This window comes from Mauremys reevesii, linkage group 22, assembly GCF_016161935.1.
Source record: "Mauremys reevesii isolate NIE-2019 linkage group 22, ASM1616193v1, whole genome shotgun sequence".
Classification (NCBI taxonomy): domain Eukaryota; kingdom Metazoa; phylum Chordata; order Testudines; family Geoemydidae; genus Mauremys; species Mauremys reevesii.
This window is the reverse complement of record NC_052644.1, coordinates 8,077,698-8,210,993: the sequence shown is the minus strand read 5'-3', so window position 1 is coordinate 8,210,993 and position 133,296 is coordinate 8,077,698. Positions and strand designations below refer to the sequence as shown.

Here is a 133,296-nt window from a genome sequence, read left to right as displayed (position 1 = left end):
TGGTTAGAGCTGGGAGTGGGGGGAGGAGTCAGGATTCCTGGGTTCTATTCCAGACTCTGCTGTTGGCTCCATATTCGATCCCTGCTGGACACCTCAATTTCCCCCTGTGACAAAGTGGGAATTTTCATGAAGCCTAGGTGTGCCTCAGTTTCCCTCTGTACATTGCACTACTACCCTGTGGGTGCAAAGGGTTAACACCGCTCCAGGAACAGCACAGGAGGGGTGGTGGGAGAATGGACAGAGTCATTAAAGAGCTGACTGAACCTGACCCAGATCCACAGTGAGTCCAGCAGGACAAAGAGATGCCCCAAGGACTCAACACCTAACAGCAGGACACCCTGCAGGCAGATGTAGGAAAGCAGGTAGAGAACAAAGGGGAAAAGGTGTCGGGGACCAGGAGCTGGGTGGCCATGGGGAGGGACTGAGCCGCTCTCACCGGGCAGGACAAAGCAGAGTGAGGGAGAGCCAGGGATGGAGGCTGTCCCAGCTTGGCTGGCTCATCATGGCACTGGCTTGGCCAGGGTGATCTACAGCTGAACGTCTGCCTCTCTGTGCTGACCTACGGCTCTGCAGATCCTGTTGGCTCCCCTGTTTCGCAAAGGCTGTCAGTGCCCTTGGGACGGTTCCCTGGGCATCGCGCCCTGGAGGGCTCAGCGCAAGCCTCCCGCAGCTGCCTGGCTGGTCTGGACCCACTGCAGGAAGCCACAGAGACAGGAGTTGCTGGTGCCGAAGGCCCAGGCTGGGAGTTGTGGAGGGCACTGGCCTGCCCCTGTGGGTCCTTGGGGCCCAGCCGACTAAAAAGGTCAGTCCCAGGAGACTGGTGACAGGATGGGGCACGACCAGACCCCCTGTGATGGGTTGAACTCCCGTCCGGGGTCCCACCTGATGTGCTGGGGTCCCACCCGTTCCAGCAGCCTGGGTTTCCTCACCCTGTCCTAGCTATGCCAGGCCCTCAAGCTTTCTCCAGCACACACACAGGTGGGGACACCCCAGCGGCAAACGGACACAGAGACACTGAGACCAGCTCTGTGTGGGAGGAATCAGCTCAGGGATTGCCCAGCACTCACGCGCACACGTCCTTCGGGGTACAAACCGAAAATAATATTGTCTGGCGCTGTATAGAAAGATCTGCACAGCACACGCTCATAAAAATTCACCCTCGCCCTCAGTGTGCAGAGAGAGATGCACAGGGTTTGTCCTTCAGGAGTGTCTGAGCCTTTCTCCCTGCCCCCTTCATGGCAGCTGGAATGGGGAGGGGGGCATGTCCCTTTATGGTGGGGGGGCCTCTCCCTGCCCCCTCGTGAGCCAGCATCTGGGGAAGCTCTGGGTGGGGAGCTGAGAACAGGAATGCTGGGGGGACACACCCCCAGAACGCACATGCCTCAGGGGAGGGGGCATAGAGGAGCAAGTGGCAGACGGGGTGGTCTTGGGCTGGAGTGGAGTGGGCAGGGGGGCCCTCAGGGGAAGAGGCGGAGCAGGGGCGGGAAGAGGCAGAGTGGGGGCAGGCCCTGGGGGCAGAGTGGGTGGAGCATGGGCAGGAGCTCCGGGAGAAGTCCAAGTGGGGGCAGAGCCACAGTCCAGACACCGGTTGGCCCCTCATTTCTAGGGAGCTTCCGACACTCACGCCCAGCCTCCCGAAACGCGAGTCATGCGCTGTCTACCCTGAGCAGGGGGCTGGACTAGAACCTCCTGAGGTCCCTTCCAACCCGGATATTCTATGAGTTATGCGCTAATGCTCCAGAGCTTGACCAAGTTCTAGTGTATGGGTAAGTTTTACTGCAGAGAAATTGCTGTCACCCCTATACCAGTTCTGCATGAACCTCTATTGTACGAACGAAGAGCTCCAGCGGGCCCAGGTTCGATCCCGCCCCACCCGCCGTGTTACAAGTGGGGGCTCATCCGGGATGTCAGCTGGGAAGTGTCTGAAGTTTGGGACATGCCTCCTCAGCCGGGGGGGGTATGTAAGCCAGGCCTGCTTGGTGTGGTGCTCTGTCCCCCTCTAGTGGCACCTAGACCATCAAGATCAGAGGTCCTCAAAGTCTGGGGCACACCCGCCTAGGGGGCATGGAGGACCATCTGGGGGGGGGTGGCGGGGCCCAGGCCAGCCCCCATGGGGGAGGGAGTGCCAGACAGCCCCTCCCCGCCTCCAGCTCTGGTCCGGTCCCATCCACAGTTTTGGTGCAGCTCCGCTCCCGGCCCTGGACCAGTCCCCAGCCTCGGCCACTGGCCGCTGCTCCATTCCCGTCTTGGGGGTGACACTGGGGGCAAGGCCAGGAGCGAAGCCTCACCTGGCCACAGCCCGGCTTCCAGCCCCCACCGCAGACCAGCTACAGCTCCACTCCCACCCCCAACCCCGGCCTGACCTCACATCCACCCTCAGCTGCGGTCCCAGCCTCAGCCCCCTTACCCTGTCCACGCCCCCTGTGATAAATGAAGGGGGGGGGGGTTAGCTCCCTTTCTAATTCTGGCCTTTTGTTTAAAAAGTTTGTACTCGTTCATGTTTTCTTTAAGCATTTCAGCAGCCACCTCTGCTAAGGGTCCACTGAGTTGCGGTCTCAGCTCCATCATATACTGGCCTATAGTGGTGTTGTACCGAAGGCAGGCCCTTTCAAAATTTTCTAAGAAGGCCTTTGTATCATCGCCCAGTGGTGAGCTGCAGCCGGTTCCTGCCCCAGCCCCCGGGGTCCAGCCGGGCGGCGTGGTTCCTGCCCCGGCCCCCGGGGTCCGGCCGGGCGGCGCGGTTCCTGCCCCGGGCTCCGGCCGGGCGGCGCGGTTCCTACCCCGGCCCCCAGGGTCCGGCCGGGCGGCGCGGTTCCTGCCCCGGAGTCCAGCCCCCGGGCTCCGGCCGGGCGGCTCAGTTCCTGCCCTGGGGTCCAGCCCCTGGGGTCCGGCCGGGTGGCTCCGTTCCCAGCCCCAGCCCAGCCCGGCCCGCACCTCCAGGCAGCACGGTAAGGGAGCTGGGATAGGGAGCAGGGAGGGCGTGTTGGATAGAGGGCAGGGGAGTTGGGGGGGTGGATTAGTGTCCGAGCGATCAGAGGGCAGGGAACAGGGGGATTGAATGGGGGCAAGGGTCTGGGGGGGCAGTCAGGAAGGAGCAGGGGTTGGATGGGGCGGTGGGGTAGGAATTCCAGGGACAGTCAGGGGACAGGGAAGGGGTGGATAGGGCACGGGTCCCGGGGGGGGGCTGTCAAGGAACATGGGGGGGGGTTGGATGGGGCAGGAGTCCTCCGGGGGGGGGCATGATCCCCTCCTGGGGTGAGGAGGAGGGAACCGGTTGTTAGTACTAACTTTCCACAGCGAGTCTGCCCAGGCGGGTCCTGGGGCAACCAGAGGTCCCTGCACCCCAACTCCGCAGTCAGATGTGACTCTCAGCCAGACAGTAAAACAGAAGGTTTGTTAGATGACAGGAACACAGTTTAAACTGAGCTTGTTGGTACAGAAAACAGAACCCCTCTGTCAGGTCCATCTTGCGGGGTGGGGAGCCCAGAACCAAGTTCTGAGTCTCTCCCCATTTCCCCAGCCAGCTCCAAACTGACACTCCCTCCTCTAGCCTCTGTGTCTCTTCCGGACAAGGAGGCCACCTGATCTCTTTGTCCCCAACACCTTCAGCTGGCATCTTGCAGGGGAAACTGAGGCACCCACACAGTAGTCAGAGAAAATATTAAGAACATTCCCACTTCATCACAACAGGTGCAACAAAATATAATACTGTATATTGAAGTAGGCAAGAGCTGCTTCTGACTTTCCACTTTTAATTGACCCTTGTAATCTTGTGGCACTGATGCGTTGTAGCTTCATTTTATATCGGCTTACAGGGCGGGAGCGGGGGGGCACCACCATTTTGGGCCCCACCAAAAATTATACGAACCTGCCGTCTATGACAAGGAGGGCTGTAGGCGCCGCACATCCCCGGCCCAGCCACGACCCCAACCCCTACTTCGGCTGGGCGGCGCGGCTCCAGGCCGGCCCCGGCCCGGCCCCGACCCGGCTGGATGGCGCCCCAACTCTGGCCAGGTGGCGCGGCCCCGACTCTGGCCGGGCGGCGCAGCTCCGGGCCGGCCCCAGCCCCGACCCCAGGCGGGCCAGCGACTTCGGCTCCCAGCTCTGGGCTGGGCCCCAGCCCCTGGCCAGCCCCCAGTCCCCGACTCTGGCCCGACCCTCAACTCTGGCCTGGCCAGTGGCTCTGGGCCGGCCCCCAGCTCTGGGCTGGCCCCCAGTCCCGACTGCGGGCCGGCCCCCGATTTTGGGCTGGCCAGCGGCTCTGGCCTGGCCCCCAACTCCAGCCCAGTGCCCGCGGCTCCCAGCCCCGACTCTGGGTGGTGCAGCCCCCATCTCCAGGCAGTGCGATAAGGGGGGCAGGGGGCAGGGAGAGGGTGTTGGATAGAGGGCGGGGGATGGATTAGGGTCGGGACTGGGGGCGGTCAGAGGGCAGGGAACAGGGGAATTGAATGGGGGCAAGGGTCGTGGGGGGCCTGTCAGAAAGGACCAGGGGTTGGATGGGGCGGTGGGAGGCAGTCAGGGGCAGGGGTTCCAGGGGCAGTCGGGACAGAGAGAAGGGGTGGTAGGATGGGGTAGGGGGCCATCAGGAATAAGAGGGGGGGTTTGATGGGGCGGCAGGGGGCAGTTAGGTGACAGGAAAGGGGGGTGGATGGGGCAGGGGTCCTGGGGGCGGGGCAGGAGTCCCGGAGGGCGGGGGGGGCACAACCCCCTCGTGGGGTGAGGAGGAGGGAACTGGTTGTTAATACGGTATTTTGGCAGCTCATCACTGTCATCGCCTCCCTTGTATGTGGGGAATCTCTTGGAATGGGGAGCGGTACCTGGAGAAGGACTGTTAGGGTTGCCTGGTTGATCCAGCTTAGCCTTTTCCAGCTCTAAGCGCTTCAGCTCCATTTCAAAGCACTTCGTCTCTCTCCTCTCCTCCGTTCCCGCCTCCAAGCAGCGCTTCTCCTCTCTCCTCTCCTCCAAGCATGTTGCCTCTAGGAAGAAATTCCTTTCTGCCTCGGTTAGAACTGGGCCTGGGTTAATGGCATCCCTGCATCCTGGCACTGGGATCTCGGTTTGGGGAGGGCTGACCCTTCCCTCCTGGGAAGTTCTTGGTCCCTCATCCCCTCTCTGCATTTCTGTCATGGAGCTGAATGTCTGGGCTTGATCTGGGTCTGTCTTCTCCCTGGCGTGCTGCTTTGGGAAGGCTGGTTTCTCTAAGGTTTCTGTGCCTGACCTCACCCTCATGCACAGGCTGCCCTACTCTAGCCTAGCTATTTCATTGCCATGAAGCTAGAAAAGAAAAATAACTGCTTGTTGGACTCCCTGGCTTTGCAGGCTAATCCTTTGCCATGCCTGGTCCCCCTCAGGCAGCAAAGAAAAGAAAGAGAACAAAACCTCCCTGGCTTTCAAGCAGCCAAAAGGAAAAATCCTGAGGTCTGTGCTTCTGGTTCAAAATGATCCCACCGCTCTACCACCATGTCAAGGCTGATTCCCCACTCAAGCATTTCAAGTGCAGAAGGTGGGGCCCGCAAGGATTCTAGAAATTAATACTGGCCACTCCAGGCTTGTATTACACTCCCAGTTTACAGCTTCTCTCTGACCTTAGCTTGGTAAATGCTGTCACCACCCAAATGCAAAAAACCCCTTGGAACCCAGGAAGGTGCACTTGGGAATTCCTCCCTGTGGGGGACCCTCAAGCCCTTTGACCCCCTCTCCAGGGAAGAGCCAAGAAAGAAAACAAAGGAAATTAGCTATTTCCACCAGCTAATTAAACAACATGCACAAACCTCTTAGGACACCAAAAATCCAATCCTGTTCTTAAAAAAGGTAAAATTTATTTAAACAAAAAGGAAGGAAATACATTTGGAACTTAGGCTTTTTGCTAGATCTTAAAAGAAACAATTAAAAAAATTAAGCACTAAGATAGTTCTCTTGAGGTTCAGCTTAAAGGTTACAAGCAAAACAAAAGCATCTGGGGTTAGCAAAGAGAAGATCCACAAGCCAAACTAAAGAAATAAACCTGATCGTGTCTATTTAAACATTTCCAGTCCAATAATTTCTTCTAGGTATGGAAGATGAATTGTCATACCTGGTTCGAGCCTTACACAGCATTCCTGTTGATAGCAATGGTGCTCCCCTGTGTCTCCTTCTCCAGAGAACAGACAAAGGGGAAGGTTTTTTCCCATTTTAAAAAGTTGTAGCCTCCCATTGGCTCTTTTGGTGAGGTGCCCACTCCTTTTCCTTTACCTGGGAACTTTGTTAACCCTTTACAGGTAAAGCAAGCAGAGAACAGCGACCAAGAGGGATTTTACAGCTAACTAGTTGGATGGAGCTAACTAACATTCATTTATCTCACACACCCACACCAACCCACACACACACAGCGGCCCTGCTCTGTGGGGGTGCAGACACGGGTAAGCAGGAACACAACTCTCAAAATTTTGGGGTCTGATGATCTAGAGATTGATGAGTTTGCTACAGCCTCAGCTAATAGGCCGGGCTCTGTTGGTGTTACGTATAACATCACCTCTGTTTTGCAGTAACCGTGACGTGTATCTGTGTTAAGCTTTCCCCAGCATGCTTGTCGTTTCAGCTAAGTTGGTTAACTGAGGGAAATGTGAAGTGTTGTCATTTTGGTGCTAGGTGCAGAAACATGCCAGACAGACCAGCCAAGATAAATTATTGTGTTGTTGCTTCACTGACACACGCTGTGTACCACAGTGCGGCTACAGCAGATGTCTCTAAGCTTTGCTGACGTCTGGAACAAAACAAAGTAAGAAACTTGGAAAAAACTGGTGTGTAAAGGTCCATCAGCTGTAAACAACTCATATGACTTGCATCTGAAGAAGTGGGTATTCACCCCTCTGATACTTGAACTCATATGTAGCTACAGTTAGGCTTGAACGCACACTTCAGGAGCAGCTGTGCAATGTAACGCTGCAAAACTGCTTCCCAAAAGAGTAACCTCTAGCTCCTTTTTGTGTTATGCTCTCTTGTCTTTAACCAATAAAATGGACTGAGCCTGGGCGCTCGGCTGCCTTTCTTTGAAAAACAAACTGGAAATAGCAAGTTCCGGTGCTTGCAGCCACAAAGACTCCCTTGTGGAGAATGTGAGGAATTTCTGTAATGTTTCTATGAAAAAAATATGCCTGACTCAGTTTCCCCCACTCAATACATATTGAAATGTATGGGGCGTGAAGGGCTGAAATTCTTTCCTGGGGCAGAGGAGGCAGACGGGCAGGATGCAGGCCTGGGTTGGTGTGAATGACGTGTCCCCAGAGGAATGGTGATAGGTGGGACATACAGTGAAGGGCGCAGGCATTAACACCCAGGGTGTGAGCACATGAGGATAAGATCTGTGCAGGGTGAGAGCTGGACTCGTCAAGGTTTGGTGCAGAGGAGCAGGTGATGCCCCAGCACAGACAGATGCACAAGCTTTGCTTCCAGTCCTAACCTGAGGGTCCTGAAAACCCAGATTGCCGGCTTGTGGAAAGGCCGCCCTGCGTCACTGCGAACACCTGCTGGCTGGCTGATCCCAAAGCAGGAACGTTTCCAGCAGGAGTTCTAGTTCTCTGGGACTCAATGGAGGAGCCAGGGGGAGAAGCAGGGGGGCCAAGCCTGTGACCCCATCTCAGGAGCAGGACTATGGGGCTCCTCTTGGAAAAGGTGGAGGCCCAATAGCATTACAAGGGGGCCCTGCCAGGGAGCGCCCTGCAGACCTGGGGGTGACGAGTCCCCTTTGGCACCTCTTCTCTTCCACTGACACCAGCCCTGGCCTCGGCTTTGCTTGGTGCAATAACCCCACGGTGCAGAGATCTGAGGGAAGAGGGAGCTGGCGGGGAGGGGCAGGGAGTCAGAACTGGCCACGCTAGTGGGCTCCTGTCACGGACTCACAGGACTCGTGCTCTCTCTTGGCTCCGTACGGTCCCTGGGAGGAACCCCCTTCAGTGCGACAGCCCTTCTTGGGGGTCCACTCTCCCTCGGGGGTTCAGCCGTAGGCCCCTCTGCCTCCTGGATCCGCACCTCTCTGAGCCCTAAGCACCGCATGCCTGTCTCTCGCCATGGGCCCCTTCCAGGAGTCCACTTGCTCTGAACCCCCAGGGCCTCCACACCCACAGGGAATAATGCAACCCTGTTCTCTAGACCGGAGTGACTCTCAGCCAGTGTAAACCAGGAGGGGTTATTGAGCGTTGAACACAGCACAGGAAACTCTCAGGGCCTCAGGCCTGGCCTCCCTCAGCCCAGCACATCTAAGTCTCCCTGCACCCAGGTGGGCTCTGGCTGCTCCCTCTCTCCAGTCCAGAAGCCCCTTCCTTCCAGCTGGGCATCTGATATCACCTCCCCCAAGCCCCACCTCTGTCCTTTGTCTTCTCTCCCAGGTAAACAGGTTGCCTGGGCCTCCTCTCCTCTCAGCCTCTCTTCTCATCCATCCTTTGTTTCCCCTCTGGCTGGAACCAGCAGCTGGTCAGGTCACCAGGGTCCTCTCTCCGCAGCCCATTGTCTTCCCACTGGCCAGAACCGGCTGTGACTCCCAAGCTGGGCCTCCAGGTCACCAGTCACTGGGGTATCCATTCTCCAGGCCATTCGCTGGCTCTCGGTAACAAGAAGCTTCCTCTCCCACCTCGTTAAACCAGTAACACACAGGGAAACTGAGTCTCACACCCCCTGCATGCAAACCATTGAAAAAAACAAGAAAACCCCCTGCTTCGTCACAGCTCCTTCAGTGGTGGTGTGATCGGACCCCGGCTGGGCTTCTCTATGCTGTCCCACGCTGTCCAGCCCTCTGGAAGGTCTTCCTGACCTCACTCGCCTGCATCCCAAACCAAAGCCTCCTGGCCATCAGCCTCCTCTGGTCTAGCCCCCCACCCACGCACACCCATTGGCTTGGCCCCTTGGGGCTCTGCCCCAGGTTCGTGGGGCGCTCTGGGGTGACCAGGCCACACTGCACCTGCACCGAGTGGGCAGGAGTTTGGGAATCACCATGCAGCCAAAGCTGGGGCTTAGGGAGAGCTGGGCTTGGGAACCCCCCAGCGATCCCTGCACCCAGCCCAGAGCTCCTGCGGCTCTTTCAGGTGGACGTCCCGTCCTGAGTTACAGACTCCCAGGCTGGGGAATCTCCCCCAGCCACACACCCCGGCACCAGCCCCACTCTGGGGCCAGCCTAGGGACCCCCCAAGGGGCAGCCCCAGCCACCCCCAGGACCAGCCCCAACCACCCCATGGGGGAAACCACAGACCCTGCACAGGGGCCAGCCCCAAGGCACTCCCCGCTGTGGGGCCAGCCCCAGAACAAGGCACTCCATGGTGCCAGCACCCGTCATCACTTGAGTCACTCATAGAGACAGAGTTGGGTTCATTCATTTTTAAAAGTTGGTCTCATTTTCCTGAAAATGGAGGATAAAACAAAAAGACGCAGGAATCCTGAGCCAGCTCAACAGCGGGTGGGTGACACTAGGGGGCGCTGTGCTGCAGGGAGCGGGGAGGCTCAGTAGGGGGCATTGTGCTGCAGGGAGTGGGGGGGATCAGTAGGGAGCGCTGGGCTGCAGGGAGCGGGGTGGAGTCTCTGCAGGAGGTGCTGTGCTGCAAGGAGTGGGATAACTCAGCAGGGGGCGCTGGGCTGCAGGGAGCGGGGTGGGGTCTCTGCAGGGGGCACAGTGCTGCAGGGAGCGGGGGCTCAGTAGGGGTGCTGTGCTGCAGGGAGTGGGGGGGCTCAGTAGGGGGCGCTGGGCTGCAGGAAGCGTGGGGGCTCAGTAGGGGGCGCTGGGCTGCAGGGAGTGGGGGGGCTCAGTAGGGGGCGCTGTGCTGCAGGGAGCGGGACGGGGATCAGTAGGGGGCGCTGGGCTGCAGGGAGTGGGGATCAGTAGGGCGCTGTGCTGCAGGGACGGGGCTCAGCGGGGGGCGCTGGGCTGCAGGGAGTAGGGGGGATCAGTACAGGGCGCTGGGCTGCAGGGAGTGGGGGGCTCAGTAGGGAGCACAGTACTGCAGGGAGTAGGACGGGGCTCAGTAGGGGGCGCTGTGCTGCAGGGAGTGGGGATCAGTAGGGGCATTGGGCTGCAGGGAGTGGAGGGCTCAGTAGGGGCAGTACTGCCGGGAGCGGCACGGGGCTCAGTAGGGGGCGCTGTGCTGCAGGGAGCGGGATGGGGCTCAGTAGGGGGCGCTGTGCTGCAGGGAGTGGGAGGGATCAGTAGGGGGCGCTGGGCTGCAGGGAGTGGGGGGCTCAGTAGGGGGCGCAGTACTGCGGGGAGCGGGATGGGGCTCAGTAGGGGGCGCTGTGCTGCAGGGAGTGAGCTAAGCCCCCAGACACAGACAGATGGATGCAGGGAGGTGGCACCCTGAGCCTGGCTGGTTTGGTCACTGCAGCAGGAAGCGGCTTGTTTTATTAACCCAGCGACCCCGGCTGTTGCTACCCGGCTGGATCCGAAGTGCCTGGCTCTCAGGCTGCTGGGGCCATGAGAGGGCACTGATGGGGGAGAGGCTGTGGGGTGAACCTGGGAGTGGGTCACACCCAGCCAGCTGCCCCCAGCTCCAAGGGGCAGCAGGGCAGGTGCCTGGTCCGCTCCTGGGGTGGCTGAGCAGTGTTCAGAGCCCAGCCCTGGGGCTGGGGGTCGTGCTAGGAACATGCCTTGCTTGAGAGGTGAACAAGGGCTCAGACTGGCTTTCCTGGGGATGCCAGCAGCACCAGATGCCTCCAGCCAACTCCCAGGCTCCAGCGTGGTCCCCGTACCCAGCCAGCGCCCTCTCTGCCCCCCAGCATCAGTCATTGCACCCATGAGTCCTGGTGCCCCTCGGGCGTGAGACGTCCCCTCTACGTCCTGGGGAGAGAAAATGGGAACGAGCTCAGCCACACACACCGCAGCCCCCACCCTTACCACCCCCGATCTGGGGCACTCAACCCCTAGCTCTACCGCCCCCAATCCAAGGCCCCCAGCATCCAGCCTTGCTGCCCCCGATCCGGGGCACACAGCACACACTCTTGCCACTGCTGATCCGGAACACCCAGCCCCCAGCCCTGCCACCGCCGATCCAGGGCACCCAGCACCCAGCCAGATGCCCCTGCTCCGGAGCACCCAGCCCTGCCACCCTCGATCTCACTGCCCCAGTTTAGGTCCACATCACCTCCCACAGATCACAGCAAGGTTCTGTCTCGTTGGTCTTGGGCCTTGGCCAGCGTCTCATGCTGGAGGCTGGAACACACCCAGCAATACAGGGACATCTCCCTGAAACCCCCCCAGCAGATGCTGAGCTGAGGCAGAAGGCCACGTTCCCTGGTCAGGCTGGAGGTGCCAGTAAGATCGACCTGCTCCTGTAACCTCATCCAACAGCAGGGAGTTCCACAGGGCCCAGCTCCCCAGCACACCCAATATGCTCCAGTGTCCCCTGCTGGCCCCTGTGCCCCAATGCCATGCTGGGTGTGTGTCAGCTGTGCATGCCCCCATTAGCCCCTAGCGCCCCCTGCTGGCCCCTGTGCCCCACAAACATGCGGGGGGGAGTGCCGGTTGTGCAGACACACACCCCACACTCCCTTCACCCCCAGCGCTGGGCCCCACTCACTGGGCTCCTCGTATGGGCAGGGCAGCAGCGCAGGCTCACCTCAGCGCCGCGTATGTCACTGCGTCCTCGTTCTTGGGGGGCAGCATCTGAAAAAGAGGCCGACGGCGTCAATTCAGGCTGCTCTGCCCATGGGGCCCGTGGCTTGGGCAGGCCCCTCTGCCCAGGAGGTGCCAGGCCTCACCCAGCCTAGGAGCGGAGGGGTTAGCAAATGCCATTGCTGAGTCCCTGCCCAGGTGGGCAGCCCCCCCCACTCAGCCCCATAGCAGCAGGGTTCCCCCAGGCCAGGTGATCAGCCACACAGCAGTGGGGTCACACACACCCAGGATCGCTGGGACAGGATCAGCTCCTGCTGCAGTGCGGCAAGCCCATGGCCCTAAGCCTCACTCCACACCTGCCCCATGCAGTCACCCAGCCCAGAGTCCCCCAACTGGAGCCGGGGGGGGGGGGCAGAATTTACCCTGGGGCTGCAGAACTGGCCAATGGCAGCATCTGAGAGAGAGAGATGGGGGTGGAGTGAGATTGCAGCACATGACTGGGTAGGTCCCACAGCTCCTGCCCCAGACACCCGCCACCCTTGAGTACAGGGAGCCCTGAGACTCCCCCCACTCCTCCATCCCCAGTGTGGGGAGCCCCCAGACCCCCCCATCTCCTCCATCCCCAGTTGGGGATCCCTGAGACACCCCCCACTCCTCCATCCCCAGTGAGGGGAGCTCCCAGACCCCCCCACTCCTCCATCTCCAGTGTGAGGAACCCCGAGACACCCCCCACTCTTCCATCCCCAGTGCGGGGAACTCCCAGCCCCCCCCAATCTCCTCCATCCCCAGTGTGGGGAGCCCCCAGACCTCCCACTCCTCCATCCCTAGTGTGGGGAGCCTGCAGACACCCCCCCACACTCTTCCATCCCCAGTGCGGGGAGCTCCCAGACCCCTCCTCTCCTACATCCCCAGTGTGGGGAGCTCCCAGACACCCCCCACCCAAAGCTTCCACTGGGGTCCTTCCCCCACCCGCTCCCCCCGACCCCTTCCTGTGTCAGGCCCAGCTCTGCACATGGACACGGTGCCACCCCACCCCCTTCAGCCTATGGACGCACACGGCGGGGACCCCCACACAGGGCGTGGGGTGGACGGTCACTGTGGGGGAAGGGGGCCCGTCTCCATCAGGCAAGGACTGCGAGATCTGCAAATGGGAAGGCCCCGGCTCTAGGTGCCCGGCCTCCCCACACCAGGCTGGGGGAGCCTGGCGGGTCCTCACAGTGCAGCTGCTCCTCAGTGTGTCCACCACCACCATAGCCACCGTAAGGATCACTGACGCCAGCCTCACCGCCACTGGGGCCTGGCTCCCTGCAGAGGATGAGCACAGCTGGCTCAGCAAGCCCCTCCCAATGCCCTCTGCAGACCCGCTCCCCGCGGGGTGTGGCCAGTGCACCCCAAACCCCACCCCAGGAGCCACACAGCAGCTCGGATGGCTGCAGCCGGGGAGGGCAGAGGGCCAAACGCAGCCATGGGACTGGGGAGCTGAGCGCACTGCGGGCTGGCTACAGACAGGACCCCGTGCCCGCACGGGGCCGTCCCTTCTCGTCTGTTGGGGGGATCACGGGCAGTTTGGACATGTCACCGAAATCCCCCCGCTCAATTCCTGCTGCAAGGGACGCCCTGGGGCACAGTACTATGGCAATGCCCTACAATCACCCACCTACCTGGGTCTTCGCCTGGACGATGCCACTGGAAAGGAGAAGGAGAACGTCACTATGAACCGCACACAGCCACATCCCTTCCCCCACCCAGCTGTGGCTGTGTTCGAACCCGCTGCCAGCCCCTCCTGCTCCCTCCCCTGCTAGGGGACGGCTGGCACCCCGAGCCAGAAGGCTCCACTGCCCATATGTGGGCACACGGTTTTCATCCCTGAGCCCCCCTTCACCAGTCTGTCTGTCCCCATTGTCCCTGGGCACCAGGACTCAGCCGTGGCTCCAGGGGGAGGGCTCAGCATGCCACCCAGAGCTAGCCACGCGCAGGCACCGGGAGCCCATCTCTGCCCCTCTCTCCTCCGAGCCCCGTCCCCACCCCCCGCCCTGTCACTTACCCCCGAGCAGCCCCAGCAGCCCCAGCAGCAGGGCGCAGGGCACCAAGATGCCCAGGATCAGGTACAGGTCCCAGGCTGGAAGAGAGCACCCAGGAGACAGGCAGTGAGATCCTTGCCCAGGAATGGCCTGGGGCCAGGACCACGCACAGACCCTGATATACAGGCCAGCTTGGGTGGTCCTGCGCGGACTCTCAGCCCTGAGAGGGTTGGCCAGAGCTGGCCCCAGGCCGCTAGCCTGCCCCAGCTGGGCTCACCACTAGAGGGCAATATCAGCCCACACAATGGGCTGAGGGGTCAGCCTCCCACTTGTGGAGAGGGGAATGGGACCTAGCAGTGAGCACAGGAGGGCTGGGAGCCAGGACTCCGGGGTTCAATTACTGGCTCCAACAGGGCAGTGCGGGGGCCGGGAGCCAGGACTCCTGGGTTCTCGCCCCAGCTCTGACAATGGCTGTGTTGCTCAATGCCTTTGCCCCTCAGTTTCCTCACTAAACATGGGTCATCGGCTGGGAATTAAGTTGCCCTCCCCCCCAGGGCCGGGGCAGACCCTCAGTGAGCATGAGGGGCTTTGGGGGCTGAGAGCATCCCTAGTGCTCAGGCGTGGGTACCTGGGATGGCAGGGTCGCCTCCGTCCTGGACAGGTTCAGAATCTAGGAACATTTGCAGTAAGGTTAGGAGGGACCCAGAAGGGCCAGGGCTGCGACACCTAGGAATAAATTGCCTAGGGAGGTTGTGGAATCTCCATCTCTGGAGATATTTAAGAGCAGGTTAGATAAATGTCTATCAGGGATGGTCTAGACAGTATTTGGTCCTGCCATGAGGGCAGGGGACTGGACTCGATGACCTCTCGAGGCCCCTTCCAGTCCTACAATCTATGAATCTATGTGGCCCCGGGTCCCACCTCTGGGGATGGAGCCAGACACCACCAGAGGGAGTGAAGGGAATCCCCAAACTGTGGGCCCCCAACCCTCCCCTGCCCCCTTACAGCCAGGCAGGGACCTTGGCAATAACAAGAGCCAGCAATGAACCTTGTCACTGGCTAGCAGGGCTGCCCCTTATCCCAGCCAGGCCCCACCCCTAATACCAGCCCTCTCTCCCCCCCCCAGCCCAGCCCCCAGGCCCCTCCCCTAATCCCAGCCCCTCAGCCCAGCGCCCAGGCCCCTCCCCTAATACCAGCCCTCTCTCCCCCAGCCCAGCCCCAGGCCCTCCCCTAATCCCAGCCCCTCAGCCCAGTGCCCAGGCCCCTCCCCTAATACCAGCCCCTCAGCCCAGCCCCAGACCCATCCCCTAATCCCAGCCCCTCAGCCCAGCGCCCAGGCCCGTCCCCTAATCCCAGCCCCTCAGCCCAGCCCCCAGGCCCAGCCCCTAATCCCAGCCCCTCAGCCCAGCGCCCAGGCCCGTCCCCTAATACCAGCCCCTCAGCCCAGCCCCCAGGCCCGTCCCCTAATCCCAGCCCCTCAGCCCAGCCCCCAGGCCCGTCCCCTAATCCCAGCCCCTCAGCCCAGCCCCCAGGTCGTTGGCAGCACCAGCCCTGGGCAGAATTTGGGAAGGGGCCAGCAGAGGCGACCAGTGGCTCCCACGGCTCTGTGTTGCTGAGCGCTGTAGGGCGTGGGGAGCAGGGACAGGGGCTCCTGGCTCTCCCTGGGTCCCCCAGGTTCACCAAACCCCTGTGTCCCAATATCTGGGTCCTGCGGTTCCCACCCTCTGCCTGCCCACAGCCCTCCCTGCCCCTCAGCCCCCTCCCTGCCTGGCAGTGCCCACTGGCCGGGGAGCTGACACTGACCCCCAGTGAGAGAGCCAGGGAGGGCCCAGGCTGCCCCCGGAGAAGCCGGCTCTGCCCCCAACCTGCACAGAATGAGCCAATTGCCTCCAGGGGAAGAGGCAGCAGCCGCCCGCCCTCCAGGTCTCTGGCACAGCAGCATCCCTCTGCCACCCCCAGCCTCGCCCAGCCACCCCTGAGAGCTGGCAGGGGGAGGGCCCTGTGCCACCCTAGGCTGACGGCAGGGACAATGCACCAAGCCTGAGTCGTGCCCGAGCCGGCACAGGGACTGCAGGGAAAGGGGCTGCCCCTCTGCCAGTTGGGGCTCCTGGCCCTGGAGCCTGCTAGAGCCGCCTCTCCAGGGCCACCCAGCCAGAGACGAGCTCCTGGGGGCGCTGCCCGGCCTGGGGGAGACTCCCGCTGGGACTAGTGGGTTTGCTCCCGTACCCCAGTGAGGAGAGAGCGTCCAGGTCCCCTCTGTGCCGAGCCGCAGGGCACAGGAGCCGTTACAGCCCCACATGCAGAGCGCGGGCTCAGCTCACACGGGCGCACCGGTCAGGCCTGGGGGCAGGGTCCATGGGGCTCAGCAGCAGCTGGCACAGAGCCGCGGGCCCTGCTAGTGAAAGGGCCCAGCCAGTCCAGGCAGCCACTGCTCAGCCAGGCGTTCAGGCACCACGGGATGCTCTGGGGAACCCTGGGCTGTTCTGGACTGTATCGGCCCAGCCAGCTCCCCTAGACACAGCAATGGGGGGTGGCAGAGAGTCCCTGCCCCACAGGAGGGGTGTGATGGGGCCTCCTGCCCAGACACCCCAGCTGCCCTCTGAGCTTGGCACAGCGACTGGTTCTTGTCCCAGCCGCGGGGTCAGGGTTGTCTCTGCCCAGCTGCTCTGGGTGGGGCAGGCCAGGGGCTCAGGGCCTCACCTGTCACACTCAGGGTCTTGGGGGTGCTCAGGTTGGAATTAACCAGCTCGTTATTGTCACCCCTGTGCTGGTACCAGCAGGAGAAATCCCCGGCGTCCCCCGGGCCGGAGACACGATGTGTGAAGTCGTACGAGAATCGCCCGGGGGTGATCGGTTGACTTGCAGCTTCCTGCCCGTCCTCGCAGAAGATAACGCGGGTCATGGGGGACTCTCCTGGGACCAGACACCGAAAAGTAACCGTGTCCCCAACATGGGCCAGGGACACGTTCAGAGAGAGCTGGGGAGCTGGCAGGGAGCCTGGGGGGAGAAACAGGGGTGAGAGCCTGGCCAGCGAGCTACAGAGAAACCAGAGTCAGACTAGTATCTCGGGTGCAGCTGGTGTAGACGCACCCGGCCTAGCTAGCTCCCATAGCACAGAGTGCGCGTCCAGACAGGCGAGCCTGGGGCGCACTTACCAGGGACCGGGGACCCGAGCTAGCTGGCTCAGGTACGTTTACATGAGCTGCAATCACTGCACACAACTGCAGAATAGACAGACCCAAAGCAGCTGTCGGGAAGGGGGGCAGATCCTCGGGTGGAGGGGCATAAACCACATCGGGGGGCAGATGGGGAGACCTTGAACAGGGGGAGGGGAAGAGACCACATGGCGGGATGATGGGGAGACCCCAAATGTGGGGGAGGGGCAGAGACCACATGCGGGGCGATGGGGAGACCTCGAAAGTGGGGAGGGGAGAATCTCAGCCTCCCCATGACAACATCAATGAGTGTCTGGCTAGTTTTGAAGCCAATCGCAGGATTTCAGGGCCTCTCTCCTGCCCTGTGAGTGCCCTGGGGCTGATGACAAGACGTATGCTGATAGGGGGCTGCCCTGGTGGGGACCAGCAGGTAGATCCCCTGGTTGGGGAGGGGGACCCCCACACACAGCATGGGGCCCAGGGGATTTCCCAGCAGGGCAGAGCATCTGAGCCAGACACCGATTCCCAAATCGGGGGGCGGGGGAGGTTTCCCCTCTGGAGTGGGGTGCAGGGTCACTGCGGGGCGGGGGGGGGGGTATCGGGTTCCCTTTCCCTGGTCTGGCAGGGTCACCAAAGTTCATGAACCCACCTAAGTCTAGCAGTGTTTGGGGTTCCCTTGCAGCTCCAGCTCCCGGAGCCCTGGGATCTGGGCTGTCCCTGCTTTTGGTTAAACAAAGTCAGGTCCCAGCCCTGGGGTTTGGGAAGAGAAGCTGGAAGCAGGGGCCCCAGGAGGCTCTGGTTCCGGGAGAGCGGAAGGATCCCATCCTGCTTCTCATTGGCCACGGACCCTGGGGCCCCCGCGCTCGACATCCTGCCGAGATGGGTTGGCCTTTCTATGGCCTGCTGGGGAACTCACCCTCCGGGCGGCAGGACTCCTGGCTGGTGACCTGCAGAGCCGGGGCTGGAAGAGAGAGCAGACAGCAGTGACGGGGATAGGGCACAGTGAGAGCTACCATGCAGCCAACTTGCTGCATCTGAGCACCAAGCAAGGGGTCCCTGTGTAAACAGCCCCTGTGCCCCACCCCAGAGGTGGCTGCATCTTAGACCCGGGTGAGGGTTCCCTGTATAAACTGCCTCTGTGCCCCATCCCAGAGGCAGGTGCATCTCAGCACTAGTCAAGAAGTCCCTGTATAACCAACACCCATGCCCTGTCTCAGACGTGGCCACATCTCAGTGCTGGAGGAAGAGTCCCTGTATAAATACTGCCTGTGCCCCACCCCAGAGGCAGTTGCTTCTTGGTGCTCGTTGAGGGGGTCCCTGTATAACCATCCCCCACGCCCCACCCCAGAAGCAGCCGCATCTCAGCACCAGACAAGGGGCCCCTGGATAAACAGACTCCATCACAGAGGGTTGCTGGAGCAGGCCCAGAGTCCCAGCAGTTAATTGGAGCTGCTTGTCAAGTGGGGATTTTTGCCGAGTCCCACAGGCGACGGAACGATTCCCCCAGACTAGAGCCAGGCGTGTGCGCCGCGCAGCTCCGCTGGGCCTGGCTACCACTGGTCATAGACACGCCCCATCCCCCCAGCAGCCCTGAGCTCCCAGCCAGACTCAGGGTGCTCAGCCCAGCTCCGTCTGGTTTCTCACTGCACAGCAGCTGGTTTCAGCCTCTTGCGTTTTTAGCACGGTTCTGGGGACGGTAACCCTGGCTCTGTAGCTGCTTCCTCGTTCCCTGGTGCTTGGTGTCCCCACAGCACTGCTAGGTATTAATACAAGATGCATGGCCACCACGGGCGTCTACACCGCGAGGGAGCCGCTCTCAGTTCCTGCACACGTTGCCTTGTGTAGCAGCACCACACACTGTGTCATAGCCAGGGAGGGGAGAACGGCGCGGCCAGAGGCTGCACACTTCTCCAACCCGCCCCCCCCCCGGCTCCAGCACACAGTCATTGCATTACTCTAGCTATCCAAGAGACAAGGTGGGGGAGGTCGTATCTTGTAGTGGACCAACTTCTGCTGGGGAGAGAGACAAGCTTTCGGGCCCCACAGAGCTCTTCTGCAGGGCTGGGACAGGAACTGAGTGTCGCAGCTAAACGCAAGGTGCAGCAGATTGTGTCGCAGAAGGAGACACACCAATTGTAAGGGACCATGCGGGGTGAAGTGCCCCGTTAACACCCTGCAGTCATTGGACAAAAAGTGGGTTATGGAATAAGATTGTTGGAATAAGCCATAAATCCAGTGTCTTTATGAAGACCATGATTTCTGGAGCCTAGCAAAGTCGGCTTCATAACTTTTGGTCCCATGACTGGAGGGGTGTTAATGGGCCAAGTAACCTCAAATGGTCCCTGGCAACCTGGGTTAACTCTTTATGGTAAACAATCTGCTCCACCTTGTATTTAGCTGTGACGCTGGGAGTACATTTCCCAGCCCTGAAGGAGAGCTCTGTAAGCGCGAATCCTGGTCTCTCTCACCAATAGACACTGGTCCAGTCAAAGACATTACCTCACCCACCTCATCTCGCTAATATCCTGGGATCCACATGGCTACAACTACACTGCAAACATCTATCTATCTATCCCCATACACCCCCTCTACCTAATCTATCTATCTCCCCAGTCACCTCCTCTATTTATCTCACCCCACACACTCCCCCCTTTGCTCTCTCTCCCCAGGCAGAGTAGGGTACATGGATGTTTCCCATCACTCCAACTCCCCCAGGTTCTCCCACACATACATGGAGAACTCACACACACAGACATGCAGGGACACGCAGGGATTCACAGGCACTCACTCTCACACACACACACAGGGACATGCACACACATGCAGGGACACACAAACGTGCACACACGGGCGTGCACACACACAGTGTACACACACAGGGACACACACACACACACACACGGAGACACAAAGATGCACACAGACACAGGGACACACACACAGGGACATGCATACACAGAGTGTACACACAAATACAGGGACACAAACACACACAGGGACACACGGACACACACAGGGACATGCGCACACACACACATATGCAGGGATGCAAACATACACACACACGGACATGCACGCACAGACAGTGTACACACAGACACACATACACAAACACGCAGGGACACTCACACGGGGACACGCACACACAGTGTACACACAACACACATACACAAACACACACGGACACGCACAGCTCCCCCGATCCCTGTGAAGGTGCGCGTTGGCTGCACACTCACCGAGCAGACACAGCCAGAGACTGAGCGCCATCGGGGGATCCTGTGAGGTGTCTGTGCCGGGGGGCTGAGGCAGAAGTGAAGCTCCCGTGTCTGTGCGTGACTGGGACTTCTTCTCCTTTCCGCACCAGGGGTGGGAGCATCTTGTCCTGTCCTCCCCCCGTCCCCCGCTCTCTGCCATGAGGCCCCGGCCAGCAGAGGAGAGTGTGAAACCCCCAGTCCCTTCCGTGCTGCCCTCCTGCCCCCACCTGCATTGCTGCTCCCCGGACAGGCCAGGCTGTGTGCCAGAGAGCAGGGGGCAGCCTGGGGCCAAGGGACGTCTCTGACAGCTCCGCTCTAGCTGGGCCGCGAGAGACGGGCCGGGGGCAGGGAGCACTGGGGGGGTTCTCAGGCCTGGGTGCTGTAGGGGGATGGCCTGGACGGACCCAACGATCCCTGCTGGCCTTGGGATCTACGACACTGAGCTCCTCAGGGACGCAGTGCAGTCAAAGCCCCCTGCGAAAGCAGATTGAAGGCCACTGAAAACTGGGGGGCAAACAACCCCTGTGCCCCACCCCAGCGGCAGCTGCATCCCAGCAATCCCACAGGTTTCCTACAGGGTGCAATGCCTGTAGAAGCAGCTGAGTATGGAGAGTCCCCTCTGGCCTGGGGCGCCTTTGTGTGACCCTTGTAAGGCCACCTACACCTGTGACCCGTCCCGTTGCTGTGAGGCGGCTGCCCCCCCCCCAAATCTGGCAGCTTCTTTCTCCATGGCAACCTGAGCACCCAATGTCCCCAATTGCTCCACTCCCTGCAGAGCCCCCCATAGACTAAGCCAGTGACCCTAGAGCCCCCATACCCCAGCCAGAGTTTCCCTCTCGCCCCCCCCCTCCCCCGGCCCCAGAACATGAGCCAGTGAATCTCAGGGAACCAACCCAGAGCTCCTGGGCCATTGACCCCAGAGCATCCAGCCCCTCCCGGAATGTAGCAGCCCATTGCATTGAGCCCCCCAGCCTGCGTCAACAGACTCGGGCTCAGTGGGGCTCATCCTGTGGCATTCGAATAGCTGTGGAGCCAGAGCTTTGACACTGTGGGTCGGACTGGAGCTGGTGCTCTGAATCCCCCGACTCCCCCTCTTCCTGGGCTCCAGAGTCTGAGCTCCAGCCCAAGCTCCAATGTCTACAGTTATTTCTTGTGCCGAGAGTGAGTCCTACATGCTGGTAGGCCTGAACTGACCTGAGTGTTTAAACACATGTGGGGAGGCTCATTCCTTGGAAGACAGGATTAGGGAGGTAAACAAGTCATCGGGCTGAAGACAGGACATTTGTGCGACATAAAGGTAAGTCACTAGGTCAGCAGGCTAAAAGACAGGATGTGTGAGCCAGCTAAGATAAGAGGGAGAACACCCCGGGAACCATTTACTACAAACAAGATTACAATGGACAAGCTGAGTTAGGGGTGTAGAGATGAGGTGAAGACAAGCGTGGACAATGCGTGGACAGGTCATGCAGCACAGGGATGTCCCTGCAAAGTAACCAAGCCAATACCAAATTGGGGATCCCAAGCCAATCCCAAAATGTGCGATGTGGTGTACAATAAATGCGATGAGATGTGCCGTGTATATGAAGGGAGAGGGTTTCTGCGTCACCTTGGAGCCGTGAAGTGCCCTGCATATACCCACCTGCATTTGACTCTGATCAACCAAGTGGCACTGCCACATGCCAAACAAAGATCCCCGAGGGACGAAGGCTGGAGTCGAACTGAGGTCTCAGGACACTGAGTAGAAAGAGGTCTTGGAGGGAATCCCAATGCCAAGAGCCCGAGGCTGTGGGTCCAGCCTGGGAAGCTCACTGCTGCGGGCTGCGTAGACATATCCGGAGCACACCTGGCCCAGCTAGTGTCAGACAGGGAAGCAGGACTCAAGCCCGTGATCTGGTTCAGGGCGGAGATGGGAGGGGTCATTCCTGCAGCTCCCATTTGGGCGCTGAATAACGATGGGGTGTGGTGACCTTGGCATGATCCGTAACTCAGAACACAAGAGAGAAATTGACCCACAGCAAGAATGGGACCCACAGACCCTGCACAGAGTCCACAGGGACAGGTCTGGAACTCCCCTCTCCCAGAGACACTCCTGCCCCCCCCACATCACCCCCACACAGTGACACACACACACGTGCCCAGTGACCTGCACACAGTAACACCACATAGCTACACTCAGGTGCATGTGATGTAGTGAAAACTGCATTCAAATTGTGGCTGTCGCTGTATATTTGAGAGTTTTTTTCCTGGTCCTGCTGGAAGAGTGGATCTGGCTCTGCAGAGAGCAGCCTAGACAAGGTGGGGTGAGTTGGGTCTCTCTGCCACAGGGAGCAGCCTGCTTTGTCTCATTCTGTTCCACTGTTCTGGATACTAAGACAGAAAGCCATGTTATGCTGCCACCTTCCAGCCAGAGTTGTTCTGTTTGCTCTAATGCCTCTGTGTGTGCCGTGACCATAACAGTACCCTTGGCTCACACACTCCGAGTTACCCACACAAAACCAGAGCGGAACTGCTGGGGGCAGGGAGACTGATGCAATTAAGCACTTCAGAGCTACTGCCCGGATCTGAAAACTTAGCTTGAGCCTGAGACATAGACGTGTGATCAAGTTGGGGATTTGTATAGTGTTTTATGTGAAGAGCATGTGCGCGCCTCAGTTTCCCTGTGTGCTGCATGTGTAACGAGGTGGTGGGGGAGAGTTTGTTGTTGCAGAGGACCAGAAGTGACCTCACTTAGCAGCTGGGACTCCCGGACAACGGCCTGAAGATGGGGAACCCTAACAACTGGTGACCTGGAGACTAAGAGAGACAAAGAGGCCCACCCCAGCTTGGCAGTCAGCCGGTTCTGGCCAGTGAGAGGACAATGGGCTGAGGAGAGAGGACCCTGGTGACCTGACCAACCAGTTCTAGCCAGAGGGGAACAAAGGACTGAAGAGAGAGCGGGCCCCAGCGACCTGTTTACCTGGGATGGAAGACAAAGGACAGGGGAGGAGCTGTTGGGGCCTCCTGACATCCAATGCCCAGCTGGAAAGTGCAGGGTCTCTGGCCTTGAGAGAGCGAGAGCAGGCAGAGCTTACCTGGATGGCAGATGACAGAACAAGAAGCAACGGTCTCAAGTTGCAGTAGGGGAGGTCTAGGTTGGATATTAGGAAACACTATTTCACTCGGAGGATGGTGAAGCACTGGAATGGGTTACCTAGGGAGGTGGTGGAATCTCCATCCTTAGAGGTTTTTAAGGCCCAGCTTGGCAAAGCCCTGGCTGGGATGATTTAGTTGGTGTTGGTCCTGCTTTGAGCAGGGGGTTGGACTAGATACCTCCTGAGGTCTCTTCCAACCCTAATCTTCTATCATTCTATGATGCAGGGGAAACGATTCCAGGGTGTATGCAAAACCTCAGGCCTCACCTACAAGGAGGTCGCCAACCTGCTGGGGGAATATCGCTGCAAGTGGGGAAAGGGCACAGGGGCCACTACTGTCGAGGATGTGTATAACCTGGTGGGGTTGAGGCAGCTGTATGACATCTGCCCTCCAGACCTCCTGGCCAATCCCCCTCATGGGACTTGAGGGACCTGAAATGTAATTACTGTGGCTAGAAAGGACCGAAGGTGGTGTCATGCCCAAAGACACAGGAAATGTTCACCCAAAAGAACCCTCGAAGGGTTAACAGGCAAAGGGGAGACAGCCTGTGACACAAGCTGACAGAGTGAGCTGGGAACCCGTCACCCAGCCAGTGCCTGGGGCAGAACTGGACAGAGGAAGGCAAACGGGCTTCCCCTCCAAGCCCTGCAGATATGTCTGCTTGTGACTCCTGGCCTCAGGCCCCTCTGATCCCAAGTGGGAGCGGCAGGTCGGGAGCAGTGGGGAGACATTCATGGAGTGAAGCGATTCTGGGACCCAGACTCTTGTGGGTGTGATGGAACCTCACCAGCTGCTGAGGGGCCGTGTAACTTGGGGGAAGGCTCCCAGATGGCAGACATTCACCTGGGGTTCCTGTACAGACAGGAAGAATCGGGGTGCAGGGCTGTTAGCTGGGGTCCTTCAGCACATGAGCTTTGATGTACACTTGGGAAGTGACTGTGTCTCTTTAAGACAGGATCCAGACCCCCTGCCAAAATGTCCAAAGAGCTGAACCCAGAGATCAGAAGGCGGAGAGGGCAGGAGCCAGTGAGCATGTGAATGGCCCATAAATGTCCCGGCCGGCCGTAGGGAGGGGGGTTTTCCCCCCGCCCCATCCCCCAGCGAGTAGCACAAGGGAAGAACTGCGAAGCTCCGGTTACCTGCCTGTCTGTAGCCAGCCCCTGGAGCCGAGTGGGACAACAGCCCTGCACAGGGGAGAGGTGACTCACACTGGCTCTGATGCCGCAACCAAAGCAGTGGGCTCGCTCCCTACCCTCACTGGGACATGGGTGCTGGGGGTGCTCAGACCCCCAATCAAGCTCCTGTAGCGAGAACATGTCTGAATGGGGCCCCCAAAGAGTTTGGGGTGCCTGATAAGCTACCTGCAGAGGTGCTGATGGGAGATGGACTGAAGAGCTGGCCAGACGGTGCCCTGGTCCTTGCCTGTGGCTGAGATCAGGGAGGGCCACTTGGCCTGGCACCGGCAATCCACACATCAGGGGGGTGTGGAGCCTCTAATGGGGGCAAGTGAGTTGCCAGGGTGTAACGATGCAGCTTCTGGTGGGACACAACTGAGAGCATCAATTCAGGACAAATTGCTTAGAGCAGGGCAGTCACAGCCCAAGGCTGGGGGTCCTTCACTACTAAGGCAAACCAAACCAGACAGACAGAGAGGACTTCGGTTTTACCCCACTGGCTAACCAGAAGTCATATCAACAATTTCCTCAGATACTCCAGTTCCCTTGTATCACCGCCAGCACCATTTATGGGGATTAGTTGTGGGGATTGGTTATGAAAAACAATACCCCAGCAAAAGAAAAAAGGTTCTCCTGATCTCCAGCCCCGGGTCATTATACAAGTCATTATACAAGTCAGATCGTACCCACAAATCACACTATTGCCAATCCTTTAGAATCTAAAATGTAAAAGTTTATTTTTAAAAAGAAAGAAATATAGATGAGAGTTAAAATTGGTTAAATGGAATCAATTACATACAGTAATGGCAAAGTTCTTGGTTCAGGCTTGTAGCAGTGATGGAATAAACTGCAGGCTCAAATCAAGTCTCTGGAGTACATCCACAGCTGGGATGGGTCATTCAGTCCTTTGTTTAGAGCTTCAGTTTGTAGCAAAGTTCCTCCAGAGGTAAGAAGCAGGACTGAAGACAAAATGGAGATGATGCAGCTGCCTTTTTATAGTTCTTTTGCCATGTGGCTTGTGCTTCCTTTGTTCCAAACACAAGCTGCCCAGAACATGGCATGGAAAAACCTCAGCGTTCTGTCCATAGGCATGTCCCCTCCTGCCTTGCTGAGTCACAAGGTGTATCAGCCTTCTCTCAATGGGTCAGTTGTGTAGCTGATGGTCCTTAATGGGCCATCAAGAAGGCTAGGCAGTGCTGATGCCAAATTGTCTGGGGTGTCACCCAGAAGCACAGCACAAGTTTGAAATACAGACAGTACAGAGCCAATATTTATAACTTCAAATACAAAAATGATACATGCATACAGACAGCATAATCATCACCAGCAAATCACAACCTCTTCATAGACCCCTTTGTACCAGATTTGGTGCCACTATAGGACCTTGGTTACAACAATGGTCTATATGGTCACAGTTTGTGTCAATAGCGTCACACAGGGACAGGGCTTAACAGGCTGGGACCAAGGCCTTGTCCCGAGGTTGGAAAACTAATGCACAGCAATGAGGACTGGGCCCTGAACCCAGCAGCTGAATTCTAGACCGAGCCGCAGAAGGATCCCTCCTGGAAGAAGTGCTGTTGCAAGATCCTGGGAAACGATCCAGGTGACAGAAGGGACCAGGTACCAGGAAAGGGCTCCCTGAGGGAAAACTGAACTTGGGGGCTCAGAGGGTGTCTGGTGGTCCCCTAGAAGTACCACTGGGGGGATGTCCCTTCTTCTAAACATCAGAGGGTTCAGCGCACCCGGCGAGAGCTGATGCAGAATGTTTACTGCCCTGGAAATTCACAGGGGTCCACCCTTTTGAGTTGGTGTATGTATACAGGGACTGCTGTCCCCTTATAACAACTCAGTGGGGGTGTTTTGGTTGGCCAGAGGGGTCCCGTCCTCCGTGTGGGCTGGAATTGCTTGGGTCAGACAGAGTGAGGCTGAGCTAAGGAGCCCAAGCTGAGCTGGGGATCAGAGCCGTGTCAGATCCAGAGGGGCCAGAGAAGCAGCCCAGGAAGCAGGTCAGTGCTGGGAGCAGAGTCACCGAAGCGGCCCATAAAGGCCAGAAAGGGTAAAATGAGGATGGCAGAGGTGTCGTACCTGGGCCACAAGGTGGGAAGCAGCTGTCTAAAGCCAGAGCCTGCCGAGGTGAAGGTAACCAGAGATTGGCCCATTCCTCAATCCAAGACACAGGCCCAAGCCTCTAATGGGATGGCAGGGCACCACGGAAGGTTTGTACCCCACTTTAGCTCCCATTACGAAGATTGATAAATTGGACAAGCCAGACAAGGTGGTCTGGACCGAGCAGTGCCGGGGGGGGTGCTCTGTGCACTGAAGGAGGCGCTAACCCAGGGGCTGGGGCTGGTAAACCCAGACTTTGACAAACCCTTTATGGTGTTCAGCGACACACCCTCAGACGCAGGGCTGGGCGCAGTGCTGATGCAGGCCAATCCGGAGGCCAATCCATTGCGTACCTGAGCAAGAAGCTGCTCCTCCGGGAGCAGAACTACGCGGCCATAGAGCAGGAATGCCTGGCCCTGGGATGTCGCATCTATTTGGGCGACGCTTTATGGTGTACACTGACCACTCGCCCCTGACATGGCTGCACCGGATGAAAGGGGCTAATGCCAAACTCCAAGGGTGGAGTCTGATCTGCCAGGATGATCAGACCGGGGTGTCCATGTTAAGAGGAGCGCGACTGTTATAGCCGATGCTGTGTCCCGGAGAAGGGGGCCTGAACTTCCCCAGGTCACCGGCTGGAGTGACCCCGCTCAGTTCAGACTTGAACTGGGGAGAGAGGTGACGAAGTTGGGGATTTTTGTAGTGTTTTACATGAATAGTGTGTGCGTGCCTCAGTTTCCCTGTGAGCTGCATATTTAACAAGGGGGTGGGAGAGAGTTTGTTCTTGCAGAGGACCAGGTGTGATCTCGCTTAGCAGCCAAGTCCAGGACCATCCTTAGGCATATGCAGCATACGCAGCTGCGTAAGGCACCATGAAATTTGGGGCACCAAATTGCCCCAAATTTCATAGTGCCCTAGGCAGCTGCATGCTGCATATGCGGTGGCACCAGCCCCAGTGACCAGCCCTATCCCTCGGCTGGCTTCCCCTGCAAGAGGCAGGACCGTCCCTGGGGGTGGGTGGGGCCCCAGAAAACTCCCTCCGCCCTGCCTCTTACCCTTCCCCCCTGCTCCGCCCCCAGCCTGCCCCCATTCCACCTCTTCCCCCAGCAACCCCACATGCACCGGCAGCGGCGGGAAGCAGAGCAACCCAGCCCCAGCCCGCGCTACTCAGGGCCGCCCGGGGAGGCAAGTGGGGTAATTTGCCCCAGGCCCCGGGCTCTGCAGGGGCCCCCACGAGAATATAGTATTCTATAGTATTGCAACTTTTTTTTTATGGAAGGGGCCCCCGAAATTGCTTTTCCCCAGGCCCCCTGAATCTTCTGGGTGGCCCTGGCTCTGCTCCACCATCTCCCAGCCACAGCGCTCTGCTTCCCACCGCCGGTGAGTGTGGGGAAAGGATCGCTCCCCCCACGCTCACTGGCAGCAGGAAGTAGAGCACTGCAGCTGGGAGCTGAGGAGTAGAGCAAGCTGGGCTGCTCCGCTTCCCACCGGTGAGTGAGTGAGTGAGTGAGTGAGTGTGTGTGTGTGTGTGTGTGTGTGTGTGTGTGTGTGTGTGTGTGTGGGCGGGGGGGATCCCTTCCCTTCCCTTCCCTTCCCTTCCCCCAAGCCCCTTCCCCCAAGCGACATGGCTGGGGACAGGGCGAGGGAAGTGGAGCAGGCTGCTCCCGGCCCCCTGCTAATCTCCCGGGCCACTCTGGGCCTGTGGGGCCCCCAAAAGTGGCCCCCACAGTCCTGCCTCCCAGACCTGGTGGGGGGGAAGCCTGGGGCCCCACACAGCACCCCCATGGGGAGGGGGCTGTGTAGGGCACCCAAATGGCTAGGGATGGCCCTGGCCGGGACCCCCAGACAACGGCCTGGGATGCAGAACCCAAACAACTGGTGACCTGGAGACTAAGAGGCCCACCCCAGCTTGGCAGTCAGCCGGCTCTGGACAGTGGGAAGACAATGGGCTGAGGAGGGAGGATCCCAGTGATCCAGTCAACCATTATCTTCCCTCCTCTCCTCCTTACGAGGACATAGAGCATCTCCATTAATAGATATTCCCCTAAGGGATGTCTCTGTCTGAACCATGTGCTCCTCCGCACCTGTTAGCTTTCCCCCAGCCCCTAGTTTAAAAACTGCTCTACGACCTTTTTAATGTTACGTGCCAGCAATCTGGTTCCATTTTGGTTTAGGTGGAGCCCATCCTTCCTGTAGACATTCCCAAAAGTTTCCCCAGTTCCTAATAAATCTAAACCCCTCCTCCCTACACCATCGTCTCATCCATGCATTGAGACCCTGCAGTTCTACCTGTCTAACTGGCCCCGCATGTGGAACTGGGAGCATTTCAGAGAATGCTACCATGGGGGTCCTGGACTTAAATCTCTTACCTAGCAGCCTAAATGTGGCCTCCAGGATCTCTCTCCTATCCTTCCCTAGCTCATTGGTACCTACATGTACCATGACCACCAGCTCCTTCCCAGCACTACACATAAGTCTATCTAGGTGTCTCGAGAGATCCGCAACCTTCGCAGCAGGCAGGCAAGTCACCATACGGTTCTCCTGGTCATCACAAACCCAGCTATCTATGTTTCTAATGATTGAATCGCCCATTACTAATACCTGTCTTTTCCTAATAACTGGAGTTCTCTCCCCCGGAGAGGTAACCTCAGTGCGAGAGGATACCACATCATCATCTGGAAGGAGGGTCTCAACTATGGGATTGTTTCCCTCTGCTCCAGTTGGATGTACTTCTTCCCTGAGACTTTCATCCTCCTCAACAGCAGAGAGGCTGTCAGACCAGGGGTGGGACCGTTCTACTGTGTCCCAGAAAGTCTCCACTATGTGCCTCTCTGTCTCCCTTAGCTCCGCCAGTTCGGTCACTCTGGTCTCCAAAGCCCATACGTGGTCTCTGAGGGCCAGGAGCTCCTTGCACCGAATGCAAACATACGCCACCCGCCCATAGGGCAGGTAATCATACATTCTGCTGCACTGGGTGCAATAAACTGGGTAGCCCCCACTCTGTTGCTGGACTTCTGCCTGCTTTATCTTTATACTCCTGAAGCTCGTTCCTGTGTTATTGTTTTGTTTTTATCAAGGGTGTTTTTGGCTTTAAATTTACAGAATATTACGTGTATCTAGCCCTCCCCCCCACACACACACACACACACTCTGAACTCTAAACTCCCTTGCAAAACTTCACACTCCCCCTCTAAACTCCCTCGCAAATGTCACAGGGACATCAGATGCTTATAATGGCAAGTGGGGAAACTGAGGCAAAGGACACTACCCAAGACACTATGGGGTGGGTACTTTACTCGTGGTTTCTATGACAATGTTGTTGATTTATTGTTGCTTTCCCAGGTTAATGTTGCCTTCCCTTCCCCCTCCATGAGTGCTCCTTGTCTCGGCGCTGGAGAGAGGGGAATTTTGCCTGTTAAGGGCACCCAGGGAGGATTTATTTTCCCCCAGGTGTCTAGAGTAGACAGAGCTGGCCTGAGACCAAATGATGCCCCAGGCAAGCAGCATCTTCTCCTCTGCCCCCTCCATTTCTTAAATTTTGTAATATCTTATTTTTATGGCATTGGTAGCCTGTTTCACAACTTCGATGCACAATTTCCATGCATGATTTATCCCTGTGATATAAGATGATAAATTTCCATGCTAGGATCTTTAAATCTGTATTGATTCATGCCATGTATAAGCAAATAAAAATAAATTGTTTCCTCTAAGCTTATAGAAACTTCTTAATTTTAAGAATAACTGAAGTGTACTAACATTATGAATTGAACTGTGCACCAACACTGGCTGGATCCGTATTACACAGGGTTACAGTCGGTGACAATGTTAACCCTAATCCTTCAGTTCACAAGGTCTCTTCTCGCCTTTGCCCTTGTGAACTGAATCACAGCATCAGAGAGAGCCAAAGACTGGCACGTTCAAGCAATAAATTAGCAAGCAATGTCAGTCTCTCATTGGCCATCGTCGATCAAATATCTGTTTTAATGAGCCTGAGCTTTGAACAGCCACCTGCGTTGGTTTGCGCGTGACCCCTGTAAGATGGGTCTGACCCACGGAAGTGCTCTGAGCTGTATGTACAGGTGCCTTCCCCATGACAGGGGCTGGCGTCTAGGAACGGACCGGTACGGCCCACAGACTCATTCCTTCGTTATCCACAATGGAGCCGCTTCAACGGGCAGAAGTGAAGGAGGCCCCCGAATATGCCCTCGCCCAGCAGGCAGGGCTGTGTCTGGAGGCGTGGGAGACCTCTGCTCGGATACGGGCTGCCCTGCAGGCGGGGAGTGGGGGGAGTTGAACTGGAGCTCCCACTGCCCAGCTGAGTGCTCTGGGGTAAAGGGGAGCCTCCGTCTCAGCCCCTTTTGTGTGGAACGAGACAGGTGCCCTGCTCATTCACACAAGACACCCTCATCTCAGCTGCCTGGCTCCAGAGAGGTGTTCCCGCTCGTGGGCCACAAGCAGAGCTGGGTGCCTTCTTAGGTGTCTAACTCCGTGCGCGGGGCAGGGCTTCACACATATCCCCTTGGCTCAGCATTGTCCATGGGCTGGTGTAGGTGGCTCCCTGCCTGGCGTGCTGGCTTTTGGGGTCCCATCCGCAAGTGTCTGTCTCACCCCATCCGTTGTGCCGGGAGCTGGGCCCCCAGCGCAGGCTGCCTGGATCCCATCGTTGGTCTGCTGACGTTCTCAGTACTCAAAAGTTGAGGGGATACAGAGCATCACGGCCCCTAAGTCCCTTTGTGGATCCATAGAAACAAACCAACCCGCTCCCCGGAGAAGCAGGTGTAGGCAGGGGGCTGCCTGGCAGGCGAGAACTGGCGCCGGTGCTAATTAACCCACTAATTGTCGAGTTATAGCCGAGGATGACAGCAGGTGAGGGCAGCGGCTTCAGCAGACGTTCCTGAGCCCCTCAGCCTGCGCTGGTTGGGTGCGTGAATAACGAAGGGTTAAATCTGGTTTCAGGATGAGAACTGGATGCTGGTTTTTGAAATGTGCCCAGAATGTTGCTCTCGTTACCCAGTGAGGGAAGCGGGAATCCGCTGTGATATTGGTGACCAACAGGCCAGGTTGGGGAGTGTGCCGAAGGATTCCAGGGCTTCTCCTGGGGCAGGGGGCTGGTGTGACGGGGCGGGGGCACGACTGGCCGTGGCAGCAGCAATGAGCCAGCAACAGCTGGCTGGGCTCAGCATGTACCAAGGGAGGATCCAGAAAGGCAGCGGAAGCCCCGCTGAGCCAAGGACTGGCTCTGACCATGTGAACACTGCATGGCTGGCAGCAGAGGCCATGGCCTGGAGGGGACAGGAGCCCGTGATAAAAGCAGGAGTCACAGAGGCACATGCAGCGGTCTGTTGGGACGGAGGGGATGGGGGGTAGAGCTCAGGGAGCAGGCCATGGCAATGCCCTGGCTTCCATCACCAGGAGCCCTCACCTCAGCTAACCCGAGGACGGTCAGATTCCATGCTGCGGGCACTGATCAGTGGTTACGCCACGGAGGGGCTCAGGATCAGCCTCCTGCCGATATCTGGCTGGGCTGCGCACAGCGGGAGAACACCCGAAGGCCCAGTCTGGGAGTCCTGGAGGCCACAGGCCTGCCCCATGGCGTGGTCCGGCTCACTCCAGGGGTCATCCCCAAGGGGCTGGTTGGTTACAGGCCATCCCCGATGGATCCCGGACAGCAGCACCTTGTTACAGTAATAAATGTTCTAAGTGGGAGAAATCTGCTTGTATTTGTGCCCAGAATTAAAAGAGATTTCACAGGGGTAGCAGATGGTGACAGCAGGGCCGGCTCCAGACCCCAGCGCGCCAAGCAGGCGCGTGGGGCGGCCCTTTCCCGGGGGGGGGGGGCGGCATTTGGCTCCGGTGGACCTTCCGCAGTCATGCCTGCGGGAGGTCCACCGGAGCCCGGGACAAGCGGACCTGACGCAGGCATGACTGCGGCGGGTCCCCTCTTCCCGGGGCTCCGGTGGAGCTCCCGCAGGCATGCCTGCGGCGGGTGCGCTGGTCCCGTGGCTCGGACGGAGCTCCCGCAGGCATGCCTGCGGAAGCTCCACCGGAGCCGCGGGACCACCACACTCGCCGCAGACACTTCTGCCCCGGCCGTGGGACCAGGGAAGGGCGGCGCAGTGCGGCGTCCTGCTTGGGGCGCCCTAATTTATAGAGCCGCCCTTGGGTGACAGGGCCCCTAACCATCACAAATGGCTACCCCGGCCCAGACCGTGACACTGCAGAGGTAGTATGCGTCACCCAGCCCCACTCTTGCCCAGCAGATGAGGGGACGATCGCTGTGGAGCCGGGCGGTGGTCTGATGTCTCTGCAGGGGCGATCTCATTTGGCGGGCTGGGCTGTTGGGGGTGCAGAGCTGAGCTCTGCCGCTCGCTCCCCAGGCTCAGCTGCCAACTCCTCTTTTGTCCCTAAACCCTCCCAGGCGATGCTGCCTCCATGGAAACCAGGTGGGGACTGCTGTGGAGATTGTGGCAGTTGCTATGGCTACAGTACCAATGGGACATGGCACAGCTAAGCAGAGGAGTGGGCATCGGTGGGGGCAGGGCAGCTCCATTGCTGCTGGCCCTAGTTCAACCCAGGGGGACTGTGATGCAGCGTGGCTGGAGTCCCAGGAGCGATGGGAATGACTGGCCAGCACATAACCCCCCGCCTCACGGACAGGGCCTGCAGTGAGCCCCACCTGATTTAACGAGTAAGATGGGCCTCTGGAGGAGGGGCCATAAATACCCCCCACATCCATCACCTGTGCTTGCATGTGACCAAGTACCCTTCACCCACCTGGTGCCTGGCAGGAGGGAGGGAAGGGGGATGGGGAATGTGCATCTGCCCCCCAGCACCAGCACCCACCCCGAATGTTCAGCCAGCAGGAGGCTGTGGGTCTGGCTCGGCGCCATGGGGCCGCAGTACCCAGCTCCATCCTGAGCCAGCGTGATGCCAGCCGGCATCGTCAGGCCATTGCAGGGCTCCAGGAGCGGGTGCTTTGAGCCACTCCCAGATACCGCCCTGCAGCAGGCCAGGCGGGGGGCGGGGGGCGGGCCGTTACTGCCAGCTGGGATTGAACCATCACTTGATTTACCCCTCCACGGGGCCCATGCTGAGGGTGTGGGGATCAGGGCCAGCTCCAGGCACCAGTACAGGAAGCAGGTGCTTGGGGCGGCCAACAGAAAGGGGCTGCATGTCCAGGTCTTTGAAGGTAATTCGACGGCGGGTCCCTCAGTCCCTCTCGTAGGGATGGACCGGCCGCTGAATTGCCGCCGAAGAATGAAGCAGCGCGGTAGAGCTGCTGCTGATCATGGCTTTTTTTTTTTTTTTTTTTTTTGGCTGCTTGGGGCGGCAAAAAAGCTGGAGCCGGCCCTGGTGGGGATGGCCCATCATTGAAGGAGGTGGGGGGCAGGTGTCCCCCTAGATCTGAGGAGGGAGGGGGCAAGAAGGTCTCCTCTGTGCTGCTGTTGAGACAGGCAGAATGGATACACAAGAGACGGCCCCTGCCCTCCAGACCTCACAGTCTAACTGGACAGCAGCTCCACTAGAGTGCCCCAGAGAGGGAGAGAACCCAGGTGTCCGGGCTCTCCACCCCTCCTGGCTCTATTAGACCCCACTCCATCCCAGGGCTGGGAATAGACCCCAGGCATCCTGGCTCCCAGGCCCCCTGCTCTAACCCACTAACCCCCCCACCCATGGCGGTGGGGTGGGGAGATGCCGTGAACCAGGTGCATGCTGGGGCAGTCACTGGGGCCCTCTGTGATGTTTCCAGGCCCTGATGTGCTGGCCCTATGGCACCTGAGAAGGAAGGGTGAGGAGCAGGCTCCTGTTAGCTCCCGAACCCCCTAGGGAGGTCTCCATGGCAACCTGCCCCACCCAGAGCTCACACTTGGATACCAGCAGGTTGCTGTGGATACGGTGCTGTTATTTGGCAACACCATACACCCTAGGGACAGGTGTCCTGCTCAACAGGGACCAGAGTGTGTATGTGTGTGGGGGGAGGGGGCTAGAGCCAGGGCCACATCCTCCCCTGGGGCCTGGTTGAACCATTAGTCCCTACTGCCAGCCAGGCCGGCGCTGCCTTGCGGGTGGGTTTACCCCGGCTCGGCTGGGCTCGGGGCTGACCAGAATGGGCTCTGCTTGAGCCTTCCTCTCCCTGCGCTGCCCCAAGGACTCCCTGTGCTGCGTGCCATGGGCTAACAGACCCGACTGCTCTGAAAACGCCGCCGGGAGTCACTGTCAACCCCGGCTGAGGTGCAGGAATCCCTGCAGGGCGGTGAAGGCTCTCGCCGTGGGACGCGCCGGGCAGAGCTTGCAGGGTAGGGCAGGAGGCTGGAACCCAGAGGTTCAGTCTAGGAGATGGTGAGGACCCGTGGCCTGCCCGGGAGAAGAGCGAGACCCCTCGGGGGTCTGGCACAGTGAAGGGTTCCTCCGAGAGACGGTTCCAAAGTTGGGGGCGTAGCACCGATCCTGCGGATCTGTGACCCCAGCCCTGCCCTGGCCCCCAGCAGTGACCTGTCCCTGTCCCGGCTCCACCCTGGTTCTGCCCCAGCCCTAAGCAGGCCTTAGCCACGCAGGGGCATCTCTCCTGGTGCCCAGACCCCAGCATCCCCAGCATCTGTCAGCAGATGCTCCCCCATCCTGGATGTTCCCTAGGACAGTGGTGTGGGGTTGGCAGGGCTCCCCAAGCTCCATGCCCCACCCCCACCCCAGGGGACACATCACTGGCTCCTCCTGCCATGGCTGCAGTGTGGTGCCGGGCGGCTCCAGGGCAGGGGCCGTGTCCAGTCTGGCTGGGCTCCACGCCAGGGCCAATGAGCATCCACCTGTTTCCCGTGTCCTGGTGTGAGGGGAGCAGGGCCGGCTGCGGGGTGCGGCTGGCCCTGAAGGTCCAGTTCAGCCCCACACCCCATCCCTAAGGGATACCAGCCTGTCTCCTCCCACAGGGTCCAGGCTAGGCCCGGCAAGGGAAGAGGGAGGCACCAAACCAAGAGGTGGCCCTGGACACAGAGCCAGAGAGACCTTCCCATACCTGCTCCACTGCTTAGGAGGCACATCCTGACCTGCTGCTTATGGGGGCGAGGGGGGGCAGTGTCAACCCCCCACTGCCTAACTTCCCCAACACCTGCAGAACTTCCCCAACACCTGCAGTAACAGCTGCCCCCCACTCCAGCGGGCACCACACTCTGGGCTGGGCACCACCGGGCTTAGTCAGGCGGGGGCAGGAGGCAGGGCAGGAGCCAGGGGGGAGAGTCGGGGGAGGGAGGGATGTCCCTGCTCCCTCCTGTGCTGGCGCCACGCAGCGACCTCTGGGCTATTGATCCATGGTAGAAAGAGCCAGGGGACAAGGGCCGCGGCGCCAGCTTGGGGCCAGGGAAGCCGGTCTGAGCCAGACTGGGCAGGTGGCAGCAGGGCCAGGGCTGCTCTGCTCCCCCCGATTCTCCCCCCTGCATGGGTGGAGGGGGCATGAGGTGGAGGTGGGTTAGTTTCATTGGAATAAATGGGGTGAGTGCAGAGAGACCTTGGCCTGCCTGGTCCTCAGGATACAGCGCAGAAGGGAAGGGAAGCACAGCACCAGTCGGGCTGTCAGGGTCCCCCCGGGCCCTGTTCTCCTTCCTGTTAGCAGGAGAGAGTTTTCATAGGGACCCCCTCCCCCAAGGGTTACACCAAAGATGGCACTAACGGCCCTTTTGGGGAGAAGAGGAGTGAGGAGAAAAGCCGGAAGGGAACGGGGAAGCAAAGTGACACCGGATGGGGGGAGGGGGTCCGCAGGTACCCAACTCTCAGATCCCGAGTGAGGGATCAGGATTTTGCCGGCGGCACGCCAGTGGTGATGATAGTGGGGAAACAGTCAGGACGTGTCTCTTGGGATCAGGATAATGAAGATGCAATGGTGCCATGGTAGATCCTGGGGTCCCAGGAGATGGGGGGGCAGCTAGGATAGGGAAACTACCTCCTTGCAGACCACATTTCACCATTTTGATCCCCCCAAAGTCTTTTCCTGCAGACCCCCAAGGCGGGGCAGGTGAAACTTGGTATTTTGCCCACCAATTAGGTCTAGTTTCTGACACACCATGATGGAGTAGGGACTGTCTGTGTGGGGGATGGAAGAACCCGTGATGACTTTAGGTGAAGGACAGGTGCTCAGCCTGTAACCTGAGCAAGGCAGGGGGGAGGGGTGTCAGCACCTTTGCCCCAGAAGCTGGACAAAGGAAGGGGCCGGCTGGAGGGAGTTAGGTTGGTTCAGTTTCAGTTTTTGGGCTGGATGGTTGGAATTCAGGGAATCCCAAACTGGGAACTACGCTTCCTGAACCCCCAAAGGACTTGATTGAGGGGTCCTGGTTGTGCCTCCAAGCTCTGCTGTAACCTGCATTCCTGTTGTCCAATAAACCTTCTGTTTTACTGGCTGGCTGAGAGTCACTGTGAATCCCAGGAAGAGGGGTGCAGGGACGGACTCCCCCATACTCCATGACACACACCCATTGATGCCCTGATCCCATGTCTCATTGCTTACCCATTGCGCTTTCCCCATGCTGCTGGGGTGTGCTGAGGAGAATGGTTTGCACTAATCCATGCCCCCGTCTCCTGGCACTAATCAGTGTTATCACACAGCAGGCTCAGCTGGACTTTTGTTCCCCTGGACACGAGAGTCCACAGACCAGAATCAGCCCAGGGTGGGGTGAGGTGGGACATGCAGGCAAGCCCCAGCTCTATCCTTGGTGGGGGCCTGAGCCTGGTACTTGCCTGGAGACATGATGCCCTGGTTCAGGTCACAGGCTGCTCAGTGCTGTGTGCCCAGGACCTGAGGGAGGCCCCCAGCCACTCACCCAGCCTATGCCCCGTATGGGGGCTCCAGTGCCGGATGCTCCTCGTGTCCCTCCCCAGCCCTGCACCTGGCTGGCCAGGAGCACAGAGCAGGGTAGCTCCTGGCAGTGCTGCAGGGCAGGGTTGCCCAAGGCTGGCGGCAGGCCCTGCTCCCCACTGGGATAGGGGCAAGGGCAGCACAGAGCTGATGCTGGCCTCGGCTCAGAACCCTCCTGAGCCCGAGAGGGCAGGCCGTGGGTGCTGGAGTTTGGGGGGTACAGCGTGCTCCTCATGGGGGTTGGGGGATGCTGGCTGCCTGGGGAGCGGGGCTGGGGGAGCACAGGGTGCCCCAGAGAGGCACTGAGGGGAACTGGGTGCTCAGGGAGATGAGGTTTGGCGGGCTGCTGGGGGGAGCTGGGGATAGTGAGAGCTACTCACTGGTGGAAGGGCGGGGGTTGGGGACCAGACAGACACGTTGTCTCAGGTGACGTCTGACAACACCTCGCAGTTGGGGGGGGGGGAGGTCCGCCCAGCTTTCCCTGCAGCCAATCGCGACCTCGCTCCCGGCGCACTGCGGCCAATCAGCGGCGAGCGCTGCCCCCCCCCCCCTCCAGCTGATGCAACCCTGCTGCAATCGGGCCGGTCACCGCCCGCTGGGTCCTGCCCCCCTCCCGCAAAATAGGCCCCTCGCTCCCGCCCCGGGGACGCTGCAGGGGTTGCCGGGGAGCCGCAGCCGCGCAGCCCTGAGGCGCAGCGCGGGGGGCGGGCCGGGTTGGGGGGAGGGGGCTGGGGGATGCGCGGCGCCGCTGGCGGGGCGGAGGGACACGGGCTGTAATGCGGCAGGCGGGCGGGGGGAGGCGGTATAGATAGCGGCCCCTCCTCGCCGCCCCCTCACTCCGTCTCTCTCCGCACACACAGACACAGCACCCAGCGCCGCGCGCCATGGCTCTCTAGCCCTGCCCGACCCCGGACCAGCGTGCGCAGCGCCGCGCCGCCGCCCCCCGCCGCCGCCACCATGGAGTGAGTGCTGCCCCCGGCGCCGAGACAGCAGGGCCGGGGACCCCGGGGCGCGTGCCCGCGTACAGCCCCGCGCTGGGCCCGGGGACCCCGGGGACCCGGGGGCGTGCCCGCGTACAGTCCAGCGCTTGGCACGTGGACCCCCGTGGGGGGGGCGCGTGCCCGCGTACAGCCCCGTGGTGGGCACACGGGCGCGTGCCCGCGGTGGACACGACACGGGGGGGGGCGGGGTCGCATGACCCTGGCGCTGGGCACGGGGACCCCGGGGCGGGGCGCGTGCCCGCGGTGGACACGGGGACCCTGGGGGGGGCGTCCCCGCATACAGCCCCGCGCTGGGCCCGGGGACCCGGGGGGCCGGGGCGCGTGCCCGCGGTGGACACGGGGACTCGGGGGGGGGTCCCCGCATACGGCCCCGCGCTGGGCACGGGGACCCTGGGGGCAGGGGCGCGTGCCCGCGTACAGCGCCGTGGTGGGCACGGGGACCCTGGGGGCGGAGGCGGTGGGCACGGGGACCCTGGGGGCAGGGGCGCGTGCCCGCGTACAGCGCCGTGGTGGGCACGGGGACCCTGGTGGGGAGGGGCGTGGCGTGCCCGCGTACAGTCCTACGGTGGACACGGGGGCGCTGGTGGGGCCAGGGCTCTCCGGGGGCGCGCGCACTGTTGCATATTCAGTGCACGCAGGGTGTCTCCGGGGGTCGGCTCCCATGGGGGGCGCTGCTGGGATCACGCTGCAACCTGGAGGTGTCTCCCCATGAACTCGCTCCTCCCATCCCACGGGTAGAGCGGACGGGGCGGTATCCTAGCCCTGCCGGTGGCTTGAGCCTGTGCGAAGGGGCGGGAGCTGAGCCCCCAGGCCGGGCAGGGCAATGTGGTTTGATGAGTGGAGGGAAGTGGGGCAGGGTTGTCCCTTCGCTGTTATGGGGTGCTGCTGTACAGAAGATGGGGGGGGAAAGAGATTAAGCCCTGCCATGGGTGTAGGGGTGCCCTCCCCCATGCCAGGGGCCCTGCTCACCCTCTCTTCTCTCCCCCACAGGTCTTCCTGCTCAGCCCCCATTTCCTTACCGGCCACCATTCTTGCCAGCAGGAATCGCGGCCCCCGTCCGTCACGCTCTGGCCCCTTGCCCTATTGCGCTGTGGCCTGTGTGAACCCACACCTGCCCCACCATGTCAATGCTGGCAGCACTGACCCTGGACCTGGAGAAGACTCCGCTCCCAGCTAGTGCCCTCTCCTGGAGGGCCGAGTTCCTCAAGATCCCTGGCCACTATGAGCCTATGCCAGGGGCCACGGATGGGCGCTATGCCCATGGCACAGAGGCAATGATGCTGGCAGGTATAGTACTGGCAGGAGTGGGAAGTACTGGGGGTGGGAGGAGAAGATGAGGGATACTGAGTGTGCTGCCTCAGTGAGTTTGTCTCATGGATACCTCATTAGGACATTAGAACCCTCTCATATGCCAGGCTGGGAGATCCCAGCCCTTCCCCATTGATGGAGATGGGGTTGCTGAGGGGTTAGGATGTTTGCTAAGGTGTCTCAATGCCCATGGGGCACCTGGCTCCTAGGAGAGGCTGAGGCCAGGTCAGCAGAAGGCAAGCTGTAAAGCCTAAGGGGGCTTGGCTAGGCCCAGTACCTGCCTACCTAGCCTTCTCTTCAGTCCAAGTTGAGGGCAGCATGCTTGGTGCTGCTCTGTTCCTGACAGGGCTCCCCCCTGCAGCCTCTAAGCCTGCTCTCTCCACACAGGCGATGGCTTCTCAGACTGGATGACGGAGAGGGTGGACTTCTCCTCTCTCCTGATGGAGTCGGGGGACCCATCGCTGCCCTCACCCCCACTGCCCGACCTGGAGGCCATGGCCTCCCTCCTGAAGAAAGAGCTGGAGCAGATGGAGGACTACTTCCTGGAGGAGTCACTGTCCCCTGGGCTGGGTCTGGACCAGGTAGCTCCCAGCACACCACCTTCACACCAGCCTGCCTTCCACTTCCCCTTCGGGGATGGGAGTGGGCCAGCAGGATCCTACCCACCTTTCAGCTCTGACAACCCCACACCACTGCAGACCCTTGACTCGGGCTGCCTGGAGCTCCTCAGCCTGTATGGGGCAGGGGTGCCTGGGGAGTGCCCTGGCCAGGGCCTGCTGGAGGAGTGTGCCAGTAGCCCAGCAGCCAAGCGCAGCAGGACAAGCCCCTTGGAGGAGCCAGCATCCCCCTGTGGGCCAGCCCTGCCCCAGCAAAAGGGGGATCGTAAGCAAAAGAAGCGGGACCAGAACAAGACAGCAGCACTGCGGTACCGACAGCGGAAGCGGGCTGAGTACGAGGCACTGGATGATGAGTGCCAGGGCCTGGAGGCCAGGAACCGTGAGCTCAAGGAGAAGGCAGACTCCATTGAGCGAGAGATCCAGTATGTCAAGGACCTGCTCATTGAGGTCTACAAGGCCCGGAGCCAGAGGCTCCGAGCCAGTTGGGACAAGGGCCACCTAGCCCAAACTCCACCCCAGGCCTACAGCATGACCTGTAAGTCAGAGGGAGAGGGGCTCTGAAAGATACAGAGCTTCAGGCCTGGCCTCCAGGCATGGAGCACAACACACCCTAATGCAGTAGAGGGGGGTACAGGGGATAGTGAACTAGACAATGCTCTGTCTGGGTTAGAGAAGCAGTGTCTAGATAGGTGGGGAATACTGGGTGACATGGACTTGTGAGGGGGACCAGGCATGTCAGCTCTCCAAGCATCAGCATTGCCTGTGCCAGCCTGCCCTGCCTCCAGGGAGGGATGTTGGGGGAGGGGGGCTGGAGTGGAACAATGGCAGGAGAGGGGTGCTGCTGTGGCAGAGAAGGGATGTGTAAGAAGGGTGTGGGGGGTGCTGGAGAGGTACAGTGAGGGTGCATCTGAGACAGGTAGAGTTATGTACAAAACCACTTGTATAGACCTTTTTTGTAGCTTACTTTAGAGAGCATAAAAGCCAATAAAGCCTGAATGCAGGAAAAGCCTGCACACTATGTGTGAGAGCACCCCCTCTTCCCTGGGGGTTGGGGCTCCCACTGCACTCAGTCTTAAGGGAGCAGACTTCACCACCCCACTTCTGCCATCACTGCTAGAAGCAGAGCTCCCCATTGCATCACAGGACTGACAGTGTCCACACCTGGCTTTCCCACACAAAGGCTGGGTGGCTAAGGAGATGGTTTATTGTATACAACAATGCTCATTACAACTGAACAGATACCACTGCCTTAGGCCAGCATTTCCCTTCCCTCCAGGGACTCTGCACCTAGAGAAGGGTGCCAGAGGCAGGGAGCCTATGGCACTCCTCATCCATGCCCTGGCAGCCACAGGGGTTCTCCTACCCCCTCCTGGGCTCCCCACACCAGCACTAGTAGAAGTCCTCCTCCTCAGCCTTCTCCGCAGGCTGCTGGTTCTGAATCTGCTGCTGCTGCCTGTAGAGCTCAGCCACCTGCAGCCAAGAGAGAGGGATGGAAGCTGCCAACCCTGCCCCATCCAGTGCCAGCTACATGGCTTGGAGAAGGAGGCAGGCCTAACTCAGACATTTCATCCATTGCTACCTTCACATATGGGAAGATGTTCATCTGGAACCGTGCCCATCGACTCACCAGAGAAGCTCAGCCAGCTCCTGCTGCCCCCAGAGACAAGGCCAGTAACAACCTATAGGCCCATGCCAAGCTGAGCGATGTGTCCTGCTGGTGGGAGGAACAGCCCCATGCCTGCAGTGAGGAGAGCTCAGCACTGGCATAGCAGCCTGGCCATAGGAGGGATTTAGCCAGGATGCTGGGATCAGCACACTGACTGGGCTAAAGTGCTGTAAGGGCATCAGCTTAGCATCTTGGAAAGAGCCCCTTAGTGCCATGCTGGAGCAGTATAGCCAACACTGAGGGGCTCATGCCCCTTACTGTACACCTGCGCTCCCTGTAGCGAAGCACCCCTAGCACAGTGTCAGTCAACACTGCATAGTGAGCAATTGCTGTTGTGCCCAGCCTTTGTCCCGGAGGTCACCCCCTGGCACTGCTTGTGAAGGAAAGGGTGATGGGCATCCTCCTTGTGTGTGCCATCTGCATACCAGGCTAGAGCTTCCCTGGGCACAGGCCTCTGGCACTAGTTCCCCGCAAAGCAGCAGCCTCACATCCAGCTGAGGAGACAGGAAGGTGCTCTGCAGACTTAAGCCGTTTGTCCCACCCCTGCCCCATGTGCTACCTGGGAACTGGTGGTGGCTTCCTCAGGCTTCTTGTCATCACGCACACGCAGGAACCGGGGAAAGCGCAGGGAGATGCCTTTCTCCTCATCCACCTGAGGGCCAGAAAGGGTCTGAGAGACATGAATGGGGCCAACTGGGCACCTGGGGGAAGGTTGGGAGGGTGTGCCCAAGCTGTGAGGGAAAAGGTAGAGCCCAGGGTCACAGGGGTGCTGTGAACTGACTGGGCCAGCAGCCCCGGATTAATGATGAGGGGTTCCACTCCTCCCAGTGCAGGGACAGCAGCCCCAGATGGTCCCATACTGCAGGCTGATGGCAGGTTCTGCCCCAGACTCACCAGGCCTATAGCTGCCTTGTGCACAGGCGAGATGGACAGGTCAGCACACTTCACTTCCCACACCTGCACAGCTGCCAGCCAGTGGTTCGGCTCAGTGCTGCTGTCCCAGCGGTAATAGGGCCGTGGCTTCTCTAGCACATGGTCCTGCCACAGTAAAAAGGGAAGGGTTACAGGCCCAGCTGTTTGTCAGAGGTGCACATCTAACTCCAGGCACACTCCAAAACAGCTGCTTCACAACTGCAAGAGAGCTTGTGCCCTGGGAGCCAGGAGTCTTGGGTTTTAGCCCCAGCTCTGGGAGGGGAGTGGGGTCTGATGGTTAGAGCAGGGGGCTGGGAACCAGAAGTGGGTTCCACCCAGGGCTCTGCCACTGATTGGTTAAGTGCCTCTGGACAAGTCACTGCATGCAGAGAGGTTAAAGAGCTTCCCAGAGCCTGGGGGTTACCTCTAGCAACCAGCAGGGGGTTCTGAGAAGCAGGCTCAGGGCAGGGAGCCAGGGCTCAAGAGAGCAATGTTCATGCCCCTCAAGAGCACCCAGCAGCTGGGCTGAGCTAGCAATGGGGCAGCTCCCTGTGAACAGCCCTGCAAGCTAGCTCTGGGCAAAGCCTCCTACCTTCAGGAAGCTGTAATGCTTTTCCAGGCTCTCCTCTGTGAAGCCAGTCCCAATCTGGTGGAGAGAGCAGGGGGTCACTGTTATAACAGCCCTCCCCAACAACCTGGCCTGCTCACTCCCACCACTGCCCCATCTCACTTCACCCCGCCCGCCCCCAAGCCTGCTCACCCCACCACACATGACCCCCCTGTGCCAAGGCTGCTCCACCCCTGCGCATGACCCTCCTCCCCCGAGCCTGCTCACCCCTGCAACCCCACTGCACACAACCCCTCTCCGCCAAAGCTGCTCACCACTGCCCCCTGCACGACCCCACACTCATTCCCCCTCAGCATGCTCACTTGCACCTCCTGCACAACCCCCCGCTCCAAGCCCACTCACCCCCGGCCTGCTCACCTCCACTCCCACCTCCCAGCCCCAGCATGCTCCTGCTCACCCTTACTCTCCCTGGCATACCCACCTCTCCCACTCTTGGTCCACTGAGGTTTCCCCCCCGCCATGAGAGCCATTCTCTTCCCTCTAGCCTGTTCCACTGCCCTCAGATGGGCCTGACACACTGCACCCAACAGCCATCCCCTTAACCCAGGGAGGGAGCTGCTTTCCTTCCCCTGCTCCAGCCCACAGGCAACAGCTCAGAAGGGGGACACTAGAGAGGGCAGGGCTGCTCTCCATTCTCACAAAGAGTGCATAGTGTAATCCCAAATCACAGCCCCATCCATGGGGCACAGAACAGCATGGGAGCCCAACTCCCAGGGGCCCCTGTGGCAATCCCAGCCTGAAGTCTCCCAGCCCTGTGCGAAGAGCCCACGCTCCCTACCTTGCAGATGCTCTGGTATTCCTCACTCTCCTCATCATAGCAGGCCAGCAGGAAGCCACCATACATGCCTACTCGCTTGCCCTTGCCCAGATAGGCACCAATCACCACCAAGTCCAGAGTGTCACCAACACCTTCCAGGTAATCCTTCTTCAGCTGCAACAGGAGAGCCAGCCTCAGCAACAGCATATGTGGGACACAGGGCCTTTCTCCTCTAAGGGCTGCCTGCTCCAATCCAGCCACAGGTGGGGGGGACTGGCTGGTTCAAAAGGGTGGAGAACGGAATTCTCCTCCAGGGGTCAACAGCTCCCACGCAGCCCCAGGGCAGCAGCATAATGCAAAGCCACTTCCATGCAATGATAGTTTGCTGTCCCCGTGTCATGGGAGAGGGAGCTCTGGCTGGAGCAAGTGCAACTGAAGGAGGCAGGATGTGGATCTCTCAGTTGATGCCAACCTGTGTCCCCAGAGCTGGGGCTCCTTGCCCTGCCGCCATTGTCCTAGATGGATGTGCCTTGGCACCAGGCAGCATCCAGGGGCCCAGAATATGGTTAGCTGCCTCCAACCCACTCCGACGCCTCTCCCCACTGCCAAGTCAGAGCAACAGCCCCCCCCACCCCACCTCCACATCGTGGGATAGCCTGTCCCCTTCCCACTGCCAGAGCTTCTTGGTGTCCCCCTCCCCATCTGGAACAGCATGTCGCCTCCCCAGTGCCAGAAACCCCAGTGGAGTAGCAATAGAGGGGTGGTGGCTGAGTGGTTAAGGTGCTGAGTTGCACTCAATCTCACTCTGAAAGGCCACCTCCAGTTCACCCAGCTGCAAAATGGGTGCCTGATCCATTGGGCTAGGGTTGCCTATGGTGGTCAGATATGATGTTGGCCACATCACTCACTTGTGTGCCACTGGCTGAGAAACTGACCTGCCTTAATAGCATCAGCCTAATGAGCCCTTCTTCAGCTGGACGGGGTGGGGGAGGTGTGTCAATGAGTGGAAGGACCAGAGGCTCAGCTCTAATTACTCCTAGATTGACAAGCTCAGCAAGAGACTAGGAGGTGACCAGCAGGGATAAGTGTGGGTTCTGGAAGAAGCTTCTCTTGCTCTCTTCCGGGAACTTACTATGGAAAAGACAGAGCCTGAAAAGGTCGTTCACCACAGGTTGGCTGGGCTCAGGGCTGACCAAAATGGGCTCCACTTGAGCCTTCCTCTCTCTGTGTTACACTAACAGCTTCCTGTGCTGTGTGCCACTGACTTGACCACCAGCGAAGTGGGACATGTGGTCCCCACTCCACCAGCAAGGCTCTCACCTTCAGCCACTTGTGGGATCTCTTGGCGATCTCGTACGTGGCATCCACCTCCAGGGTCTTGACCATGAGGCCCTCGCAGGAGTCTGCGAGAGAGGCTGGTTACCAAGGCCTGGCAGGCAGAGTGGCATGCCCCATCTCCCCTCACCCATTGCCAGTGCTTAATCCATTCTCCCTAACAGGCGGGGCAGTGCATCCCCACCCCCTACAGCTCACCTTTGATGGACTGGTCAAGAAATTCAGAGATCTCATCCAGGCTGCAGGTATCCATGGAGGTGGCAAACAGGAACTCCCCCTCCGTCTCCACAAAAGACTCGTGCAGCAGCTGACGGCGCCTGGAGAATGGCTCCTTCACTAGGGACTGCAGGGACAGAGGGGCACCGTACTCGGTCACAGGCAAGTGAGGGGACATAAGGGATGGAGCAGATAGCATGTGGGGGGTTGCAGTGAGGTGCAGACAGTAGGGGTGAGGCCAAGGGGTTAGGGAGCAGAGGCAGGACACTCACCTCCCCATTGAGGTACAGAATGTCGAAGGCATACAGACACACCTGCACTTTGATCTCAGCAGCTTCCACGTCCTGAGGAAACAGCCAGCAGCAGGGGTTACTGCCCTGCTTTGTCCTCCCCATGAGCCCTGCTCTCTTCCCCGCCCACTCTGTGCCACCAGCCCCACTCTCCTCCCCGCTTCACCTGCCCACCCAGGGACCAGCCCCACACCCCTCTCCGCAGGAACTGCCCCATACCTTGCGCTTCCGCGTGGTCAGGACCTGGAAGGGTTGAATCTGCCTCTTCTCAGGGTCCCAGGCCACGGCCTCAGCATCCAGGATACACGACCGCACACTGCTCTTCTTCACCTGCACAGGGAGGTGTCAATGCGTGGAAGGACAGAGGCTGGCTCACGGTGCCAACAGCACGACAGCCCCCAGCCTGTATCCCTGCCCCACCTCCTTCCGTTTCCTGCTGCTGGGGGGGGATGGGGGGAGGAACACAACACCTACCCCTTAAGTGTTCCTGCCTGTTGGCACCCCCCAGCACTGTATGTCTCCACTCCCTTACCTTGGGGATGCGGCTGATGATGTCAGGGTATTTGGAAGTGTTGTCCTCCTGGTTGCGACTGTAGATGTGCACATCCCCATTCTCCAGAATGTGGATCTGGGCAGGGGAGGGGGCACAATGAGACATAGTGGAGGCTGTGGAGGGAGGGGGGGGGTCCCCCCATGGTTTCTGGGTATGGCATGGTTACCTGGGCTCGCTCTCCGTCATACTTGTACTCGCAGGTGAAGGCAGCCTCCTCAAAGCGCTTCAGCACCTCCCCAATGCCCTTGGTGGGCTGGGCCAGCATAGGCTTCAGCGGGATCCCTAGGGAGGCCATGCACTGGGGCATCAGGATCAGCAGCACGTGGATGGCAGCAGCATCCAGGGGCCGTGGCCAAGAGCTGGACCCCCTGCACCAGGCACTGCACACACATCACAGGATGGGCACTGCCCCACAGCACAGTGTCTGACCCCGCCCCCTCTCTCCCCATTCCAGGTGGGCCCTGCAGACAAACATCACAGCACTGGGCACTGCCCCACAGCAGTCTGTGCACATCCCCCCATGCCAGGTGGGCCCTGCACATACACATCACGCCAGGCCCTGCCCCACAGCACAGTAGGTCTGTCCTGCTCCCCCACAGCACAACACTGGGCACTTCCCCACATCAGTCTGTCTGACTCACCCCCCACATGCCAACTGCGTGCTGCCCCAGAGTACACACTGACTCTGACCCAGCCCCTCCCCATCATAGCGTCTGGCCTTGCCCCACAGTACAATTGAAACAGGCCCATTACACAGAAGGAGGGGTGCAGATGGGAAGGGGGGGGCTATGCCATGGTGCAGGAGGCCATGCAGGTGCAGGAGGTGCTAGGTGGGGGCCTCTGGTGCCAGGGAGCTGACGGTACCTGGGGTGATCTTGCAGTGCTGCGGCAGGCTCTCCACTCCATGCTCCAGCAGGATGGGAACTATGATGTCATAGCTAGGCAACTCACTGAAACACAAACACAGATGAGGCCTCCTGCCAGTCTCCAATGCGCTCACTCCCCGCACTCTGTCCCATGGGGAAGCACCAGGACCTCACACAGCTCCAGCCCCCCGGAGCTGGGGTCAACAGAGCTCTCTGGATGGCTGGGTGATGGTGCTTCTGAGACAACTTCCCGTATCTCACCCACTGCCCTTGGACACCACTGAGAGACAGCCCTGAATTGTGACAGCCCGGGGCAGCCCTTCTGGGGTAGGCCACCAGGCTCATGCATCTCTGAAGACTCCCTGCTTTGTCGTTCTCTCTCCTGGAGCATCACAGAGAATGCACCCTAGAGCAGTGGTTCTCAAACATTTGTACTGGTGACCCCTTCCACATAGCAAGCCTCTGAGTGCGACCCCCCTTACAAATTAAAAACATTTTCATATATTTAACACCATTATAAATGCTGGAGGGCAAGTGGGGTTTGGGGTGGAGGCTGACCGCTCACGACCCCGCATATAATAACCTCACAATCCCCTGAGGGGTCCCAACCCCCAGTTTGAGAACCCCTGTCCTAGAGCCAGCATCAGTTGGAGCTGTTCAGTTATTTCCCTTGGGGTTACAGACGCTGTGCACTCCCCTCCCTAGGGCAAGGAGCATTCTTCCCAATCAGCAGGGCATTGACACTGCCTTCCAGAAGGAGGATGGAAACCACCACACAGCCATTCAAACATGTCACATCACACTGGGAGCCAGGCTCTGTGCTGCAGAGCAAGGTGAGAATGCTAACTCCTGGTAATCAGGCTAGCTGGGGACCAATTTATCTGTGCTCCCCTGACAGCCAGGAAGCAAGCTCGAGTGCAAGTCATTCTGCATGGAGAAAGAGAAAACAAGAGAAAGTGAACAGCAGAGCCCAGGTTTGTTTGTGGAAGCAACTACCCGCAATGCAAAGGCATCCAGAGCGGTCAGTCAGCACACCAAGGAACCACTTTGCAGAAGTACTGCATGCCACTCAAAGCAGCCAGGTAACAAACACAAACTACACTGCAAGACAGGTGCAAGGGAGAAGGCTATGGAGCAGGGCTCACCATGGGGTTCCTCTGAATGGATAAAATGAGGTTCCAGTTGGTACCACAGGAGAATGAACACACAGCAGCACTGGAGTAGAGCGTAACCTCTCAACAGTGAGTGGATTCAAGTCCACAACAGGGTGCGTTTCATATATCAAGCTCACAATGAGCCCCTTTGACAAAGCAGCACTGGTCTCCCCTCACAAGGACAGACGCACTGGGAGATGGTGAAAGAGCCACAGGAGAGAGCAGTTTGCACATACAGATGATCAAAGTGGTGCCTGAGCTGCCAATTACACAGGAGCTAAAGGTATTCTAAAAGGAGCTGGGAGCACGATGCAGAAGGATACAATCCCTCCCCAGAGAGAGCCCCATGTGCAGCCACGCACCCCTCAGCACTGAAAGCCAGAGGAGATGGTGCACTTAGCGCTTCTGGAGGAATTCGGACACCAGTTGGCACTCCCTGGAACAGACCCTACCAGCCAAGGATGTGTGTGGATCCCATGCCCATCACCCGCCAGCTAGCACTACCCCAGGAAGAGCCCAGCTTCCAGGAGGGATTCAAAGGAATTTGTCAGCCCAAGGCAATACAGAGATGGAAGAATGCTGCTCTTTGGGCACTGCCTCTGCCCTGGGGAACCAGCCGGCAGGGATCAGGGCAGGGTGGCAGCATGTGGTGATCTTGGGAAGAAGGGGGGACTGATCCTTAGCATGAGCCCTGAGACGACAGACCTTACACAGCACTGCAAGGGCAGGAGGACATTGCCCTGCTACAGCCCCCACACCAACAATGCTGGAGATACAGACTAGCTCTCCAGGCAAGGCCATGCTGACTACTCAATGCCTCAAGAGCAGCAGAACCCCCAGACAGCCAGACTCCCAGCCCACCCTGCATCCCATCCCCAGGGCATGATGCCCAGCCCCTATCCCCACCTCTGGGAGGTCCTGAAGCCGGAGATGGAAGGCTGGGAGTCTTGCTGGTCATGCTCTGGCAGCTGCCCTAGCATAAAGGACTCTGCGTGGCTGTGGCTCTGCCCCCACCCTGGTATGGGCAAAGGCAGCACTCACCAGAAGGTCTGCTTGAGGATCTGGGTCTGCTCCTCCAGCCAGGCTTTGCGTGCCTCTGCAGATTTGCCCTGGCCAGCATCCAGCACCTCTGGAGGAAACCCTGCAAGAGAAATACACATCACTTCCCATTCACATACAACTCCCACCAGGGCACCCAGCCCCACAGCACCCTACCCCATGGACTCACCTTGTCCCGGGGGAGTAAGAGACACGGCATGGGCAATGGCTGACAGCACTGACTGCTCTGCCAGCCCAATCCGAAGCTTCCCGCCCAGGGACCTGGAATACACAAGGGAAGACAGAGAGCTATCATAAGGCTATGGGTCAGGATTGAGGAGCACTGGCTGAACTGGCAGGGGGGTGGAGGGGAGCTGAGAGCTGGGATAGCAGTGGGCTATGGATGGGGATTGAGGACCCCAGCAGAGCTGGGCTCGGAGTGCGACGCCCAGGGCTGGGTCAGCAGGGGGCTGCAGGTGGGGATTGAGGGGCACCAGCAGAGCTGCAGGTGGGCAGAGCCCCGGGCTGGGATAGCAGCATGCTGCAAGTCAGGATTGAGAGGCAGCAGCAGAGCTGTGGGGAACTCAGGGCTGGACTGGAAGGTTCTGGCAGAGCCATGGCAGAGCAGGAGAGCAGCTCTGGCTGGAGGAGTAGCATGGTGATACTGACACAGGCCTTGCCAGGCCCTGGGATGCAGGAGGGATAGCATGACTCACCGAGTGATGTAGCGAGCTTCCGACTGCCGGCAGGCCACAAACAGCCCTTTGATGATGTCGATCTTCTTGTTCATGGACTGTGGAGGGGGGGGCGGCGGGGGAGAAGGACAGACAGCCCAGCTGAGCCAAGCCCAGGCCAAACACACACTGGGCCAGGAGGGGGCTGCAGCATCCACCAGCCTGGCTGACTGCTGCATCCCCTGCCTTGTCTTCTGCTCCCATATGGTCTCCACTCCCATTGCCTGTGCCCCCAGGCCCTCCTCCCCAGGCCAACCTGGCTCCAGGCAGCAGCTTAGGCCCTTGGGGAAGGGCTGCATCACAAATGTAAACCCCCGCTCCCCGCACCACCCCTTCCATGGTTATTACAGGGGGCTGCAGGCCAACACTCTAGCATGGGAGTAATGGCGCAGAAAGCCCTGTCATCCTGAGGAGCCAGCCAAGAGGTGGCCATGCCAGCCCTAGAGCCAGAGGCCTTGACAGGGCCAGGAACACCTGGGGCACTTCTCCACCCCTCTTGGGGGCCAGCCTCTCTAGGCAGCCAGTAGCTGTGAAAAGCTTGAGCACTCTGCATGCCCAGGGCTGAACTGGCTACAGCCCTGCCAGAGGGACGCGGAGCCAGGTCAGACAGGGCCAAGCCCACCAGCTCCACCTATGCGAGCAGCCCCATCCCACTCACAGCACTGCCTGTCATCCTGGCAATCTCTTGTAGCTTGCTGAAGACCCCGGCAGCACTCAGCTTGGGTGGCGTGAACATGGTGCGCTGGTTGCTGCGGCTGCTCTCAGCTACTAAGCCCAGATCCCCCTTCTCCTGGGCCTCGGCTTTGATCTGATCCAGCTGGCGGCCTGCAGGCAACAGGGAAGGAGGGAGGTTCCCAAGCTGGCAGCTTACCCAGCATACCAGTGCCCCCAGGACATGGCTGGCCTGACCAGCTTCCCCCACCCCTTTGCCATTTCCCAAACAAGAGGGCCTGCTGCTCAGTGCAAGTCAGGGTGCCTAGGCACCAGGGAGGGGCACATCAGCTATTGCACTGTGAGCCTTAGGGCCCAGATCCCCCCACTGCTGGGGGCTGAAGGCTATTCCCTTCTGGGTGGGCCCGAAGGGGGCAATGGCCAGACCCTGGCTAGGCAGGCAGTGCTAGGAGATGGGGGCAGTCTCTTGGGGCCAGCCCCCACATTTGAGGTGGCAGCTTGGCCTGTCCAGATTGCAAATACAGCAGGGATTTCTCACCCAGGCTGTGACACCCCAAACCTGTTACACACTCCAGTGTCTCTCCCAACACTCAAGTCAGTGCACCTGCAACCACAGTGCTGCCTGTGCATGTACCAGTGCATGCTGGGAAAATCTGGGCAGCTCAGCCCTAGTACCCCAAGGGGAGACTGAGCCTGAAGACACACAGAGACCAGCACCTGGAGTCATGCACTCTGGGAGGGGGAATGCTCACTAGCACAGGGAGACAACCTTGGCCCTCGGACGCTATCGGCTACTGTGGTAGCTCAAAGTGGGCACACCCTATGCCAGCACCACCATGCCTATAAGTGGGTAGAAAGCCAAGGTCCCACTGCCCGGGAGCCACACACCCGACACCCAGAGTCAGCAGGGATGAAGGCCATAGCATAGCCAGGAGCCTCCTGCCTGGTCCCTACCCGTTGCCTGTGCAACAGCCTTCATGAGGATGGTCTCGCCGATGCCCAGCTCCAGCCCCTTGTAGGCAGGGCCCAGGCGGTTCAGACAGAGGTAGATGCAGGGCAGAATGTCAGATGGTGACAGGGCGATCACTGAGCGGAAGAGGTTGCTCAGGGTCTCAATGTTCTTCAGCCTGGAACACACACACAGAATGAGGAAAGGGCATCACCCACCGCTAACGCAACCTAGCAGTCCAGGCGCAAGCAGCACACAGGGCCTTACCGGGCAGACACCTCCTCGATCCGCTCAAAGGACCGAGCCACAGCCAGGTAGGGGACCCTGCAGAGACAGACACAGGTCTGTCAGAAACACCACCCCAGCACATTTCCTCTCCCTGTGACCACGGGCTAGTGGGGAGAGCAGAGTGGCAGGAGCCACGACTCCTGGGTTCTATTCCTGACCCTGGCAGGGGAATGGGTTCTAGTGGTTGGAGCAGGGGCAGCTGGGAGCCAGGACTCCTGGGTTCTATTGCCTGCTCTCCTGCCAGCTCACTGCATGTTCCTAGGCCCATCACCTAGTCCTGCAGCCCCCAAGGAACTTGCTGTATCTTCTACTGCAAGTATAGCACTGAAACTCAGAGCCTTGGGCCAGGCCAACAGACTTGAGGCTCCACACCCAAGACTCACACTGCAGCTCTGTCTGCCCTAGGGAATCTCACATATGAATCCCCAGGGCAGCCCAACCCCCCCTGCCCCATCACTCCTCAATGAAGCTTTTTAGGCCAGGTGCTTTCCCCCACTGCCAGTGCAGAACAACCTGCTGCTCTTCTGGGACCAGATGTGGCACAAAGGAGAATAGTGACAGCACTGTGATATGAAGAGAGCCCTGATAGCAGGGGAAGCACCCTGGTATGTACCTCCCATTACATCCTTCCTTTCCCCACCCCTGCCCCCACATGGAGTAGGGCTTGCAGGCTCCATAAGGGAGCACTGCCCTCTTCATGGCCCCCTCACCTCTGACCATGCCCCCAGCAGGCGTCCTGGACAGGGTGGTAGCTGCTCTTCGAAGGATTGTACTCCACGGGGTCCAGTGGCACAACTGGCTTGGAGAAACTGGAGGGATCACAAAGCCAAAGAGAGATAGGAAGCCACCAAGTCCAGTACACAGGCCCCACTGCACTAGTGTTTCTGGGAGTCTCCCAACAATTTGCTTGCACTAGCACCCCCAGCGAGGGGAGCCCAGCACAGGTAGCAACAGGCACCATTATCGCATGGATGAGACAGGCACCCAGGTGCACCAATGCACCCATGGGAGAAGCTGCAGCGTCACAGGACGCTCTGTGTGCGCATAGGCCTGGGTGCAGCCCAGGGCGTATGTTGGCTGGGATGCGCTGCCCTTGCAGGAACTGTACCTCACAGGGGGGAGGACGTAAACTGATGCTGCCTCCTGCCACCCCCAAAAAGGGCCATGCTTGCCTGGGAGTGGCTGCCGCCCTCGCTAGGAGTGCAGTCCCACATAGGTACTGGCCAACAGCGTGTTTGTTCCCCCACTGCGTGGGTGGGGTGTAGCGCCAGGCACAGGAGATGCTCCATGTCCACAGCTCCCTACCTGCCAGCTGTGCCATCACTCCCATTGCTGCTCACTGTGGCTGAGCCAGTTGGGGGAGGTGGTATCTCCACTGCTGCACGTTCATCTGCCTTCCCTGCCTTTGCCTCTGGCACCTTCTTGGGGGCTATGTGGGATGTAAAGGGCCACACAGCACTTTATTCATTGGGGAAGAGCAGGCCCACCTGCCTGCAAGATACCCACAGGGGAGCCCCACTGCCTTTAAAGCTAGGCCCCCCTCCCCAGGATCAGCACACATCAGCTCTCCACACCCATCTCCAGATCCACCCAGCTCCCATGCCCTTCCCCCAGATCCACCCATTCTGGGGGCCAGGATGGCTTTCTGTCCCCTCCCTGGGTCTGTCCGTCCTGGGCCAGGACTGTTCTCCCACCTATTGGGAGGTGACCCTCCACCTGAGCGCAGCTCTGCTCTGGAGAGTGCCAAGAACAGTGGCGCTGAGCCTTGCTGGCCACATTTACGAGGTGGTTTCCTACATGGCAGCTCCAGATCGGAGAGTTCAGTTGGGGACAGTCTGACCCCACACACAAGCGATGGATTATGCCTCATGCTAGAAAGCGGCTCCCCACGCCCAGCCCCCACCCCAGCCCAGAGGTCCCTGAACCAGCGGGGCTACACTGCCCCACACTCACCAAAGAAGCTGGAGATGGCTCTGCTGGGCTTGGGTGGCTCAGGCTTCTCCTGGGCTCCCCCTCCAGCGCAGTCCTCTACTCCCTTGTTCACAGCCCCCTCCTCCAAAGTGCCATTAACTTCAGCCAGTTCTATCTCCGAATGCTGACCTTTCACCTCTTGCATTTCCATGGCTGCTTCTTCCTTTACTTCCCTGCCTGCCTCATCTCCTGAGCCTGCAGCAGAACAGAAGCCCACAGCCGATCAGGCACACAGGGTGCAGGGAGGGACCCCATACTTAGGCACCTGACTGATCCATGCAGTTGGGGATGAGGGGTGAGAGCCAGTCCCAGAGGATGGGTTCTACAACAGTGGTTCTCAACCAGGGATACACATACCCCTGGGAGTATGCAGAGGTCTTCCAGGGAATACATCAACTCATCTGGATATTTGCCTAGTTTCACAACAGGCTACATAGAAAGCACAAGCAAAGTTGGTACTAAAATTTCATACAATGATTTGTTTATACTTCTCTATATACTATACATTGAAATGTAAGTACAATGTTTGTATTCCAATTGATTTATTTTATAATTATATGGTAAAACTGAGAAAGTAAGCCATTTTCCAGTAATAGTGCGCTGGGACACTTTTGTATTTCTATGTCTGATTTTGTAAGTAAATAGTTTTTAAGTGAGGTGAAACTTGGGGGTACACAAGACAAATCAGACTCCTGAGAGGGGTATAGTAGTCTGGAAAAGTTGGGAGTCACTGCTCTACACAGGATGCCTACAGCAAGCTCACTGCTGCCACCTCCTGGTTGCAGGTATGGTAGTGCAATACAGGCCCCTGCGTCGGGGGAGTACTCAGGTCTTGAGCAGCCCCGGGAAAAGGCCACGCAAATGAGCCCCCAGCCAGGACACACAGATCCCCTTGAGGATGTCACTCGGGAAGCAGCAGGAGATATCCAGAGAAGGGAAGCCCAAGATGCTGCATTCCCAGAGCAACTGCTGGCACACTCTTACCTTGCTCTTCCCGGCATCTCTTGGCACTCGGCTCCTCATGCCTGTTGTTTTCCCTGCTAGTTGGCAGCTCTATTTTGCGTTTGGGGATCTGCTTGCGAGCTGAGGAGCAGAGATTAGAGTCAGCCTCCTGCAAACTACTGGGAGGGGTCTCTGGAGCCAGCCCCGAGTCTTTGGATCGGGACAAGTTGTGGGAAAAGGAGGGGTGCGGAGTCCAGAGGTGCACATGTGCCAGGGTGCAGAAGCAGGAGCAGCACTGGGTTACAGAGAGCATGCCAGGCCAGCACAGTCACCTACAGCGCCCAATGAGGCCAAACTCATCCAGAGGCCCCTCTAGCTTTAGGTGCCCTGCCTGACCCTCAACTCTCCAGCTGACTTCAGTGGAGCTTGGGTGCTTAGCCCCTCTATGAGAATGAGGCATAGCTAGGTACCCAAGATCAGGCCCCTTCTGAACGCTGAGGCCTGAGTGACTTGGTGGGCAGAGGGAATGTGGCAGCCATAAACACAACTGTGCTGCAGAGAGGCACCGACACTGTTTCACTCTACATTGTTCTACCAGCTCCAACCTTCCCCAAGACTTAGAGTTCAGAAAGTCAGAAGCCCAAGCCAGCAGAAAGCCAAAAGGAAGGGAGAGCAGCAACCAGAAAAACATCTTCTGTAGCCCAGGACCCCAACACATGGGCAGGTCTCTGTCAGGGCCCAAGGGAGAAAAGGCAAACGAACAGCGTGGATGGGATTTAACGAGGAGAGATCAACAAAGCATGGCCCAAGGAGAGCACAACATATTAACTGCTGGCAATTACATTGTTCATAGCCTTTGAAGAGCAAGCAAAACACAGATATTGGTTAGACTGATTTGCTGGGAACAACACAGGGCAGGCAGGGATCACGTGCAGCCTGGAAAAACACTGGTCAGATGGGCGAGAGATGCACGTCTCTGTGCAAGAAAAGCAATGGCTGGAGAGCTGGGAGCCTGATTGCATGGGGCCTGAGACACCAGCTCAGGAACCCTGACAATGGAAAAAAGGGCCTGGTAGCCGGGTGATCCATCCTAAAATGGGCTGAACTATGGAGGCCCACTCTGGGAGAGTGCAGGTAGAGGCCTGCCACTCGGAAAGGGTGCCCAAGGAGAGAGTGAGGGCATGATCACATCCGGGCAGGGTCCTTACCGGTCCTGCGTCTGGGGATGCCAGCATGGCCGATGGCAGGGGAGTCAGAAAGGGCCGGGCTGTCTCCAGCGGAGTGGCTACTGCTTGGTGAGGGGCTATCCGCAGAGATATCAGACTGAGGAGTTTGCATAGGCTCCTGAAAGACAATCCCCCAAGAGTGCTACAGGCAGGAAAGAGACATGGAGCACAAACCACAGCCCACCTGGCTGTATCACTAGCACTGGGCAAGGTGGGGTGGGAGCAGCACTCAGCCCCAAGAGAGGGGCCAGCATGGGCCCTTTCAGCAGGTTCCTGGAAGAAAGTCGGGCAGGGGTTCCAAGGAGGCTTGTGAGGGATACAGGGGGCAAAACAGCCATCTTCAGGAGAGCTCCAAGTGGAAGGAGGGTGCGCACACAGGCAGGTCTCTGTAGCAGCACACAGGACACTGTACTATATACACCTCTCCAACCAGCAGAAGGCACTCTGCCCAGGACTCACTACAGGACTAGCATTGGGGGCACATACAAGGGGGAGCCCAAGGCCTCACTGGAGTGAAGGGCACCAAGGCGAGGCATGGAGGAGGCACTGGGCTGGTGCAGGCCGAGCGAAGGGCAACATGGGGCAGTCTACACTCCAGTTGGTGCTGGGGGGATGCAGGATCCCAGGCTGGCAACATGGGGGTTCCGGGGGAGAGATAGGGGGTGCGCAGAGGATACCTGCTTGCTGCTGGCTCTCTCTAAGCTTCTGTCCTGTATGGGATCCATCTCTGCTCGGGCTGTCAGCACAGCCTCCTCCTCGTCACTGTCGCTCTCCAAGACCCGGCGTAGGGGCCTCTTGGCAGCGGATTTCACTGGGGAGTCCACGCAGAGGCTCAGGCCATTTCTCTGCATCACAGCTGCCTCTGACAGCCTGTAACGAAGCTGTGGGTCAGAGAGGATGGCCCTGGGACCAACGCCAGTGAGACCTTGCCCCAACTGTCCCCCATGGTGCGTAATGGAGCCCGGCAGTAACTCACTGGCTGGTTGAGTCCTCCTCTGCTGGCAGTCCAATCTTCTCCTCCTCTTTCACAGCCTTCATGGGCTGGAAAAATGACCTGACCAAAGCAACGACAGAAATGCCTGACTAACACCCCGCATGGGTAGACTAGACAGACTCTTGAGGAAAGGAAATCCCTTTAGCCCAGCACAGGGGTCCATCAAGGCTCCCACTGGTCACCTGATATATTTAGTCATCCAGGCAACAAGCTGCAGTACAATGAGAAAGCCCTGCATTGGCAGCCCCAGGCTCTCTAACTGCATGGAGGTCCAACAGAAGGGCCTGGAGTGCTCCAGCAATACCCAGAACAACTGCTGCATTGCCCCATCCGTGGGCTCACTGCATCATCCCACACATGCAGAGAGGCAGCTCTAGTCTATGCTTCACTTAGCTGCAAGCCGTGTTATAACCTTGCAGGGGGCACATGTGGCCAGAGCTCCATGGAGCAGGAAGTCTCTGCAGGGCCATCCTGCAGGGCAGGCGCTCTGAGACACTCAGGTACTTGTGCTCACAGCGCTGAGCACAGGCTAACGGCAAGAGAGATAGGCCAGGAGACCCAGGGACCAGCCTCAGCTCTGAAAGGCAACGCACCAAACAGTGCGGGCAGGGCCTGTGCCTTCCACAGTGGGCTGAGACACGCCACTGGGGGCAGGGAAGCTCAGGCGGGCTCTGCTGCCACAGAGATGGAGGCACAAGGGCAGGGGGCTGGCAAGGAACAACCAGCCTCTCCCATCCCCTGCTCCCTCACCACTCCCCTGTGGGGCAGCAAGGGGGTGCCGAGGCTCCAGCCCCCTGGGGGCATTACTTACGTGATGGGGCGCTGCATTGTGGGGGGTGGGGGGGAGCTGTCGCTGCAGGCCAGGCAAATGCAAAGCCCTTCTGGCACGTCAGCTGCTCTGGGACCTGTGAGCCAAACACCAGCGATCGCTCAGTGCCCCTCCACCATGGCGGCTCCAGCTGCAGGCAGAAAAGGGGACAGAGGTGAGAGGCCCCCGAGCTGGCCCAAGAACTGAACCTGGAGCAGAGCAGGGCAAGCATTAGTCTGCAGCACAGACAGGAAGGTGAAACCACCTGCCTAGGCACTGAGCCGAGTTCCCACTGCTCAGCCCAAGCCAGGGGCCAGGCCATGGAGCAGAGGGGGCAGCTGCCCCCTGGGAAGCACCAGGGTCATTGCTAGAGGCTGGATTCACTGGACCAGACTGGGAGTCGGCCTCGCAGGGGGGGGGGGCGTTTGGGGAGCAGGTGGCTGGACTGAGGGCCAGGTGTGGGCGCATGGCTGGAGGAGCAGGTGGCTGGAGGGGCGATGAGAGGGGAGGGGCAGCTGGCAGAGAGAAACGCAGGGGGCGTTGGAAGAGGGGAAGGGGCAGGTGAGCAGCAGCAGCCCCTTTTCCCGCCATTTCCGCCACACAGGGGCTGCGCGCGGTCGTTGGCCCCCAACGGTCTATCCCCAACAGTCCCCACTCCAGTGGCCGCGAGAAGGGGCGCGCGCGCGCGCGCGGCTACCTGCGGGTCTCGCGCCCAATTCCAACCCGGGGCTCGCGCCTCCCACCGCCCTTTCGCGGGGAAAATCCAACCCGTCGCGTTCCGACAGGCACCGAGCTCCTGACGTCACAACAGCCGACATGCGCTGCGCGCGCAATGCAAAAAACGAGCACGCTACGCCCGCTGGGAAATGTAGTCTTGGTAGCAGCAGACTCTCCGGGCTCGACGGGAAACATACCCAGGGGCATGCTAGGAAATTCAGACTCACTCCTGCTAATGTCTCACCTACCTCGGGGCATGCTGGGAAATGTAGCCTCACTCCTGCCATTGTCCAACCCCCACCCGGCCAATCCACAGCCTGCCCCCGCCCTGTTACCCCTGCCCCCACGCCCGGGGCACCCCCCCCATGGTGCCCTATGGCATCCCTGCCCCACCCTGCACGGCCCATTTACCCAGCTCCTGGAATCCCCGTGTTTTTGCCTGGGAACCCCTGAGCCACAGGGCTGCTCCCCTCCCGCTCTGCCCAGGGCTAGCGCCAGGCCAAGCCGCCTGCGCATGCTGCCCAGGGCAAAGGTCCAGTCCATTACTGTGTGGCTCTCCAGGCTCAGGCCCTCAGCGGGCACTGAAGGTGCCAGGGACTCTGCTGGCTCCTTCTTCCTGGGGGTGACAGAGCAGTGGCCTGTGTCACTGCCAGGACATGACCCTGCCACTGCCCCATGGCATGAATCAGTTGGCAGAGCTGACATCGAAATCAGCATCAGCACTGAGCAGTAGAGTTAGCACATCCTGGAGTGGAGCTGAGCGGGGCAGGTCACACCTCCCCTAGCTGAGTCGAGCCAGACTCTCCAGCTGCCCAGGCAGATGTCCCTACACTGGTTACATTATGGGCACTCTGAGATCTTTTCCACACACCTAGGCCGCTAGAGACAGACTTTTTCAAGCAATGAATACTGAGACTATGAGAAGAGCCAGCAGCTGGAGAGGGGTGGGGGCCTGGCACCAGTTGACTCAAGAGCCCTGGCACCACAGCAATGGGCACTAGGCTCGGCAGCCCCAGATTTGGCCCTGAAGGAAACTACAGAGCCATCAGAGCATGAGGGAATTGAGGGAGGAGCTGTAAGCCAGGAAGGGTCAAAAAGGAAAATATACGTTTATTGAATAAAGTATATTCTCTGTACAAAGACAGCGTCACATCGCATCATCCACAGACTCATCTCTGACAGCACAGATATCCCTAGAGCATCACACCTTGCATGGCACCACCCACCCACCTGCCTCTGCCAGCACAGACACCCCAGAGTGTCACACATGCCTCAAATATCGGGACTGTCCCTATAAAATCGGGACATCTACTGTCAGCACAGACAGTCCAGAGAGTCACAGCCCACATGGCACCATCTGCCCGCCTGCCTCTGCCAGCGCAGACACTCCAGAGCATCACACCCCACATGTCATCATCCGCTCACCCACCTCTACCAGCGCAGACACCCCAGAGTGTCACACCCCGCATGGTATCATCCGTTCACCCACCTCTACCAGCACAGACACTCCAGAGCGTCAGACCCCGCATGCTATCATCCACCCACCTGCCTCTGCCAGCACAGACACCCCAGAGCATCACACCCCATACGGCAGCATCCATCCACCCACCCACTTGTGCCAGTGGGCTCTGGGTGCTCTCAGCTATAGGCCAGCACTACCCATCCCACCATGGGTACACAGACACCTTGGGATCTCTACCCAGCCTGGGCTGCAGGTGCTCTGAGCTATGGGACAGCAGCACCCGCCACTTTCTCTTCTTTGTGAAAACAAGTCAAACAGGACCAACACCCAGGTATCCCGTCCATCCTGACGTCATCACGGGGCACCCCCATTGTGGCAATGGGTTGGCTTTTCCCCTGCTGTGTGAGCTGCAGATGTGCATCCGGCCCCGCACCAGTGCCTGGCCCCCTGACTTACACAGTAAGCACCCAGAGCAGCTGGGGTCCCTGCCCCCCGGCCCTAGCATGCGCCCAGCAGTGCTGCTTGGTTCCTGTGCAGCAGGCCAGGGTCGAAGAGCGCCAGCCCAGTGCGCAGTCGCGTGGCAAAGAGGTGGCGGCAGGGCAGCAGGCTGGAGGTGTAGATGGAGCAGGAGCAGCGCGTCAAGGCCTGATCCATGGCGAACTCGGACAGGCCATCGTGGAGCAGGTAGCCCTCGGCCGTCTCTTGGAAGCGGTAGCGGCCGTGCCGTGCAAAGCCCAGCTCCTCCTCGATCAGGCCAGCCGGCTCCGGTTTGCAGATGGCACGGTAGTGCGTGGCCAGCTCTCCCTCGTCCAGCTCATGGGCCTCGCTGCCCACCTCCATGGCCAGCAGGTCCAGCATGCACTGGGCCACAGTGGGCGAGGGGCTGAGGGCTGCCAGCAGCCGGCGCTGGTGCTGCTTGAGCAGCTCGCAGGCGTTGACGTTGCGGGCCGTCTCAAAGGCCCAGAACTGCACCCACATCTCACTGCGCGGCTGCCAATGGCGCTGGAAGTAGCGCACGAAGCGCTGGGGGAGAATGGCCTTCATCTCCTGCACCGCCTGCTGGTAGGCGGCCGGTGACTTGGCTGCAGCCAGCCGGCAGAGCAGGGGCCAGATGCGCTCGTCTTCGGCGGCACCCAGCTCCTGCGCCTTGCTGAAGAGCGTCTCAAGCACCTGGGAGCGGCAGATCTGCACGCGGGCATTGGGCAGCAGTTCCTTCACCGCCTCCAGGTGGGCGATCTCCACGCCCAGCGTGATGCACCGCACCTGCAGCTTGACCTCAGGCACGCTCTGCACCAGCGAGGCCAGCGTGAAGCGCAGCAGGTCGGGCGTCTCCCGCTGCGTGAGGCAGTAGGCCACCTCACGGCCGCGCCCCGCCCCGTCCACGCACAGCACCGAATACAGGTCAAACTCCTCGTTCAGCCCCACCATGCGGTCAAAGAACAACATGAGCGGGAAGCGCCGGCTCAGCGCCATCATGCGCGAGCTCAGGAAGAAGATGGTCTGGACGATGACCTTGTCCTCCATGAAGACCAGCTTGACCTTGGCGTTGGGGTCGCTGGCGAAGAGCCCGTCCAGCACGGTCAGCACGTCCAGCACCCCGTGGTCACGGCTCTTGCAGTAGGAGAGCAGGCGCCGCACGTCTGGCCCTCCCACAAACTGCTTGGAGATCTTGTTGGTGGTGCGCACCGGCAAGCACGAGTTGGCCATCAGGTAGCCCTTCTTGAAGTAGTAGGCAAACTCGATGGGGCACAGGGCGTGGTTGTGGGCCAGCTGGCACTCGGTGACGATGAGCCGGTCCTTCTTGGGGCTCATCTTCAGCACGATGCTGGCGCAGCAGCCCTTGTGCTGCCCCCTGTGGGCAGAGAGAGAGGCTGAGCAGGCTGAGACCCCACCACACGCCCCACCCATGGGCCAGGAGGCAGCTGTGGGAGCTGGCAGAGCAGGGCCTATGCCTGGCGGGGCCCAGTGCGGGGCTGCAGAGGGGCCTGGCCGGCATACACCTGTGTGCATGGAGCCTCCGCTAGCTTTAATAGGGGCCTGGCTCACCCGCTCGCTGCCCTGGGGTGAGGGCACCCCACTGCAGGTCTCCTGGAGAGACCCCAGAGCCACGCCAGCTGGAACTCAGCTATTGTGCTGGGAGGGGGGCTCCCAATTGGGGGGCTGAAGAGCCCAAGCAGGTTACCGCATGGAGAGGATGGGACAGAGGGACCCACAGCATCGATTGGGACAGAGACAGGTACCTCTGCTCCCCTCGCTCACGAGGCAGGAACCAGGACATGGGCAATGAGAGAGGCAGAAATCCCTCCCCCACAGTGCTATAGGCCTGGGGAACTCACTGCCACAAGGAAGCGCTGGGCCAGGGCTGAGCAGGGCTCAGAGACAGGCTGGGCCTTTGTCTGGATAACAAGAACATCCAGCATTACTAAGGCAGTGTGGCCTAATGGATAGAGCCCTGCACTGGGACACAGAAAAGCTGGGCTCCATTCCCAGCTCTGCCCGGTGTGTGCCCTTGGGCAAGTCCTGTCCTGTCTCTGTGCCTCAGTTTCCCCTCTGTACAGGGCTGTGAGCTCTGCGAGGGAAAGGACTAGATAAGAGCTGGGGACTGTTATTAATTATTAGATTCAGGATTAAAGCCCCCTGCAACGGGGCAGGGAGATAACCTACCTCCCAGCCAACCACAGATTGACAGGAGCCGGGGGGAGTTCCCTGGGGCAGGCTATGCCAGCACTCCCCTCTGCAGGGATTTGGGCAGCTCCCTTGGCAGCAGCGGGTGCTGCCACCCTCAGATATGGAACTAGGCAGCCTGGGGCTGAGCCAGTCTGGCAGTGCCAAGGGACGTAAGCTTTGCCCCATTGCAGCTTCACCCACATCAGACCGCGCTCCTGCCTAGGGTAACATGCACTGACAACAGCCACTCATCTGCCCCTTCAGCCACACACCTCTCAGCCCCAATGGGACATAGGAAAAGGCTAGAGAGGGATCCCGTGCCTGGAGTGCGGAGGCAGGGCCGCCCGGGGTGGGGGGGCAAGTGGGGCAATTTGCCCCAGGCCCCGGACCCCGCGGGGCCCCCACGAGAGTTTTTTGGGGCCCCTGGAGCGGGGTCCTTCACTCACTCCAGGGGCCCCAGAAAACTCTCGCGGGGCCCGGGCCCTCGGAGCTTCTTCCGCTCCCGGTCTTCGCCGGCGGGGGGGTCCTTACCGCCGAAGCGGGACCCGCCTCCGAAGTGCAGCCGGGTCTTTGGCGGTAATTCGGTGTCGGGGGCTCTTCCGTTCTGGGACCCGCGGCCAAATTACCGCCAAAGACCCAGCTGCACTTCGGCGGCGGGTCCCGCTTCGGCGGTAATTCGGCAGCGGGAGGCCCCTGCCACGGGTCTTCAGGGCACTTCGGCGGCGGGTCCCGGAGAGGAAGCACCCCCCGCCGCTGAATTGCCACCAAAATTGGGGCCCCCCGCCGCCGAAGACCCCCAGGTCCCCGGAATCCTCTGGGCGGCCCTATGTGGAGGCGCTTTATACAGGATTCCTTGCCTGGTATTGTGATGCAGCTGCCTCTGGGATGGGACATGAGTCACACTGAATCAACGCCCAACAGCTGAGATCAAGAAGAGGAGTCATACAGAGAACAGAAATGGGGGTTGTAGGGAGACAGACTAGCCATCTTAGAATTTCAACAGGTTCTCACCCCAGCTCTTAAGGGAACTCTCCATGCAATCGTTTGAACTACGAGCGAGGAAGACTCCAATTTTACATCTGGTCAGCCACTCAGCTCCCTTCAGCACAGGCCCCCTAGTGCTGCCCTGGGCATTGGGGCCAGCACTTACTGCCAGGGGACAGTGCCCTCATCTGAGTCCCACACCTCTCCTCACCCAACCCCCACTTCTTGCTCTCCACAGCACAGGCCCCCTAGCACCACTTGGGCATTGGGACCAGCACTAACTGCTGGGGAGAGCGCCCCGTCCTGAGACCCACACAGCAAGGGTATGGGCTCCAAGCCCTGGCCCAGTTAGACCCTGCTTTGCAGGTGGGCTCTGGTGGACACCACGATGCACAGGAGTCCCACGGGGGACATGGTACATGCCCAGTTTGGCACTGAACCATCCTGCATAGCTGTGTCCCTGTGCCTCCCCCAGCCCTTCTGCGTGTTCTGCCCCTCCACCGAACTGCCCACCCCCCATGCTCCGCCCACAGTGGGTCCTCACCCCTGGTCGGGCTTGCTGGAGCCCCGGAAGTCCTTGCAGACCAGGCGCACAGAGCTGTACTTGAGGGCCTCCACCACGTCAGGCCGTGGGGGCGCCGTTGCCCACTTGCACTTGCTGAGCGGCACCGAATTCTTGACGAAGAACAGGACCTTCCTGCGCTCGCACCAGGCGTCGAAGAAGGCGCTGAACTCCTCCCACGAGAAGAACTCCTTCTCCTGCAGCTCGTCCTCCTCCATCCCGCGGGGAGCCTGGGCCTGCTGGGGACAGCTGGGGTCAGCACCAGGACGGGCAGGGGACAGAGCTCAGTGCTGGAGACCCACAGCACAACAGGCACCCCTCAGACAGCCTCCTGACCAGGGACGGAGCAGAGGGGCACCCAGGAAAGGGCTCACAGCTGCACAGACTCAGCCCCCAAGCCCGCGTCCTCTGGGCTTGTGCCCCTGCTGTTCAGCCCAACCAGCGCTGCCCCCAAGTAACTGCTGTGACTCCCCAGCATCCACATCCCTCAGCCTCAGGGCAGCTCTGGTGTGACACTGAGGAAGAAAGGGGCAGGAGGGAGCTGGGGTATGTATCGAACCCCCACTGTGTATGGGTCACGTTCCCACGCAGCTTCACAAACCCCTCAGCCCGTGGGGCACCCCACACCAGCAGCCTGTTCTCACACATGCCTATTGTCTGTGTCTCACACACACACACACATTCAGCAGATTGACAGCTGGCTACGTGACAGCTCTCCGAGCGCAGCCATCCGTGGGCCCCCCGTCGAGTGGGCTCTGCAGGGACCAGCTCTCAGCCTGACACTAGTCTTCATTTTCATCAGCGATCAGGCAAGAAATACAAACTCCCAGCTGAGAAGAGCATTCATGGCTGGCCCACAGACCAGCCGAGCGGTAATTAGCGACGAGGCCAGGGCAGCCAGACTGGGCGAGCTGCACAGCTTGGTCAGCTGGGCCCATTCAAACAGAGTGTGTTCAATGCAGCCTGATGCAAGGTCACACCTCTAGGAACAAGGGATGCAGGTCACACTGACCATACAGGGTTTGGACCCTAGAAAGCAGGGATTTAGGGCATAGGGGACAAACACCTCAACAGGAACTCCTAAGGCAATGCTGTGGCAAGAAGGGCTAAAGTGACCTTTGGCTGGATAGGGAGGTAGGAGGCAGTTTTCCCTCTGGGTACGGCATTGGTGGGGCAGGTCCTGGACTCCTGCATGCTGTTCTGGTGTCCACGTTTATAAAGGATGTTGAATAATTGTTGAGGGTGCAGAGAAAAGCCGAAAAAACCCACCCCAAAAATGATTCGTGGGCTGGAGAAAATGCCTGCCAGGGAGATACAGAAAGAGCCCAGGCTGTTTAGCTGCTCAAGAAGAAGGTTGAAAGACGACTTGGTTACACGTCCCAGAGAGACAATCCCAGGTGCTGAAGGGCCCTTTACTGTAGCAGAGAAAAGACAGAACAAGAGTGACTGGTGGGAAGCTAAAGCCAGACCAATTCCCCCACACTACAAGAAGGATGTGGATAAATTGGAGAGAGTCCAGCGGAGGGCAACAAAAATGATTAGGGGGCTGGAGCACATGACTTATGAGGAGAGGCTGAGGGAACTGGGATTGTTTAGTCTGCAGAAGAGAAGAATGAGGGGGGATTTGATAGCTGCTTTCAACTACCTGAAAGGGGGTTCCAAAGAGGATGGATCTAGACTGTTCTCAGTGGTAGAAGATGACAGAACAAGGAGTAATGGTCTCAAGTTGCAGAGGGGGAGGTTTAGGTTGGAAATTAGGAAAAACTTTTTCACTAGTAGGGGGTGAAGAACTGGAATGGGTTACCTAGGGAGGTAGTGGAATCTCCTTCCTTAGAGGTTTTTAAGGTCAGGCTTGACAAAGCCCTGGCTGGGATGATTTAGTTGGGTTTGGTCCTGCTTTGAGCAGGGGGTTGGACTAGATGACCTCCTGAGGTCCCTTCCAACCCTGAGATTCTATGATTCTATGAATTCCAACCAGAAATAAGGCAGATGAGGGTGGCTTCCCCATCGCTCGCTGGATTTAGGTCCAGGCTGAACGCTCTTCTGGAAGCTGCGTTAGTCAGATACAAGTTATTGGGCCCAGCAGAGGAGGGTGACTGGCTGAACTCTCGGGCTGTGTTATACAGGAGGGCAGGTGACACTTGTCATTGTTTCCATAGGCTGAGCTCTGCGCTGATGGCGTCTCAGATTTTCTGAAACTAATCCCACCCCATGAGATTCCACAGAGAGACTAGCAGCTCTGGCAGTTTCACAGGCTGTACCAGCCAGGGCCGCCATTTCGCCGCTTGTGTGAAGTTTCTACGGTGCAGTGCTCTCAGGTACCCTACAGCCACTGCACGTCGTGGTGAACTTCCCATCCCCCCATGTCACAATCACACTGCCCCATTGTGTGTCACACTCCCATGTCATACACCCCCCATGTTTCACAGCCACAGCCTCCACTGTGTCATACACCTTGTCAGACACCCTGAGTCATACATGGGGTCCCAATTGTAAACTCCTGTCACACAAATTCAGCCCCCTTTTAGTCACACCCCCATGTCACACACACCCTGTATCACACACAGCCCTATTTGTGTGTCACAACCTCCCATATCATACCCCTCTGCGTCACACACACGGTCCCTCCCCCACACCATAGATTCCAAATCCAGAAGAGACCACTGTGTTCATCTAATCTGACCTCCTCTATAACGCAGGCCAAAGACCTGCCCCAAAATAATTCCTAGGGCAGATCTTTTCCAAAAACATCCACTCGAGTAAAAAATGGCCAGTGATGGAGAATCCACCAGGACCCTTGGTAAATTCTTCCAATGGTTCATTAACCTCAGTTAAAATTTACACCTTATTTCCAGTCTGAATTTGTCTAGCTTCAATTTCCACCCATTGGATCGTGTTAGACCTTCCTCTGCTAGACTGAAGAGCCCATTATTAGCTATTTGTTCCCCATCTAGATACTTTAGTCTGTGATCATCCCCCCTTAACCTTCTCTTTGTTAAACTAAATAGTTTGCGCTCCCTGAGTCTCTCATTATAAGGCAGGTTTTCCAATCTTTTAATCATCCGTGTGGCTTTTCTCTGAACCCTCCACAACTGATCAATATCCTTCTTGAATGGTGGACACCAGAGCCAAATATAGACGTAAAATACTCTCTACTCTGACTCAAGACTCCCATTTATGCATCCCAGGACTGCACTAGCTCTTTCAGCCACAGTGTCACACTGGGAGCTCATATTCACCTGACTATCCACCATGATCCCTAAATCTTTTTCAGAGTCACTGCTTCCCAGGAGAGAGTTCACCATGTAAATATGAGCTGCATTCTTTGTCCCCAGCTGTATACATTTACGTTTAGCTGTATTAAAACGCACATCGTTTGCTTGTGCCCAGTTTACCAAGCGAACCAGATCATTCTGTATCAGTGACCTGTCCTCTTCATTATTTGCCACTCCCCCAATTTTTGTATCATCTGCAAACTTTATGAGTGATATTTTATGTTTTCTTCTAGGTCAGTGGCTCTCAAACTTTTTTACTGGTGACCCCTTTCACACAGCAAGTCTCTGAGTGCAACTCCCTTATAAATTGAATTTTTTTATATATATTTAACACCATTATAAATGCTGGAGGCAAAGCAGGATTTGAGGTGGAGGTTGACAGCTCGCAACCCCCCCCCCATGTAATAACTTCGTGACCCCCTGTTCTAGGTCATTGATAAAAATGTTAAACAGCATAGGGCCAAGAAGTGGTCATGCAGCACCCACTGGAATCACATCCAACACATGACCATTCCCCGTTTACAATTACACTTTGAGACCTATCAACCAGTTTTTAATCCATTCAACGTGGACTATGTTAATTTGATATTGTTCTAGTTTTTTAATCAAAATGTCATGTGGTACCAAGTCAAACCCTCTACAGAAATCTAAGTCTATTACATCAACTTTATTACCTATATCAACCAAACTTGTAATCTCATCCAAAAAAATCAAGTTAATGTTTCATGTTGATTGTCATTAATTATAGTACCCTTCTTTATTAATCGAGTCCTGTATCAGCCGCTCCATTATCTTGCCTGGAATTGATGTCAGGCTGACAGCCTATAACTACCCAGGTTAAATACTGGCACAATGTTAGCTTTCTTCCAGCCTTCTGAACTTGCCCAGTGCTCCAGGACGTATTAAAAACCAACCTGAAGGGTCCAGCGAGCGCCTCAGCCAGCTCTCGCACACACCCTGTCACACACACATCCCAGCTGCCACCCCTTGTGCTGCACTACCCCAGCGGCTCGCCCAGCCCCAGTGCCTCTGCCCAGCCCTGCAACCCCGAGCCCTGCACGGAGCCGGGACCGGACCAGGAGGGACCCACCGACCGCCCCGAGCATCAGCGTCTGTCCTGAGCACCAGCCCCGCGCGCAGGTCAACCCCCGCCCCGGCCAGCCCCGAGCTGCAGCCCGCGGCGGGTCCCGCCCAGCTCACCAGCCCGGCAGCACCAGGATGCTCCACAAGCAGCAATAGCAGGGACCAAAGCACCCAGCCCCCGCTTCCCACAATGCACCGCAGCTCTCACCTCCCCCCCGCCCCGACGGTCCCCCCACTGCACTACCGACCCAGCCCCCTAAGCCTCCCCACAATGCACTGCAGCCCTCACCCTGCCTCGGTTCCCAGAATGCACTGCAGCCTCAACCCTCCCCACAATGCACTGCAGCCCTCACCCAGCCCCCGTTCCCACAATGCACTGCAGCCTCAACACTCCCCACAATGCACTGCAGCCCTCACCCAGCCCCCGCTTCCCACAATGCACTGAAGCCTCAACTCTCCCCACAATGCACTACAGCCCTCACTCAGCCACCAGTTCCCACAATGCACTGCAGCCGCCCCCCTCACCCTGCTAGTCTCCAGGATACACTGCAAGCTGTCATCCAGCCCGTTCCCACAATACAGCCCTCACCCCCCCGCAAGTCCCTAAAATGTATTGCAGCTGTCATCCAGTTTACCCCGGCTCCCCCAATGCACTGCAGCCCTCACACCCTAGGGAGCAGTGACAGGGTGAGGAAGGCTGCAGAAGGGTCTCTAGGGAGTTGGAAGCCTCTGCCCACAGACCGGAGCTTTTACCTAGTGTGGATGCAGCACCACACAGGGGTAATGGCATGTGTCCTGGCTGGCACTGCCATCTCTGCACAGAGCAGACATAGCATCTATGGCTGATAAATGGTGACCCTGGCCCAGTGCTGTGGGGAGAGCAGGGCTAGTGGGTAGAAAGCTAGTTCCCCCAGTCCAGCTGCAGGGCTCACACCAGGAGCTCTCTATAGTCCCCATCTGGGCACTGCTGTAAGGTGTGATAACACAGCAAGTGTATAGCCATGCTGGGAATGCAGCGCACAGTGCCAGGGACCCATGGGAAAGGCCCAAAGACAGTTGGGATTTAGAGACTAGCATAAAACCTGTGGGTGGAGATCAGCTGGCTTGTAACCTCTCATCTGGGGAATACGGGCACTGAGGCTGGACAGACGGCATCCCATAGCTATGCAATACTGGGTGGAGTGAGGAAGTGCATGTGCCCTCTGAGGCATGGTCTACACTACAAAGTTAGGTTGATAGAAGATGCCTTACGTCAACCCATTTGTGCATGTGTCTACAGACCAATGTGTCCCCCGCCAACCTGTGTGCCCCAATACAGTGAGCAGCCAACCCACGTCCCCGAACAGCGTGGAGCAGACCTGCTGAGGCTGATGCAGTGCGAACATACACACTACATGACACATGTTGAACCCAACAGTCCTCCAGCAGCTGTCCCACCATGTCCAATTCCCTGTGACAGTGACTGCTCTGCTCACAACTGTGAACTCCACTGCCCAGGACATGGGCTCACAGAGACCGGAAGCCATCCCCCTATCCCTACCCCCACCTCAGGTTTTGAAATGCCTTTTCCTGATAGTCCAGCTTGGCAAGCACACTCCTCAGCTCATCATTGTTACATGCAGCTGCACAATGAGCCATGCCAGAGGTGAATTACACCAGCTCCACACTCCTGCCTGGAGCAGACAGGAGATAGTGGATCTCTTGGGCCTGCGGGAAGAAGAGACTGTGCATACACAGCTATGGACCAGCTGTAGAAACGTGGACATCTACACACAGATTGCACAGGGGTATGACAGGGGTCAGCAGCAGTGCAACATGAAAGCAAGGGAATTTCACCAGGGATACTACAAGACCAGGGAGGCCAACAGTCGATCTGGTGCTGCCACGTGCCACTTCTGTAGGGAACCATGGTGGAGACCCCACCAGCATGCTGGGGTTACTTTGGAGGAGCCCGAGACAGAGACCTCTACAGTGAAGAGTGAGGAGGAGGGGGAGACACAGTGGAGGACTCCAGCCAAGCTGCAAGCCAGGACCACAGTCTAGCCAGTCAAGCACGGATGAGGGGAGGGGAGGGGAACGCAGGGAAGCATGTGCATGCATTTTCCCTTACAGTGTTTAAATTTAAAGATGGTGGCTGGCCCTTCTCCAGGTTAACCAGATACATGTATTGATGTTTCCTTGTTTGACTCTTACAAGAAGAGGTAGTGGTGCAACAAACAGAGGTAGGGCTGGCATCTGCTTTTCATTCTCCTGTCGGGTTGGAGGCGGGGGCATGAGGAACACTTTATGTCCCTTGGATCCTCCTGAGAGATCTCCAAGAAAGGTTCATGCAGATTCTCTGCAATCCTCTCCCAAAGGTTTCTAGAGAGGGTGCCTTATTTCTTCCCCCACGGTAGGACACTATCCCATGCCACTCTGCAATACGTTCGACTGGCACCATCGCAGTACACAGGCTATTGGTATATGGGCCTGGGCGGCTTCAGGACACCAGTAGCAGCTGAGATCTCTGTGCTTTGTGACCCTCAGGAGTGAGAGATCAGCTAAACTCACCACCGCCTGTGGAAAACAGTGCCAATATTCAGTGCCATTGCCCTGTACTCATACCTGTGGAATAGGGACCAAAAATTTACATCATCTGCCAGAGAAAATCCTCCCCTCTCCCCTCATACTCACCAGGCTGGGGCTGGAGAGTGGTCCTGTGCCAAGGCACTCGAAAGTTGAAGTGTCAATAGGCATGTCTTGTTAAAAGGGTTTATGGGAGTAAGAGAAGGGAGGTTGGAAATGTATAGTTTCCTTGTGACTGTAAATCCAGGGGTACAGTGAGTGTTTTCATCACAGCTGCTGCCATTGCATCCTTGAGGCAAAGGAAGAAGAGGACTAGCAAGGACACATTCACTGAGACCCTGCAGCCACTGCTGTCTTGGACTGTGAACAAAGGCCCTGGATGGCCCACTTGGCAGACAGCCCGGAGAAGGAAAGAGCAGACAGAAAAAGGGCCCAGGAGTGCCAGCAAAACAAGGTAGGTAGCAAACCAAACACTGCAGATCCTGGCGGACCTACAGGTCCAACAATCACAGACTCTCCACCCTTTGCAGTCCTTGGAAAGAGACCTCCATAGTCACTGCTCCCTACACCCCTCACCATACCATGGGGCACCACAGGCCACATCCTTACCCCTACTACTCCATGCCGGGGGACAGGGAGGAAAACCACAGCTTCACAGCTGCTAACCTGTGAGAGCCCCAGCTGCTGTATATGGACCCACAACAGGCAGCACACAAATGGACAGCGATGTTTACTTCCTTTATAATTTTACATTTTCACCCCATTAAATTATGTTAAAAATGGGTATAACATGGCCTGCGGGTTTCTTTGCCCATTGATTTTCTGCACTGCTTTTTACCCACCCGATAAAGTTCTAATTTTGGAGAATCAAGTTATCTTTATTAGTTCATGACACGTATTGCAGAATGCAGAGCGGCCCTCAAAGCAAGCAGGACTTGGGCACATGCAGCAAGCACTGGCGAGGTGGGGAGGGATAGCTCAGTGGTTTGAGCATTGGCCTGCTAAACCCAGGGTTGTGAGTTCAATCCTTGAGGGGGCCATTTAGAGAACTGGGGTAAAAAAAAATTGTCTGGGGATTGGTCCTGCTTTGAGCAGGGGGTTGGACTAGATGACCTCCTGAGGTCCCTTCCAACCCTGATATTCTATGAGTTCACAGCTCCAGGAAGGCACCTAGCTATATATCCAGCAAGCATGACGCAGGTCCTAGCAAAACTCAAAGCGCCCGGCCTGAGAACACTCCACACAGAACATTGCTGTGACCGACCGTTACAGTGCTATTTCAAAGCCTCCTCCAACAGCACAGCTCCACGCTGGGCTCTTGTACTGGCCCTTGCATCTGGCTGTTCAAGCTACCTCACAGGACACAGCAGGCAGCTGTAACCCATGGGGATATTTTTTGTACAGAGATCCAACCTTCCGAGTAAGCAATGCCAGTGCCCTGTCTGCATACCAAAAGCACATTCAGCTGTCATTCTGCAACTGCTGAGCCGGAAGAAGTTGAACCCTTCCTTGGTGCTGTCGATGTGGCCGTTGTACAGCTTCATGAGCCAGGGCTAGTCTGTGTTGTCAAATGCAGAAGGCTGAAGTGTTGCTGTGGTGACACAGTCCAGGGCTGCTTTGAGTTGTTACAGCTGTTCCATATCTTTGCCTTAAAAAAAGCCAGTGTTCTCAATGCAAGCATAAACTGCCCCTTGCTAATTCCACAGACCTCAGTGTTATTCAAGAATGATTACCGGCACTGCTCTATGACAAAGGCACTCGGCTGGGTTTAGTGTCCTCAAGACACAATCCTAGTGCCCCACAGGAGCTACAGGTGTGCTAACACGAGTTCCCTGTGGCAAGGAGCAAGTCAGTCAGTCGCAGGAATTTCTGCTGTCCCCTAGGCCGCACAAAGAGATAAAGTGAGCAGGGCCAGCTTTAGGCACTGTGGGGCCTGATTCGAAAGCGCTGCCACCGAAGACAGCAGCAGGACTTCGGCGGCAGCTCAACTGGCTGCTGGTGCCTTCGGCGGCATGTCGGTGGAGGGTCCTTAGGGACGTTGCGGGGCCCTCTTAGGGGCACGGGGCCCAATTCAGGAGAATCAGGTAAATCGTCCTAAAGCCGGCCCTGAAAGCGAGGCACCCCAACATTTATAGACTGAGACAAACAACTCTCCCTGGTTCATGACATCTGCTTGCTACCTCCCCTTGTATCATGCTCCAGATGCCTGGGGCAAAACATCTTGTCTGGTGTTAGCTCAGGATGGCCCTGGACTAATCGTCTGGAGTGTGTTTTCACACATACCCCGTATCTGTCACTTCTCCGGGGGGCCTGTATTTTAGCAACGCCAGCAATATTTTTGCAAAGGTCATACAGTAAACTTGTAAACAGCTACTTTAACACAGGGCCTAACTTTGACTATCAGCCTCTGCCTCAGGCCTCAAATCTTATACCAGGCCCAGGACTTCAGGCTCTCTCTCCCCTACAGGCTGGTCCCCCAGGATCACTACTGGCATTTCAAGATCGCCAACGGTAATCTGCCAGCCAGGAAAGAAAGTCCCTGCTCGCAGCTTTCTGCACAGTCCTGTGTTCTTAAAGACATACGTGTCATGCAGCATCCCTGACCAGCCTACACTGATGTCAGTGGAGCATCCCTGGTGATCCACCCAACACTTGCACGATCCTGAAAAAGCCCTTTCAGTTGATGTCCGCCGTGACGAAGCAGGCTGGTGCCAAAACAGGGATGTGCATGTTGTTTATCGCCCCACCGCAGTTTGGGAACCCCATTGCTATAAATCCATCCGGTGTGTCCTGCACAGTGCTGACAGCCACAGTCTTACACAGGAGACAAGTAACAGCCCTACACACTGCATGACAATGGCCCATGTAATGGCGTGGCACCCACCTCCTTTCCTGGATGGATGCGTCTGCAGTCTTTAAACCGGTACCTTGCTTGGAGGACTCCTCTACAGGGTGTGGCAGTACCCTGAGGCCCATCACATTCCCACGGTGGATTTTCCAACTCCAGAATGTTTCCTACTGACTGGCAGCAATCCTGCACTGCAAGCGTCCAGAGTGTGATCTCCATACACTTCTCCATTGTCAGTCCAGCCCTCATTCTGGTGTCCCTGCACTGGAGGGCTGGGGCAAGCTCAGCACATAGACCCAGGACCGTGGCCTTTCACTTCTGAAAGTTCTGCAGCATCTGCTCATCGTCCCAACCTGCATTACGATGCAATGCCACCAGTCAGTGCTCATTTCTTGGGCCTGGAAGCAGTGCTCCGGTGTGAATGCCACAATCCTGAACTGTTTATCGCGGTCCCTCAGCAGTGTCCTCGAAGAAATCTCATGTCCCCCATTGTTGCGGTTCTTCCTGCAGGTCTGCACATACAGAACTGCACCTCCTGGGTTTGCAGTGTTCATGAGAACAGTGCAGAGTGCTGCAGGCTCTGTGCTTCTCTCATGGACGGCAGAGACAGAAGAGTGACAAAAGGGTTTGGGGATTTAAAAAAAAAAGACAAAAAAATGATGGGATATGGATGGCATTATGGGATGGAGAAAGTTGCAAGCTGAGAGCTTGACCACCTAGTTCCCAGATCCCTGGGCAAGTTGCACCAGTCCCACAATACATTGTGAAAAATTCCCAATAGGCATCGTGCTGGACAATGATATACCTGCCCGTGGTGCACCACACTGTGCAGTGACACAAGCACTCCTGTGGGGTATACAGCACCAACACAAGCAGCCGAGTACGCATACGCCCGAGCAATACACAAACTTTAGCAGTTGTACGCCTTGTGTAACATGCATGGACCAAAGTCTGCGGTGTTAGACACGGCCTGTGAGTGTCTTTAGTTAATAGGCCCGAAGGGGCCCAGTCTGGTTTCTGCATCACCCAGGTTGGGCAAACCCAACCAGTGAGTTCTGCCTAGACCTCTGACCGGGCTACAGCAAATACATGTGGTCCTGATGTACTGACTGCCAGGGATGCAGAATCCCACATTCCAGGCCAGTTGTTCTTTCAGTTCCCCTCCCTGGTAAACAATGACCTCCTATTTCTAGTCCAGGGATTATCCAGCGTCAGCTCCAGCCAGGCTCTGCCTTTGCTGGGGGAGCACAGAGACCCCTGCTGTCTGAAATCTCCTCCCTGGGCAGGTACCCAGAGACGCGGAGACACTTGAGTCCACTGAGATCCTTCAGCCTCTACCTGCTCGGCAGGTTCCCAGAACCCCTTCTTGTAGCTCGTCTCCAACCCTGTCCCACTTGTCCCTGTCCTGTTTGCAGTGAGGACATCCTGTCTAGCTGCCTGGCTGCTATCTCACTCTCATATGTGGGTCACCTGGTTTGGGATCCACTGGGAATTTCCTGCCAGATCAGACTGGCAGGGACTTTGGGGGGTTTCACCCTCCTCTACAGCCTGAGGCAGAGGTTACCTGCTGGGATAGAGTTGGGCAGATCTCACCTGATCAATTCCCTGCCATCGGCCTCGGCCTCGCCTCTCTGCCTGACACAGAAATCAGTGCCTTGAGGACTGAAATGCTTTCATCTGACTGAAGTCCCTGGGCTCAGGGGTGTATGCGTGCAGTGTAACACCTGGGCCATGCAGATCAGTGCAGATGAGCCCATCTGGCCTTAAACTGCATGAAACTATGAATATACACCGTACCCAGTATCAGTCTCACTAACATGATCCCCTCTCCCCGCTGATCCAGCCCAGCCACGCACTCACCCTCTTAGCCACAGCCCCAGGCTGGGAGCCTTGGGCAGTTCAATTCCAATGGGACCCTGCCGTCCGGTGTCCCTGCTCTCCAGGACACAGGCCCCACATCTGGCACACGACCCCTCCTCTTGGTTCCTAGAGATGTGTCCTTGCCCCAGCCATGTTGAGGTGCATGCTGTTTGGATGTACGCACTGTACCAACGATGCAGCTCGCCCTGCAGTGCTGTGTCCCCCCGGCATTACTCACCACTTCCGCACTGTCTCACCTGTATGCTTCACCAGCAGTGGGCCTATGTTTCCTTCCAGCTCATCAATACAGCCACTGCCCAGCCACGCGCCGAGAACAGAGCCCAGCAGGACACCCCCCAGGGGTGACTAGTCCCCCTTTATTAATTGTCCCTACAGCACAATCACTTTGCGCTCATTGCTGTCAGTTATAGCGGGGTGGTGGTGGTGGTGTCAGGACTCCTGGGTTCTGTTCCTGGCTGTGGAATGGGAGTGGTTATCTAGTGGGATAGGGGGCACTGGGACAGTTGGGCTTGGGTCACAATTGAGTGGTACTTGCAGATCGTGGGCGTGAGAGGGGTGCAAGTTCACTGTGATAGTGACCGTGTGACCAGCTCCCATCCCACTCCCCCTCTGGCAAATGGGGCTCCTCTCGTTCCCCTCCCTGGCCACACACAGAGCAGGCCCCGTGGGCAGGGGCTCTCCCCTTGGGTACCACCACCCTCAAGGGCTGTACTCGAGGGAAGTGGGCCAATATTGTGACCAGAACCCACCTGCCCTTGCCTGGGTGCAGGTGGGGCTGGCATCCAGGATGGGGGTGGAAGGTCGCCCCTGCTGCCCTCCCTGCTTGACTGGGGCCCAGCTCCTCCCTCAGGCAGAGGAACTGATATTCTCAGGGTCCCCCGCAAGGCCAGTGCAGCACTTGGCTGAGGGCTCCCACTCCTTGCTTCTGCTCCCTCTGCAGGCCCCAGGGCATTCTGGGACCACAGCAAAGCCTGGGTCTGTGCTGCGATGACGAGAGTTCAGAGCTCATCCATGGGGTACGCTGAGGGGCTACCAGGCTGTCCCCGCTGGCATCACTGGCTGAATGAGGGGCTGGCCTCTCGCTGGACAGGGGGCCATGGTGAGGTCCCTGGGACGAAGTGGGAATGTCCTGTAATATTTGACCCCAATGTGGGCCTCAGTTTCCCCTCTCTGTCACATTATTATGGTGGGGATTGTTTGCTCTCAGGGCCTGCTAAGGGTATGTCCACACTAGACACCCACGGCTGGCCCCTGCCAGCTGACTCAGCTGTTGAACTGCAGCGCAGGCTTCCGGGCTCAGGCTGGCAAACAGGCTCTGTGACCCTGCAGGGTGGGAGGGGCTCAGAGCTCACCCGAGCCCAGAAGCCTACACTGCAATTGAACAGGCAGGTAGCCGGAGTCAGCTGGCACAGGCCAGCCGTGGGTGTCCAACTGCAGTGCAGACATGCCCTAAGAGACATAGGTAGGATGGCACCCAGCTCTCTGAGCCGGGATGGGTCACTGAAAGGCCAATCGCCCGTGCAGACAGTGGCAAACCCAGTGCCCAGGACATGGACACCTAGCACCCAACACCCCAGAGGGGGACGGATTCCCCTGCTCTCTGCAGGGAAGCTGGGCACAGACTGGGGAGGTGGGGGATAAGGGCTGGCTGCTGGAAGAAATCGGGACTCTCCCCTGGGAATGGACCAAGGCGGTCAGACGGGGAGAGACAGAGCTGGAACAATGGGGTTCCCTATAGCTTGGCTGAGCTCTGGGCTGACCCGAATGGGCTCTGCTTGAACCTCCAGCTCTCTGTTCTGAGCTAAGGACACCCTGTGCTGTGTGCGGCCGAGTAACAAACCCGACAGCTTTCACAACGCTGGCCAGCGTCACTGTCGATCAAGGATGAGGTGCACTGCCCCTGCAGAGGGAACCCCTCCCTCCCAGAAGTCTGTCTCCCTGGGACTCGCTGGGCAGGGACGGGGCTCTGAGGGCAGGGCAGGGCACATCCACCCCACCCCTGGCTGGGCCGTGTCACAGACAGCGCTTTCCCAAAGGCATTTTATTCACGGGAAGTTTATAAAGAGTCACCTGCACAACCAGACCCACCCCCCCTTCCCTGACCCTCTCAGGCACCCCCATGTCCCTTCTCACTGTCCTGAGGCCATGCACCCCCAGCCTTGTGCCGTGGGGACTTGCCCATCCCACACGTCCCCCACAGTCCCGTACCCTGGACCTGTTGGCAGGCAGTTCTCTCCTCTGCCCCCAGGCACCTCCTCCTCTCCACCCCCAGAGCGGCGCTGTGGGAGCAGCTCTGAGGCTGTGTCGGTCCACGTGACATCCAGGGGCTAGGAAGTGGCTGGCCCCTCTAGTGCCTGGCAGGGGGTACAGCACCCCTGTGCTAGAAGGTGCCAGTCTGTGCAGCACCCCCAGCACTAGGAGGCAGCCGAGTGGGGCCATGCCATGCCCCAGCACTAGGAGATGCCAGTCTGGGCAGCGCCCCTGGCGCTAGGTGTCCTGCCCCTCACCGCCCGATGCAGCATGCAGCAAGCTGGGGTCGTAGAGGGGCTGCCCAGTCCAGAGGCGGGTGGCGAAGAGGTGGCGGCAGGGCCGGCGGCTTGAGACATATATGGAACAGGAGCAGGCGGCCAGGTCGCGGCTCACCAGGAAGGAGCAGATGCCGCCATCCAGCAGGAAGCCCTCGGGCACCTCCTTGACGTGGTAGTTGGCGTGCTTGGCCAGGCCGAGTTCCTCGGCGATGAGCGCAGCGCTGTCAGGCGGGCACACGGCGCGGTACAGCTCCGACACCCGCTCTTCATTGAGCGCTGCCATCTCCACCCGCAGCACCTGAAGCTCCAGCAGCCCCCGCACGCAGGCCGCCAGCCCCAGAGGCGGGCTCAGTGCCGAGCGCAGCTTCTGCTGGTGGAAGCTCATGTGCTCCAGGAAGGGGCAGTCGCAGTTGCGCTCGAAGGCCCAGCACTCTGCCCACATGCCCTTGTTGTGGTGCCAGTGCTCCAGGTAGTACTGCAGGAAGGGCAGCGGTGCCACGTCCTCCAGGTCACTCAGGTACTGGCTGTAGACGCGGGGCGAGCTGGCGTTGGCCATGTTGTGCAGCAGGTTGCGCACCTTGTCCTCCTTGGGCACGGCCAGCTCGCGCGCCTTGCGGTACAGCGCCTCCAGCACCTGCAGCCGGCAGATCTGCACACGGGTGCAGGGCAGCACCTCCTCCACCGCGTCCACGTCCGTAATGCCCACCCCCACGGTCAGGCACTTCACCTTCAGCTTGATGTCAGGCGCGCTCTGCACCAGGGAGGCCACAATGAAGATGACCAGATCGGGCACGCCCCGGCGGGCCACGCAGTAGGCGCACTCGCGGCCCCGCCCGTTACCGTCCTGGCAGAGCACCGAGTAGAGCTCAAACTCGCTGTTGACGCAGGCCGCCTTGTCCATGTAGAGGCAGCGGGGGAAGCGCTGCACCAGGCCCCGCATGTGCGACGTGGCCAAGAAGATGCTGTTGAGCACAGCCACGTCCTCTTGGAAAACCAGCTTGACCTTGGCGCCTGGGTCACTCTTGAAGAGGCCGTCCAGCTGGCTCAGCAGCTCACACATGCCCTTGTCCTTGGCCTTGCTGTAGTCCTCCAGGTTCCAGATCAGGTCGGGCGCCAGGAACCGCTTGGACACGCTGTTGGTGATGCGGATGGGCAGCCCCATGCTGGCCTCCAGCTGGTGACGCTTGAAGTAGTGAGCAAACTCCACCTCTGACAACTTGTGGTTGTGCTCCAGGCTGGCCTCAATCACCACCAGACGGTCCTTCTTGGGGCCCAGTCGCAGCGTGATGGAGGCCGGGCAGTCGATCTTCTCGCTGCTGGGGAGGGGAAATGGAGCAGTCAGCATGGGGCAGCCATGTGGGAGGGGATGGGGACAGCCTCTAGGGTCTGGCAGAAAGGGTGAGCCTGAAGCAGATAAAGACATCACCCGCCGCTACCAGTGATATGGGCAAGTCACTCCGGCAAGCCCCCCACTTTGGCACCTTGTGCCCAACCCATCCCTTGACCTGGTGGGACTAAATGGAGAGGGGCCGTGGCCCCATAGGGCGGTGTTGCCGGGTTCCACAGAGCACAGAACCAGGGAGAGGTGCTCAGGCAGCAAACTACTACCTCCAGGGCATGCGGGGGAGCCCCATCACTGGCACATTTAACACTGGGCATGGCCCAGCCTGGAAAGCCTCCTGGCCAGGCCAAATGCAACCCAGTAATGCCCAGCAATCCCCTGGCAAGGCTAATGGCAGCTCCCCCAGGCAGGGCCCCTCCACCACCACAGCCGGGGGAACACAACAGACCCCCAGCTGCACCCGGGGGAGAGCAGAGCACCATGTAACAGCAGAGTCAGGATAGCAGGGGAAAGATCTGCCAGCAGAACTTAAATGCTGCAGACTTATTGGGGGGTGGGGGGGCACTGCCCCGCAGCGAGCCCCAGGACGTCCCACTCACAGCCGGTTGCGTTGCACGGTGCTCTGGCCCACGTAGGTGCCGCTGTGCTTGCAGATGAGGCGGACGAAGCGGAAGCGCAGGGTGGCGGCCAGGCTGGGCTGGTAGTGCAGCGGGTTCTGGCGCAGCGAGATCAGCGGCTTGAGGCTGGCGATGATGAACAGCACCTTGTGCTTCTCGCACCAGTCATCGAAGAAGCTGCTGAACTGATGCCATGTGTGGAACTCCTGGCCCAAGCCCAGGTCCCCCATGGCCCTGCGGGCGGAGGGTGGGCGTGGGGAGCCACTGCCACTGCTACAGGGGACACAAGCCAGCGTCAGCTGGGCAGTGGGGAAAAGCAGCCTCCCATCCACCCAGAACCAGCCTGCCCTGCCCGGCCCCCTCCTGCTGCCGGGTCCCAGCCTCCCAATGCTCCCCATGCCCCCCTCCGGGCAACGGGCCCGGCCTCCCGATGCCCCCCTCTGGGCAGTGGGCCCGGCCCCCCTCCGGGCAATGGGACCAGCCCCCCCCCATGCTCCCCTCCGGGCAACGGGCCTGGCCTCCCGATGCCCCCCTCTGGGCAATGGGCCCAGCCTCCCGATGCCCCCCTCTGGGCAATGGGCCCGGCCCCGCTCCGGGCAATGGGCCTGGCCTCCCGATGGCCCCCTCTGGGCAATGGGCCCGGCCCCCCTCCGGGCAATGGGCCAAGCCCCCCCTCATGCTCCCCTCCAGGCAACGGGCCCGGCCCCCGTGCCCCTCTGGGCAATGGGCCAAGCCCCCTCATGCCCCTCCAGGCAATGGGCCCGGCCCCCGTGCCCCTCTCCAGGTAATGAGCCTGGCCCCTGCCCCTCTCTGGGCAACGGGCCCGGCCCCCCGTGCCCCTCTCCGGGCAATGAGCCTGGCCCCTGTGCCCCTCTCCGGGCAATGGTCCCAGCCCCTCTCCGGGCAATGGGCCCGCCCCCTCCGGGCAATGAGCCCGGCCCCCGTGCCCCTCTCCAGGCAATGGGCCCGGCCCCCGTGCCCCTCTCTGGGCAGTGACCCCGCCCCGTGCCCCCTCCAGGCAATGGTCCCAGCCCCCTCTGGGCAGTGGCCCCGCCCCCATGCCCCTCTCCGGGCAATGAGCCCGGCCCCCTGTGCCCCCTCCGGGCAATGGGCCCCGCCCCCCTCCGGGCAATGCGCCCGGCCCCCCCGTGCCCCTCTCCCGGCAAGGGGCCCGGACCCCCTCCGGGCAATGAGCCCGGCCCCCCCGTGCCCCTCTCCGGGCAATGGGCCCAGACCCCCTCCGGGCAACGGGTCCGGCCCCCCCGACGCCCCCCGTGCCCCTCTCCGGGCAATGAGCCCGGCCCCCCCCGAGCCCCCTCCGGTACCTGCCGAGCTCCCTCCCGAGCCCGGGGGCCCGGGCACCGAGGCTCCTCCCCCACAATGCACCGCGCGCGCCGCGGCCGGGAGCCGGGGCAGGACAATGCCTCGGTGTCCCAGCGTGCACCGCGCGTGGGGGGCGGTCTCTCGGGGGAGGGGGCCCGTGACCGCCCCGGGCCGGGGGGACGCTCCGGGGTCTGAGCTGGAGGGTCGGGGACCGGGTGCAGCAGGACTCGGTGGGCGGAGGCCAGAGCGGGCGGGAGGCAGGACTGGGGGGGGGTGTTTGTGGGAGTGTGCACGCGTGTGCCCGGGGTTGTGCATTGTGCACGCGCGTGTGTTAGTGGGTGTGTCGGGGGGCGTTAGCGTGTGCGCGGCGGGTGGGGGTGAGGGTGCTGTCTCCGGTGCTGTCACCCAGTGTTGGCCGAATCTGGCCCTTTCAACCAAAATCTGTTCAATAAACTAGAAGGTTTGGGACGTTTTCTGTTGGCAACCCATTCGTTTATCCAGCTAACCCAGCTAACTCTAGCCTTAACCCTGCCCCTCGCCCTGACCCTCACACTAACCCCAACCCCATTTGAACGCTCAGCCGAGACTAGGGTGACCAGACAGCAAGTGTGAAAAATGGGGATGGGGGCCAATAGGAGCCTATATAAGAAAAAGACCCAAAAGTCAAGACTGTCCCTATCAAATTGGGACATCTGGTCACCATAGCTGAGACCTAACCACCACTAAGGATCTGTTTTGGTCACAGATCTCTGTGACTTCTTCAGTCAGCTTCAACCCCGCTTGGGCTCGGGGCAGCAGGGCTCTGGTTTCGGCTTCAGCCCTGCCATCACCAGACCCTCATTTTGTAGTTTCCCCATGACTGTACCATGACTTTTGTTTAATTTTACTGTGACAAAATCATATCCATAACTATAACCCAGCTCCAGCTCTAGCCCCTCAGGGTATGGACACGAGGATGTAGGTTAAGTTTGGCACTGTGGGCCCTGACCCATTCCACACCCTAATATAGACAAGGGGGTTGGATGTGAAGCCTTGTTCATTGCTTAGTGTTAGCTCCGGGGGGATCTGGTTGCTCCCACTCCGCCACACCCTGTACAAGCCCTGAGCAGCAGCAGATCCTGTGAAGAGATGGGAGTTGCATGACAGCATCAGAACTGGCTCATGTAAAGGGCAGGGAGCCAGGACTGGTCAAATGGGAGTAAGAGAGTTAATGGGACTGTGTACACGTTAGTAGATGTACTAGGTGTGTGTTAGAGAGTATGGTTGGGTGTGTGTGTGTGTGCTATCTGCAAATGGTGGCTAAATCTCACCATTTAAGGCAAATCTATTTAAAATAATAAACTAAACAATTTTGTGAACTTTATATTGGAAATACATTCCGTTTAGACAACTAACCTTAAATCTAGTGTGAAAACTTCCCTTCACCCTAATTCTAGCCTTTCTCTAAGCCTAGCTATAAAAACAGATAATGAAGTCATATCATATGACAACACTCTTTCCATTCCACTAGTATCTCAGGTGGATGTTAAACAGCAACTATTAAAATTATACATTTAAAATCAGCAGGTCCAGGTAACTGGCATCCAAGAGTTTTAAAAGAGCTGGCTGAGGAGCTTCCTGGACCATTAATGTTGGTTTTCAGTAAGTCCTGGAGCAGTGTGGAAGTGCCAGAAGACTGGAAGAAAGCTAATGTTGTGACAATATTTAAAAAGGGTTAAAGAGATGACTTGGGTAATTATAGGCCTGTCATTCTGACAGATCCCCGGATAGATAAGGGAGAGGTTGATACAGGATTTGATTAATGAAGAATTAAACAAGGGTAATGTAATTGATGCCAGTCAATATGAGTTGATGGAAAATAGATCCTGTCAAACTAACTTGGTATCATTTTTGTTGCAATTACAAGTTTGATTGATAAAGGTAATAGTAATAGACATCTCTAAGGCCTTTGACTTGGTACAGCCCATTTTAATTTAAATCTAGAATGATATAAAATTAACATGGCACACATTAAGTGGATTAAAAGGCAGCTAATTGATAGGTCTCAAAATAGAATTGTAAATGAGGAATCATTGAGCGAGTGTGTTTCTAGTGAGGGTCTCACAGGTTTCTGGCTCTTCGTTTTTTAGCATTTTTATCAGTGACCTGGAAGAAAACGAAGTCGTCATTGATGAAGTTTGCAGATGACACACAAATTGGGGGAGTCGTAAATAATGAAGAGGACAAGTCACTAGTTCAGAGCAATCTGGAACACTTTGTAACCTAGGCGCAAGCAAACAATCTGCATTTTCATATGGCTAAGTGTAAAGGTCTAGTAACAAAGAACGCAGGCCATACTTACAGGAGGGAGGACTCTGTGCTGGAAAGCAGTGACTGACAAAGATGTGAGAGTGGTGGTGAACATGAGCTCTCAGTGCGACGCTGTGGTCAAGAAGGCTAATGTGATCTTGGGATGCATGAACGGGAATCTTGAGTAGGCGTAGAGCAGTTATTTTACCTCTTTATTTGGCACTTTTATACTGTCCGACATGCCCATTGTAAACCCCTGGCAGGAGTCTATTTGTCCTCCTCGTCCCCCCGGGTATTTTTAGTAAAAGTCAGGGACAGGTCACAGGCTTCTGTGATTTTTTTGTTTATTGCCCATGATCTGTCCCTGACTTTTACTAAAACTACCCTGGACAGAATCTTAAACTTAATCCTAACCCAGCCCTAGCGGTATCCCTAAATCTTAACCTAACCCCAACCCTAGCCCAGATCCACGCCCCACCCTCTGCCCCAGGGCATAGGCATGTAGGTTAGGTCTGGCACTGTAGGTTCTGAGCCATTTTACACCCTAATGTAGAGAAGCTAGATGGTCACAAGGGTCCTTCTGGCCCTGGGATCTATGAATCTCTGCCCTGGAGCCTCTCCAGGCCGGGAGGGAGGCCTGGGGAAGAAGCTAGTCAGCTGTCTCTTTGGGTCAGAAGGTAGTTCGATCACCCTCCTAGCTAATATTAGCAGCCCTTCCTGGGCCAGACAACGGTGGTATTCAGGAAGCTCCCTGCCTCCAGGCCGTCTCACTCCAAGGAGAGGTTGCATCCAGCACCCAGATTCGGTCCAGCTCCATCTCGCAGCCTGGACTGTGGGAATCTACCTGCATCAGAGCTGGACTTGTGCAGCAGGGTGCGAGAAGCAGCACTGAACTCCAGGACGCTACCAGGAGGCTGTGACTCTCCCCATGAATGCAGATGAAACGCAGCTCCAGGGCAGCCCATACTGGAGTCTCTCTTACGTCTCAAACCCCAAGAGCTCTCCTCTTCCTCAGCCACGGAGCTTCTGGCAGCAATTCCTGCCCCATGGTCCAGAACCCCTGTGTCTGGCCACGCTGTGGCTAAAGGCTCTTGAAGGGTTTGTCAATACCCACCTTCCCAGCAGGGATCTGCCTCCTGCTTGGGACCTTCGTGTGGTTCTAACCCAGTTAATGGCTTTAGCCCTTGGAAGAAAGTTCCTGACATTGTCTCTCCATGGGAACCGTTTGTATCATAGCCATGTCAGCTAGGAGGGTGATCGAGCTGCCTCCTGATCCAAAGAGACAGCTGGTGAGCTTCTCCCCCAGCGCCCCCGGTCAGCGATTCATTTATTCCCAGGCCAGAAGGATCCCTGTGGTCCCCTAGTGTGAGCCCCAAACAGCTGCATGCACAAGCGCTAGCCCTCTATCTGAATGCATGAAAGGTTCCAGGCCAGCTCCTCGTCTAGATGCAGTGTGTGGGGGAAGCACAGAGGCTGTCACTGCGCTGCATGTCCCAATGGATCTCTGCAGTGAGGAGTAATATTAGGAAAGCCAAAAGGCCTCAGGGAGTTGGGGGACATTCAGCTTGGGCCAAGGCAACACCTGTAGCTTGGCTTTGACACGCTCCCATTGCAGATAGCTGGCAGCTCTGGTCACAAAACGCTGTTCCCTTATCTGGGCTCCTGGGCTGATGTGCAGTGTGTCAGTCACTGCCTAGGAACACAGGCCTGGACGAGACCTCATGGGTCATGGAGTTCGGTCCCAGTGCCGGATTAAGATATAAGCTAACTCAGCTACAGCTTAGGACCTCGCGTTTTAAGGGCCTCTAAAAAATAAAAAACGGACTACGCCATTTCACATTTTATCAAAATCGATTGATAAATAAAGGAGATACGGGAAGAAGATTCTCTCTAAATATATCAAAGGGGTAGCCGTGTTAGTCTGCATCTGTAAAAGCAGCAAAGAGTCCTGTGGTACCTTATAGACTAACAGACGTATTGGAGCATGAGCTTTCGTGGGTGAATACCCACTTCGTCGGATGCATCCGACCAAGTGGGTATTCACCCACGAAAGCTCATTCTCCAATACGTCTCTAAATATAGACATTTTAGTTCAAATATGACAAATATACACATCTGGCTACACATACCCTATCCATACCCTTACCCTTCATCAATTGTTCATGGTAAATAAATAATCGCACTGCCAATAAAATCGGGAAAAATGTGAGGTCGGAGACGGCAGTGTCATGAAGCAATCCTGCCAAGTTCATACTTGTGTGTTAGTGGGTTCTTTCTTCTTTTGATCTGTACATACGTACCTTTGTGTATTTTAGTGTGCATGCCACTTTCTGCTTCATGCGCTATCCATGCTTCACATGACTGAGTTTGCAGGTGCTCGTCTTATGGACTTGGGTCAAGTGGATCTTGAGGAGGATAAATTTGTGTTGGCTTCCCTCCACCAGTTTCAGGAACCTACACTGTAAATATCAGGGTGTGCTGATGAAAGGATAAATGAGGGGTTTGAGAGAAGTGAAGGAAGAAGGTCCAGAGAAGAGGAACAAGAATGATTAAAGGTCTTGAGAACATGACCTACGAAGGAAGGCTGAAAGAATTGGGTTTGTTTAGTTTGGAGAGGGGACATGATAGCAGTTTTTAGGTATCTAAAAGGGTGTCATAAGGAGGAGGGAGAAAACTTGTTCACCTCAGCCTCTAAGGATAGAACAAGAAGCAATGGGCTTAAACTGCAGCAAGGGAGGTTTAGGTTGGACATTAGGAAAAAGTTCCTAACTGTCAGGGTGGTTAAACACTGGAATAAATTGCCTAGGGAGGTTGTGGAATCTCCATCTCTGGAGATATTTAAGAGCAGGTTAGATAAATGTCTATCAGCGATGGTCTAGACAGTATTTGGTCCTGCCATGAGGGCAGGGGACTGGACTCGATGACCTCTCGAGGTCCCTTCCAGTCCTACAATCTATGAATCTATATATCACAATATTCTGAGTACTTGGTGAGCAAGTTATTTCAAACTATGTGCATATATGATTTATAGGCTATTAAAGCCTCTAATATTAATTGTAGTTGCTTGAATATAGGCTAGTTTTTCTCACTTTCTCAATGCCTGTCTAGAGATGACCAGTCTGTTTTTTTCTGGTAAAGTCTTTCTTTCTCTTTCGCAGGTATAGCTTGTTGTCCCAAGAATTTGTTGTTTTGTAGTGAAAATCAGCATAAGCATTTGTAAATATATTTTATATATAGTCTGGATAAACTTTGTATTTCCCTAAGAAAATTAATCAAACATTTTTTCATTTATTCCTGTGGAAAGAGGGATAATTTTCCTTATTCGTGGTTTTAAAAAAATGATATATCCTCTCTTGTTTGTCCTGTGAGAACATAGACAAAATAGCTCTAACTTTCACAGAAATATCCTGGTAAAGTAACACAGGTTTTTGGCATATATATATTAATAAAATATTATTTGTTGTTGTATAGATATATAAATCTCAATATTTATAATATAAAATTAAATATTTACTGGTTTTAATAAAACCTTTCTGCTACTAATTTTAGTACCGATATTAGGTAATTCAGCATAACCTTCTATAAAAACAAAACAAATCAATTTATTGGAAAAAATACAACCTGGATACAATTTTCTGATGGGTTGCTGATTACCTGGGTGGAATTCATATCAATATAACAAATAGTTGAGCTTTAAGCTTGTGGGTTATCCGCAGGGCCGGTTCCAGGCACCAGCTTATCAAGCAGGTGCTTGGGGCGGCCACTCCGGAGCAGGGCGGCACTTCCAGGTATTCGGCGGCAATTCGGCGGAGGGTCCTTCACTCCCGCGCCGAGCGAAGGGCCTCCCACTGAATTGCCGCAGATCGCGATCGCAGCTTTTTTTTTTTTTGGCTGCTTGGGGCGGCAAAACCCCTGGAGCCGGCTCTGGTTATACACATCCTATATTCTTTATTGCCTCTTGTATCCTCTATTGCCATTTTATATCCTGTAAGAGTCTCATTGCGTGTTCAGACGAGGAATTCCATATTTAGATGCCTCAACAGAGAAGAAAAATTTCCTGAGAATCCTTCTAGTAAATTGTATTATTTATTGGGGTTTTTATTTTGTATTTTTTATATTGTATTGTTTACTTCTACTTTACTTACATATGAAATTAGTTCAGATAATTTGTCTAACATTTATTTTTGTCAAGATATCATCGTTACAGAGAGGGCTGCTGAAAATGAAGATGATTATTCCATTTCTACAACTTCACCTTTGTATATATGCAGACATAGAGCTTTTGTGTTTATATAGTCAACGTCCTTTCTGTGAAAATAATAAATTCATTATTTTTTATGATAGGGGGCCTCTTACACTTGACATAGCGTAGGGCCTTTGAATGTCATAATCCGGCCCTGCCAGTCCCTGCTGTCGCAGCCAACCCTTCATATCAGCCTCCTGTAAACCTACCAAACGCCACCTGAAAACCAGTCAGGGTGTCCCTCCCCCTCCCCCTCCCCCACTTCTTGCGGGGAGGCTGCCCCAGAACTGCCCTCCTGTGGGGGGTAGAAACTGTCTCATTTCCAGCCTCCTGGCCACGTTATCCCCACTTGTACTTGTTCCAACGCAGTCCTATGGCTTCAGGAGCTCTTCTCCCTCCCCGGCGTTCCCCCGATGGATTCAAACAGAGCAACCAGATCCCTGCTCAGCCTCTGCTGTGCCAGCTAAACCGGCCGAGCTCTTCCAGGCTCCTCTTGTACAACCGACCTCCATCCCTCAACCACCCTAGCAGCCCTTCTCTGCACCTGGTCCCGTCTGAATCCATCTGTCCTGCACGCGGGGGACCAGAACTGCACACAGGATTCCAGATGGGATCTTAGCAGAGCCTTGCACAATGTGTGTGTGTCTGCCCAGCCCTGCCCATGCCCGGTGCCCGCTGTGCCCGGCCTGGGTGTCTGCCCTGCCTGTGCCCGGTGCCCACTGTGCCCGCTGTGCCTGGCCTGGGTGTCTGTCCAGCCCTGCCTGTGCCCGGTGCCTGCTGTGCCCGGCCTGGGTGTCTGCCCTGCCCTGCCTGTGCCCGGTGCCTGCTGTGCCCGGCCTGGGTGTCTGCCCTGCCTGTGGCCAGTGCCCGCTGTGCCCGGCCTGGGTGTCTGCCCAGCCCTGCCTGTGCCTGGTGCCCGCTGTGCCCGGCCTGGGTGTCTGCCCAGCCCTGCCTGTGCCTGGTGCCCGCTGTGCCTGGCCTGGGTGTCTGCCCAGCCCTGCCTGTGGCCAGTGCCCGCTGTGCCCAGCCTGGGTGTCTTCCCAGCCCTGCCTGTGCCCGGTGCCCACTGTGCCCAGCCTGGGTGTCTGCCCTGCCTGTGCCCAGTGCCCACTGTGCTCGGCCTGGGTGTCTGCCCTGCCCATGCCCGGTGCCCACTGTGCCCAGCCTGGGTGTCTGCCCTGCCCTGCCTGTGCCCAGTGCCCGCTATGCCCGGCCTAGGTGTCTGCTCTGTCCATGCCCGGTGCCCACTGTGCCCAGCCTGGGTGTCTGCCCAGCCCTGCCCATGCCCAGTGCCCGCTGTGCCCGGCCTGGGTGTCTGCCCTGCCTGTGCCCGGTGCCCACTGTGCCTGCTGTGCCCGGCCTGGGTGTCTGCCCTGCCCTGCCTGTGCCTGGTGCCCGCTATGCCTGGCCTAGGTGTCTGCTCTGTCCATGCCCGGTGCCCGCTGTGCCCGGCCTGGGTCTCTGCCCAGCCCTGCCTGTGCCTGGTGCCCGCTGTGCCCAGCCTGGGTGTCTGCCCTGCCTGTGCCTGGTGCCCACTGTGCCCACTGTGCCCAGCCTGGGTGTCTGCCCTGCCTGTGCCTGGTGCCCACTGTGCCCGGCCTGGGTGTCTGCCCTGCCTGTGCCCAGTGCCCGCTGTGCCCACTGCAGTGTGTGCTCTACAAATGCCTCATATTATTACACAGCTAAACAGGCAGATGCACAGAAAGGGCGGTGAAGCCCAGACACGTGGCCTGCTGCCCCTGTCACGGGGGTGGGGGTGGGGATACGCCTCCCTCGTGACCTGGGAGACGGACAGTGAGAAGGGGACAGGGACCATTCTCTACATTGCCCCTCGTTGTTCCTTTTACTATTTCATACCTTGTAAGCCAGCCCCTATTGTTTGCCACATCTGATTCTGTGCTTCCTCCAGCGGCCACTAGGTGTCGCTGTGCCCCAGCAACGCCCCATCTCAGCACCTTTGCACAGCACATCTCTATATAGCGCGCGGGTGGGGGGGGGGGGACTAGGGTGACCAGATGTCCCGATTTTATAGGGACAGTCCCGATTTTTGGGTCTTTTTCTTATATAAGCTCCTATTACCCCCCTACTCCCATCCCGATTTTTCACATTTGCTGTCTGGTCATCCTAGGGGGGACCCAGACTCTGTGCAGCAGGGGAGGGGGTGAACTCAGCACCCAGTCTCTGCACAGGGGTGGGTGGAGGGGGGGGACAGGATGACCCAGCACCCAGTCTCTGTGCAGGGGTGGTGGGGAGGACGGGGACCCAGCACCCAGTTCCTGACAACAGGGGAATCCCAGCACTAAAGTTGCCAATTTCTAATCACACAGAACCAAATACCCTAGCCCTGTGTGGTGTTTAGATGCTGCTTGTAATTATTAGAACTGGGAGCACTGGCTGTTGGCAGTCTGAAAGGACAGGAAACAGGAAGGAGGGGGGAGGAGTTGAGGCAGAGTGAGAGTTACAGGGGGTGCAGCAGCAGCTTGGTAAAGAGGTTTCCACTTTAAAAATAAAGTCCTGTTGAAGTTTGTTAGTACCATGCCTGGTTGTTGCAACATTTTGGCGACGAGGATAGATCTTCTGCCTCTGAACCCACCTGCACCCTTTCTGCAAAGTCCAGGTGAGCCTCCTATTGCTTTCACTGCCTGGGTCCATATGTTTGAGACTTACCTGCTTGCAATCAGTGCTACAGAGATTTCTGAAGTAAGAAAGCTGCTCTGCTAATCCGCTGCCTTGGAGCAGAAGGGCAGCATATATTTTACACTTTTCCCCTTGCAGATGATAAATATGAGACTGCCCTCACTGCATTAAAGAACTTTTTTGTGCCAAAAGTGAATGTAGTAGCTAATTGCTACAGATTTCGGCAGCGTGAGCAGAAACCAGGGGAGACTATAATGCAGTATATTGCTTCCCTGGGGAGTCTGATTGTAACTTGTGACTTTGGGAATATGGCAGATGAGATGATTAGAGACCAGCTCATTGAGAAAACAACCATGCATCGTGTAAGAGAACGCTTACTTCTAGAACCACAATTTACACTAGAAAAAGCAATAACCATTGCTACTCATTGAATGCTTCTGCCGACGTGCACAGGCAGAAATTGTGGAAAAACAACATTGCTTGCCTCATAACCTACGTCGTGCAGAATGCAATGCCATCCACAGCCTCAGAAACCACCCTGACATTATAATCAAAGAGGCTGATAAAGGAGGTGCTGTTGTCGTCATGAACAGGTCTGACTACCAAAAGGAGACTGCCAGACAACTCTCCAATACCAAATTCTACAGGTCACTTCCCTCAGATCCCACTGAGGAATACACTAAGAAACTGCACCATCTACTCAGGACACTCCCTACACTAACACCGGAACAAATCAACATACCCTTAGAGCCCCAACCAGGGTTATTCTATCTACTACCGAAGATCCACAATCCTGGAAATCCTGGACGCCCTGTCATCTTGGGCATTGGCACTCTCACTGAAGGACTGTCTGGATATGTGGACTCTCTACTCAGACCTTATGCCACCAGCACTCCCAGCTATCTCCGTGACACCACCTATTTCCTGAGAAAACTACAATGCATTGGTGACCTTCCAGAAAACACCATCCTAGCCACCATGGATGTAGAGGCTCTCTACACAAACATCCCACACACAGATGGAATACAAGCTGTCAGGAACAGTATCCCTGATGATGCCACAGAACTACTGGTTGCTGAGCTCTGTGCCTTTATCCTCACACACAACTATTTCAAATTTGATGACAATATATATCTCCAGATCAGTGGCACTGCTATGGGCACCCGCATGGCCCCACAATATGCCAACATTTTTATGGCTGACCTGGAACAATGCTTCCTCAGCTCTCGTCCACTCACGCCCCTTCTCTACCTGCGCTACATTGATGACATCTTCATCATCTGGACCCATGGGAAGGAGACTCAGGAAAAATTCCATCACGATTTCAACAGCTTCCACCCCCCATCAACCTCAGCCTGGACTAAAACCTGATCCAGACCATGACACTGGCAATATACAAAAACCGGTAGGAGAACACTTCAATCTCCCTGGACACACAATAGCAGATTTAAAGGTAGCCATCCTGCAGCAAAAAACTTCAGGAACGGACTTCAGAGGGAAACTGCTGAGCTTCAGTTCATCTGCAAATTTGACACCATCAGCTCAGAATTAAACAAAGACTGTGAATGGCTTGCCAACTACAAAAGCAGTTTCTCTTCCCTTGGTTTTCACACTTCAACTGCTAGAAGAGGGCCTCATCCTCCCTGATTGAACTAACCTCATTATCTCTAGCCTGCTTCTTGCTTGCTTATATATACCTGCCCCTGGAAATTTCCACTGCTTGCATCCGACGAAGTGGGTATTCACCCACGAAAGCTCATACTCCAATACGTCTGTTAGTCTATAAGGTGCCACAGGACTCTTTGCTGCCATTGCTACTCAGATTGAGTCAGCTACAGCTGAAGCCAAATAAAGCCATTGTGATTGACAGCCATCCTCTTCCTCACATAAAAGAAGTATTTGCAGAACTCTGTGGAGCAAAGATGTTTTCTACTCTTGATTTGCAGAGCACATACCACCAGGTTATGTTGCATGAAGATAGCAGAGACCTCCCAGCATTTATTACACATGAGGGACTATTCCGTCTTAAACATATTCCATACGGTCTCACAGCTGCCCCAAGTGCCTTCCAAAAAATGATGTCATTGTTTCTGAAGACTCAACGTGGAGTTCAGTGCTATCTGGATGATATTATCATGTTTGAAAATACTTCTGAGGAGCATGACAATAACTGGCAGTCTGTACTAAACTGCATCAGCACAGCAGGCCTCAAGCTCAATAGGTCCAAATGCAAATTTAGACAAACTGAACTCTCCTTTCTGGGGCATATAATTTCACAGGCTGGACTAAAACCTGATCCAGACCATGTCCTGACAATTTCAACTGCCCCTCCTCTAACAGATTTGCAAACCTTACATTCCTTCTTGGGTCTTACCTCCTGGTATGCAAAATTCATTCCCAATTATGCTTCTGTCATTGAACCATTATGGGAATTACTATGGAGAAGTTCAACCTTAGTGTGAGTCCTGCATTGACCACAGTTGTAACTACTGATGCTTCTGATTATGGACTTCGGACTGTTCTCACACAACTTCATGAGGACAACACAGAGAGGACTGTTGCGTTTGCTTCAAGGACACTGAGTAATGCTGAGAGAAAATATTCTACAGTAAAAAAAGAAGCACTTGCTTGTGTCTGGGCTACTGAAAAATGGAGAACGTTCAAGTTGTGCACAGACCACAGCCCTTTGATGACGTTGCTCACCACGAAAGGGCTGGGAAGAGCAGGATACCGTATTGCTAGATGGTCTGCAAGACTACTCTCTTTCAATTATGAACTGGAATATAAGCCTGGAATATAGCTGATTGCCTTTCTCACCTGCCTTTGCCTTCACCAGATGGTCCACCGGAGGATGAGGATGTAGTAGTTATGCTTATTACAAGCACTCTCACTGCAGTTACAAGAGAACAATTCCAAGCTGCTTGTTCAGCGTGTCCAATTCAACAAAAACTACGGGAGTTTCTGACAAAGAGATGGCCCAGTAAATCTAAAAACCCTGACCCAGTTTTGCTGCCTTATTTTAGAGTTCGGGATGAACTTTCTTTGCTTGATGGCTGTGTGCTACAAGGTACACACCGGCTCCTTGTGCCAGAAGAATTACAGTTAAAACTCATATACCTGGCACACGATACTCATCAAAGAATTGTCCGAACCAAACAACGACTACGGGATCTGTATTGGTGACCAGGGATGGACTCTCAAACTGAAGGTCTCATAAAATCCCGTGTCACTTGTCAAATGCATGATAAGACAGCAGTGACATGTACCCCTCCATTACAGCCTGTTCCTCTTCCTGAATCTGCATGGGAAAAAGTGGCGATTGACATTGTAGGACCTTTCGATACTGCTCCAATCAACTGCTGTTATACTATCACTTTAATAGACTATTTCAGTAAATGGCCTGAGGTAGCATTTACATCGCAAATCTCTTCTGCTACAGTAATTAACTTTCTCTCTTCAGTTTTTAGCAGGGAAGGTAACCCCAAAGAACTGGTTTCTGATAATGGGAGTCAATTTACTTCCCTGGAGTTTGAAACTTTTCTAGCACAGAGGAACATTTTACACAGAAGGTCATCCCTCTATTACCCTCAAGCCAATGGGGAAACTGAACGGTTTAACAGAAGTTTGAAAGAGAGTTTGCAAACGGCTAAACTGGAAGGTTGATTGTGGATACTCTTCACTACTGATTTCTTGCAAGCATACTGGGCTACACGACATGCCACAACGCAAAGATCACCCACAGAGTTACAGCATGGGAAACAGATGAATACTAAACTGAACATTGCTGGATTGTTAAAGGCACGACCTCATGCCCCGACTGAGGATGATGTGAGAAAAACAGTTGAACAGAACCAAGCAAAGTCTAAGGCTTTCACAGACAAGCGGCAGGGTGCTAAGGAGCCAAAGTTTGAATGTGGCTCCTTCGTTAGAATACAAAAGCCTGGAATTTTATGCAAAGGGGACCATAAATTTGAGGCTCCTCTTAAAATCATAGAGAAGAAGGGATCTTATGCCTATCGAGTTTCTGATGGGTGGGTATGGAATGTTTCTTATCTTGCACCTGCTTATGCACCAAGAGGAGATTATGCCAACGCCCAGTCTGCACTGGGTGACTTCACCGCAGTACCAACACAACAAGACATTGCACTGGAACTGGGGCTTGAGAGATGACCTGTCAGACCCAGATGACCACCTGTCTGGACTAGTGTCATGGAGTGTGTGTGTGGGGGACAAGGCCCTGCACCCCCGGCTTCCTGCGATTCACCATGACTCTCAGCCTGCCAGTAAAACAGAAGGTTTATTTAGACGACAGGAACACAGTCCAAAACAGGTCTTGCTGAGACAGACAACAGGACCCCCTTTAGTTAGGTCCTTCTGGGGGCCCCAGGGAGGCCACAGCCCTGTTGGTCGGGTTGCCCCTCTTTTCCCAGCCAGCTCCAAACTGAAACTCCCTCCAGCCTCTCACTCAGCCTCCCCCCAGCTCCTCCCCCAGCCTTTGTGTCCTTTGTCCAGTTTCTCGGGAAGAGGTGTTACCTGGCCTCCAACCCCCCTCCTGGGTTCTCATGTTACATGTTCAGGTATCCTCCCTTCCCCAATGCAGGCCGTCCCAGCAAAACTCCCCTGCAACCTTCCCAAGTCAATACTCCCCATTCAGCATTCAAATAACACATCAAGAACATTCCCACTTCGTCACTACTAGAGACTATGTTATGTAGTATCTACAGTGTTTTCAGTGTAATACTTCTGCCAGCAGTATAGTGTCTTGTTTCCTATATGTTTCTGTGGTTAGAACAACAATGTTTATTTTAATTGGGAAAGTTTCTTAAGAGAGGAGGGAATGTGGTGTTTAGATGCTGCATGTAATTGTTAGAACTGGGAGCACTGGCTGTTGGGAGTCTGAAAGGACAGGAAACAGGAAGGATGTGGGAGGACTTGAGGAGGCTGGGTGAGAGTTACAGGGGGTGCAGCAGCAGCTTGGTAAAGAGGTGTCCACTTTAAAAATAAAGTCCTGTTGAAGTTTGTTAGTACCTTGCCTGGTTGTTACAACACCACGCCCCTTCCCCAAGGCCCTGCCCCCCTCCACTACATTCCCCCTCCCTCGGTGGCTTGCTCTCCCCCACCCTCGCTCACTTTCACTAGGCTGGGGTGCGGAAGGGGGTGAGGACTCTACTTGGGGGTGTGGCCAGAAATGAGGGCTTTGGTTGGGATTGGTCCTGCTTTGAGCAGGGGGTTGGACTAGATGACCTCCTGAGGTCTCTTCCAACCCTAATCTTCTAGGATTCAGGGTGCAGGATAGGGCTGTGGGCTGGGCCAGGGGGTTGGAGTGCAGGGGAGGGTGAGGGCTCCCTCTGGGGGTGCAGGCTCTGGGCTGGGGCCAGAGATGAGAGGTTTGGGGTGCAGGAGAGGCTCCGGGTTTGCGGGGGGGCTCACAGCTGCAACAGGGGGTTGGGGCATGGGCTTACCTCTGGCAGCTCCCGGTCAGCGGCGCAGGGGGAGGGTTAAGGCAGGCTTCCTGCCTGTCCTGACTCTGTGCTGCGCCCCAGAAGTGGCCAGCAGGTCTGGCTCCTAGGCGGGGGAGGTGGCTCTGTGTGCTGCTCTTGCCCACACGCACCGCCCCCACATGTCCCATTGGCTGCTGTTCCTGGCCAATGGCAGTGCAGAGCCGGTGTTCAGGGTGGGGGAGCGCACGGAGCCCCATGCTCCCCAGGAGCCGGACCTGCTGGCTGCTTCCAGAGTGCACCACGTTGCCAGGGTAGGTAGGGACTTGCCTGTCTCAGCTCCCCAGCACCGCCACCAGGACTTTTAACAGCCCAATCGGCAGTGCAGACCGGCGCCACCAGGGTCCCTTTTCGACCGGGTGTTCTGGTCGAAAACCGGACACCTGGTCACCCTACTCAGCACCCACTCTCTGCGCAGGGGGAACCCAGCACCTCGTCTGTCTGATTGAAGGTGTAGTTAGGCCCAGCATATCCTGCACCCCACTATCGGAGTTCCACAAACTTCTCAGGTCCCCAATGTCCCAGTGTGGCGCTTGTGGGCCTGTGCTGTGGGTAGCGGGGGAGGCTCAGTAGGGAGCGGTCACAGAGCCTGTCCTGTTACCAGCCTACTGGGAGTCACCCTGTTAGTGTGCCAGGCCCCAAGGACCCACACCATTCCACAGGGGCAGGCCCGGGACCTCCACAAGTCCCAGCCTGGGACTTGGGCACCCACGATCCCTGTCTCTCCCTGTGGCTCCCTGCAGTGAGTCCAGCCCAGCCAGCCTTGCTCTCAGGGGCGGCTCTAGGCATTTTGCCGCCCCAAGCACGGCAGGCAGGCTGCCTTCGGTGGCTTGCCTGCTGAGGGTCCGCTGGTCCCGCGGAGGTCCGGGAGGTCTGCCGAAGCCGCAGGACCAGTGGACCGTCCGCAGGCAAGCCGCCGAAGGCAGCCTGCCTGCCACCCTCGTAGCTACTGGCAGATCGCCCCCAGTGGCTTGCCGCCCCAAGCATGCGCTTGGCATGCTGGTGCCTGGAGCCACCCCTGCTTGCTCTGCCAGCTGGAGGAAGGAAAAGTGGATAGAATTGGGAAACCTGGTGGGACGATGTGTATGACGACTGGAATGTTAGTGTCGTTGGTTACAACCCATAGAGGAAGGGGAGAGAGGATAAAAGTGGTGGGCTCGGTTGCACTTGACAATAGACATGTCATTGCCTGTTTAAAGTTCTTGGTTATAGACAACCCCAGGACCTCGAATGGACAGGGGTCAATCAGCAGCTAACAGCCCAGCAGGGGAACCAGTGTGGGGCTGGTTCACTGAATCCAAACCAGGGAGCAGGGAATGTTTCTCCTTAGCACCGGTCTGTGACTTGTAGGAAGACAGTTGGGTTAGCCTGCGGGACTTTCTATTGGGAGACAGATTGGGGAGGTCTCACGTAGCCAGTGGTAAATTATCCTTGGAAATTAAAAACAATTATAGATACTTTTCTAACACAAAGTTTTGGCTCCAACTAGGGGCGACTATATTGTGGGCCTCATTGTGGAGGAGAAAGATGAACAGATCACTGGACTGGATGTTAGTGGTTGCCCTGGGGCCGTGATCATGACTTGACTGTATTCAGTAAGGACCAATAGAGGACAGCCCCAACCAGCCATATTTACAGTTGGTGCATTGAAAGGGCTAAATTTCTAAGCAGCCCTCTCCCTTTTGGGGTGGCAGCTGCCTCATCTCAGGACTCAGCCCTCCAGCCAGGTCAGTTCCAAGCTTCTCCCCTTCCAGGGTAGTCCATAAACAAAATCCTGGGAATCAACACCCACAACTGGTTAGTAGGCATGGGGGGGAAATGCCTCCCGCTCTGGGTATAACAGAGACAGGTCCCCCATTCCCTCAGGCAGCTGCGGAAGGGGAGGTCCTGTCTTCCCTCAGGACCTGCAAGGTAGAGGTCTTCCTCTTGCCTGGTCTGCCCACAAGTGAGTTGTTCTGCTCCCTTTTAAATCCTCCCCCAGTCTGTGCATCCCATGCAGGTGTGTTGGGGTGGGGCTGGCTGAGCTTCTAGTTATATTGGATAAGTTGATCTAATGCTTCAGATGCATATTTTTGGGTAGCAAATTGTTACCCACCTAGCAGGAATAATGTGAATTTTGAATCCCTTTTTATCCTGGCTTCTCCTTAACTCTTTGGAAGGCAACTTTCGATGATGCGTCGTGCAGCAGGCATTATTTTGCCCTGGGTCGTCTTGGCTTTTCTGTTGCCTGGCTCAGAAGGAGGGTTGGGGAGAATCCACTCTGCTGCCTGCAGAAGACTGCATTCTAATCCAAACGTTTGTTAATTTTTGTCCGGATTTCCTTCCTCTCCTGGAAGGTGATGTTTGGAAGCTTTTCATGGAGCGTGAATTCTAGATCAATTTTTCTGATTTCTGGATAGAGAGAATTTTTGTAGGCTCCCATCCCCCTGTCCCTAGTAGCTTACTACACCATTGCACTCATTGATGTGTTGTTCACGCACCATTTCCCTGAATAGCTCCTCTGCATACTTTGATGGGATCCCACCACTTGCCTGGAAAATTACTAGGTTTTCCAATATTTCTAAAATATCAAGGGCTTCCCCTGCCACAAACCAAGTCAGAGCCAGTATTGGTAAATGTCCCCAAAACACGACATCAGCCTACCCTGCATCAGCCAGATCCAGCTTCTTCATTTATTTTTGTATTGATTTAAAGTAAAATCATTTATGAAAGAGTGATAGAGAAGCATTCCACAGTGTTGCAAATCACGGCCTTGTGGACAGACAGAAAGCAAAGTGGGAGATTCTTTCTCCCCCCACCCCGTGTTACAATACAATAAATATAGCTAAGGCTACGATTTAATCATATTTTTAGTAAAAGTCATGGATGGGTCACGGTCAAAAAAACAAAAAACCACGGCCCCATTATTAGAGGGCTTTCTCTCAACCCTCCCACTTCCCTGGTTCTTGTCACGCAGACAGCAAGCAGCAAAAGACCAGAAATCTGAAGCACAGACAATGCGATGTATTTTGGGGTTAGTTTCCAAACAAGCACATTCCAAAGCCCTTCCCACCAGTCAGGCTTATCTCTATACGCCGATAGAGTCTGTTCCCCAGTGTTCCGCTCCCAGCTCTGACGTCACTGAGTGTTTACCCTGCGTCCCCCTTCCCAGCACCAACGCTGCAGAGCGTTTACCCCGTGTCCCCCTTCCCAGCCCCCTCCTGCACCAAACTCCCTCCCAGACCCCATTAATACAGTAAAAATGTGTGGCATGTAATGACTTACCAAAATCTGTGGAGTCCCCCGCCAAAATTATTGTTCTGCCCCAACCCCTGTCCATGGAACATACCCCTGCCTCCAAGACCAGTAAGGCGGCAGAATGTGTATTGGTTTATCATAGAATATCAAGGTTGGAAGGGACCTCAGGAGGTATCCTCAAAGCAGGACCAATCCCCAGACAGATTTTTACCCTAGTTGGTCCCCGCAAGGATTGAGTTTACCACCCTGGGTTTAGCAGGCCAATGCTCAAACCACTGAGCTATCTCTCCTCCCATAGGCTCTGTCTTTTTGGGTCAGGCCTGAACTCTCCAATATCATCATGAATGTTCTGACACTTAATAGCGTTTATATTTTTGCTGTAGTGATTATTCAGACACTCAGCCAAATCAGCCAGGTCCTGCTCCCACGTGGTGCCTCATGTTCCCCCTCTCTGAAGTGGGGAGAAGCCTGACCCACATTTACAAAGCTCTTGCTTCCCAGGTCCCTGCTCTCCCCGCCCAACACTGGCCTCTGCCCTATTCCCCAAATTTCCATACCCTTGTTAGTGCCTATCTCAGCCCCCAACCTGCAGGGTCTCATACACAGTCTCCTGCCAGTAAACGGAAGCTGCCCCTGGATCTGGAGCTGCAATTGTATGTCCCGAGCACTGTCCTGCACCATGCGCAGGTAGATCATCAACCTCCATCTCTGTCCCAGGTGCAGGATGACCCCAAGAGGAGCAGGCCTGGGAGGGGCTTGGATAATCCCTTAAAGTCAGGGACCAGCCAGGAAGGGGCCAGGCTGAACAAATAGGACAAGGCCCTAGGGGAGAAAGTCAGGGCAGTTTAGGTACACACAGGGCCGGTGTAACCATTAGGCAAACTAGGCGGCCACCTAGGGCGCCAAGATTTGAGGGCGCCAAACAGCGGTGCCCCCAAACTGTCTGGGATGCTCACTCGGTGCCAGCTAAACGTGTAACCCTCTTCCCACTGCGGTGCGAGGGGGCGCCCCGGCTTTGACCAGCTCCGGCCGGCCGGGAAGTGATGTCATTCCTCCTCTGACAGCCGGGGGCGCTGCGCTGCTCCCTGCTGCTCTGGCTCTGCCCCAGGGCCCCCGCCCCTGCTCTGCCCCGCCCCCACTCCCCTGAGCTCTGCAGCAGGGCTGCACTCACGGGCAGGGGGAAGTGCAGAGATCCGGCCCCAGCTGGAGTTCTGGGGGGCGGTTCCCCCCATAGGCGGCGAATTATATGGGCCCGTGGTGCCTGTGCTCCACCAATATTCAGGAAGGTGGGACCGGCTCCACCAACGTTTGGGCTGATATTTTCAGAGCTGTCCCCCCCCCAGCCCCGTGCTTTGTGGGGCCCGGAGCTTCAGGGGGACATGGGGTCCAGGGCAGCCTGGGGGATTAGCAGGGGGCCTGGTCCCAGCCCACCCCAGTCTGACCCACTCTGTCGGCTCCCGCCCCTGCTCCACCCCTTCCCCCAAGCCCTCACCCCTGTCCCGCCACTTTCCGGCTCCCCTCCCCTGAGTGATGCCGGGAGCCAGCGGGGAAGGGCAGGCTGGGGCCAGGTTGCTCCCTGCTGCCGGCGCCAAGCTCCCCGCTAACCCCCCAGGCCACCCTGGACCCTGCGTCCCTCTGATGCATGGGGCCCCCCAAAGCACTGACCCAGGGCGGTTGCCCCGGTCCTTCCTATGGATGGGACGGCTCTGCTTGGACCCGTTCTGGGCACCACCACAAATTATATAAACCTGGCACCCATGGTTCCCCCTGCCCCCCAAGCCAGCCCCGCCCCCACGGAAGCCTGGCACCCCCTCCCCCCGCTCCCACGGAGGCCTGGGGTCCCCCCACTCCCACCCCCTCCACAGAGGCCTGGGGCACCACACCCCCCACAGCCAGCCCCACACCCCCTGCCCTGCCCGCAGCCAGCCCCACACCTCCTGCCCTGCCTGCAGCCAGCCCCTGCTGCACCCTCTGCCCTGCCTGCAGCCAGCCCCACACCCCCTGTCTCCAGCCAGCCCCTGCTGCACACCCTGTCCGCAGCCAACCCCACAGCCCCTGCCCTGCCCGCCTCCAACCCCAGCTGCACCCCCTGCCCTGCCCACAGCCAGCCCCACACCACCTGCCCTGCCGCCAGCCAGCCCCACACCCCCTGCCCTGCCTGCCGCCAGCCCCACAACCTCTGCCCTGCCTTCAGCCAGTCCCACACCCCCTGTCTCCAGCCAGCCCCTGCTGCACGCCCTGTCCGCAGCCAGCCCCACACCCCCTGCCCTGCCCACAGCCAGCCCCTGCTGCACTTCCTGCCCTGCCCACAGCCAGCCCCGAAACCCCTGCCCTGCCCGCAGCCAGCCCCACACCCGCTGCCCTGCCCGCAGCCAGCCCCTGCTGCACCCTCTTCCCTGCCCGCAGCCAGCCCCGCACCCCCTGCCCTGCCTCCAGCCCCCCCCCCACCCCCTGCCCTGCCCCCAGCCAGCCCCCCACCCCCTGCCCTGCCCACAGCCAGCCCCACACCCCCTGCCCTGCCTGCAGCCAGCCTCTGCTGCACCCTCTTCCCTGCCCGCAGCCAGCCCCGCACCCCCTGCCCTGCCCGCAGCCAGCCCCGCACCCCCTGTCTCCAGCCAGCCCCTGCTGCACCCCCTGCCCTGCCTGCAGCCAGCCCCAAACCCCCTGCCCTGCCTGCAGCCAGCCCCTGCTGCACCCCCTGCCCTGCCTGCAGCCAGCCCCACACCCCCTGTCTCCAGCTAGCCTCTGCTGCACCCCCTGCCTGAAGCCAGCTTGCCCCACCCCCCGTCTCCATCCAACTCCTGCCGTATCCCCCTGCCCAAAGCCAGCTAGCCCCACACCCCCTGTCTCCAGCCAGCCTCTGCCGTACCTCCCTGCGTGAAGCCAGCCAGCCCCATACTCCTTTGTCTCCAGCCAACCTCTGCTGTACCCCCTGTGCCCGAAGCCAGCCAGCCCCGCAGTCCCCTGTCTCCAGCCAGCCTCTGCCCTACCCCCCGTGCCCAAAGCCAGCCAGCCCCACACCCTGTCAGGTTATTCATTTATTTTCATTAAATATGTAGACTAAATAATGAAATTAATAAATTTTCAAGTCAAATGTGTATTAATTCTAATGAACAATGGCACATTATGCAGTATTCATTTTTGAAAGTTTATAATAAGCGATGCTCCGGGGTGAGGGGTGGGGGCAGGGGGCGCAAGGTGGAAGTTTCGCCTAGGGCACAAAATATCCTTGCACCAGCCCTGTGGGGGCCATACTGGGCAAGCCGTTCAACATGAGTGCCCAGGGTGATGCTGTAGTCAACAGGGCTAAAGCCATCCTTAGACATATGAGCAGAGCAGCAAGTAGGTCAGCGAGGTGACACAGCATCAGTGAGACTGATATGGGAATACGACATCCAGTTTTGGTGTCCACGTCTGAAAAAGATGTTGAAACATCGGAGATGGGGAGGCAAACAAAGGAGAGGCAAACAGAGGGAGTTTGGCTGGGAGTTCACCTGGGAGAGTTCCCACAGCGTTTTTTTGCCTTTCAGGCTTCTGCGAGCAGTAAATACAACATCTGAAGAGGCTCTTAGAAGGAAGACAATATGGATAGTGTGCGATCAGCTGTTGTGACCTGCACAGGATGTGCCTGTGACCTTGCAGTCTATATGATTTTATAAAAATATGCTAATGAGTAAATATAATGTAACTGGAATATGCTTCATGCAAAAGGTCTCTTGTAAGGTATTACAAAGCTTATAATCTACGGAGGGTGTTCATCCTATTTCTATAAATGTACCACTCTTGTATCTGAAACTAGAAATATGAAATATAACTCTGAGGGCCTATTGTAATTATGCAAAGTGTGGGCCATTAATGGTGGTTTGGAATCTTGATGGCTCCCATCAACCAGGACAACTGACTGTGGATGGCTCTGTTTGCAGGCAGGCCTTCCTGTGAGTCAGGCTGGGAGGACTGAAGGCTTGGGGTCTTACAGTGACCTGTGATCATGTCACCTGAACTGGAAACCATCTTTAACCTGGTGCTTTTCCATTGAGAAGGGGGGTGGGGGTGGGAACCCAGAGGGACAAAGGATTCCTGCCTTATGCATAAGATATATAAATGGCTGGAACAGAACAAAGGTGGGAGCCATCATGAAGAATCCCCTAGTTACCACCTGAGCTGGAACAAGAGCTGTACCAGGGGAAAGAATTGTGCCCAGGCCTGGAAGGTGTCCAGTCTGAGGAAAAAAACGCACTGAGTCATCTCTGAGGGTGAGATTATCTGTATTCAGTTTGATTAGACATAGATTTGTGTGTTTTATTTTATTTTGCTTGGTAATTCACTTTGTTCTGTCTGTTACTACTTGGAACCACTTAAATCCCACTTTCTGTATTTAATAAAATAACTTTTTACTTATTAATTAACCCAGAGTACGGGTTAATACTGGGTGGGCAAACAGCTGTGCATCTCTCTCTATCAGTGTTATAGAGGGCAAACAATTTATGAGTTTACCCTATATAAGTTTTATACAAGGAAAAACAGATTTATTTGGGTTTAGATCCCATTGGGGTGTTAAAGACAAGTGTTACAGACAAGAACACTTCTGTCAGCTGCTTTCAGGTAAACCTGCAGCTGTTAGGGGATGTGATTCAGACCTGGGTCTGGGTTTGCAGCAGGCTAGCGAGTCTGGCTCTAACCAGTCAGGGCACATCAGGTGACAGCTCCCAAGAGGGTTTCTGTGATCCAACCCATCACAGTGTACAAAGTGCAAGCTGGTCTCCATACTGGAACAGAAGGTTAAAGGACTAGAGACCCCAGTATCAACCCTGTGTTGCATCAGAGAAAATGAAGACTTTCTGGATAAAAGTCAGCGTTTGGTACTGCAGGCACAGCATGCTGAAGAATCAGAGTGGGCAGTGCAGAACGGGGAAGAAAATTGGCAGCATGTGACCTCCAGAAGAAGAAAAATTAGAACTCATGTACTCCCAGTGTACATAGAGGTAAGAAACCATTTTCAAGCTCTCTGCACAGGTACTACAATGGAGAATGGTTTGGAAAAGTCATCTGAGGAAAGGGATGAGGAGACCCCATCGACTGGAAGGCATCGGGTGCATTGTTCTAGGAATGGGGGTTCCACGACCACCACTTCCTGGAGGAGGAGACAGGTGGTGGTGATCGGGGACTCCTAAGGAGGACAGAGTCATCCATCTGCTGTCCCGACCGGGAAACTAGAGAAGTGTGCTGCTTGCCTGGAGCTAGAATTCAGGATGTGATGGAGTGTTTGCAGAGACTAATCAAGACCTCGGACCGCTACCCCTTCCTACTTCTCCATGTGGGCACCAATGATACTGCCAAGAATGATCTTGAGCGGGTCACTGCAGACTACGTGGCTCTGGGAAGAAGGATAAAGGAGTTTGAGGCACAAGTCGTGTTCTCATCCATCCTCCCTGTTGAAGGAAAAGGCCCAGTTACGGACCATCAAATTGTGGAGGTAAATGCGTGGTTGTGCAGGTGGTGACGGAGAGAGGGCTTTGGATTCAACCATGGGATGTTGTTCCAGGAAGAAGGATTGCTAGGAAGAGATGGGATCCAACTAAGGAAGAGAGGGAAGAGCATCTTCGCAGGCAGGCTGGCTAACCTAGTAAGGAGGGCTTTAAATTAGGTTTGCCGGGGGATGGAGACCTAAGCCCTGAGGTAAGTGGGGAAGTGGGATACTGGGAGGAAACACCAGGAAGAGGGTGCAACAGGGGAGGCCGCCTGATTCATACTGAGAAAGCAGGGCAATCGGTTAGTTATCTTAGGTGCCTGTACATGAACGTAGGAAGCCTGGGAAACAAGCAGGAAGAACTGGAAGTCCTGGCACAGTCAAGGAACTATGTTGTGATTGGAGTAACAGAAACTTGTGGGGGTAACTCACAGACTGGAGCACTGTCATGGATGGATATAAACTGTTCAGGAAGGACAGGCAGGGCAGAAAAGGTGCAGGAGTTGCATTGTATGTAAGAGAGCAGTATGATTGCTCAGAGCTCCAGTATGAAACTGGAAAAAAGCCTGTTGAGTGTCTTTCGGTTAAGTTTAGAGGCAAGAGCAACAAGGGTAATGTCATGGTGGGCGCCTGCCATAGACCACCAGACCAGGGGGATGAGGTAGACGAGGCTTTCTTCGGACAACTAACAGAAGTTTCCAGATCACAGGTCCTGTTTCTCATGGGGGACTTCAATCACCCTGACATCTCCTGGGAGAACAGTCTCTCTCACGTGGCGTCTGCAGAGCAGCATTCTGTAGTTGCACTTGTAGATCCAGGAGCCTTTCCAAGGCCTCCTCTGTGACGTTGTGGAGATCCCCCATTTCACCTTGGACTCCAATTCTGGGGCACTGTGTTATGGGGTGTTTGAGGGTTTGGATGTTCTCACTGCAGAAGTGCAAAGAGGAGTCTTTGATTTCCTACTTGTGTATCAAGTAGCCGTAACTTGGGTCAGTGACAATGGGCTTCTTTGGAACAGTGGCTGAGGTCCAGACACTCTGTCATTCCCTGGCCAGGTCCAGAGGCGTGAGGTGGGCGCACGTGGTCCATAGTGGTTTTGGAGTTCACTGTGTCTCTTACCCAGTTCCCAGGTTGGGGCATTCTGCTTCCTGACTGGCGATGGCATTGGGCAAACCCCCCTCCTTTCTCTGCTTCTATGGGGAGCGGGGAATCTAGCAAGGGTCTGGCTCATTGACTCAGTACTCTCCTCTCTGACCCTCAGGTATCAGCCAGGGGGACACGGAGTGGAGACACATCCAGAGCCACAATCCTACATTAACTCACCCACCCAGGGATTCTCCTTATGCCACATACCAGTGGGTCCGTGTGAGACACACAAATCAGGGCAACTAGTGAGGCTCCAACGTGGGACCTTTAGACCCCGCTCCTTCGTGGAGGTAAAAGCCATTTACTCCTCGGGGCATCTCTGAAGGTGGAGATAATCCTGACCCACATTTAGAATGTTTTTGATCCTCTGCTCTTGCTTCCCAAGTCCCTGCCCTCCGTTCACGTTTCACAAATCAAGCTGTTTGCATGAACTAATTCTATTACAATTATGTGTTCAGACACAACGCCCTGATGCCAATCACGTACCAGGACCCGTGGACGTGGCGTGTTTTTGTCATCCTAACAGGATTATTAGGCACAGGATTGTGTTGCTGTTACTCCCCTTGCTGCAGGTGCTCACTGCACAACCAGTCCCGAATATACCTTCGGTTTTTCGTAAGGGCAGTGAGGGAAGAGCAGGGCGATGTCCCAAATGGAATGGAGAACGAAGCTGCACCAGACATGGCAGTTCGGGAGATGGATTAAAACTGTTCACCTTCCTTGTTGTGGCGAGAACGCAACCGATTTCAGAGACAATGATGGGCTGCAATACATCTACGCCTACCCTCGACAATGACAGCCGTGCTCCAGGATATCTGGGGCAAGGTAGAACAATCCTCACCGCTTTATTGATACACAATAACTCAGAAACAGACAGCACACCATGGACCCCGCTGCAAGACCCAAACATTCACCTAAGATGGGTTGATTTAAGTACTAATCTCACACTGTCACCTTTAGGGGAAACTCATGTATATGTCAGGGAGGGAGAGTTAAGGTTACAAGTAAATGTTTCTGTCCCTGAAAAACGAGAAAGGCATTGGATGGTAGGCGTACGAACAGAAGGGTATGTGGGGGACACAACCATGATCTCAGATTACCCCTCGTTCCCATACATATGGGAGGGATTCATGAAATCAGGGATCCTTGTGACAGTAATTGTCATATATTGCCCGAGACACACACCAGCCCTGACATTCCTCGATGGGTGTGACTGGAAATGGGAAAAAGAACATGCATTTATGAGGAATGCCCCCAATACATATGACAAAACCTGCATTGTTCAAAATCCAGACTACCCCAGTAAAAGTTTTGTAAGCCTCCTTCTGGTAGAAGTAAAAATTGCTGTGGATTGGACACAATTAAATGTTTCGAAGGTAGAGCCCAAGTGTATGCCTTTTTCACTCCCAATATTGACAGCCTGGATGAGGACGCACAAATTGTCCCTCCCGAATACCTCTGCTCCTATTTTCCCTGCCAGCTTAGGACTCCAACACCCTGTCTTGCTGAGCCAGACACTCCTGTCTGCTCCAGCCCAGACCCAGGGTCTGAATTACTTGCCCCAAAGCTGCAGGTTTACCTGAAAGCAGCTCACAGAAGTGTGCTTGTCTTTAGCACTCAGATGCCCAACTCCCAGTGGGGTCTAAACCCAAATAAATCAATTTTATCCTGTATAAAGCTTATACAGGGTAAACTCATAAATTGTTCACCCTCTATAACACTGATAGAGAGAGATGCACAGTTGTTTGCTCCCCCAGGTATTAACACACACTCTGAGTTAATTAATAAGTAAAAATGATTTTATTAAATACAGAAAGTAGGATTTAAGTGGTTCCAAGTAGTAACAGACAGAACAAAGTAAGTCACCAAGCAAAATAAAATAAAATGCGCAAATCTATGTCTAATCAAACTGAATACAGATAAGATCCTCACCAGTTCCAGAATGCTCCTTTTACAGACTAATCTCCTTTTAGCCTGGGTCCAGCAATCACTCACACCCCTTTGTTCCAGTTTCTTCCAAGTATCCTGGGGGGTGGAGAGGCTCCCTCTTTAGCCAGCTGAAGACCCAATAGAGGGGTCTCCCACGGGTTTAAACAGACTTTCTCTTGTGGGTGGAGACCCCCCTCCTCTCTCCTATGCAAAGTCCAGCTCCAAGATGGAGTTCTGGAGTCACCTGGGCAAGTCACATGTCCATGCATGACTCACAGTCTTTACAGGCGGTGGCCATTGTCCACATGGTATCTTGTATGTCTCCAGGAAGACTTCTTATATCATGGATTGGAGCATTCCAAGATGCATTGTTCCCCAAGTGCTTCCTGATCGGGTACTTGTGAATTCCTTCCTAAAGAAGCTGACCAAATGCCTCACAAAGCTTACTTAGAAACCAAGCAAATATACAACCAATATTCTTAACCTCAAGTACAAAATGATATATGTGTACAAATAGGGTGAATAGATATAGTAGACCATAACCTTTACATAGATGTGTTACACGGCATATGTAGCAAAACCCTCTTCCAGTTATATCATACATACATTTATAAGCACCCCCCATAAAGCCTTATGGGGTACACTGTCACAAAGGTTTTAATGCATCTGTTAAAACAAAGAAAAAAAATCACTGTTTGATACCTATCAATATGAATGGATGCAGTATGTCTCCAGTACGGTGAGACCAGACCTATTGAGTGGAGAAATTATTGTTAAAATTGCACACCAGCGAGCCCTGGAGGCAAAGGTATGGAAGTTTAGCCCACTCCCCATATTGCACATGGGCTCGTTCTGGTTGCCCCAGACCTCGAGTCAGTGGGCTGGGGAGGAAGGAAAGTTATTGGACCCTAGATGGTGTACCGAATGGACCTCTCATAAGTGGGTGTGCCTAACCTTACCTGTTGCCCCAGAGCCCTGTAGTAAAGATGCTTCGTTAGGATCATGTATGTGGGATGAAATGGACAATGACACCAAAACATTGTATAATGGACAATGTGTATGTATTAACTTGTGGGAGGAAGTATTCTGGGAAGATGGAAGCATTAGTAGTCCCCCAGTAGATGAATGTAGGTGTAATGTAAGTACTGTGTTTACTAGAAACCACACATATTACTTACCTCAACCTTAAACGCCGAGCTGACTGAGTTTTCTGTTAATCTTGGGGTCAAATGGCAGGAACTCACAGACAGTTTAATAAAAAGCAAGGCAGTAATACAGTCCTTAGAACAAACAAACGACCAGATGGGAAATCGAACTATTCATATCATACATGCAAATGGGGACATGTTAAGAATTGCAACTGCAGAAAAACAAATAACAACGTACCACTGGCAGGATTTCTTTTCTGGATGGTTCCCAACCACCACTGGCATACTCTTGCTAATGCTGCATCCCTTGCTAGTTGTTTTGGTATTGAATTGTATTTGTTTAATTGCAATGTGTGGGATGTGTTGCTGGATGAAAAGAATGTATGCTAAATTGGAGTCACAAACTCATATTGTCTCTCAGTATCTTCTCCTAAATAGACTGCATAAAAAGTGACACTGCCGATTACAAATCATAGTGTTAAAAGGGGGATTATGTTGGACTATACCAAAGGATTTCTGTATGATTTCTGTATTAATGGATAGATTGAATGTAACCCCCACCCAATAATTTAAGATCCCAAAGTAGTGTTAATTAGAAGGCCTTTTTCTTCTTTGCCCTGTGAGCAGTTTACAAGGCCAAACTGCTAATTGTGTCAGCACATCCTGGGACAGAGAGTCTGATCTCAGAAAAGATAAGACCTTGCAGATACAACTGTTCCTCGGAACAGCACACAGAGACTCCCACCCTTCTCGCGTTCTTTATCTTGCTTGTTATGTATGTTATATGGTCAGGGGGTTAAGCAGTTTTGTTACACCCTAAGAGTGGTTAAAGTCAAAAGAGATATATGTTGAAATGAAGCTCGGGAATGGATGATGTGTGTGCATAGAAGATGAATGGTTAGGAGTACCAGCCTAAGAGTTACAAGTTCTGTATCGATCGGCTGAAGAATGCGCTAAGTGGTGATAACCGGATGACCCCCGGAGGGCAGACTGGAATCCACCCAACAGCCCCAAGGATGGGAGAACCAAAGAACAAGATAACATCCGGCAGCCATCACGGAGCCATCATGGATGTGCCATTCAGCATGATGAAGCCACCTCCATAGACTGGCATAGAAATAAACTCCTATAAAAAACAGACCCTAAAAGACTAAGGACTTTGAGTCTGGTTCCGCAACCACCCTCCAGGAGCATCGGATGCGCATCTGACAAAGGCTCGGCTCCACCCTTGTGCCCAGGTTACGTGGCCAGTAACGTGGCATGAGCAACCTCTGTGCTTCTTTTTGCATTCACAGTAAACGTGGCATTTTGCCTCATCCCCTTTTAAATGATCCTGTTGGTGTTTATTTTATTGGTACAACACTCCCTGCCCCATATGGGCCTCTGCCCTATTCCTCAAACGTCCACACCCATAGCAGTGCCAATCTGACCTCCCAACTGCAAGTCTCATACACAGTCTCCTGAAGCTGCCACTAGATCTGGAACAGGAATCACAGTTCCTGTGCGCTTCCCTGCATGGAGAATAAAGCAGTAGCATGGGCAGGTAGATCATCAACCTACTCCTCTGTCCCAGGAGCAGGAAGGCCTCTGGTCCATGGAGGCCATGCTGAAGAGCCTGCTGATAGCAACCCCCAGCACGAACTCCAGCACATCAGGGAGTTGAGCACAATGGGGAGAGGCAACAGGAATTTTACCGTAACCCTGGGGAGGCCTGGAAATGAGGGACTGGATGATGCACGTTTCCATTGTGTCCTGCTACCTGAGAGCGCATAGGGCCACCCTTGGTCAGGGCAGTCAGGGCAGTGCAGTGTTGGGGCCCTGCCTCCTTCAGGGACAGAGGGAAGGCGCTGGTGCTCGACGACAGGGCTCTGCCTGGTTCTGTTGAGCACTAACTCCAAGGCCCCAGGCCAGCTTGGGGAGTGAGAGCACGAAACAAACAGGAACAACTTCTCCATCTTTGAGGTTCTGCTCAGGACACCCAGCCAGCCTGGCTCTGCCTTCCCTGGTGCCACGCCAACCCAGCCAGCCCAGCTCTGCCTTCTCTGGCGCCACGCCAACCCACCTCTGCCTTCCCTGGCACCACGCCAGCCCAGCCAACCCGCCTCTGCCTTCCCTGGCGCCACACCAGCCCAGCTCTGCCTTCTCTGGCACCATGCCAGCCCAGCCAGCCCAGCTCTGCCTTCCCTGGCACCATGCCAGCCCAGCCAGCCCAGCTCTGCCTTCCCTGGCACCATGCCAGCCCAGCCAACCCGCCTCTGCCTTCCCTGGCACCACGCCAACCCGGCTCTGCCTTCCCTGGCGCTGCACCAGCCCAGCCATCCTGGCTCTGCTTCTCTGGCACCACGCCAACCCGGTTCTCCCTTCCCTGATGCTGTGCCAGCCCAGCTCTGCCTTCTGTGGCACCACACCAGCTCAGCCAGCCCGGCTCTGCCTTGCCTGGCACTGTGCCAGCCCGGCTCTGCCTTCACAGGGCCCACACCAGCCCAGCCAGTCCTCCTCTGTCTTGAATACCATCCAAGGAGATCAGTACAGAGTCACACAGACAGTTCATAAAATGCTACAGACAATTCCCACCTTTGTCACAGGGCACTCGCCCCTCACAGTCACTGCTGGCCCAGGCTGCTCCTCTTGGACCTGATGGCTGGTGCTGAAAAACTAACATTAAGGACTCTGACTGTTGTGGAGGGCGTTTTCCCCCGGAGTCTGGGAGTGAAACGTGGGGCCTGGACAAACCTCCACAGCCCACGTAGAGCTGCATCTCAGCGCCAGGCGAGGGGTCCCTGTATGCACAGCTGCCCCACCCCAGAGGTGGCTGCATCTCATGCACAGCTTCCCCACCCCAGAGGTGGCTGCATCTCAGCGCCAGGCGAGGGGTCCCTGTATGCACAGCTGCCCCACCCCAGAGGTGGCTGCATCTCAGCGCCAGGCGAGGGGTCCCTGTATGCACAGCTGCCCCACCCCAGAGGTGGCTGCATCTCAGGACCAGGTGAGGGGTCCCTGTATGCACAGCTTCCCCACCCCAGAGGTGGCTGCATCTCATGTATGCACAGCTGCCCCACCCCAGAGGTGGCTGCATCTCAGGACCAGGCGAGGGGTCCCTGTATGCACAGCTGCCCCACCCCAGAGGTGGCTGCATCTCAGGACCAGGAGAGGGGTCCTGGTATAAACAGCTGCCCCCAGCCCAGAGGTGGCTGTATCTCAGCACCAGGGAAGAGGTCCCTGTATAAAGTCCCTGCGCTACCCCAAGGTGGTTTGGTGTCCGTGGGGTCTGGCCCTTGGGCAGAGAGCTGGAGCGTGGCCCTGGTTGTCATGCCTGGGAGCTGGCGGGGGCGGGGGAGGGGGGTGGCCATGCCTCACCAGGTCTGGAGCCCCCTGTTTGTTGGCATCTGGTGCCTGCGAAGTGCAGCCCAGTCTGGCCTTGTTACCACCGGGCATGGTGCCCCCGAGCCAACCTGTTCCCAGGGGGAAGGCCCCGTACTGAGGAGGTTGTGTGTGGCTCAAAAGGTGGGGGGCTGGTGATGGGGGAGTCACATGCTGTCCCTGCCACTACCCTCTCCCCCCCCCCTCGCCCAGAACAGATGCCACATGCTGTATCTGGGGTCGTCGCCATGGCACAAGCACAGAGCCCCCTGAGGGGATCCCAGAATAGGCCTTTGTTGTGGCCATGTTGCTGTGGTTCTGGGAACAGGAAGTTTCTGTTGCCCGCCTGAGCCGTCCCTGCCCTGCCCCCAGGCCTCCCTTGCCCTCCCCCCACCCAGAGACTCAGGCAAACAACTGAGGGAGGTGGGAGCAGCCCCCCGGGACTTCACCCTGGGTGGGGGAGGGCTCAGTTGCTCATGAGCGTCCCAGAGCTTCCCCTGACAACCCCAACCTCTGCAGTTCCCCAGGCTGGCAAGGCCCCCCACGCTGCCCCCCACAAGCCAGAGTCTCCAGCAGGAAGCATGCCTGGCAGGCAGGGCAGGAACTGCAGGGGGCATGAGGAAGGTAAAGGGGTGGCAGCTTGTACCAGCAGGGCCGGGGATAGAACCCAGGAGTCCTGGCTCCCAGCCTCCTTGGTAGATCCTACCAGGGCAACCCAGTGTTGGGGTGGGGGGCTGGCCAGGGGCAACTCCCAGCAGTCAGTGCTTATCCCCGGTGCCTCCATGTGGCCTCATATCTGTCTTACCAAAAGTAACACCACAGGCCCAGACTGTTTGTGGGGTCCCCACAGTGCAGGGTGGGGGGGACACATTCTCTGACGTCTCGGCATGAACCTTGCGTCCTGGACAATCCCAGCTACCTTCCTTCTTCAGAAATGTCCCCATCTTCACCTCCCTATGCCCGTGTAGCCTGTCCGGATGCTAGTCCACCACTCCCACACCCACCCCAGAGGTGGCTGAATCTCAGTGCCGGACAAGCGGTCCCTGTATAAACAGCTCCCATGCCCCACCCCAGAGGTGGCTGTATCTCAGTGCCAGGCAAGGGATCCCTGTATACAGTGGCAGAAAGTGCTTTGGGATCTGTTGGGGGTAAGGTGTTTGCTGGAGCTTGACTCCAGCAGGGTCTCTGCCCTGCCCCCCCTTCCCCAGCTCCCCAGTGGGGTTCCAGGGTGGGGGGCTCCCCTGCCATCAGGAGCTGACTTTCCAGGAACACCTGGGACAAGCTAATCCTGAACAGATGGTACTGGGGGGCCAGGGGGAGGGGAGCAGTAAATGAAAGTGGGGGCTGGGTGGCTGGAGTATCCAGTGCCAGCTGGTAAAAATAACCCAGATAAGTGCCTGCTAATCCCGGCCCAGCGAGTGCCAGCCCCCGGCACTGACCGCACCTGACCCCTGGCTCGCACTGCCAGCTGGGACCTGCCAGCCACCACGGGACCCTTTTCAGCTCAGGGTGGATGGGATAAAAGGCTCATCCCAGGCCAGCAGACAGACAGACAGGAAGGTAGAGGGCTGGAATCAGCGGCTCTCCTGTGCATACTGTGGGGTTCCGGCTCCCGGAGGCAGGTAAGTGGGGTCCCTCTCCATCTGGCCCCTCTGCAGCCTGGCTCCCCCCAAGCCCACGGGCTCCATTGATTCATCTGGGTGGCTTTGCCTCTCGATGCTGCCCTTCTCTTGCTGCTGGCAGCTCCCAGCCTGAAGATGCCAAGGGGCGTCCATGGCTTCTGGTCCCACATTCACTGCACATGTTGCTGGGGGGAACTGACACCAGGGCCACTTCCTCACCTGAGCAAGTGCAGGTAGCAGCCAGGACTCCTGGGTTCTATCCCCAACTCTGGGAGGGGAGTGGGGTCTAGTGTTTAGAGCAGCAGGGCTGGGAGCCAGGACTCCTGGGATGCCTCTGATTAAGGCCTTGCCTTCACTTGCAAGTTATATAAGGTTTGCTGCTGGTATGAATTTGGCCCCGGAACCCAGGGTTGTAGCAGTGCCTGGGGCAGTTCAGGCTCAGTGGGGCAGGAAGAGGTGTCACTAAAGCAAGGGAGCTGCTCTTCCCCAGAGGCAGAGCATCAGTGGGACCTGGAGTCTGCTCAGCCTCCACAGGCTGGAAGGAGAGCCCAGTGCGGGTGCTATGTCCCCTTGGTCCACAACTGGGCAGCTACAGGAAGCCATGACTTGGCACCCCAGGCCCATGCAGAGAAGCTGCTGTCAGGCCCCAAGGAGCTTGGGAGGGGCCGTTATTCCATGGGACGTACCCTTGTGTGAAACAGCCCCTGCGCCCCACCACAGAGGTGGCTACAGCTCAGCACCAGGCAAGGGGTCCCTGTATAAACAGCCCCCATGCCCCTCCCCAGAGGCAGTCGCATCTCAGCACTGGATGAGGGGTCCCTGTATGAGCAGCTGTCATGGAGCCACAGAAGCAGGCCCCAGCTTTTAAATTATCTCTTGGAGGAACCCTGAGTGCCAAACCCCCGAGGGGTCTCACTCTCCCTTCAGGCCAGGCCACGTGGCCTCACCGCCCCCAAGACTGAGCCCCTGGGCTCCAGCCTCCTGCTCCACCCTGTGAGCTCTGCCCAGTGCGTCCAACTGAGCCAGAGCCCTGGGGGAGACGTGTCCGCTGTGCAGGGGCTCAGGCACCCAGCTGGAATTCGCAGCCGTCCCCAAACGGAGCAGGGTGCTTTAGCCAGCTGGGCACGGCATGGGCATAGGGTTGCCAACTTTCTACTTGCACAAAACGGAACACCCCTGCCCTGCCCCATGCCCTGCCCCTCCTCTGAGGCCCTGCCGCCAACTGGACAGCCAATGACCCAGTCAGTCAGCGGTGCTGACCAGATCCACCAGGTTCCCTTTTCGACCAGGTGTTCCGGTCGAAAACCAGACACCTGGTCACCCTACGTGGGCAGCCCTGAGGTCTCGGTGCTGGGCTGGTGATGTCCGTGTCCCCGGGCGGCTGTCTGGACACTGCTCCTGGCAGTGACAACCCCATCCCTCCCCATCACGCAGCCATGACCCTGCCCACACCGTGGGGCGCGGAGCAGCAGCTGGAGGAGATGATGGAGCTGACGGCGCAGAACCTGCCCTGGCTGGAGGTCACCCAGTCGTACACCATCCTGAGGGAGCTGGGCAGCGGCTCCTATGGCCACGTACTGCTGGCCGTGCACCAGCGGCAAGGTAGGGCCTGGGCTGCCAGGCCGGCGGGGGGGGGCAGTCTGTGTCCATGTGGCCCCACCTGCCACAGAGCCCCACTGCTCCTGTTCCCCCAGCAGCGCCAGCACCACACCCACCAACTGATGGGCACCGGCTAGGGAGGGGGAGCCCTGTCTAGGGCCAGGCATGGAGCACTGCGCCCCTCTGTCCCCAGACTCCACACCCCGGCTAGCTGCTGGGCCCTGGGATCCTACAGCCTGACAGCCCTTGGCCCCACAGAGCAGCATGGGGCGGGGGGCGGGGGGGCTGAGCTAGAATGTGGGGGGAGGGCTGTTCCACGAAATGGGGGGGCAGAGAATATGTGGGTCTGATCCAGTGCAGGGGAAGGGTCTAATCCAGCATGGGAGAGGGGTATGATCTGGTGGGGGGGGGGACAGTAGCCCTGACCCCTCCCCATGTCCCTCCCCCCCAGGCAGCCCGATGGCGTTGAAGTTCATTGAGAAGCGGGACACTGAGCTGCGGGACTTCCTGAGTGAGTACTGCATCGCGCTGATCCTGGCCGCCCACCCCTGCATCGCCAGCGCCCTGGGTATCGCCTTCCAGACCAAGCACCACTATGTCTTCGCGCAGGAGCTCGCCCCTGCAAGGGACCTCTTCTCTCTGCTGCAGCCACAGGTACTACGAGCCGGAGCCTCCGACGTAGCCACATTGGGGACGGGCATGGGACGTGGGCACCAGGATGGGGACTGGCTGGCTCAGGGGGCAGGGAATGGGACATGGGCCCTTTCCCCTTTATGGGGCACCAACTCAGATCCAGCCCCAGGGCAGGCACAGGGAATGGGACAGGAGGCCTTTCCGCACTGAGGGGGCCGGCTCCCATCCGCCCCAGGGTGGGGGCTGGCTGGCCTGGAGGTGGGCAGTGGGACCCGGAGCCCTTCCCCTCCAGGGCACTGTGTGTAACCTCTCTCCCTAGGTGGGGTTCGGGATCGCGGAGCTGCAGGTCAAGCGCTGTGCTCTGCAGCTCGCCAGCGCCCTGGAGTTCATGGGGGCCAAGGGGCTGGTTCACCGCGACGTCAAGCCTGAGAACGTGCTGCTGCTCGACCCTGAGTGCCGGCGTGTCAAGCTGACCGACTTCGGGCTGAGCTGCCCGCAGGGCACTGCCATCGAGGCCCTGCCTGAGAACCTGCCCTACACGGCACCCGAGCTGTGCCGCCTGGGGCCCTCGGCTCGCCTGCCGGCCCAGCCCAGCCTGGACGCCTGGGCACTGGGCGTGCTGCTCTTCTGCGTGCTGACCGGCTTCTTCCCCTGGCACACGGCCGCCGACCGGCACTACCGGGACTTTGAGCGCTGGCATCGCAGCCCCCGCGTCCGCCCGTGCCCACCCCACTGGGGACGCTTCACCTACGAGGCCCGGGAGATGCTGCGGGGGCTGCTGCACCCCGACCCCGTCCAGCGCAGCCCAGCCGGCATTGCCATGGCCCACGTCAAGGGCCCCTGGCTGGAGCCCAAGGAGCCGGGCGCTGCCCGCGCGGACAGGACTCTGCTGAGGAGCAGCCATTGCCGCTGAGCCCCAGCCCCGTGGGCACTGCCGCCAGGCACAGGCACCCGCCATGGCCAAGGGGACGCAGGGACCAAGGACTTGCAGGACACATTGCTTAGCAGGGACCATGGCCAGAGGCTGGTGCTGGGGGCCTGGCCTGGGGGATTGCAGAGAAGGCGGGAGCGGAGGAGGGGTAATAAAAGCACAATCCTAACACTAACGGCTGGGAGCTTCCTTCACCATACCAGAGCAATGGGGCCACCTGCCTGACACTGCCCCCCATGACCCACAAAGCCCCAGATCAGACCCATGGCCCATCCCCGCTCCTCAGCCGCTGCGTTCGTCCCACAGGCCCTAGGCTGATGTTATCGGCCTCAGCTGCCATAGACTCTCTGAGCTGAGCCAGCTGCCCACTATGGGAGTGTATGGGGCAGGGACTGAGACCTGGGGCCATATGAGGCAGGAGGGCAGAGGCTGAGACCCGGGGCCGTATGGGGCAGGAGGGCAGGGGCTGAGACCTGAGACTGTATGGGGCAGGCAGGTAAGGACTGAGACCCGGGGCCGTATGGGGCAGGAGGGCAGGGACTGACACCCGGGGCCGTATGGGGCAGGAGGGCAGGGGCTGAGACCTGGGGCCATATGGGGCAGGAGGGCAGGGGCTGACACCCGGGGCCGTATGGGGCAGGAGGGCAGGGACTGACACCCGGGGCTGTATGGGGCAGGAGGGCAGGGGCTGAGACCTGGGGCAGTATGGGGCAGGAGGGCAGGGACTGACACCCGGGGCCATATGGGGCAGGAGGGCAGGGACTGACACCCGGGGCCGTATGGGGCAGGAGGACAGGGACTGAGACCTGGGGCCATATGGGGCAGGAGGGCAGGGACTGAGACCTGGGGCCGTATGGGGAGGAGGGCAGGGACTGAGACCCGGGGCTGTATGGGGCAGGAGGGCAGGGACTAAGCACCTTGCAGTGAAGGTGCATGGGGTGAGGCTGGGTACGGTCTGAGACTCCCCATGGTGGGGCTGCATGGGCAGTGGGGTCAGCCCCTATGGAGGCTGTGGGGCATCGGGGCTGAGCCCCATGGTCCACATCCTGCACAGGAGAGGGGCTGGCCTTGCACCCTGCATCCTGGCTGTGTTTCCGGCATGCGACCTGTGGCTTACCCCAGATGCCAAAGGCCTCAAGGCACGAACCTCCGGGCGCAGCTGTAATTGGAAACTGTCAACAAGTAGCCAAGGCACGCGGCCGCACACAGCCACTAAATATAACTGGGGAGGGAGGCTCCCCCTGCAGCTTCCGTACTGCAAATGGGTCCAAGACATGGCGAGGACCCCAGAGCTGGGGCAGCTGGAGGCTGCAGGTTGGGATTGAGGGGTGTCCAATCTGTGCATGGGCAGGGGGGTGGACCCAGCATCCAGTCTCTTTGCAGGGGGAATCCAGCACTTAGCACATGCTCAGAGGGGAACCAGCACCCAGACTGTGCATGGGGGGGGACTCAGCACCCAGTCTGTGCATGGGGGACGACTCAGCACCCAGTCTGTGCGTGGTGGGAGGGGAACTCAGTACCCAGTCTGTGCGTGGGGCAGGGGACGGGGACTCAGCACCCAGTCTGTGTGCAAGGGGGGAGGGGAACCCAGCACCCAGTCTGTGCGTGGGGGGGAGGGGAACCCAGCACCCAATCTGTGCATGGGGGTGGGGGGGACTCAGCACCCAGTCTGTGTGCAAGGGGGGAGGGGAACCCAGCACCCAGTCTGTGCATGGGGGTGGGGGGGACTCAGCACCCAGTCTGTGAGAAGGGGGGAAGGGAACCCAGCACCCAGTCTGTGCGCGGGGGGTGGGGGAGAACTCAGCACCCAGTCTGTATGCAGGGAGCAGGGGAACCCAGCACCCAGTCTGTGCATGGGGTGTGGAGGAGGACTCAGCACCCAGTCTGTGTGCAGAGGGGAGGGGAACCCAGCACCCAGTCTGTGCATGGGGGTAGGGGAACCCAGCACCCAGTCTGTGCGTGGAGGGGGGGGGAGGACTCAGCACCCAGTCTGTGTGCAGGGGGGAGGGGAACCCAGCACCCAGTCTGTGCACTGGTGAAATCAACAGGGCATCAACATGCCTGACAATAAGCGAAGGGGGCTATCCGCACTCAGAGGACAGAGGATGAACTTTGGGGTATAAGTAGAAGGCAGAAAGACCCGCCTTTGTTCTGCACCTGGGCAGAAGCGGGCAGTGCGGGTACACTCTGGAGCTCTGCCTACCTTGGCTGAAAACGCCGCAGACGTCCGGGTGAGAGGCGCCTCCTGTAGCCAGATTAGCCTGGGCAGGTGGGTTTAGGGCAGGCTCCAGACAGCGTGTGTTGCTTTTGTTTTATGTGGAACCCTTCTGTTGCCACTGTCCTTCTTCACTGGCCTCGCTGGGACTAAACGTCCCCGTGTGCTCTCTGGAACCAGAGCTCAGGGTGGGGTGTTGTGCCAGGGGCTGCAGCGGACCTGGACACGCTGGTGTGTGCCCCAGTCCCATGGGGGCTGCAGCATTGGAGAGGGGGCAGCACCCCACAGCAGGAGGTTTTCTGAGGGGCTCAGGCCCAGCTGTTGCTCACCCACGAGGCAAAGGGTGGGCTGGCCAAGTGGCTGCCAGGCTGGAGGGATCAGGGAGCTGGCTCCTGACTAAGCACCAGCAAGTCTGTGGCTGGAGGCAGCAGGGGGTAACATGGTGACACCCAGCCCTGGGCACCCCAAGAGCCATCCCAGGGGCCACGGTGGCCAGGCTGAGGTGGTGCCAGCATGAGAGGGCCAAGTCGTGTCCTGTCCTGAGCAGAAATGGGTGAACAGCAGGTGCCAGGGCACTGCAGGATGCCTGGCTAGGAGCAATGGGGAGCATCCTGTATTTATGCTGCCTTACACCGTCCATCCGTTCTAAAAGATTCCTTTCTTGTCACCCCTGCACCCAGTTTGCTGCAGGCCTTTGCTATCTGGCACCAAAAGCCCCTGGCTCCAGCAGTGCCTTTGTTTCCAGTGAAAATCCACTGGGTTTGGCCAAAATACGTGTTAAAAATCCACCATTTCCCGTCTTTCGCCGGCGCAGGGAAAAGGGGGCAGCAGCTGAAATAATCACTGGCCATGAACATGGTGAAGAGCCGGGCTCACACCAACACCCTTGGAGCAGCGGCGGCAGCAACAGACACTGCCCTGGGAGAACCCCTAATGAGGGGGAGAGCCCTGAGCACCCCGAGTACCTGCCCCTCATGGCCCATCCCCATCCAGCCTGGATAACAGTCTCCTGCTGCTGCCAGCTAGTGCAGTCAGTCCTGCAGCTCGCGGTCGGTGCTGGAGGGCCAGAGCCCAGGCACTGCTGAGGATGCCTGGCGGGAAGCTCTTCAGGCCACATTTAAATAATGTTGCGTTACCATTGTGCTTTAAGCCTCCTGGGAATGACACACAAGAGGTCTTGCAGCTGCTGTGGGAAAGGCTGGCCATGCCTAGCTGCTGTCCCCCTGCTGCTGAAGCTGTGGGTCTCTGGGGCTGATACAGAGTCATTCACCTGTGGGGGGGGATCATTTGACCTCCTCAGACCCCTCCCTGTGTCTGCACTAAATGTCACTGCTCAGAGACAGGCCCCTGGGCAGCTCTTGTGTGGTGCTGCTCTGCGCATGGCTCCGTGGGCAGGTGGCGATACAGAGCCGGGGTGAGCAGTAAAACAGAGCCATGCATTTCAGGCTGCTCCCAGGGAAGCTGATTTCAGACAACACCCACTGAACCTGGGGAACTCCCTGCCACCAGACCGCATCGGGCCAGGACTCAGCAGCAGCACGCCTCTCTCTGGGTAACAGGCATGGCCAGGGTCCCACAAAAGGGGCAGTGCCCCCCTTCCCCCTCTCCCCTGCCCCGTGGAGGGGATGAGAAGGCTCTGGCTGTGGGGGTATGGGCATCTCAAACTCACAGAGCCCTGGGCACAGGGGCACAGTTCAGGACCCTGTATCCTCCCTCTCCTGTGACACAGATGTGATAGCACTGGCTCTGCCTGTGTAACCACAGCTCTATGCCGTGGAGCCCAGTGCTTCCCTGCTGGGCAGCGGGTACCAACGCCCTGGCGTGTGGTGTTCATGTGGGGAGGGGGCCCACAGGCTGAGGGGTTACACACAGCACCATGGCAGCAGGGTGCACTGGGCTCCCTGGCTGGCTGCATCCCAGCAGGATGGGCTGCCCCTTGGACCCCATCACCCACCCCAGGGCCGTTGACCCCCCTCCCTGTTTACTGGGCTAGATTTACTGTCCCTCCAGGGAACACTGGCTAATCCCCCTGTCCCTGCCTTGAGTCAGTGATTAAAGGGAAGCCAGGTGCAGAGCCAACACCCCGTGCCCCGCGCCTGCTCTGCTCCAGGCAGATCGACTCTCCTGCCAGCCCCAGCCCAAACCACTTCTGTTTATCGCTGAGACACGTCACTATCTGCAGGCTCAAGGCGTGACAGCGAGAGAGCAGCCAAGGGACCCGGGGCTGCGGTGGGGAGCTGCCGCAGCAGGTGCTGGGGGTTGGAAATGACAGAGAACTTGAGGGGGAGCCCAGGGCTGGGATAGCAGGGGCTGTGGGGCACTGGCAGAGCTGCCTGGGGGGAAGCCCAGGGCTAGCAGGGGCCAAGGGGCTGCAGGTTGGGATTGAGGGGCACCAAACCCCCACACCTCCCCCTTCCTCACTCTGTGCTCCCTGGCTGTGCAGCGTCCAGCTGCGTTACGACTCCCCTGGCCCCCGGCTCTGTGCCAGCCATTTCTAATTCTGCTCCTGGCAGCAAGCCAGCTCCCCTGCTCAGCCCTATGGAGGTCTGGCCCTGGCACTGCCCATAAATCACTGGCTGTGTCCTGGATTTATCAGCGCCCAGCAGCACAGAGCCATGTATGTCATGGAATCCCACTGCATGAAGCTGGTTGAGTCCAGAGTGTGACGAAGTGGGGGAGTTTCTTGTTTTTCCTTGTCTCCTATGGGGGAGAAAACGGCTGTCACACTGAAAGAGGCACCCCCCACGGACCGCACAGGGCCAAGAGTGGGCATGATCTGTGAGTCCGTGACACAGGGGACATAAGAACCGCCATACTGGGTCAGATCAAAGGTCCCTCTAGCCCAGTATCCTGTCTGCCAACAGTGGACAGCGCCAGGTGCCCCAGAGGGAATGAACAGAACAGGGAATCATCAAGTGATCCATCCCCTGTCGCCCATTACCAGCTTCTGGCACAGAGAAGCTAGGGACACCATCCCTGCCCATCCTGGCTAATAGCCATTGATGGACCTATCCTAGTTCTTTTTTGAACCCTGTTATAGTCAGGGGGCTGGAGCTTCTGCCCACACTGGAGGCCATGGCAGATGGAGAGCAGCAGGAGCCACTGCACTCTGCAGCCCAGCCATGGTGGGAAAATGGAGGCCCATAAAGGGCCTGCCACTACAGAGTCCATCACTTGAACAGAACCCAGGAGTCCTGGCTCCTAGCCCCTTGCTCTACCCCACTCCTCTCCCAGCACCAGGGACAGAACCCAGGAGTCCTGGGGCTCCCCCCCCCACTAAACCCCACTCCTCTCCCAGCACCAGGGACAGAACCCAGGAGTCCTGGCTCCTAACCCCCTGCTCTAACCCACTAAACCCCACTCCCAGCGACAGAACCCAGGAGTCCTGGCTCCCAGCCCCCTGCTTTAACCCACTAAACCCCACTCCCCTCCCAGCACCAGGGACAGAACCCAGGAGTCCTGGCTCCTAGCCCCTTGCTCTAACCCACTAAACCCCACTCCCCTCCCAGCACCAGGGACAGAACCCAGGAGTCCTGGCTCCCAGCCCCCTGCTCTAACCCACTAAACCCCACTCCCCTCCCAGCACAAGGGACAGAACTCAGGAGTCCTGGCTTCCAGCAGCACTTCTCCCTCCCTGCTCTATTTCCTGGTCCCCTGTGAAGAATGGGGGATTTATTTTTTGCAATATTTTTATGAAAACTATTCACAGAATCATAGATTCCAAGGCCAGGTGGAACCATTGTGATCATCTAGTCTGACCTCCTGTACAACACGATGCATGACTCAGTTTCCCCACTCCCAGTGCATGGCTCCTCACTGGCTGGGAATGGGTTGATTTCTCCTTGTGGAGTGGGGCTGGCCTAGCTCAAGCTGAGTGTCACGGGCGTTCTCTGGGTTGGGACCAGACACATTAACAAGATGTGATGAATTTGGAATTTTTTGTAATATTTTTATTAGTCAGCTGTGTGCCTCAGTTTCCCCCAATCTTTGCATGGCTACTCAGTGGGGGGAAACAGGTTCAAGCTTGCTCTCAGGACAGGCTAAAAGACACTGTCGTGTGTGTGTGTCACCTCCCAGTCTGGGTGCAATGAATTGAGTCATTAAGGAATTGGCTGAAATGGACCCAGATTAGCAAGGGGACTAGAGAGACAACGCCAGCTCCAATGACTCAAGGAATCCATTTGGAAGCACTTGGAGGAGAAGAAGGTGATCAGGAACAGTCAACATGGATTCACCAAGGGCAAGTCATGCCTGACCAACCTGATTGCCTTCTATGATGAGATAACTGGCTCTGTGACTATGGGGAAAGCAGAGGACGTGATATATCTTAACTAGCAAAGCTTTTGATTACGGTCTCCCACAGTATTCTTGCCAGCAAGTCAAAAAAGTATGGATTGGATGAATGGACTATAAGGTAGATAGAAAGCTGGCTAGATTGTCAGGCTCAACAGGTAGTGATCAATGGGTCGATGTCTAGTTGGCAGCCGGTATCAAGCGGAGGGACCCAAGGGTCGGTCCTGGGGCAGGTTTTGTTCAACATCTTCATTAATGATCTGGATGATGGGATGGATTGCACCCTCTGCAAATTCACTGATTACACTAAATTGAAGGGACAGGTAGATAAACTGGAGGGTAGGGATAGGGTTCAGAGTGACCTAGACAAATTGGAGGATTGGGCCAAAAGAAACCTGATGAGGTTCAACAAGAACAAGTGCAGAGTCCTGCACTTAGGAAGGAAGAATCCCATGCACCGCTACATGCTGGGGACCAACTGGCTAAGCAGCAGTTCTGCAGAAAAGGACCTGGGGATTCCAGTGGATGAGAAGCTGGATATGAGTCAGCAGTGTGCCCTTGTTGCCAAGAAGGCTAAAGGCATATTGGGCTGCATTAGTAGGAACATTGCTAGCAGATCGAGGGAAGTGATTATTCCCCTCTATTCAGCACTGGTGAGGCCACATCTGGGGTACTGCGTCCAGTTTTGGGTCCCCCACTACAGAAAGGATGTGGACAAACTGGAGAGAGTCCAGCGGAGGGCAACAAAAATGATTAGGGGACTGGGCACATGACTTACGAGGAGAGGCTGCAGAAACTGGGCTTATTTAGTCTGCAGAAGAGAAAGGTGGGGGAGGATTTGATAGCAGCCTTCAACTAACTGAAGGTGGGTTCCAAAGAGGATGGAGCTCGGCTGTTCTCAGTGGTGGCAGATGATAGAACAAGAAGCAATGGTCTCAAGTTGCAGTAGGGGAGGTCTAGGTTGGATATTAGGAAACACTATTTCACTAGGAGGTGGTGAAGCACTGGAATGGGTTATCTAGGGAGGTGGTGGAATCTCCATCCTTAGAGGTATTTAAGGCCCTTGGCTGGGATGATTTAGTTGGGTTTGGTCCTGCTTTGAGCAGGGGATTGGACTAGATGACCTCCTGAGGTCTCTTCCAACCCTGATATTCTATGATTCTGAGTCCTGGAATGACACTTTGAGCAGGGAAGCTGGGCACAGACCCCAACTGGAGAACAGAGGACTGGGGCTGAGACGAAGTGTGGGATTCTGGGTCTGGAAGAAAGCTTGGGGCTCTCACTTGGGAACGACTGAGGAAGTCAGAGAGACACACAGATCCTGAACACATTCACTACAGATCAGGTGGGCCAGAATGGGCTCTGCTTGAACCTCAGCTCTCTGTGTGAAGCTAAGGACTTCCTAGTCTGGATGCCACTTGGTAGCACTGTAAATCTGTGCTGGGTGTATGAATCCCTGCAGCGCGGACAAGGCTCTCCCAGGAGTCTGGCTCAGCGGCACTCACTGGGCAGAGGGAGGGAGGCCAGAGGCTCAAGCTATGTCTTCACTGCTGCAGTGTAGCCCCTCACTACAGCAGCAGGGGACGCTCCGCAATCCCTCTCCCCGAGAGGTGGTAGCTAGGTGGATGGACGAACTCTCCTGTGGACCTAGCGTTGTCTGTACTGGGGGTTAGGTCGGCTTACCTGCGCCCCACAGGGGTGTGGATTTCTCACACCCCTGAGCCATGGAGCTGGGGCGACCTGACTTTGGAGTGTAGACCCGGATGGTGACGCTCTGTGGCTCCCCCTGCGGGTCTGGCAGGCTGAAGTGGCTCCTCCTGGGGATGTTTAGAAGCTGATCCTGGAGATTTGTGACACAAGGCCTGGCTGGAATCAGCACACACAGCTGGAGCCAATGCCGGGGAAGCTGGACAGCAACTGGGGGAAGAGGCAGGAGGTGTCAGTGGCTGTTTATCAGGTGCCAGAGAAACCCAGGATGTGAGGAGCTTGGATTTGCTGGACACAAAGGACAGAGACAGAGCCAAGGTGGATCCCAAGGAGGCAGAGCCAGGGGGGCAAATGCTCCTTCCCATAGTGACTGTCTGCAGCGCAGCTTCCCCAGGCTGCGATAATGACTTTCCCATGCTGGGTCCAGGCGACTGTTAAATGCGGCTGGTCTTGAATGGGCCGCGCTTGCTCGCTGCACATGCTCCCTGGGGTGTCGATTCCTGCTGGGACTGAGCCTCTAAACAGCTTAGTGCTCAGCAGGAAAACAGGCTGTCAGCCAGACGCGTGTCAAAAGGGCAGGGCAGAGCACAGACCCCGCCAACTCGGGCCTTCCGACACAATTTCTGGGTAACTGCACCTTTGACCGCCCTTCCATGGTCTGCTCCAGAAAAGCCCCTCCGGTCTCAGAGCTCTCTCTGGGCAGGGTCCCACGCCCCACGCCCTCCAGAGCAGGGGTTTAGGCTTCACCTGCTTGCCACTCGCCCAGCAACGGCAGTGGTGCCTGGGGAGCAGCCAGCAGAATACAGACGTCTGAGAAACGCCTCCCAGAGAACAGACAGCTCTCACCAGACCCTGCTCGGAGCAGAACTTCCCACCGCCTGCCGGGGCTCTGGCAGGGAACCAGCAGTGCAGCTCCCACCTTGGCCCAAGGTCAGGTCCGTCTGACGGCCCCTCGCTCAGGATGAACTCAGCCTTTCACAGCAGACGTCTTTTCTTTGTCTCTAGGCCTCTGGTCCCTGGCTGCACCTGCCTATGCCAGCCACCCTGGGCAGGGGACGTCTCCGGAGTGGTTACCAGTTGCCGGCAGGGACAGCAGTGACCCCTCTCCCCTCCTCGGGGAGCGGCAGGGTCCCTCCCACATGGAGTCACCCACAGTGACCTACAGCACGTTCATGCTGCTAACCCCATAAGGCCCCTGCAGATCCCACTGGCGGTTGCAATCTGCACCCCAGCTGCCCTGCTCCAGCCCGCTAGGCTGCCTGGGTCCATGGCCCCAAGTACTGGCTCCCCAGGGAAGCTGACGGAGCTCCAGCTGGTCCAGGGCAGCTCTGTAGTGGGGGCCCTGCCGCATCATCCTGGCCCCTGCCCCCCTTGCAGCCTGCCCATGGGAGCAGCCAGCCCAGTGCTGCCTCACCTGGAGCAATTGTGTGCAGCAGGAGGCAGATGAACTGGGCTGCACGGTTCATTAGTGCAGCAGGGCCTAGTTGGGTCTCAGTGCGGAGGGGCAATCCAGCCCCCCAGGGAGCAGGGCAGGGGGTCTGTGGGGGACACTCTCCCCTCACAGTCACTGCTGATTTTAGTGCAATGACATATGGGGATATGAGATGAGGCAAAACCGAGGTCCTTTTGATGTGTCATTACAGCTCCCTGAAGGGGCTGCGCCATGCACCCCACTCCACCCCAGCTCCCGCATGGGCCCACTGGTCGTAGGGCCCAGCCATGCCCTTGGTGCACTCCTGCCGTGGCTGGACGGCAGCCAGAGGGCTGTTGTGTAACAGGGGAGCGGGGGGGTGGAGGAGGGGTGTTGCTTCACATGCAACAAATTTAGCTGTGTGGGTGAGATCTCTCATCACCATTCCAGGGATCAGCACGCTGGCCGCTGGCCTGCCAGGCTCTGTATGTGTGTGCATAGCTCTACGTGTGTTTGTGAGGCTGGCAGACCAGGCGTCCGCTCACGCCAATGGGCCTAGGTCTTGACTGAAAGCCGACAAACCCATCGCTGGAACCAGTCTGGCTCCTCTGTGTGTTAGTGTTGTTAAAATAGGTATCAGAGTTATAAGAATGTGTTTAGTGCTTAGACTTTGTGAAATGCTTGTGAGTTGTCGCATGCATGAATCGCATTTATAACAGCTGTATCCCACGGTATAAGATTATATGGAAGCGTTTGCTCTGCAACTGTAAATCTCCAGACAGGAGAGAAGCATTAACCAGTTTGAAGTACTAGTTCCCAACAGGAGGTGTTATCCTCTGCCCAACAAGAAGGCCCATCAACACCAGAGGAACTATTGTGCAATATCAGAGGACAAAAGACTTTGTCGTTTGCTCCCCCACCTCGCAAAGAGGAGATGGCAAGTGAATTCCATCAACTGAATTCGCAACTCAAAGCAGGAGGGAGGGACTAAAAAGCCCTAACAAGGAGGAACTGTGTGCTGCTTGGACTCTGAGGGTATGTGTACACAGCAACTAGACACTCATGGCTGGCCCAGGCCACCTGACTTGGGCTCTAGGGGCTTAGGCTGCGGGGCTGTTTCATTGCTGTGCAGACTTCTGGGCTCGGACTGGAGTCTGGGTTCTTGGACTCTGTGAGGTGAGAAGACCCCAGAGCTCGGGCTCCCGCCTGAGCCAGGAAGTCCACACAGCAATGAAACAGCCCCACAGTCCAAGTCTGCTGGCATGGACCAGCCCCAGGTGCCTAACTGCTGTGTAGACATTGCTTGAAGGGCAAGGATCACTGAGCACAAGTAAAAGATCCCCAGGGCTTGGCCTGGGTTACCCCTGAAGGACACATAGAGTTTGCTTGTCATAGAAGCTTCGATTACTTTTTGAAACTTAAGACAGAAACTCATTTGTGCACCTGCTTTAACCTTGTAAATAACTCTGATTTCCTTTTCCTATAAAATACATCTTTCGTTTATAACAGGACTGGGTACAAGCATTGCTTCTGGTGTGAGAGATAAGGTGCAATTCATGGGCACCAGGTTTGTGTAATTTTTGGTGGTGCCCAGAATGGGTGTAAGCAGAGCCATCCCGTCCATAGGACGGACCGGGGCAAACGCCCTGGGCCCCGTGCTTTGGGGGGCCCTGTGCTTCAGAGGAACGTGGGGTCCAGGACGGCCTGGGGAGTTAGCGGGAAGCCTGGCGCCGGCAGCAGCAAGTGACCCGGCCCCAGCCCGCTCTGCCCCACCTCACCGGCTCCTGGTGTTGCTCAGGGGCGGAAGACAGAAAGAGGGGGGTGGGGGTTTGGGGGAAGGGGTGGAATGGGGGTGGGGAGGGGGCAGAACAGGGGTGGGAAGAGGCGGGGCAGGGGCTTGGGGAAAGGGGTGGAGTGGAGGCAGGGTGGGGCGGAGCAGGGATGGGAAGAGGCGGGTTGGGCTGGGGCCGGGTTGCTCGCTGCTGCCATCACCAGGCCCCCTGCTAATCCCACAGGCCACCCAGGACCCTGCGTTCCCCTGAAGCGCGGAGCCCCCAAAGCACAGGGCCCAGGGTGGTTGCCCCCGTCCATCCTCTGATTAAATATAAGCCCAAACATTGGTAGAGCCAGGCCCATGTTTCTGAATATTGGTGGAGCAGGGGCACCATGGGCCCATATAACTTGCTGCCTATGCTGGGGTAAGCGACTGGTCCTGAATATTGCTGTGATCTTTGGGCCCATCTATCACAGAGGTAAGACATCTGGGCGGCAAGACAGCTTGAAGAACCCAAGGGGACTGTCTGTGACTCCACAGTCAGGCTATATAGTGCTTGAGGAGTTCACACTGGATACTTGGCTTGTGAAATGTAAGTATAGAAATCACAGCCAATTGGGGGCATGTGCCCTGCTTCTTAACAGTCTGCCCTGAGATTGGTACTCATGCGCCTGAGCCACTGCAGGACACCTTGCCAGTGTATACGTGACAGTAACGTGCGAGTGTACAGCTGTGTGTGTGCACAGCTCTGTGTGTGTACACAGCTGTGTGTACATGTGCATAGCTGTGTGTGAATGTGTGTAGAGTTGTGTGTAGCTGATTGGGGGGCTGTAAGTGTGCATAGCTGTGTGTGTAGAACTGTGTGTGCACATGTCTGGCTGTGGAGGGGTTGGGGTGTGTGTGTGTGTGTCTGTGATTCAGTGTGTGTGTGTGGGGGGGGCTTGGTATGGGTGCATTGCTGCATCCCATTGCCCCCTGCAGGTTGGAGGGGGAACTGCTTGCTGTGTGCCCTATCCCCTGCCCAGCTGGTACTGGGGCTCTGTCAGCAAGGGACAGGGAGTGCAAGATCTGTCCCCTGGGCACTGGAGTGTTGGGGAGGTTGACAGGCTGTGGTTCCTCAGGAGAACCCCCACCATTGCCAGTGGGGATCACGGAGCATTTGGCTGAGGTGCCTGTCCAACTGAACTAGGATCCCTGGTGCCACGTGTGTGATGAAGGTCCCAAGGCAGACAGTGGGGAGCCTCTAGGCATGGAGGAGCTGGGGGGATAGGCCTCGGTGAGCTGATGCATGTGTGGACAAGGAGCTGGAGCAGCAAGGGGGCAATGCAAGGCCTGAGGGAGGGGAGGGGCCAGTTCAATCCTGGGAGTCTATGGTCACGTGGATCACGACTGGTTCAATACGGTCACACCCTGGGGGGGGGGGCAGTACCCCAACTGCCCAGCGCCTGATGTGGGCGGCGGCATGTCATCTAAGGGACAGGAACCGTGGGGAGGGGCTGGGAGCCAGGACACCTGGGTTCTCTCCTGCTGAAGCACAGGCTGGTGTATGAGCCGCAGTCTATCCGGGCCCTGCCGCCCTTGGGGGCTGGGAAACTGCACCTGGAGCCCAGGCAGTAGCGACGTGACCGAACGTTGGGCCCAGACACCCCGTCCCCACTGCAGGGCCCTTGGTGCCGCCGCCATCGCTGCTCCGCCTCGGGGAGTCTCCCACCCGCCTGGGGGCAGCAGGCTCCAGTGGGGCCGGGCCCAGGCTGCCCGAGGGGCGACACTGCTGAGCCTCCCACGCCAGGGGGACGGCGGCTGGTGGGACCCACCCGCCTGGCCCAAGGGGGGGCAGGAGCTGAAGCGCCTCAGGGCCGAGCCGGCGGGGTCACCGCAGGGTCAGGGGTCACCACGTGGGGTCACTGCCTGGCGAGTCCGATGATGCTCCGCCTGGATCAGCCCCTCACTGGCAGTCACCCTGGCAACCTATACCCTGACGTCATCCCTCGGTGGGTGTGGGAGGCCTTACCTCACCGCGTGGTGACGTCCCCATCGGGCGATGACGTCACTCCACCGCGAGGCGGGGCTTCTCTCGCCAACCCGGGCTCGGATTAGCCCCGCCCCCAGCTGCCCTCACCCAACATGGCCGCCCGCCTCGTTCGGGCCGTCTAACGGACTCCGTCTACCAGGCTGCCCCGCGCGGAGGCAGCCGGCCAATGGGCGCGGGCGGAGGGGGCAGGGCCCGCGCGCGGCCCGGTGGTTAGTGTGCGCGCGGTAAAGGTTGGGTGTCTCGCGCCGGCGGCCGTTGGGAGGCAGGAGCGGCCCCGCCCCCTCGCTCCCCCCGCGAGACGGCTGCCCTCCCCCCCGCTGGGAAGGGGCCCGGGCACGAGGCAGCGAGGCGGGCGAACAGCCCCTCCCCTCCGCAGGTGAGATTGCAGGGGCCTAGAGGGAGGGGCGGCGGCGGGCGCTGTGTTCAAAGGGGCGGGGCCGCTCTTAAAGGGGCAGGCACGCGACGCCAATTTTATGTCTGCTGGCTTGTGTCAAGGGGCGGAGCGAATGGCTCTTAAAGACGCAGTGCGGCCCGAAGCTGGTTGGGGCCCAAGGGCGGCATGGTGGTTAAAGGGGCAGGCGGTGCTGCCGTTAAAGGGGAGGTGCTGTAGGCCCTACCCCCAGGGGGCAGCCTTCCCCTTATTTATTGTCCTCCAGACAGTGGGGGGAGGGTGTCTGCCAGAGAAACGTTGTGGGGGCTGTTCCCAGAGGGGCTCTGTAATGCTGGGGGGACTGTACCCAAGGGGGCTGTGTAACCCACGGAGGAGGCTGCACCTGGGGGGCTGTATAACACGGCGGGGGGGGGCTGTTCCTGGGGGCGGTGTGGCACAGGGCTGTACTCATGGGGAGGGGGCTGGGGGCTGTGTAATGCAAGGGGCTGTGTAACCCACGGAGGTGGCTGTACTCATGGGGCGGAGGAGGCTGCACCTGGGGCTGTATTCATGGGGGCTGTGTAACACGGAGGGGGCTGTTCCTGGGGAACTGTGTGGCACAGGGGCTGTACTCATGGGGAGGGGCTGTGTAATGCTGGGGGCTGTACCCAAGGTGGCTGTACTCATGTGGGGAGCAGGCAGTATCCAAGGGGGCTGTGTAGCACGGAGGGGGGGCTGTACTAATGGGGGGGGGAACTGTACTGGGGGACTGTGTTGCATGGGGGGAGGGGCTGTATTGATGGGGGGGCTGTGTAACACGGGGGGCTGTACTCATGTGGGGAGCGGGCAGTACCCAGGGGTTCTGTGTAACACAGAGAGGGGGCTGTACTCATGGGTGGGAGAACTGTACTTGGGGGCCTGTGTGGCACAGGGGCTGTACTGATGGGAGGAGGGGGCTGTGTAATGCTGGGAGAGCTATACTTGGGGAGGAGGCTGTACCCAGGGAGGGCTGTATAACTAGAGAGGGCTGTCCCTGGGGGGCATGGGTTGTGTAACACTGAGGAGGTGGGGGGCGAATAGCTCTTCACACAAGCTCCCCGCATGTTGCTGCAGCAAGGGGGGGGCCAATGACCCTGGGCTGGAATAGCTAGAGCATTGCAGGGGGAAGCAGAGAGGTTATTTTCTTTCTTTATGTAGCACTAGTGGAACCACTGCTGTGATCCTATGTCTAGTCCTGGTGCCTGTAATTGAAGAAGGATGTGGATGAGTTGGAGAGGGGTCAGAGAAGAGCCATGAGAATGATAGAAAAGCTGTCTCAGAGTGATAGACTCAAGGAGCTCAATCTATTTACCTTAACAAGAGAAGGTTAAATGGTAACCTGATTACAGCCTATAAGTACCTATGTGGGAACCAAATATTTAATAATGGGCTCTCAATCTAGCAGTAAAAGCTAGAACATGAGCCAATGAATGGAAGTTGAAGCTGCACAAATTCAGACTGGAAATAAGGTATAAATTTATAGGTGAAATTAATTAACCCTTAGAACAATTTACCAAGGGTTGTGATGCATTCTCCATTGCTGACAATTTTTAAATCCAGATTTGATATTTACCTAGAGCAGAGCTTTTAGAGATTAGTTTGGGACAGGTCTCTGGCATGTGCTATGAAGGAGGTCAGACTAGATGGTCACAATGGTTTTTTTGGGCCTTTGAATCTCATTAACA

General features: G+C 57.3%; 5 protein-coding genes across 9 annotated transcripts in view; 3 read left to right on the top strand and 2 right to left on the bottom strand.

Moving 5' to 3' along the window:
- Positions 1-38,055: 38,055 nt before the first annotated feature.
- On the top strand, positions 38,056-41,430 carry ATF5 (activating transcription factor 5). The gene is made up of 3 exons (XM_039509714.1): positions 38,056-38,214; positions 39,244-39,540; positions 39,949-41,430. The coding sequence occupies exons 2-3, from the start codon at positions 39,375-39,377 to the stop codon at positions 40,737-40,739; spliced, it is 957 nt and encodes a 318-aa protein (XP_039365648.1). The 5' UTR covers positions 38,056-38,214; positions 39,244-39,374; the 3' UTR covers positions 40,740-41,430.
- LIG1 (DNA ligase 1) lies at positions 40,904-59,031 on the bottom strand. The gene is made up of 27 exons (XM_039509650.1): positions 58,875-59,031; positions 58,181-58,328; positions 57,352-57,429; positions 57,053-57,245; positions 56,358-56,493; positions 55,192-55,290; positions 54,190-54,402; positions 53,542-53,665; positions 52,947-53,045; positions 52,216-52,272; positions 51,954-52,126; positions 50,986-51,152; positions 50,310-50,386; positions 49,784-49,875; positions 49,597-49,696; positions 47,400-47,485; positions 46,702-46,817; positions 46,515-46,610; positions 46,202-46,312; positions 45,965-46,036; positions 45,675-45,819; positions 45,462-45,544; positions 44,163-44,315; positions 43,349-43,402; positions 42,739-42,882; positions 42,404-42,496; positions 40,904-41,648 (listed from the first exon to the last, which is right to left on the bottom strand). The coding sequence occupies exons 2-27, from the start codon at positions 58,195-58,197 to the stop codon at positions 41,568-41,570; spliced, it is 2,859 nt and encodes a 952-aa protein (XP_039365584.1). The 5' UTR covers positions 58,198-58,328; positions 58,875-59,031; the 3' UTR covers positions 40,904-41,567.
- A 1,006-nt stretch (positions 59,032-60,037) lies between these two features.
- On the bottom strand, positions 60,038-82,184 carry ZSWIM9 (zinc finger SWIM-type containing 9). The gene is made up of 7 exons (XM_039510920.1): positions 82,034-82,184; positions 80,691-80,981; positions 78,710-80,065; positions 76,458-76,513; positions 69,045-69,130; positions 64,552-64,805; positions 60,038-62,208 (listed from the first exon to the last, which is right to left on the bottom strand). Exons 2-7 carry the CDS (start codon positions 80,936-80,938, stop codon positions 60,855-60,857), a joined length of 3,354 nt encoding a protein of 1,117 aa, XP_039366854.1. The 5' UTR covers positions 80,939-80,981; positions 82,034-82,184; the 3' UTR covers positions 60,038-60,854.
- A 32,286-nt stretch (positions 82,185-114,470) lies between these two features.
- LOC120388113 (serine/threonine-protein kinase SBK2-like) lies at positions 114,471-117,934 on the top strand. 2 transcript variants are annotated; one of them, XM_039509711.1, is made up of 4 exons: positions 114,471-114,607; positions 116,042-116,209; positions 116,658-116,860; positions 117,159-117,934. In XM_039509711.1, exons 2-4 carry the CDS (start codon positions 116,044-116,046, stop codon positions 117,750-117,752), a joined length of 963 nt encoding a protein of 320 aa, XP_039365645.1. In that variant the 5' UTR covers positions 114,471-114,607; positions 116,042-116,043; the 3' UTR covers positions 117,753-117,934. The 2 variants fall into 2 exon arrangements, with proteins under 2 accessions (XP_039365645.1, XP_039365646.1); XM_039509712.1 differs by lacking the exon at positions 114,471-114,607 and having other exon boundaries at positions 116,134-116,209; positions 116,662-116,860.
- A 13,410-nt stretch (positions 117,935-131,344) lies between these two features.
- Positions 131,345-133,296, top strand: part of ZNF628 (zinc finger protein 628) — a 6,848-nt gene continuing 4,896 nt past the window's right edge. Inside the window, exon 1 of one of the 4 annotated variants that reach the window (XM_039509645.1) lies at positions 131,345-131,411. The gene's annotated coding sequence lies outside the window, so the exon portion shown is untranslated. The other 3 variants (XM_039509643.1, XM_039509642.1, XM_039509644.1) reach the window with 3 other exon arrangements.

What these genes read in the sequence shown, in the direction of transcription:
- LIG1 (XM_039509650.1), bottom strand. An exon ending in AGAGAGCCAGCAGCAAGCAG is followed by an intron (nt 56,494 to 57,052) that starts GTATCCTCTGCG and finishes ATTGTCTTTCAG; the next exon opens with GAGCCTATGCAAACTCCTCA. An exon ending in CCAGGATGACAGGCAGTGCT is followed by an intron (nt 50,387 to 50,985) that starts GTGAGTGGGATG and finishes CCCCCTCCACAG; the next exon opens with TCCATGAACAAGAAGATCGA.
- LOC120388113 (XM_039509711.1), top strand. Translation starts at nt 116,044, where the DNA reads ATGACCCTGCCCACACCGTGGGGCGCGGAGCAGCAGCTGGAGGAGATG. An exon ending in GGCCGTGCACCAGCGGCAAG is followed by an intron (nt 116,210 to 116,657) that starts GTAGGGCCTGGG and finishes CCTCCCCCCCAG; the next exon opens with GCAGCCCGATGGCGTTGAAG. An exon ending in TCTCTCTGCTGCAGCCACAG is followed by an intron (nt 116,861 to 117,158) that starts GTACTACGAGCC and finishes CTCTCTCCCTAG; the next exon opens with GTGGGGTTCGGGATCGCGGA.
- ZSWIM9 (XM_039510920.1), bottom strand. Translation starts at nt 80,938, where the DNA reads ATGGGGGACCTGGGCTTGGGCCAGGAGTTCCACACATGGCATCAGTTC. An exon ending in ACTGCTGGTGAAGCATACAG is followed by an intron (nt 69,131 to 76,457) that starts GTGAGACAGTGC and finishes GGGGGAGGTGAG; the next exon opens with AGCTGCGGTGCATTGTGGGA. An exon ending in ATCCTGGTGCTGCCGGGCTG is followed by an intron (nt 64,806 to 69,044) that starts GTGAGCTGGGCG and finishes TGTCCCCAGCAG; the next exon opens with GCCCAGGCTCCCCGCGGGAT.
- ATF5 (XM_039509714.1), top strand. Translation starts at nt 39,375, where the DNA reads ATGTCAATGCTGGCAGCACTGACCCTGGACCTGGAGAAGACTCCGCTC. An exon ending in AGAGGCAATGATGCTGGCAG is followed by an intron (nt 39,541 to 39,948) that starts GTATAGTACTGG and finishes CTCTCCACACAG; the next exon opens with GCGATGGCTTCTCAGACTGG.